Here is a 144,179-nt window from a genome sequence, read left to right on the forward strand (position 1 = left end):
AAAAATCTGCTGATCTTGCTTCTTTCTGCTACTTAGTTTACGAGAAAAGAGTCGTAACACAGTGTGTAAAGCTTTTTCTCGCTACCTTGCTAATATATATGTAGAATGTCCCGTCGACCATTTGTTTCACCTTTGTGTAAATAAATGGAGTCAGTATTTTGAGAAAGACGTCTAAATATTGTTCGCTATGTTAGACGGCAAAGTTGACGATGTCACTGTTTAGAATGGTATACAAACCTTTTAATAATGCTAGTAATTTAGGATTCATATATTGTCATTGGCGGTACTCAAGAAGCCCAGAGAATGACAACATAAAACAAGTACTGTTTTACAAACTTAACAATCTTTATTCAATCCTTTCAAACATATAATTAATGACGAATTGATGTCAAATGTTCCAATTCCTATGGTTAAATCCAAAACACCTACTTTAATTTTTGATGTAGCATGTGTGGTTTTAACTGTGTTATTCATAAAAGTTTGTGTCGTTTTATATTAAAAATGTCAATTTTATAATGTATTCGCATATGTTTAGCCTTATACTAACTTTTATTTTTATCCACATCAAATACATAATTTATTTGTTCTTCATACCATACTTATTTGAATATCTTGCTATCAGGGTGGATGCTTTTTATTTCAAAGTCACTGGAAGTAATCTGTAAATGTTAATATTTTTTAAAAAACATTAAATGATATCTTTAGCTTATATTTTTTTTCTCAGCAAGACAAGATTTTTCGCATGTGCAATACGTATCTGTGACCATATAAAAACATAACTGTTGAGTTGATCAAGATATATTTTGTGCCATAGTGTGTGTTGCGTAAAAACGTGAAATTAATTTTTGCTCGCTGCGCCAGCTCAACTTTGTTGTATGAAATTTTGTTGTATGAAATGCTATCGATATTTACCAACATGCTCTTTTTTAACTCTATGTGAAATATCATCTCCAATTCATGAAATAGTTGTGCATATGTTCCACTACTTTTGTTTAGAAACTGCTACATGATGTCTTCAAATCATTTGATAGTTCTGTAACTGTGCCAGCAAAATTCATGATTGGTTTTCAGAGATAATACCACTGGGTCCATCAATAGTTCTATCGCTCTCTTCACGTAGGCAGAATATCGAAATACAAAATTGACCAGATCCAAATATTGGACACATTAACACAATCTGAACGAACCTAATGATGTAACATAAATGTGAATACAAGTAAACCACCTTAGACAGTGCAAGGACAAAGGCTAATGATTCACAGTAATTTCACACGACGACAAGAATGATGTAATTTACTCAAATAGTAAAAATGATGTACATTACTCATATCGTAAAATGATGAAAAAATAGGACATATATCATACAAAGTAACTTTACAGTCCCAAAACACTGGGTATAATGAACCCAACAATTAGCACACGGCTTAAAGATTACATATATGGAGTTACACACTCCGTCACCAGCACATATTGCTACCAGTCACACTGGTCAGTCAAGCAGTCAGTATTCCAAGTAGTCACCGACCACCATTCAGTTTCTTGGTCAATCAAGCGGTCAGCAACTCCCGATCACCTGCTACTCAACCAGCAACACACTGTTCAATCAGTTGCACGGCCGCCGTTCAATCAGCTCCGTCACCAGCCCCATCGTCAGCTCCACAGCCGCTATGGACAGCACCACAGCCGTCATGGTCAATTTCTATGGTCAGCTCTACAGCTGGTACCCCGTCAACCCTGACCACCGCGGTCAGCTCCACAGCTGCCACGGTCAGCTCTGATCACCATGGATCAGCTTAATAGCTGCCACGGTCAGCCCTGATCACAATGTTCAACTCTGATCAGCTGAAACTAAATCTAATACCGTGTAGCAAGAATGACAAGGGCATATACGATGACACGTAATGACGTTACATATGGTACACTATATAAATTACATTATTGCCACAACACTGCAGTGCAATATACAGGTTCAGAAGTGAACCCACTGGTGTCCGATGGGATTCCTAAGGTACTAAAAGTTTCTTAATAAAATGCAACTTTATTGTTAGGATAGATCTCTCGTTAAGTCACACACAATAGAAAGTATTTGCATTATGTTACGCAAGCTGAAGCTACATAGAAAATACACAAAAATAAACGTGACAGTACAGTAGTTATAGCCTATAATATACATAAGGAATTTGCAAGTCCTTAAGTAGACTGTTCACTGACAAGACGTTGCGTAATGTAAAGATTCCTTCCAACGGTGAGGCATTTATACACAGACAATGCAGCCCAACATCGTCTGTGTGCTTGATGGATATCGGTTTTTCCCATCGACAACACTTCGCGCGTGCGGTATATGATGAACCGATCTCACTGTTTCGAAATATTGTACAATATACATATATCACCCTCGGGTATCACTTTACACAGAAAATGAAATCCGTGTACATGTATTTAATAAATAAAGGGATTTATGCAATTCAGTGACAACAAATGTGCTAGCCAAAAATGGTAATAAAATCGCATATTTAAAACAAATTGATCAAACAGCACATGAATGTACTGAAGTTACTTATATATGTATAAAATCATACATATGAACTGTATGAATTTGATGTTAAGAGGGCTTTTTATAACCATGCTAGCAAAGCAAAGTTCCCTTGACTGGACAACTGACAGTCGGATAAACGAAACCAAGGGAAGATGTTTCCACTGCAGAAGTGGGATTATAAAAAATTACGTAGTTGGTTGAGTATAATAGATTGAACATTGTGTGAAATGCATGGAACTAAATAGAGCTCTTTACGACGAATGTATAAAACAATGGCACAACTATTGAAGACTTATGACATTGAGCCATTTTGCTTAGAAGATGTCGACACGAAAGAGTTTAGACAAGTGTACAAGATAGGACTCTGGCTTTGACAATTTTTCCAATTCTGAACATAGTTTCAAAAACTATTAAAGCTTTTCTGTGTTTAATAATCATAACCACATTTAATAGCAGATTAGCAATATTTGTACAAAAAGGAAATGAAGTACCTATAATGAGAGTTACTTTCAGTCACCTTTGTTGAAATCCTTGTGCCGTATTTAAGTAAGTCCTTTTAAATTGTTTCTATTTTGAGTAATATATGCCATATTTGGTAAAGAATCTGCGTCATTTATACAAATTTTAAAGTGCGATATGCCGGAACACTTAATGTTAGACTGTTCAAATCTGCCGACCGTGTATTGAGAAGCCGTTTACTAGTTATTCTTTCATTCTGAGCATTACAACGGCCGCCGTGTGGTGCAAAATGGGCATCGTTTTCCTAAACGTGAAAGCTCCATGTGATTGTATGTTTTTTTTCTTCTAAATTTGATTAATATTCATGAAGTGTTATTATTTTGTTTTTTTTTAGATAAAGTTAGAAATAGTCAATGTTGACAATCTGGCTACGAACGATGAACTCAGAACCCTACCTTGAGATAACTTGGATTCAAGGCTAGGCGATCTAAAAGATAAACAATTACTTGAGCTTGAAATGGAGATCGCTGCTTTCCACTTGTGCCAAAAATACGTTTTACTCTTCAAATTGAACCCACCTATCAAATTATATGACTAAATCTACATCAAGCAGTTGGGATATTTTGGACTTGAAATGGAGGTCACGATTAATATATTTTGTTTGTAATTCATTATCTTCTTCAGAATGAATGCATTTATGTAATTTCATGAATATATTGCAGGAATTTTAGAAAAACGTAAACTTTTAATTTGCAGAACCTAAGTCTGTACTTTGTGCCACGACATCATACCTCTATCCGTAGTCCTCTTCCCGGCGTAAACGATTAGCAAAAAGTTTTTCATAAATCATTTTTACTGTCGGAGATACGCACCCCTCGCCTATTGTTATGACAGAGGAGACAAAACAACACTAAATCGCCACTATGAACACTGTATTGACAAATGTATAATTTGCAAGTGAGATAATATGCATGTGATCTATTGATAATGATTGTAATAATTTGCACACATCGTATTTTTGTGCGACCATAATCAAACAATATTCAAAAGATAAGATGTCAAAATGTCAAAAGAGTTTTACAATAAATTTATAAACATAACAAACAATTGTGTTAACATCAATCAAGTCCTAACAAAATATACACGTCTTTGCTCGTTGCGATTATGATTGTTTCGGGCTTCTATGCATTGCGGACAACTTACAAGTGCCTATCAATTTGGACAAACCTTATAAAACAAATATTCAATTCATTGCAGTACGTGATAATTGTATCACATTTAAAACTTACTAGGGCATAGATTGGTCAGGATCCAGTCCAATAATTTTCACATGATGTACATTTATCGCTATGATTTATTAGGGGAGCGGGCTTACTTATGTATAGGTGGGTACCAGAGGGGATATACATGACTTTCTTCAAAAGTCTAAATTCGAAAATACAATATCATGAAACATTTTATTAACAAACTCCATTGTAAGATGTATTAGTCCTGTTTATAATCAACACTTGCCTGTTAAAGCCGGTATGACTATTCTTCCATAGATAAATTGTTCTTCAGTGATACACACAGCGTGTTTGCTTATAGTAACCAATTAATATATATATATATATATATATATATATATATATATATATATATATATATATATATATATATATATATATATATATATGTATAAATGTAGGGTTTACATTTTGTTTCGCTGGTCTCTTGTGCCAATAGCAGAATATCATGTGACGCACTTCACCTTGTACTATATAGTCTACCTTGTGCCTGTGAAGATTTCCGAACTATTGAAGACGTGTTCAAGCTCAGTATACCTCTTCGAAGATGGTCGGAAGAATTAACACGTGACCGCCAGCGGTACTAAGCTTTTTACGACTGTTACGATAATTTGGTACGGAAATTCTCACCAAACCATCTTTAGCGTGTCCATTTTGTACTGGTTTCATTTTATTTTCAGTTCGAGGTTGTGGCACAGTCTTTGAGTTTGTATAAATCTCTTCTTCTTCGTCGAGTACCATAATTGCATCGAAAGCATCTTCGTTGTACTTTCTCGTGTAATCGGGATTGCTTCCAATGGAGTTCTCATGTACTACATTAATACCACCAACGTTATTGGGCATAGATTCACCCCCTGAACGCCAAGCGTTTTCAGACAATTCCGAAGCTCTGTCATAAAATTTCGTACAATTCAATATGGAGCTAGTGTTAGTATTAAATTGAATCATTTTCGTTTTCGCTTCAGCTTTTGTAGTTGCTAAAACTGGCTTTGCATCCTTCTCCATTGAGTCAAATGTCCCATTTATTCCATCGTGCTTTTTATGTGTGACAGAATACACACTCTTTCTGATGTGCCTGAATCCTACAATAAACTCTTCCGCATCAATTGTATTTTTGCATTTGAACGTAGATATCTGGTATATGTGAGTTTCTTTGGAAACAACAAACAGAACGCGAGGAACTTTGTGGTTGTATGTAATGATGCATATATTGTTCAGTGGAATAAAATGCTGCAGTACTAAGCCTGAGATAATCTTGATTTTTAGTACACGAAGACCATCCCTTTTTAGTTGTAGTTTGACTATTGTCCCTTTCTTGGACTGAATCGACTGTAGAATTTTCCCCATCACATCTTTGGTCACTTCATCCATGACCCAGGAACCGAGGAACTTCATCTTTTTCTCCGCTAAATGATCAGTGTTAGTCATTTTAATTTTTTTAAGTTTCTGTTATTGCAGTGAAATATTTAGTGGTTTGTCACTTCTTTTGGTGAAACATCATTTCCCTGAAAATAAACAGAGACAAAGGTTGTTAGGAATGCTTTTACAACGTGTTCAACAATGAAACAAGTCCAATGAATCATTCGGCCAATATCCGGACGAAGATGCATATTGTACGAGTCATGATCATCCAGCTGGAATACCCTCCCACTTTTTCAAAAGTATACTTCTATAATAGAAATACTACAAGCATATCGAACTGAAAATACCACTCAATTAATTGATGACAGAATAAAATCGTTGTATTGAAGGGATTATGACTGTATTATTAAAATGACTTTATAACGATGATACCAGTGGTTAGTAAATGCGTTGGATAATCCCTGAAAATGAAGCGAATTCTTTTGCAAGCTTAGATTTCTTTGATCGCATACTTAGTGCTGATATGTTCCCCTTCAAATGTAATGCAACTCTTAAATTGATCAAACCTAGCTGTAGGAATTGGTACTACACATTGTGCTTAATACAAATTATATTCATCAAATAAGACCTGTCGAACAGAAAGGAAAGCAGGAGTCACTCAAAGGGGCTGACGCTCTACTATAACAAAAGAATTCTCAGGAATCAAAAATAACTGCTGACTTTTGAAACCATTTACAAACTTGACTCCATTAGAAGACTTCTGGTTAAATGCCCGTTATGTTATGACAAAACTTAATGAACAAATTTGAAATATAGTCATTGCGGCAGCCATATCTGAGGTCATAGCAGCATCGCTTACGGTCAGGTCCTAATATGTATTACGACTAGCTTTCTGGTGAAAATCGCATTTCGGAATGTTATGTCCATTTAGGATGAGTAGCAACTGTAACTTATTCAAAATGGGTGTCATGGTGGCCGTTACGAGATTGCCGCCCGGGACACTTTGTAGAACTACCAACTAAAACATCATGAAAAATCTGCCGATGAAAACCCAATTTGATATGGCTTTCTAACTAGAAGTAATTTCGATAGCAATATTTTCAACATGTCTAATTTGGTAGCAATAATAGATGTTCGATCGAGACCATTTTTATTTTGGACCAACCAAGCTAAATAAGCAGAGTTTTGGTGAAGACCTAATGATGCTATAACCACCAATTCAGCACGAGAATTGACAATAAAAGTTTCAGCCTGGTCGCTTTACTGGATCTACGTCGATCACCAACCAGACATAATAAATATGTTTCATTTCTTGAAACTCACATGTTGATATTACCATCAATTCATGAAGAGTAACGACAACTTGATTTCAATCTGCCTGATGTGGCAACCATACCAGACGGGTAAATGAAACCATTTTACTTTTTATTTATGACCCACTAGACATCAAAGAACTCTTCTGGTAAAAATACCATGCTCATATCGCTTTTGTGTCAGGCGGAGTAGCGATAATAATGTTTTCAAGATATCTGCCTTGGCGGCTATAGTGGATGTCAAATCTGCCTCATTATCATTTTCCTCCTAATATACATCAGAATAAGTTTCTATTAAAAATCACCTGTTGATATGATCGTGAATTTCATCTCACCGAGTGAGAATTATAATATCTATCCCTTACCCATGAGCACTCTATTTATCAAGTTTGATAACAATTAGAGCCAAACACTCGACATAACATGAAAAGGTAAATCACTTGTTCTGATAGAGTGGCATTGACCTCGGGCCTAGCGGCGCCATTATGTCAATATGCTTCTGCTTTGCCCCATCGGTGAGCAACATATGAATTTTGCATTAAGAAATGAAGGAAAAAATATAAAAACACCCCTGAAGCCAATGTTTAACTGATAATGCGGAACTCATGTCAAGGGACGGAATGAGGGGTGAACTTACATTGATATCGCTATATCCAGTCGCAAATTTGGTCACGGGGATAAATGCTTGAATTTTCGATTCAATCAATTATTATGCCTGTCTCAAATACTTTATTAACAGCATCAATGTCAGCGTCAGTACAATATTTACAGTCAGTAGCAATACCCAAACCACCCCTGACCCGTAACAGAAAATAAAATAAATATCTTTTTGAGCAAGTGTTTTATAGTACTCAGGGAAGCATTTTACTAGTATCAAGTGATATCTTCGGTTACATGATACACATGTTCCGCTGTAGTTTCACCGAATTTCGACTTTCAACATGGGCTGCGTTATGACTTTCCACCCCAACATATCTCTGTCAGTATCCAACACCAAGTAGGAAAAGTTTTCTTGTGTTTTTGGTGAGATGAGTTACACTACCTTAAACTAGAGAGGTTTATTTTCGGGTTTCGGCCCCTTTAAATTAATTTCTGAATCTCCTCATTACAAACAATTTTCGTAAGCCACAACGTTCGATAAAATAGACCGCAGCTAAGTCCACAGCTGTGATTTGATTCGGGCATAATTTGAATAACTCTGAAGGACCGTGAGATAAATGCGACACAATTAAAGAAGACATTGAAAAAAGACAACCAAGGCATGAAAATCATGCGAAAATGGAAACGCTTGGCTATCGTGACTTTTTATTCCCATATCTCGAGGTTTCAAAGGAGAGCATATATCTATCCCCGATTTATGCGATAGGTGCGATCCCATGAGTGGTCGCCGAATTCGAAATTTTTTTGTTTTACTGAATTTAATTTCCATTCAAAAGTACGTGACCTAATTACTTTAAATACTATTCATTTTAGCTGTTTACACATCACGATGTATATGTTGTAGACAAATAATGTCATTATTTTTAGTATTCGCTAAAAGAGTTAATTCAGAAACAAAATTAATGACGAAGAGGAAGAGAAAGGGAATTAGGATGACAACAGTGCATATATCAGAATATACCATTAGTAACAGGTTTGGCCGTAGAAATAAAACATTTTAACAAATTAATGTAAACAATGAAATGAAACTTGAAGATAATTTTCAAGAGTTATCATTATTATGTCCATTAAACAATAGCAACGTTTCTAGGAAATTATCATATGAAGAAATAATAACAGCGTGACGTTATAAAGTCAGAAAATGTGCAGTGATTTATGCAAAAATTTATACAATGGATTTGAGAGTATATAACATAGTCTTTCGCGCAGTAGCTAAGGAATTTTGATGCATTACACTGGTCAACAGTGAAATCATTACTGACTTGAAAAGGCCCTAATCTGTAGTATTTTGGTGTGCCGAACACGAATATAACCGTGAAAAATTTGTATTGGCTCTCGTTTTGAAGATATTCATATACCTCATTTTCTATGTTTCACTGTGTAAATTTCTCCAGTAGGACTGCAGCAACATCCGGAATAATGATGTAACATTGCATAATACCATCATGCTCACATCATCCACAGTTGACTGCATCATTTTCTGATGCAATGCAATACTAATGCCATGCGGCTGCTGAAGTAAGTTGACGTCAGCAGTGTACTATACATGTGTAGGCCTATTATACTAATGCCAGGCGGCTGCTGAAGCTGACGTAAGCAGTGTACTATATAAAGCCCAATCAGATAGGTTCAGCATTTAAAATATTTTAGACGTTGTGCGAGACAGTTCAAGCTACTGTTACATAAAACTTATTATTTTATCCATTTACGTACAATAAAGAACAGTAATGCCTCGAAAGTGTGTTAATACCGCGGACAATTTTTGCTATATTTGTGGGGAAGTGACATTTGCCAACCAGAAGAAAAGTATCAATTCTCAAGTGAAGAAGGCATATCATCTTTACTTCGGATGCAAGGTTGGTGACCAAGACAAGCCTTGGGCTCCGCATATATGCTGTGCTACATGTACAACACAGCTTTCACAGTGGTTGAATTGCAAAAGGTCATCAATGCCGTTTGCAGTCCCAATGGTGTGGAGAGAGCCAAGCAACCACCTAAATGACTGTTACTTCTGCTTGGTTTCTCCTCTTTCCGGCGGAATAACGAAGCGAAAGAAGTCGAGAATAGTCTACCCAAACATTCCGTCTGCATTGAGACCAGTTCCACATGGTGAGGGACTTCCTATTCCAGAACCTCCAGCAGAATATTCTCTTGATTCATCTGACGAAGACAAAGGTGAGTCGACCTGTTCTTCTCCTGGTCCATCAGCATGCAGTGATCCAGATTTTCACTGTGGTGCATCATCAACCCCACACAGAATAACACAGGAAGAACTAAATGACCTGATTCGTGATTTGGACTTATCAAAGAACAAGGCAGAATTGCTAGGATCAAGACTCCAACAATGGAATCTTCTAGAAGAAGATGTCACAATTACTGCATATCGAAAGCGCCACCAGCAATTGGAGCCTTTCTTCAGAAAGGAAAGTAATCTGATATTCTGTTCCGATATTGAGGGCCTCATGAATGCTTTAAAAATCACTCATGACCCACAAGAATGGAGACTATTTGTGGACTCTTCGAAACTGAGTCTCAAGGCTGTGCTTTTGCACAATGGAAACATTCTTCCATCTATTCCAGTAGCGTATGCTGTCCACATGAAAGAGACATACGATAACTTAAGGCAGCTACTGAATTCCATTGAGTATAACAAGTACAGCTGGCACCTCTGTGGTGATTTGAAGGTAGTTGCCCTTTTAATGGGACTGCAGCAAGGATATACAAAATACATGTGTTTCTTATGCGAGTGGGATAGCCGAGCAAGGGAAATGCACTACATGAGGAAGGAATGGACTCACAGGCAGAATGTAGCCATTGGAGAGAAGAATATCCAACACCCAGCTCTGGTTGAGGCTCAGAAAATCTTGCTACCACCCCTTCACATCAAACTAGGTTTGATGAAGAACTTCGTGAAAGCCATTGACCGGACTTTGCCAGCATTCCGATACCTGCATGAAAAATTCCCTCGACTCAGCGAAGCAAAGATTAAAGAGGGAGTTTTTGTGGGTCCTCAGATTCGAGAGCTTTTCAAAGATGACCGGTTCAACAACTTGCTGGAAGGTGACGCGAAACAAGCATGGAATGCTTTTCGCCTAGTTTCTACAAACTTCCTCGGAAATGTTAGGGCAGAAAACTATAAGGAACTAGTAGAAGACATGTTGATGAAGTATAAGAAACTTGGCTGCAATATGTCTCTAAAGATTCACTTCCTTCATTCCCATTTGGATTTCTTTCCTAGCAACTGTGGTATTGTTAGTGATGAACACGGCGAACGTTTTCATCAAGCTATCGCAACAATGGAACAAAGATACCAGGGAAAATGGTCCACTACAATGCTGGCTGACTACTGCTGGACACTCCTTAGAGATGCTCCCGAACAGCTGTACAAGAGACAGGCGAAGAAATCTAAGATGTAGTCAATGACTTGATTTTTTATAGGTAGGCTATTACAGTTGACCTTTTACTATTGGAATGCATTTCGTTATGTAAACATTAATTTCTTGCAGATTACAAAAAAACTAGAGCCAATTTTGCAATTTGACTGTCATATTCGTGTTCAGCACATAAAAATTGATAAGAATTGACTAATTTTATTTCAGTAACATGACTTTTGTAAAAATTTGTTGTCCAGTGTTATCTATTGCTTTTATTCCTTCAAATATTTGGGGAACATCATTAGACGCTAAATCTATTTTACCGATTACGTATCAGGATTTATGTGTGTGCATGTGTGTGATTTGGACTTTTAACGTAGCTTTAACAATTTGCATTCATATAGCTACGATGTATGCGGTGTGGCAGTTTATAGTGATATCTAGCACTGGGGCAACATGCTGCAGACATGTGGCATCATGTTCCTCCAAGTCACATTATCCTGACACCAGGCCGACCAGTCCTAGCACTAACCTCTTAATGCTGAGCACCAAGCGAGGTAACTGGTAGTACCATTTTTTCTAAGTCTTTGATATGACTCGACCGAGGTTCGAACCCGAAATAACCCTCATCCGAGACGGACGCTCTGACCACATAGACCATCGGAGTGACCTCAGGATTTATGAACCATATCTAACGCACATTTCCTAATCGTGGAAACCATGTTTTAACAGGAAATGAAAATGACGTTGTCATCAAATAATAACTACCAATCAAGAAGAACATACAATTTTGTTAGAAATGACACAGAAGAATCCAATAAGTATGTATGATAGAATAAAAAAGATAAATGAACGACACCAATGACATCGATCTAAAGCTGTTAACATGGACCTTAATATTACTAAACATCGTCGGGTTCAATGGGTCTTTCAGACGTACACTGAACTCAAAATTTAGTTATAATTTATAGGTCTACAAGTACCAATTTACACAGTCAAACTTTTTTACTGTTCAAACAATGACAAAACTTTCAGTAAGAAGCACTCTCAAAATTCAGTTACGGATATAAAATATTTTATGAAAGGTAGATGTTCCCAGAACAACGCCAAAAATTAATACCCTTACGTTCCAAAAGTTTCATTCCTTAGTGTAAAACGATAGCCTTCCTCTTAGCAAACAGTCAACATTAGGCAGCCGACTCAGGCAGAAGAATGGATAGATTATCCTGTACTGGAAATCACTTTATGATATTGTGATACTACTGCCCACTTCTAAGACAAAATTTGTTATGTATACATTATGTCCAAAGAAGTTCGAAATTTTCCGGCATGTTTGATGGCGGGAATATTTCTCCACACACCTTTTATATTGTCAATTTCTAAAGCCATCGTCTGCGAATATGTAATACTGTACATCTAGCGGCTATTTAATGTGCTGGTTGTACAACAAGCAAAGCCAGATATGGAATGTAATCGCCTAGATGAACACTTTTCTAGAGTGAAAGCAAACACTTTAGTCTACAAATATTGTATCCGTCAATACAAAGGAAAGGATAAAATAAACATTAGTCAAAACAATTTATATATTCTGACACTGTAACAAATTTCGGGGACTAAAAGACGGAGTCTGAAGCTTTCCTTGCAGATGGTACTCGCTATCTGATGCACATTAATTCGACGATTGAAATGCAAACTGCAATGCCATAATGAAACTATTACGCATTCTAGATGTTAAAAAGCAGCGACTTTATACAAAATATGATTCCAAAAATTTATAAAACGTTTTAAAAGCTTTTAGCAACAGCTTATGCCTTGCGATCGAAATTTTTAAAAATACTAATGTAAACATTTGGGGGAGGAGCAAGAAAGAAAGATAAATGGTGAAATCCTGTTTGATAACTGTCCCAAAAAGTAAAACACGTTTTGAGCTGCTTAAATCTCTTATTTTTGTTTCCCTGTAAAAGCATATGTTTTTTATATTTTGGACAGCTATATTCTACCTGTATATTCCTTTATCACGTGGATGTGACAGTCAGTCTGAAAGCAAGTTTCAGTTTCTGCATCTAGATAGCATCTTCAAAAACATATTCGTTATTTTGACATAAAAAGAATAATTATTTCAAAGCAAAAATACTGGAGGAGACATACAATTCCCCACGCTTTACAAAGACTACTCATAACAAACATTAGCCTCGGATAAAATACCATTTATATAAACGAAACGGTCATCGGAACGGCAAGTCAGTCCATAGAATTCTTAACGCTGAGTAAGTAAAAATTTCTATCCCACCAAGAAAACCATAGATTTTCCACGAGAAAAACAGTCTTCTATCCCACCAAGAAAACCATAGATTTTCCACGAGAAAAAAACAGTCTTCTATCCCACCAAGAAAACCATAGATTTTCCACGAGAAAAACAGTCTTCTATCCCACCAAGAAAACCATAGATTTTCCACGAGAAAAAAACAGTCTTCTATCCCACCAAGAAAACCATAGATTTTCCACGAGAAAAAAACAGTCTTCTTATAATGTAGTAATGGTACATGGAGTTATTTCTTTACCAATATTAACGCAGCGTTCAATATGTTGTGGTTTTTATAATACGAATACGAAAAACTCCAAAATTACCACCATTAGGTTTCAAGACGTTGCATTTGTCGTCGATAGCTCTTAAAAACACCACTACCCCTTCCAGAATGGTCAGCAAGTATAATAAAACAGTTTTGAAACCTTCGACTTTTTTTAGTACGATAGACCGGGTTTACTGTCTTCAAAATTACTTTTGTTATTGTGCTATTATTGTTCATTTCCCATAGAGAGCCATGTACATCTAAATAATGAGCAAATAAATACGAAATTTGCAGGCTTCTTTGATGGCAACGGATTGCACGTGCTTACCTACCATTTTACACGCTACATATTACATACTTGATTAGATTAAATATTTATCTTTACTTACATGTAGTTATCATTCATATCCAGCTTGAAAGCTTCTACAAATTGTTTTTCGTATTAGTCACTTTTGCTGTCTCCCTAGTTTCCACAGATACTATGTATCAAGCGACTATTGTTGAACTGATATAACAAATTAAAATTAGTAAGGAATATAATGACCCGTATTAACCTCGGTACGAAATTGAAAGTAAACAGGTCGGTTTACTCATACAGTATCGGTCATTACTAGAGCAGAAGAAAACACCTTTAATTTATCGAAAATCATCATTTTCGACACAGTAAATAAACCCTAATGGGATGTAATGACCCCGATGAACCAGGACGCGAGATTAGATGTAAACAAATGAAACTGTAATCAATATGGGAAGGCATTGTTTCATCGTTTCAGTGTTAATGCTTAGTTAAAACAACTTCTGCTACATCGAAATAATAAACATGACCATAGCTTGGCTTATAGTAGAAAAATAAACTGCGGGTGATATACAGAATGATTCTTATTTGAGCTTCCTTTATTGCTGTCGTGTTTTCACAACAAAGTTTGAATCTTGGAATATCTTAATATATAGAAAACGTGGCTAATACGTACGAGAAATTATGTGTTAATTTCAAGAGCGTGGTCATTCACGAGACGCGACACTAAATACTGACATTTAAAAACTCGCAGCAATATCAGATGACGAGCAATGCCTCATAAAACAGTATATGCACAGTTGCATAAATCATTCCCTCTGCTGTGGTAAAACGTTGTTGTAAATTTACCTTATAAAATCAATATATATCTTTTAATTATACTCAATATTTGGCCTAATACAAATCTGGATATTTATCTGCATATATCAACTATCTGATTCATCCCTTCCTCATGTAGTACTGTTTGATGATTTTGCTATCAGAACTAATTCTTCTTATTTCAAAGATACACTTGCAAGTGATTTTTGTAAATCTGAGACTTTTGTAGACATTACAGTATACATTTTAAATGTTTCTATATGTTTCGTATCGACAAATTGTCATTTTCCATGCCATTTCACAATACATTTATTATTGACTTTTATCCCATCCAAATATCTAAACAAATACACATAGCAACATGAAATCAACATTGTTTCTTTTATGTAAAACTCACAAAACATTTTTGTTACCGATCTAAAAACTGTTAAATGTAATAAATCCAGCTTTGTGACATTATTTATGTTGCTTGAAAAACGTTGTGTTTATGTGTTCACAGTGCCTGCTTCGCCACGGGGGGGGGGGATCCTGCTAAATAAAATTTAAATGTGATCAATATCAGCTTTTAATTATGTGAAATTATACCCTTTAGTCATTCAATAGTTCTACTTATATGCCCTTGCTTTTGTTTTCTTTTAAATTGTCCATAAACATTTTTTTCTCAAACAATATCTTCCAGCCATCCAGTAGTTCTAGAACTGTGTTTGAGTGCCGAGCTATTTTTCTTTTAGTGTGCATTGACAAAGTCACGTGCAAAATAAGGTTCTTACTAATTTTAATTCACAAGTGTGCTAGCTATGTTTTATTTATTTTGTATTTTACTTTGGCCAAACTGTACAGAATACGTGTACTACAATGATTGTAATGCAAAAAACGAAGTAAAAATATATACGTAAAAAGCAGACATAATTTAAAACAGCGCGCAAATTTACTTAACCTGGCTACATATGCATGGGAACATACCTACCGTATTAAGTACTTTTTCGGTAAAGGTGCTGAAAAGATGATCTGGTTGACAATCCGAAGGTCGGACGGACAAAATCAAACCAAGATGATGTTCCCACTATATCATTGTGTTAGTACGAATGTACATACTTGTTGGAATGTGAAAAGTGAAACGTTTGCAAGCCATGAGTAGGACACTTTCATAACACTGCATCAATAATGTGATACTCGCCTTTATACACTTTTGCCAACAACACAGTGTGACTCGCACTCCTTTGAAGAGATAAACGCACCCATTTGGGAATGTACGCAAAACAAAAATATTCTCGATGCAAAGATGAGCCTGAAGTGGGTCCGACATCATTTATCGTCCTGCCATCTTCCAAACAGTTAAATGCATGGCTGGTTTGACAAACAAGTTGGGAACAATATGCTTCTATGCTTCTCTGTATTTCGAATCTTCATACTTAGCATCATGGTTCCAATATTGAAAGGCCTTTCTTACAGGATACCTTTTGCACAGTTGGTCAAATTTTCTTGAGTTTCGTTTGTTTTCTTGTGCATTGTCAAAAACATTAATTGGCTTGCAAGTCTTCCGTGTTTAGTGAATGTGGCCATATTTGATGTCGATCGGTTCCATTGGTTAAATGGTGAATCACAGTTTGTTTGTTTTTTTAGGAAACTTTCTGTTCTCTGGTTGCACTTCGTATTTAAGTTTTTTGAAGTTGTACATTTTTAATATTGCCTGTCATATTTAATGGCATGCCAGCCCTATTTTATACAACTGAATGCCATTTACACAAGTATTCCGTGTGTCCAATATGGTCAGATTCACGTTAGAGAGTGTGTAGTGCAAGCTTTAATTTCTATTTTTAATAACGTATCTAAAATTGGAACGCAGATCAGCAACATTTATCTAAATTAAAAACCACAAATAAAAAAATAATTTCTGGGAAATCTGAGAAAATTCAAATATCAGCTTTTAGAGGATGTTGTTCAAAATTGCTTTTTTTTTCATACTGGTATTGGCGGCCTTAATTTATAGCAGATTCAGTTTGCATTTTTTTTTAAAGATTGAAGGCCCGTTATGCCAAAATGTTTGCAAATTTATTTGAAATCTCTTTACTGGTTTGTGACAGAAGTCATTTAATGGTTGTTATGTTTTTAGCACCGGCGACCATATTTCTGATAGTAGATGAGCATTGCTTATACAAATTTGAAAGCACTTCCTGCCACGATGCCTATCTGATGGTATCATCTGCAAAATTTTTAGTTATTCATGCCAGAACATTCTCAGCCTAATTTTGATCGAAAGTGACCCAATGCCTTATAAGAGAAGGCTTACAATAACAAAGGTTCACGCAAGAGAGGTGAAGGTTCAAGATCGCAGGTGCCAACAGACTGGCTTCAAACGACGGAGAAATACCTTTACCATAAGCATACTTCGCTTTACAGCCAGGTGGGCTAAAAACAAGAAACGAATCACAGGAACGGGAAATGCAGATCAGTGTGACCTACTTGTTCTGGAAATGCGTTGTACCCGTCCAATTAAAACCACCCAACAAGTCACATGACTGAATGTGCATATAGAAGTGAAGATAAACGGAACGTGATAGATGGGTCACTATGAATTACTTGTGTTAGAAATACGTTGTATGCTTCCAAATCAAGCATTATGAAATCTTATAACTCACTTACATCAATATCAGAGAAATATAAATAAGTGTCAAGAAGAACCAGGTGCCTCACCTGCATCTGTGGAATATTGTATTCTCTGCCCCGCCGAGCTGCATACGATTGATAGAGGAGAAGTGACAAAACAAAGTTGCATGGTCATAATACATTTAGCGCTAACAATTTACACCGCTACAATGATATAGTCTTAAACAAAGTAACAGAAAGAAGCGAAATCAACAAGTTTTGTGAAACTTAGCAAATATAGCAAATAATTTAATTCATAGAATGAAAATGTAAGAGGACTGTGAACTAAATCCAAAATAATCCCAAAAATAATCCCAAGACCACAGGAATATAGTGTTCCGAATGAACTGCGTGTCTTTAATGACCTGATGTACCAATATCCTTGAACGTGCTGAACTGCAAAGTCTTAATGCATCATAATGGCACTATCCAGTACGTCATCGAATGAAGCCGAAATAATCCCAAAACGCTGTCTTACTTCCAATAAATTTAAATAAACGATTCCTCTCAAATAAAATCTAAATACAGTCATAAATACGTCTACATACCGATATTAAAACAAGACCAAAAATAGGATTAAGGAGTTAGTAATTAATCAATTCTCTCTTCATATGCATCTCTTCGACTCTATCAAGATTCCATGTCGCAATGCCTTCCACGTGACTATTATTTATGTGATGATAGCCAAACGATAAACATTCGACTGGATATGACACAAGTAGATGGAGGCTTACAATCCCTTGAAATAAGATACAATCAAGCAATTATGTGAGTATCGCTTAAGTCTGCATCAGATAAGCTTGTCTTAGTCGAATGCGATTTTGTATCTTTCTGGTTTATTTGCATTCATGGTTAAGGACAGCGACATATCTTTTTGAAGAGATAAACATTATAAATGTTTAAGTCGTTACAAATCTAGCAAATTATATCATATCTTACAATATAGCATAATTTTCTAAGGATCCAGTTCAGTAACCTGGACTTGATATGCATTTCTCTGTGTGATTTTTGAGATACGCAAGCTATCTTAATTATTGTTGAGTTCCTTTCAGCGGATATATGTTACTTTCTGCAAGGATTTACATCCGTCAGCATCATACCCAGAAACAAATACATTCATAACAACTAGTGCAAACCATGTCCATCCTTATATAGTGCAAATTGTTCCCAGGACGAATTGTTCTGCAGATATACACTCACTAACCTCTTCTGGCCACGTTTACGAATAAATTTATCTTGGGTCATAAACCAGTCTGTAACCTATTATTCGCCTATTGGCAAAGAGAATTTTCAATTATTATGTTTGTGCCTGGATATCTCAGAACTCAGAGCAGCACTTTGTCGACTCACCAAGGAATCAAAGTTTGACTGCCAGTGGTAGGGCTATTTTCACGACTGTAACAGCACTCTGGCACGGAAACACTCACCAAGCAATCTTCAGTATATACATTTTGAAATGGTTTCGTTTGGTTTTGCGTTCATTTCTTTGTCACCTTGCAAGTTTAGTGATCGTATCGATCACGTCTTCATGGTTAGGCACCACAATTACATCAAAGTCATCTTCATTGTTGTACACTTTATGTCATGTGTAGTGATATCTGTGGATTCCGAAAGTGGCAATTTTTTTTAATTCAAGCTCGGAACGCAATGCGCATGTGTTAAATTCTCAATGGCTGTTAAGGAATATGGTACCATTCAGTGTTTTGTAATTTTATCAGCGTTTATGATTCTTAGGACTAACGTTTTAGGTATAGTTGGCAAATATTGAATGTGGAACATTAAAGGAAACATGGAACCCAAACGTGCTCTTTTTTTTATCTCCAGTGATCGTCGTAGCCAGTCTCCACACTTAAGAATCGATCGATATTCCCCTGTTGAAATGTAGACTACACGTACAGTATGGGATAAAGATGTAGACTACACGTACATTATGGGATAAAGAAGAAAGTGTCCTTGGCATAGACCGATGGACTACTCTCTGGAAAGAATATTCAGGAATTCAGTAAAAGCGCATTTTCTCGTTTAGCTACTGAGTGTTGAAACCATATCTGATATTCCTGAGCGATACTATATTTAAATTAACCACTATTGTATCTATAATGGATCTTCGAGCGGTACCATTTTAATTCAGGACCAACCAGACACAATTAGAAAACTTTTGTGAAATTCCATGATTTATGACCGCCTGTTCAGGAAAATAAATGAAAAGCGGTTTGTTATGTTCGTTTTGGATGCGATATTGGAGGTCGGATCCTCGCCATTTTTATTCAGAACCATCTAAATATAATAATTAGTCTTTTGGTGCAAATCCTCTGTGTATGACTTTCCAGTAGCAATATCACACGATTTTACGATGGCTGCCATGATGGCCATATTGGAATTTGCTAATCAGCAGATGTTTAGTACCAATTAAACATAATTAAAAGTCTTCTCGCGACATTCCGTGTTTGCATGTGACACCGTTTCTGAGGAGTACCAATAACAGTATATTAAAGATGGCCACTGTGGTGGCCATGTTGGATCTTAGAGATGGATAATTGAATTTAGGCACATCTATACATCATAAGAAGTCGTTTATGGAAACCCCCATGTTCATGTGATATTTCATTCAAGATGAGTAGGGAAGAAAGGTTTCGGTTTTTTTTTTCTTTGTCCACAGTGGACGCCCAAGCGCAAACAAAGTTAATTAGAACCAAGTAGAAATCAGAAATATTTTAAGATAAACGTCATGTTGATAATAGGCGGAAAAGCGATTGTAAGATGACCACTGTGACTACAACATCAGAGTACGCAGCGTGATCATTTTCATATAGAACTAACTAAACATTATAACAAGGCTGTTGGTGAAATGTAAATGCTGTTATTCCTTTCAGACGAAGTAGTGATAACAAAATTTCAAGATAAATGTCGTGGCTTTCAAACTGGACGTCAGGTCGGCGCTAGTTTTATTTGAGACAAAGCAGAAATCATAAAAATATTTGAGTGAAAAATTTGATTTTGATATCGCAAATTTTAAAGAAGTCCGCTGTGGTGGCCATAATGGATGTCAAAAATTAAACATCTTCCTTCTTTACGAAGTAGCTATTTTACGAAGGTTTCTGTTGAAAATCCCACCTCCACAGCTTCGGTTAATGAGGAGTAGTGAAAACAAACCTTTCGAGATGGGTGTCGTGTCAGATCGGATGTTGGATGTCAGTGAGGCGATGTTTTAAGCTGGGACCACCAAAACATCTTAACAAATATTTTGGGTGTCGTGTCAGATCGGATGTTGGATGTCAGATCGGCGATGATTTAAGCTGGAACCACCAAAACATCATAACAAATATTTGAATGAAAGCCAGACGCTCATATGAACAACAATTCAGGACAAATGGCCATACAAATATTTTCAAGATGGTTGCTTTACAGTCTCTACTCAATGCCTCACTATCACCGTTTTCATTTAAGCTCAGCTAGATTTAGGAACCAATGTGCAAAGCTAAATTAATATAATTTATACGATAGTCATGTCCCTTTTTATTGTTATTTCGTTGCTCAATGACCGCTCCGATGGCCGAGTGGTTAGAGCGTCAGCATCGGATGCGGGAGATCGTGGGTTCGAACCCGGCCAAGTCGTACAAAAGACTTATAAAAATGGTACTAACAGCTGCCTCACTTGGCGTTCAGCATCAAGAGGTGGGTGTTACGACTGGTCGGCCTGATCAGGCCTGGTGTGAGGATAATGTGACTGGGTGGGATATATCATGCTAATTGTCTGCGGCATGATGCCCTATTGCTAGACATCACTTTAAGCTGACACAATGCAGACACCGTAGCGATGTCACTGAAAAAGTATTAAAGCTGCGTTAAAAATCCAACACATACACATCATTCATATTCAATATTTCGTCGAAAGGGGCGTTGTCATATCATGAAGTATAACGGTTGATGATCTAAAGCGACGAAGTGACCACAGGAACGAAATCGTGTCTTTTCTTCACAAATGTGCAACATTTTTGCATGAACGTGGTGCCCCCGTAAGCTTACGTTTAGGAACATCCTACTATCATGCATACCGCAATCTTACTAAAATAAATACAGATGATATGCTCATTAAATCTGATTAACTCAAATGAGTATGCAACGTATGAGCACCAATGGTTCCATTACTGATTAACTCAAATGAGTATGCAACGTATGTGCACCAATGGTTCCATTACTGATTAACTCAAATGAGTATGCAGCGTATGTGCACCAATGGTTCCATTACTATCCCAACACAAAATCACACTCAACAGATACGAATATATATTATGAACATGTACAATTGAACAAGTTGTAGATAAGAAACAAAAACACATACTGGTTTAAAACAGAACATAGTATTCTCTCTCTCTCTCTCTCTCTCTCTCTCTCTCTCTTGGGCCCCGAGTGGTCTAAAGCGCTGTCCGTTACGGATCACTGCCATCTCACCTCTGTCTGTGTCGGTTCGAGTATCAGATTCGGGCAATGTGGGTATGTGAGAAATCTTGCCAGTAGCTTCTCGTGGGTCGGTGGTCCATTCCGGGGTTTTCCAGGGTTCTTCCTCCACCAATAATACTGGCCGCCATGTATGGCCTATGGTGTGCTGAAAAGTGGCGTTAAAACCCACAACAACAACAACAACTCTCTCTCTCTCTCTCTCTCTCTCTCTCTCTCGCTTTGTTTTGGCAAAATAACATTCTTCTTAAAACATCATTCGTTCAAATGTTAAATGACATCGGATAAGTTCAATCACTGTACTAAAACTAGGGAGAATACCCGTTTACATGTGAACCAAACGATCCTTTTAAATGAATGCATCGGTGTCATGAGGGAAAACCGACCTCTTTACGTAATGTCACCTTTTGATATTGGACCGTAATGAGGCATTCGTTTCAGCCTACACGTATGGAAAAATGAATATCCTAAAACATACAGAGAAATGTACCAAGCATGGCAATTAATAATATGTATAAATCTATAAACTAGTGAGAATGCTTAATTTAAGTTTTAAAAAAAATGTAAAACTCCCCGTTTGAGCATCGTATATAATTGTATGTTTGGGATTGTTCAATGTTAAATTTATATCCTGTTCTTGAGTGTGTGTTTATTCTTTTTCCGTCTGACTTTAAGCTTCTTTCCCTCGATGTATGTATTATGTTTACCGCTCCGGTGGCCTTGTAGTTAGAGCGTCAGCCTCGGATACGACAGTCGCGGGTTAGAACCCCGGCCGAGTCATACTAGTGACTTACATAAATGATACTAACAGCTGCCTCGCTAGGCACTCAGCATTAAGGCTAGTGTTAGAACTGGTTGGCCTGGAGTCGGAATAATGTGACTGAATGCGACATCATGCTACATGTCTGCGGCATGATGCCCCAGTGCTAGACTAAACTATACACTGCCACACAGTAGCCATCGTAGTGATATGACTGAAAAATTGTTAAAGCTACGTTGAAACTCCAGATCCACACACACGCACACATACAAACACATTACCTGTGGTAGCCCTATCCTTGAGATAGTAACTGACAATTAGAACGAAAACTCCCTTCAAAGGATGCTTCATGTATCTATTTGGATATGATTTCAGTTTGCTTTCAGTAACGGATTGCCTTGCAATTTTTATGTTTGTATTGATTGCATGTTAACGTCTGGCACAGGAATTGTACCCATGGTCTTGCTGTGGAATTGCTGTCCAGGTAGTATTTTTTTCTGTTTTTATATCTACGTTATGATGATATTGGTTCTTGGTTTTCTTCACCCCGTCGACTTGAACGACGGATTCTCCACCATAAAGACATGCCAATATATTTGACTGTATTTTTTTCTCTTGGTTGATAATTACGAAGGGGATGCTTTTCGCCAACCTCTGGGCTTTAGAATCAATATGGAGCTTCTTTTGTCTACCTCTCGACTACCCATGAATTTTGGCGAAGTCTAGTTCTAGAAAGGTTGACTTACGAGCAAAACAAACAGAAACAAGACTCTCTAGAAGAGAATAAGCCACTCATGAGTACTGGAACCATCTCTGATCTTACTGAGCTATAAGATTTATATATAAAAAACATATACATAATTAGAAGACTTTTTGTGATATCTCCATGTTCATACGACCATCCATTCATTAGAATTAGTTTCGAGATTTTCAAAATGTTTTATTAGAAGTCAGATCGGCATAATTTTCATTTTAGATCAACTAAAGACCATAATTCGTCTTCTGGTAAAAACCAATGTCGATAGATATTACTTCCAAATTTAGGACGAGAATCAATAAAGAGATTTTTAAACGGCAAGTGTGGTGTCCATCATGGATTTTCTCAGCCTGCAACAGAGTAATGTACCAAATTGGCCACTTTACTTTTCTTATCCCAGTCTGCTTGGCTCAGTTCGGTTGTTTCAGTCATGGTGTCCGCCCGCTAGGAATTGCTCTTTAAAGGAAAAACAAAACCTTGTTTTGTTTTGCTATGCATAATGGAGTTATTATAAAATCAAACACAACAACAACATATATAAAAAAAATAACTTGATTCATAAAGCAACATAGGGTCTATCCTATTTCGATAACACACCATAAAAAAACATTTTGAGAAACATGCACTCAAATGTGTGCGCAAAGTCGAGCTATTTGGTAGAACTCCAGACATACATGCGATACACATTACAGGTAAAATTCCAAATTCTCTCGAGATCTACACGAAGTCGAGCTATTTGGTAGAACTCCAGACATACATGCGATACACATTACAGGTAAAATTCCAAATTCTCTCGAGATCTACACGAAGTCGAGCTATTTGGTAGAACTCCAGACATACATGCGATACACATTGCAGGTAAAATTCCAAATTCTCTCGAGATCTACACGAAGTCGAGCTATTTGGTAGAACTCCAGACATACATGCGATACACATTACAGGTAAAATTCCAAATTCTTTCGAGATCTACACGAAGTCGAGCTATTTGGTAGAACTCCAGACATACATGCGATACACATTACAGGTAAAATTCCAAGTTCTCTCGAGATCTACACGAAGTCGAGCTATTTGGTAGAGCTCCAGACATACATGCGATACACATTGCAGGTAAAATTCCAAATTCTCTCGAGATCTACACGAAGTCGAGCTATTTGGTAGAACTCCAGACATACATGCGATACACATTACAGGTAAAAATTCAAACTCTCTCTAGATATACCGCAAAGCCGTTAAGAACTGTAATGTGTTATGTCAAACTGGTTTCTTCAATCTTTGTAAAATACGATAAATCGATCTCTCTTTAATCAAATCATAGTAATGCGATTGAAAATGAAAGTGCATGTACTTACCAACCAGAGTGATTCATTTATCAATATACACGATATTACATGGGATTTACATCGTTATACTAATAATAGAAACTCTTGCCATATTTCCAGGACAGAATATATAAATTTCCAAGAAAGTCATGCCTTAGAAATCTCCTCAGTTATTTCAAACTTCGTTAAAACTTAAAGCCATTATTGTACTTCACAGTATCGTACCGTTGACTACCATAGCCCTTGTTCCAAATTAGATTTGATGAACGTTAAAAGTTAACTGTATAAAATATATTGAGGACTTATTATCAGTTTCAAATGGCAGCCATTGATTAAATGTTATACTACAGTAATAGTACCAATCACATTATTTAGGTTTATATTTCCTCGTCCGTAGAACTTGTGTAAATATAATATCATCTTACCTTTTACCTAACAGCCTCGGAATCAGTAAGGAACGTCCTCTACATATATGACAGTATGATAAACATTCGAACAATGGTACCCGATTTTATCAGGTTAAACCCCAAATCACAGTCTACGCTTTAGTGACCGTGATGGACTTTGCAAATTTCAAATTTCAGTTCAGGATGCGCTCTGATCCCCCACATAAGCATAGCTTGTGCTATACCCAGATTATAGCGGCCCACAAAACAAGCTTCTTTTACTGACAACGCGTCCCAAAAGCACTTTGATGTAAAGACCCTAATTAATATGTGACATGTATGCATGCTCTATAATAAGAGCTTAATTAAACATCAATACATTTAAATTTTTAACATTTCGAAACAAATAATTTACTTTATTCTTTATAGTTACTAAATCCACTAATTTGAAGGGTAAAGATAATAGTAATCAATACTTCCAATCAGTGTTTAAATGTTAAAGCTTACTTATGAACATTCCTACGCCATGAATATATCCTAACTTTGCCTACCGAGAGAAGGTCAGTAAATTAACCTGTTTACAGTACAGTGTTAGAAGGATTACTATTTTTTAAAGGCCCTTTATTAACACTTGTTTAAAGGCACGACGATAAAGTTTTGATCGTTTTCAATATGATTTACGTCTTATTTGCTAAAGCTGGCGTGTTCTAAATCTACCAACTAAGCGAAAATAATATGTGGATCTAAAGAGACGGGGTCAGTAAGTTGAAGTAACATCATAAACACCGACTTCTAGACGCTCGCAGTAATATCGAATGAGTATAATTCATGCAAACATATATACACATTTCTTTAACCCCGAGTGGCCGAGTGGTCTTAAGCGCTCTCCGTTACGGATCACTGCCATCTCACCTCTGTCTGCGTGGGTTCGAGTCTCGGATTCGGCTAATGTGGGTATGTGAGAAAGCTTGCCAGTAGCTTCTCGTGGGTCGGTGGTTCTTTCTGGGGTTTTCCCTGGTTCTTCCTCCACCATTAATACTGGCCGCCATGTATAGCCTATCTTGTGCTGAAAAATGGCGTTTAACCCTACAACAACAACAACAACATTTCTTTAAATACCGTATTCTACTGTTGTTACAAGTCGAAACTACGGTGTTAAGCATACATTCACGATATCATGTAACGTGAAATTCAAGCATTTGCGTTTAAATTAAGTTTCTTGCTAAAAATGATAATTTAAATAAGGAACTAAAGATATATGTGTGTCCAAAACGTATGGCGTTCATAGGATGCGGGTAAACATAAATGTTATTAATTTTCGAGTATTGCATACATGGATACCTGACCTGTCAACAACACGGATTCAATGACATATTATGAGCATTCCGGTTCTAGAAAATAGAAGGATGCTTGTGAGATAAGACTAGGTCAATTTGCTTTGAGTGAAATTGGGATTGTTGTTTGTGTTGACTTTTTAGATTCTCTAAGGGTATTCATTCTAAAATTAATAAAAAGAAGAATGAAACAGTCTCATACCAATGTAGTAAATGTCCGATTAAATATTTAAATAATTCTTCCAACTATATTAGATAACTGGATCTATGTATCTGAATGCTGAACGCAGTATCGTTAACTTGTTAGTAATCATATATGCAGGAAAAAACAAACTGCACAGAATAGTTGATGATTTTTTTCTGAAAATCTCAATTCAAAATTACATAGACACATCATGGATGCTTTTAAAGTTATATACTGACGGGTATATTCCTATTCGATGATTTTTTAAATACATAACTTTACATGAATGGGGAAGAATAAAGCTGACATACATGAACATAATAATGTAGATATGTTTCTATCTCAAGCCCAATTAAGCATTAATAATCCATTTAAAGATTATAAAATATTAATCCTAATAAGTACACAAATTGTTTTAATGAGGCGCCTGGGTTGTTTCCATAATATAGATTAATTTGAAGAGTAACTTACATTATTAACAACTGTATATGGTGTACTTGATGCCTACAACGCTAACAATGACAAAATCAACCAAGCTAGGTCAAAATAATGCAAACAAATCTAGATACTTACTGTTGTAATAAGAATATTTGATATCATAAGCATCGAACAGAAAGTTATGGTTGACGAACACAAAATGCATGTAAAAATATTAAGCATGCAACATATAATCAATTTTCATTCAAACTACACCCTAGTGTTCATTCAAACTACAGCCTAGTGTTCATTCAAACTACATCCTAGTGTTCATTCAAACTACACCCTAGTGTTCATCCAAACTACACCCTAGTGTTCATTCAAACTACACCCTAGTGTTCATTCAAACTACATCCTAGTGTTCATTCAAACTACATCCTAGTGTTCATTCAAACTACACCCTAGTGTTCATCCAAACTACACCCTAGTGTTCTTTCAAACTACATCCTAGTGTTCATTCAAACTACATCCTAGTGTTCATTCAAACTACATCCTAGTGTTCATTCAAACTACACCCTAGTGTTCATCCAAACTACACCCTAGTGTTCATTCAAACTACACCCTAGTGTTCATCCAAACTACACCCTAGTGCTCATCCAAACTACACACTAGTGTTCATTCAAACTACATCCTAGTGTCCATTCAAACTACACCCTAGTGTTCATTCAAACTACATCCTAGTGTTCATTCAAACTACATCCTAGTGTTCATTCAAACTGCACCCTAGTGTTCATTCAAACTACACCCTAGTGTTCATTCAAACTACACCCTAGTGTTCATCCAAACTACACCCTAGTGTTCATTCAAACTACACACTAGTGTTCATTCAAACTACATCCTAGTGTCCATTCAAACTACACCCTAGTGTTCATTCAAACTACATCCTAGTGTTCACTCAAACTACACCCTTGTGCTTATTACACCCTAGTGTTCATCCAAACTACATCCTAGTGTTTATTCAAACCACAACCTAGTGTTCATTCAAACTACATCCTAGTGTTCATTCAAACTACACCCTAGTGTTCATTCAAATTTTTTAAATTTTTTCAGCATGTTCCCAACTTAGGTTCCGTTAATTTGCAATTATATATATATATATATATATATATATATATATATATATATATATATATATATATATATATATATATATATATATATGATGTAGTAATTTAGAGGAATTTTGTTTGTCTCAAGATGCTTTTCTGAAAAATTAACAGGTGAACGGTTAAGAGGTGCCAGCAGTTTATGACCAATCGATAAATAGCTCAGCCATATCCGTCAAGTCGTGAGATAGCCTCGGGTGCGGTTGAAGGAATGCAAATAAATGTGATGGGGTTTGTGATTAGTCTCAGGCGGTGTCTTTACCGCGTATTTTTCGACAGTGTTCCAGAATGCTAATTTGTCTCTTTCAACAGCCATCATTTGCCATGTGAACAAATGGGGTTCAAAATAAAGTTCTCAGTGGTGGTGCATTACATACGATGGTCTTATGCCTTCTTGTGGGAAAGGCCGTCATCATTTCGATTTCGATTATTGATCGTGATTAATGACTGCATCAGGAATTAGAAGTGGAGTATCTTAAACCAAATAGATAAGAGAAGGCTTATCAAAATGATGTCGATGGTGAAAGGTAGCGCTGAAAATTATAAATTACAAATCGATATCAAGATCATAAAAAATGAATCAAAGAAATGTATTTATGTACATGGATATCTATAATTTGTATTGCTGGGCCATATTTGTTAAATATTTCAAACAGTCAAGTAAGAGTGAAATAAATATATTAAAGAAACATGTATATTCTAGACTGTTTCAATGATAATCCTACTGGAGAAATATTAAAAGCTGATCTTCAAATTTCCCATGCATTTACTTGATAAGTTTACAGTTTATCCGTTCATTGCGTTGGTCTTCAAGATCTTTTCTGACTTTGTATGTGTCATGTCATCAATATTCCCTCGTTTAAATCTTCCATTTCTAAACAACCGGATTAACTAAAATTACGTATCTTAGTCTTACAAATTTTTCCACTAAATTTAGGAAGACAGCCTTTAAAATATACCTTATAACTGTAACTGTAATTATCAATACAGGCGTTACAGTAGTATAAATTGTCGAGATCCATAACATATAGATTCATACTTTTGCTATGGTGTCTCCCATTGGTCCTTCGCCTAGAATCATCTATTTTGATCCATGAGGAGTGTAATCGTTTTACTCAATCAAATTTCATAAAACAGCAGCCAGTTGTATGGGTTCATTTGTTTGAAACACTTCTTCCATATTCTAGTCTTTATGGTTTTATTAACCCTTTCAAGCAATTGCGCTTTTTGTGGGAGTAAATTGAGAAGAATTTGATGTTTTCCTTTTCCGAAATCTTTATCGTTTTAATTATAAGTTTCTTCTTTTTTCAACAGCTTATTTTCTCAATTATTTGTCACATTTAAGACTTTTCTGAAAGTGTAGAGTGCTATCTTCCTTTGCGTTTTAATTTTTCTTTTGTTCTGTGAAATATATCTAACACTGTCAATGTCTACTTGTAGCTATTTTTGTTGTGTTGTTTTTCTTCATTTTATTTCATCATAACAAAGTTGCCCTCCACTTATCATCTACATGACTAAAACAATATTTTGTACTGAAAACGTTTCTTTCAAGCTTGTATAGTGTCTATGCAGACGATGCATTCAAACATTCTTCACTTTAACATATTGTATTTTAGTTTTGTCATTTTAATATGTTGATTGATATTTATTTAAGCAGCTGGACTTTCATGAGCTTATGAACAATATTTTAAATACTGTTCTTTGTCTCAGTCTACAAAGTCTGCGACATCAGCTCTTAAATAAACATAAACTCATTAGCATAATACAGGTGTTATATATGATTGATAAGGTGACCTTTTCATGTTTTCAAAAAGCCAAGAGGATTACCTAGCACATGTGTTTTTTATTTTCAAGAATGCTCAATCATTCTTTAACCTTGTCAATTTTGTCCTTCTTTTCGTTAATCCAAAACAGCTACTTTAAATGTTAAGTAACCTGGCATGGTTTTAAAGATCACTTTGCCCCCCCAAAAATTCTAGCCTTGTTTTGGGCGTTTCGTTGCAGGCTGACCCTATACAATTTGGGATATCTTCAAGATGTTCTTTAATGTGATCGATAAATCAAAACTGTTCCTTCTTGTATACATTTTTGTACTGTAATTAGCTTTGGCAGTTTGTCATCATATCGAAATTTGCAAACAAATGCAAAATCTACCTTGAACAAACATTGCTGATTTTATGAAAAGCTCGTGAATTAGTTATATCACCTCTTTAGAAACCACCGATTTAATGAAGAATTATTTATAAAACCTGATTATAAACCACCGAGTTATCATGAATTATTTCTATCACATCTTTAGAAACCACCGAGTTAATCATGAGTTATTTCGATCACCTGTTTAGAAACCATAGAGATCATCATGAATTATTTCTATAGCATTTTTAAAAACTTCATCATGAATAAAGTTCTATTACACGTTTAAAAACCACCGAGTTCATCATGAATTATTTATATTACCTGTTTAGAAAGCACCAAGGTCATCATGGATTATTTCTTTCGCATTATTACAAACCACCGAGTTCATCATGAATTATCTGTATCACCTCTTTAGAAACCACCGAGATCATCATAAATTAATGTTATCACACATTTAGAAACCACCGAGTTCATCATGAATTATTTCTATCACATCTTTAGAAACCACGGACTTCGTCATGAATTATTTATATCACATCTTTAGAAACCACGGACTTTGTCATGAATTATTTATATCACATCTTTAGAAACGACCGAGATCATCGTGAATTATTTATATCACCTCTTCAGAAACCACCGACTTCATCATGAATTATTTCTATCGCATCTTCAGATACCACTGACTTCTTCATGAATTATTTGTGTCACCTCTTTAGCAACCACCAAGATCATCATGAATTATTTGCATCAACTGTTTAGAAACCACCGAGATCATCATTAATTATTTATATCACCTGTTTAGGAACCACAGACTTCATCATAAAAATATTTCTATCACACGCTTAGAAACCACATAGTTCATCATGAATTATTACTATCACCTGTTTAGAAACAACCGAGATCATCATGACTTATTTCTATAGCATCTTTCGAAACCACCGACTTCATCATGCACAAATTTATATTACACGCTTAGAAACCACCTAGTTCATCATAAATTATTTATATCACCTGTTTAGAAACCACCGAAATCATCATAACTTATTTATATCGTATCTTTAGAAACCACCAAGTTCGTCATGAATTTTTCTATCACCTCTTCAGAAACTACCGACTTAATAAATATTTCTATCACAAGATCAGAAACCAACGAGTTCATCATGAATTATTTTTATTACCTCTATAGAAGCCACCGAGTTCATCATGATTTATTTATATCACCTGTTTAGAAACCGCCGAGTTCATCATGAATTTCTTCTATCACATCTTTAGAAACCAACGAAATCATCATCACCTCTTCATAAACTACAGACTTCATCAATAATTATTTATATCACAAGATTAGAAACCAACGAGTTCATCATGAATTATTTCTTCTACACGTTCAGAAACGACCGATGTCATAATGAATTATTTCTATCACCTGTTTAGAAAAACCGTGATCGACAAGAATTATTTCTATCGCACCTTTTGAAACCACCAACTTCATCATAAATTATTTATATCACCTTTTAGGAAACCACGGATTTCACGATGATTCATTTCTATCATCTCTTTAGAAACCACCGATTTCATCATGAATTGTTTATATCACCTGTTTATAAACCACCGACTTCATCATGAACAAATTTCTATTACACGTTTAGAAACCGCCGAGTTCATCATGATTTATTTCTATCTCATCTTTAGAAACCACCGTGATCATCATGAATTAGCTCTATCACTTCTTTAGGAACATCGAGTTCATCATGAGTTATTTATATCAGCTGTTTAGAAACCACCGAGATCGACAAGAACTATTTATATCGCATCTTTAGAAACCACCGTGTTCATCAGGAATTGTTTCTATCACCTGTTTAGAAACCACCGAGTTCATCAAGAAATTTTTCTATCACCTGTTTAGAAACCTCCGAGTTCATCATGAATTATTCCTATCATATCTTTAGAAACCACCGAGATCATCATTAATAACCTTTATCACATCTTTAGAAACAACCGAGTTCATCGCGAATTATTTATATCACATGTTTAGAAACAACCGAGTTCATCGCGAATTATTTATATCACATGTTTAGAAACAACCGAGTTCATCGCGAATTATTTATATCACATGTTTAGTATCAACCGACTTCATGATGTGTTTTTTCTATCACTTCTTTAGAAACCACCGAGATCACCATGAATTATTTCTATCACCTGTTTAGAAATCATCATGACTTATTTCTATCGCATCTTTAGAAACCACCAACTTCGTCATGAATTTTTTCTATCATATCTTTAGAAACCACCGACTTCATCATTAATTATTGCTATCACGTCTTTAGAAACCACCGAGATCATCATGATTTATTTCTATCCCATCTTTAAAAACCACCGACTTCGTCATGAATGTTTTCTATCACATCTTTAGAAACTACCGATTTCATCATGAATTATTTCTATCACTTCTTTAGAAACAACAGAGATTACCGCAATATAGGTTCATAACGTTATTTTTCTTGTGAAATTATTCAAATTTAATTGATGCAAATTCAGTTTAGTGGGAAAATATCCTCCTGTGTGAACTCAGCAAATGTGCAAGCTCTTTGTTTAATGTGTGTGTGTGTGTGTGTGAAAGAAAGAAAGAAAGAAAGAAAAAAGAAAGAAAAAAAGAAAAAAAGAAAGAGAAAGTGGGTTTATTAACGTAGCTTTAAAAATAAACTTCAGTCATTACTCTACGACGCCTGTAGTTTGGCAGTTTATAGTGATGTCTAGCATTGGGACATAATGCCGCAGACATGTAATATCATGTCCCACCCAGTCATATCATCCTGACACTAGGCCACCCAGTCCCATCATCCTGACACTAGGCCACCCAGTCCCAACACAAACTTCTTAGGGGTGATATAATATCCTCGACTCTTTTAATAGCTCTACATATGTTTTAAGAATTTACTTTTAAATTGTAATATGATACCATCAAATCACTTAATAGAACTTACAGTCGATGGATTCAACAGTTCCTTAACTGTGACCAAGTAGATATCATATTTACAGACACGGCTCGAATGTACGAGTGGCTTTCTTTCTCTTAGTTTGCATGATATTCCTGCGACAATTGGTTTTTCAACTTCACCAAGAAACCACAGATTTGCCTAGCCCCACGGAAACACCGTCTGTCCAGTAACTTGTTTGCCTTACACTGGTATGGCGAGTATCTTTCACGGCCCTTTGTTGTTCTTGTGCCTCCAGGCAGTACAATAAAGTTTGAATCAATGAAGATCACGTACGTATTATCTAGTAAATTTATGTGCATTATAGCTACCAAGCAAGCGAAAATGATGTGTCGATTTGGAAAGGCAGGATTGTTAATAAAAAACAACTCTCTAAACATCGACTTGTAAAATCTCGCATCAGTTTCAGAGGAATGTATTTCAGGCATTAATATATGTATATACATTTGATTACATACGATATTTTCCTTTGATACGTCACGATATGGTATTATTGATATTCCCGAAACATTGTAACGTGAAAATCAAAGAGAAACCTTTACAGTAATTTCCTTTATACAAGAGGATAATTTATATAAGAATCGAAAGACAAATTAGTGCTAAAGAGTTGCTGACTATAGCTAATTCAGTTCAACATATGTTGGAAATTATTGTGTATTGAGTAACCCAATACAGCATGTATTTTAACATTCAACAGCCCGGAATCGAACAAGCTGTTGGCGTACAATGGTTCTAGTAATGGCTACAAGAGTTAAGGATCCTTTTGACATATGATTAGATCAAACATTTTGTTTGGTAGTAATAGGAATGTTGATTATTAATCTGTGTAAGATCATTTTAATTCATGACCTAAAAAAGGAATTAAATAAAGAAGAATGAAACAGTTTCACACACGCATGGTCCCGCGCGCCCCTTGTCTCCTTTCCTCGGCCGGACATGTTCATGAATTAAAAAGTGCGACATTCGCACGTAAAAGCGGGACTGTAGTGGTTCCATTCCTTCAAGTCCCAATCAATTGAAAATCTCGACCTTCGAGACTTAACTAGTCCCGAAAGCATTAGTTGCGTAGGCGACTTAAATCCTTTAATTGATTGACGTATGGTAAATGTCTAATTGCATACTGAAATACTTCATTAAAATATAGTTAACTGAAAGGATGTACCTGAATTTTTCATTTAGCAACGCTAAACTAAGCATCATTTACTTTCCGATAATATATTAACAGAAAACTTGAACTTTGTTCTTAAAATAGCAAATCAAAATTACAGAGATACTAACTGGATGCGTTTAATTAATTTTCAGTTAAAACTTACATACCGCCAGACATATTCCCGTTAGAAGAACGTTTTACATGGATTTGTCTCAATGTATCAAAGCAAATTTTGCATACAGGTAAATAACAACAAATGACATGTGTTAACAATAAATGACATGTTTTCTCTCTGAAGTTGAAATAATGATTAATACTTAATCTTAAGATCCCAAAATGTCAATTCTGACATATACAATGCTCTATTTCTAAGTGCCAGTTGATTGGATGAAGAATCTGAAGAACAAAACAGTTAATTAACAAATGTTTCTATAGTGCAGGATACTTCCCAAGCTGTGGTCCGCTAAACCAATATTTCTAGTTATATTACAGAATGGAAACGGAAAAACGACTTCGCACTCATTTCCTACTACATTATAATCAGATTACATATCATTATGGTTGGATAAATGTGCCAAAATTCATATCCGGGATGAATAAAGATGGTGTTAAATTATGTATATGCAGGAAACGTATAACGCATCAAACGCTATTTGATCAAAAACTATTCTATAAGAACAATAGCACAATTTGGCATTATACCCGCTGAAATACCAATTGTTAAATCAATATATAAAAAATAAAAAAGAACTCAGTAAATTTTTCTATTTGCTGTTTATTATAATTCTGAATTAATAACTGTTCCCATACAATCGTGCAAAGAATATCCAACTATATCGTGGACTTCATGAAGCGCCAGGCAGATTCATTTAGGATCAACCAACAAAAAAACTGTTATAGGTTTAATCCAACTGTATACAGAGTTAACGGGACATTACCAATATATCAAAGATCCTATGTAACAATTTGTATATTACCAACATGTCAAAATTCCTATGTAACAAAAATGAATATTACCAACATGTCAAAGATCCTATGTAACAATTTGAATATTACCAACATATCAAAGATCCTATGTAACAAAAATGAATATTACCAACATGTCGAAGATCCTACGTAACAATTTGATAACTAAAATATGTCAAAGACATTAGGTAATAATTTGATCCGTTATTTGTGTGCGATATAGGAAAGCTTGTATGACAAATTACATACTGGTCCATCTCAATATCTCTTGCTAATTTAAATTTCGGAGTGTGCTAATTCCTGATTTCACAAGATTCTGCTAACAAGGCTTGCAACGAATGATGTAAAGTCACAAATATTTCTTTGAAAGTCATCAACATAAATCATTCCTCAATTCCCTGCATCTAATTTATCGATTTTAATTGGTGTTTGTGTACTGTTGCTAACAGGAATCCCGTAGCTGATGAACTAACGGTAGGACAGACAAAACCAAATTAAGATATTCGCGGTGTAGGCGTAAGATCCAACATTTATGTAGTTGTCGAGACATGAAAAGTTGATCGTTGTGTGCAACGTCTGCTAATGATGAACTTTTGCCAACGATGAGAAGTATTCTGCATTCTCTACAAGTGATAAATACACTTATAGGTGCGACTGTACTCAAAAGAGGTTTAAAATTGGAACAAGTTGCAAACACGACACACACGTCTTAAATTGCTCATCTGTCTGACAGTTTGTTTCGTAATACTCAAAATGTAAGAGGAGTTGGCCAAACATTCTGAATCAGTATGAAGTTTCTGTAACAAACTCTGCCAGTGCGGCTGCCAATATGCCATGATAACAAGTTGTGCAAGGTTACTCTACAGATCGTATCTTCGTACATATTTGACGACCTGTCATCATTTGTCCAAAACTGAAACGCTTTTATGCTTTCTCCAAGTTGGTCAAGTTCTATCATCATTTTGTTTAAATTTTACCTTTTTCAAAACAAACGTTCCATCTGCTTAAAAGGTTTATATTTAGTAACTGTCATCACACTTTATGTCTGATCGGTGCAAGTTGTACAAATCTATGACCGTTTGATCAGGACACTTTCTGTTGAATGTGGTTGAAATGTGTTGAGCATTTTTCAGTTGTTTAACTGTTTGTTCTAATTTTATATTTGGGGTCACATTTTAAAGAGGGCCAGCAGCGTTTTAGAAAACATGATGCTTCGTCAAATATGGATAAATTCTCTTCCCGTGGTTTTGAATACAAATCGCTGAACACTTTATATTTATTAACTATTTCGCATTTGATGTCGGATAGGCAATATTTGTATATATTTAAAAGACCTTTATAATATAACGTTTCCTTTTAAATTTGACTATATTTCTGAGCAGTTTTTATAGATTTTGTTTTCAGTGCAGCAGGACTATGCTGAAGACGATCAGGTGCCGAGACAATTAGCATAAACTGTTGTCAAACAATGATCCGATTCTCGCAAATGACCATTACTAAAGATTTTGTCTGGAACAAACAAAATCAAGCAAACGTTTGCAGATGTTTCGCCTGTTGTATATAACGTTTCAATTCACAGTGTTTCTAATATTCATCTTAACAAATCATATCGAAATTTGTACAGTTCTTTTTCAAATGTTACACTGAAACAAATGCTACTTAAAGACTAACTTAAATAAGAAAGTATACGTTTGGCGAATGAAATAATGGGGACATAATCACAATGAAAACAAATCTGATAGCCACTGGAAAATAAAATAAAAAAGCGCCCATATTATCAATGGAACAATTAGGGAAGGATATACAAAAAGAAAAATAATCGCATATGAATTTGTTTCCTTAAGTGTAAAGATAATGCATGAAATGATATATAGTAACAAAGCAACGAGAGTAATGTGCCTTGCCCAGTGAGACACCACTGTAGTAGACCTGGGATGATATGCGTGGGAATGGACCCTGCAACCTTGGACGGCAGGTCCAGCCTGTTTACCACTGCGCCACAGCACATCCTATCAAATACTGATTACAGAAGTCATACATATGGCAACAAGACAAGAAAAAACCATGAAATCGATACATAGGAAAAATGGCATAATGACATAACAGGGTAGTCACTTGAAGGTTTTCCTAGTTTTTGCAACGGTTTAAATATTTAATGGGAGGTTTATCAGCATTTCTACAATGTATCATATCTCGATGCACATTACTGAGCACATTTCTCGTTTGGTTTTGGCGAGTCCTAAAAACATTTATTTAAATACTGTAGTAACTGCAGTCACGTTTATTGGCGTACGAATAACAGACGCGGACCTTATGATAAATATAGATCAATGTGACCTTTTTGTGTCAGTACTACGTTTTACCCTTCGAAATAAAAATCCAACCATCAAATTACCCGATTGCCTGGACAAGCAATACTGGTAATTGGAGCGTGACAGGTGGGTCACTGTGGACTATGTTAGTAATTTGTTGTTTTCTACATGAATGCATTATAAAATCGCTTGATTAATCAAGAGAAATTTCAAAGAAACGTATACAAATGTTCTACAGACTCCGGTGTCTCACTTCTGTTCGTACATTAGTATATGCCCTCACTACGGGCGTACATGATTAGCAGCAAAACTCGTCGTACAAGCTCAGCAACAAACGTTTTTGAGATTTACGCCGCTGTCGCTGATATGTATGGCTCACCATTTGCTAAAGCAAGACAAAACGAACGTTACATTGTCATAACACTCTTTGTATTGACAAATGTTCACTTTACAAGTGAAATAGCCTATATGTATGCTACTGGAAGTTCTTAAAACTTTGTAAACATCGCCAATTATATGACGATAAGAAAGCAATAAGCAAAAGACATGATATTAAACAAATTAACTGATGTTTACACTCGTTTAAAAGCGAAAATTAAAAAAAATGATAATATCGATAAAGCTGAATAAAATAAATACGTCTTTGTTGGTTGCGATTGTGCTTGTATTGGTATGTTACATACATTCGAGACCAAACACAATGGTGTATACATGTAAACAACATTTTACAAAAGTTCCAAATGTTGCAGCTCGAGATAATATCACATTTTAAACTCATGCATAGATTTGTGAGGATTCTTTTCAATACATCTGACGATGTACACGGATCTATATGACTGATCAGAAAAGCAAGCTTACTTGTTTACTGTTGGGTTTCAGAGGAATTTATGAATGTCTTGAAAGATGTATACATGTAAAAACTGTACCCTGAAACAAGCATGTTTAAGACCTCTGGTGTAAAATATATCCATCTTCTGTACAAAATATGTACTCCAATATAATAGTTCTAAGCAACGTACTCACAAAACTCAAATGTTCTGCTGTTATGTTCGCAACAGTGAGTTTACTCAGAAATACCAAAAATGAAATTGTTTCTCTAAAAATGCCTTATTACACTATTTAGAGGGTAGGCTTTATAATTGTTTCTGCAGGTTTCATATACGAATAACAGCGTCTCTGGATGTCGAAATCACGCTCTCTCTTTTTGGATCCTCAAACATATCTGTCTGAATGACAAGGTCATTATTGTTAGGCTCGACAAAATATCCATTTTCCGGCGCAACTGATAAAATCGTCGGCCTATCGCTTCCATTAGCCTGTCGTAGCACTACACTATGATGACCGTGTCTACGATAAACATTCTCGATGGGGCGTTCGATGGTCGTGGAGTTTCGAAGGCGAAGTGAGGATGATTTGGGTTGATTGTGAGCCATGACATATCTTGGGTCATACACCATCTTGTGACCTATCGTCTGCCTTTTGGCTCTGAGAATTTCCGGTCCATTCTGATTCTGGCTGGATACGCTCGAGCCCAGAGTAGCACTGCGAGGGCGCATGGGAGAGTTAATATGTGACCGCCATTCAACACGGTTCTTCCAGTCTTCGTAAGTTGTCGACGCATTCGACGTATTGATGGTGGGAGACACAAAAGAGTTATATCCAGAACTGTCAGTACTGTCAGTACTTTTGGTAGCACTCTGTTTGAGGCTGTAACGGTAATCTGGCACGGAAACCCTTACCAAACCACTATCTGTATGTCCATTTTGAACAGGTTTTGCTTTGTTTTCAGTCCTTGGTCGCCTAGGAACTTCTGTGTAGGTATCGACCACATCTTCATCGTCAGGTACCACAACTGCATCTAAGGCATCTTTGCTGTTATGCTGTTTCATTTCATCCGGATTGATACCAGTGGATTTTTCAAGCATTAATTTAATATCTCGAAGCTCATTGGACAAAGATTCGAGCTCTGAACGCAAAGCGTTTTCAGACACTTCCGAAGCGCTGTCAGAGAATGTGGTACCATTCGAAAGAGTATGGGTCTTCATGTTCACTTCAACTACGTTCATATTTGTTTCTGCGTTTCTGGTCGCTAAAACTGGTTTTGCAGTCGTTTCCAATTTCTTTTTGTGGAATTGCTCCCCGGTTGGTGTCTTCTTCTGCTTTTGAAATCTCTGTCCCGATGGTGCTGGCGGTTGGTGTACATCTTCGCTGTTGACCTGAATGACAGCTTTTCCACCATAGATATCTACTAACGTATTCAGCTGTCTCTTGTCGTCATCGGTCTTTGAGCGAAGTGTCCAATTTATTCCATCGTGTTCTTTCTTTGAGACAGAATGCACAGTCTTTCGCGCGTCTCTAAGTCCCTGTATAAACATTCCAGCATCGAGTGCATTTTCGCATTTGAAAGTATATATCTGGTAGGTATGTATATCTTTAGCAACAACAAACAGAAGGCGAGGAAGATTCTGGTTGACCGTCATGAAGTAGATGTTTTTTAATGGAATAAAAGTCTGCATTGCCATTCCTGAAATAATCTGGTGTTTCATTACACGAAGGCCATCCCTGTTTAGCTGTAGTCTCACCTTTGACCCTTTTTCAGACTGGATCAAGTGCAAAATTTTCCCCATCACATCTTTGCTCACGCTATCGTTGACCCAGGAACCGAGGAATTTAACCTTTTTCTCTACCGAAAGGTCTCTGTCCGCCATTTCAAAAGTGTGGATGTTATTGGCACTGCAGTAAAGAAACACGTGGCTTGTCAGTCCTCTTTATGAAACATTTACCTGAAATTAAAAACAAATGGGGTTGTTAAGAACGCCTTGGTTTATTTGTTCAAAAAGAAAAACGTTCCATTATTATTTAGAACCTTATTTTGTAATCTGCTAGATCATGCATATAGTAGTCACACTGATCAACCTAAAATATATTCAGAAGTTTACGTTTATAGCAGAATTACTCAACTATATCCTTCACCGTATTTGCATACAAGTACCAGTATACAAGTATAACCAATTAAAAATTACAAAGGAAGCATTGACGACATAAAAATCGGTCTTTTTCCAGGTGAAAACTTGATTAAACATATGGATGCGTATTGATGATTGCAGATGATAGATCATTCGTAAAGAAAATTCCAAAACGCTTAACAAGGTTGTGGTCTTCTACAAATGGAATATGTCTGAAGGTGATACAAAACTGGGTCCGTGAAATTTTAGTAATATCGTGTTTGCAAACCAAAATGAAAGTTCCGACCCCTGCGACCTCCACTGCTAACCTCATGGCTGAATAATCAGCAGTATGTGTCCCTGTCCAAATCTAAACTACACAAGAGGTCTGATGTAAACTACAATCCAACAATCCATGAAACCAAACTTGTCCAGCAGGAAGAAAAAGAAATAAAAATAAAAAAAAAAAAAAAAAAAAAAAAAAAAAAAAAAAAACCACTGATGCACTACAGTCTGAAAAGAATTTCCCGAAATTCAAGACAAGTCGATTTGTTGCTTTGAACTGTTGTGTTCTGAAAGATACATTCAAGAGCAACAAGATATTCAAAATAAGCTGATGTGGCAGCTATATTGGATGTATAATTGGTACTGTTTTCATTTAGGATCTTGAACTTTCACCTCTTTCCACCAATTTCAACAAGGAGCTACACATGTCGAAATTTAGTCTGTCTAAGAAGACTGATGAAATACATTTGGCCAAGGACACCCAATTTAAATGCAAAGAAATGAAAAGTACATTTTCAGCTCCGGTGATCATGACCTTGGGCCTAGCAGTGCCAACATATAAAAAGCGCTCTACCTCTACCGACGGATAAGCCTCGTATAAGCTATGAAATTATAAAATGACTACACAAAACCTCAAAAAAAAAAAAAACCTCAAGTTACGGTCTCCGAACGGACGGACACTGATATCTTGATATGCGGAGCAATTCCTGTCATGGCAAAAAAGCTTGAATTTTCAATTCCGATCGTCGGTTTGCCCGCCTGAATACCGTATTAATGCGCTGTGATTTCCCGTCCCGAAATATCTGCTCGGATATCCATCACGGACAGGATACACTAACTAGACACCAAAATGATTTTGAAGCAATCTGACACATGTTTAATTTCTCCTGCGTTTAAGCAAGATGTATTAGATTACGTTACAATGGCACAAACTCAACTAGACAATGGCCCATTTAAATTCATTACGCTCCACATTGCAACCATAGTTAAAGCAAAGATATTCTATTCAATAGACGACAGGGTATGTCCACACACAGTGAGTTCAATCGGGTTCAATCCAGATAGCCCTGCGTAATTCTGTCAGTGACAAGAAAGAAGAATTTCCTCTTTTCAAAATCGGGCTTAAAATAAGATCGACAAGGCCTGTAAATCAGGTATTAAAAAAAAAATGAAAGCTTGGCTTCTCTGATTTTAATTTCCAGATATGTTCCGTGTTCATTCAGGAATGTTATTATTCTTCAAATTTTACACGCTGTTAACCACTGTCCTAGAGTTACAAAAGCGAGAATTTGAGCACTGTTTAAATAAATCTATTCTAGAGTATCTCAATAGGCCTATAATTGTAACAGATTTCGTGTTAGTTTGGTTCGCGGTGTAACTCAAAACTAATCTCACATTCACGTATACCCTCCATATTGGTTTTCGTTGCAATATCTCCCGCTCAGATAAATACATCTCTGGTGAAAATCTGTCCATATAACCCTTCTCATGGATAATACCGCTAAGTCTAATCTTTTATTCTTTTAATCTTCTGACAATCATTTCAGTCCTCAACCGAAGTGTTGAAGGATAATTTCGCCAACCAAAATGCAACCAGTCGGACCGTCTGCAAAATTGTTTGCACGTCAAGAAACTTACCAATTGCATCGCAGCACGATTCTTAAAATATTTCAAAAACATTTATACCATAAGAACCTGCAATTACTCCTTATTTTATCATACGATTTTGAACTAAACCCTGGTCCTAAAAATGACCGCTGCAGATTGTGTTCAGCAGCAGGTCCAGAAAAGAATATGGCAATCAACGCGACAACTGCCAAAAATGGACATATGTGCAAAGAGTATGGGTAAAAATTCGTACTAAAAGTTAACATCTGACAAAATGATTGGTTTCTGCAAGCTATACGGTAGTGTGCGGACTTTCTAATGACCAGGCCCGATGTTCATACAGTATCTCAACTCGAGTGCTTACTCGAACCCAAAATTAATTTGTCGAACTTCTTATATTTGCTAATTTGTTACACATATTTAACAAACAAGTGAATGCAAAAGATGGTGCTATTTGTATTCCAATTTTCACTTGCTGCAAGTCATCAACGTTTGAGATGGAGTGTAAGTCAAGTTAGCGAATTTTATAGATACTGGCCCTGAACTTCAATTAGCACAGGGCTATTCAATATGTCTCATGCAACCATCGGATGCACGATGATTTGGCATACATAAGTAATTTAGAATATACTGACATTCAAGCTATAAACTGTGCTTGGATAGATCGTGGATTATAAAATTTTAATTTTTTCTGAGTCTTATCTTTAAAGCAACTCACCCATTCTGGAAAGAAATTCACTTAATGTCTTAATATAGTAGAAAGTGTAAATACTTCATAAAAAGCCATATAAAACCAATAAAATGAATTTGTAAAAATCTGAAGTGTATTTTAATGAACATAATCTCCATTAGGGCTAAAGGTACTTTATTGATCTTGAAAAACCAGACGTGTTTTTTTCATATGCTAAAACTGATAACTGGTTTAGCATTTCGGAGTTATTGTCAGAGAGTTGTACTTTTAAGGTATATAAGAATATTGAATCTTTATATTGCAGAGGACACTTAATACTGACATACATTAAGGTCTTATACATATGCCTTTGACATAATTGAACAATGAAACAAATTCATTGTGTCATAATCTGGTGGAGCGGATCATCATATTACTTAGGTTGTCGTACAAAGGCTTAATAGTCACTGTGACGATATTCTTTTATTGAGGGAACTGTGAGAACATATAATCTGATAATGAATGGACATAGAGCCCATATACACGTTAGGCAAAAAGAATGAGGTTTTTCGGTCAGACGTTTCTTATTGCCGACCCTAGCACTTTTTCTTCCATGGTAAAAAACAATGTTTTGGCCTTATTCGGATTTTAATTATAGTAATGGTCATTGGGAAAACTGGGCAATAAAACATGCAAAGTGGACAATAAAACAAGCGAACTGGACAATAAAACATGCAAACTGGTCATAACACATGCAAACTGGACAATAAAACATGCAAACTGGAAAATAAAACATGCAAATTGGACAATGTATTTAGTAACCATGCTGACTAGTTCCTGATTGGTAGTATGACCGATCATGGCTCAGAACAAATAATCAGCTTTGCAGCTCGTAAATTAAATATATCAGAGGTCTTTTGGGACTCAATACCAGCCAAATTTTCATCCATTCATTCTCCTGACTGACTTTACTCCATCTATGCCAGTAACACCCGAAAAACAAAATCGATAAAAAAATATATTTATTCCGCAAAGGAAAATCTGATGTGACGAGAGAAGAAACTGCCGCAGATGCAAACTTCTACTTTTTAAAGCGTCTTGAAAACATGAAGTATATCGAAGTAAACTGGAAAATTAAAAACTATTTCCTAACTACAGTATAGAGTTGATAAAGGCAAGTCCAAAACTAAATACAGTCATTGCGTCGATGCTGACGTACAAAATAATTAAAAAAGTGTTTAGTAAAGGAAAGAAAACTCGTGATAAAGCAATCCGTATCATCAGTGAAAAAAAAAAAAAAAAAAACTTTACCATCATTGACTGGGCTAATTATTTAGATAAAGGTGCCCACGTTCGTATTTATATACCGGAATTTGATAAAGCTTATAGCACTGTTGCCTACGAATTGTTAGGGAGTAAGTTATTTCATAATGAAACTGCAGGCAAAATCTCTAAGCTGGATAGACTATTTTTGTGTTTTCGCGATCAATGTGTAGTGACAGAATGTTCGAAATCAAACTGCCCCAACGTAGCTTAAGGATTACCTAAAGGCAGTTCTTGGACCAGTGCTGTTTTATTGCACATCAATGGCATTGTGATTATAAATATTTCATAAAATCTGATTTGCAGGTGATTGTGTATGCTACGGATCAACCAAAATCCAAACAGGACTCCAATATACTAACAAATGATATTAATAAAAAAGGAGAGAGGGCACGAAAATAGGACAGGAGATTCATACCTTAAAAAAAAAGCGCAATATAGTGTTAAGTGAAGAGAAAGAAATAACATGAAACAAACAGGTAATATTCAATGGTAGGTAGTTCTAAAGAATATAACAATTAAATGAAATACCTATATTTAATAATTACAATTTTATCAATCCCGAGACGTTTAAAATCACAAATCTTGTATGAAAATAAGTCCTATTTTAGACCTATTATGATGTAATCAATAATCCTACTCGCAAAATGCACACTGCCGAGTGGTCTAAGGCGCTCTCCGTTACGGATCACTGCCATTTCACCTCTGTCTGCGTGGGTTCGAGTCTCGGATTCGGCCAATGTGGATATGTGAGAAAGCTTGCCAGTAGCTTCTCGAGGGTCGGTGGTTCTTTCCGGGGATTTCCCGGGTTCTTCCTCCACCAGTAATACTGGTCGCCATGTATAGCCTATAGTGTGCTGAAAAATGGCGGTAAACCCTACAACAACAACAACAAAATGCAAACTAATTAGCTTTTAAGTGCTTGTTATTGTTCTAATTAATATGGGATCTGTTGATTAGTTTAACCCCAGTGCCAAAACGATTTCCTTTTTAAATATATATATATATATATATATATATATATATATATATATATATATATATATATATATAACTTTTAAGTTTAATTTATAAACCTCAGTTAAATAAAGTCATACTGAACAATTTAAAGTACTCTGTGGTTATATTCCATACGGTGTCATAGTAATTTAGTAGTAATTTAAATTCATCCTCTATCTGTTTTAGCACAAATTTGCTATCCTGCTTGGAATTTGTTTTTGTTGCATCGATAATGTACATCTTGAGATTGAAAGGAAAATATGAAATAAAGAACTTTTTTCTTCATATATATTAAATAGGTCAATGTACAGCCCACAATTCAAATAAAGTATTTTGGTATGAAAGTTTGCGTACTTATATACTTCTCAATTCTATCTGTTTTGTTATGTTTCTCTAAAGCTTCTCGTGGGTCGGTGGTTCTTCCCGGGGTTTTCCCCCGAGTTCTTCCTCCACCATTAATACTGGCCGCCATGCATAGCCTACCGTGTGCTGAAAATGGCGTTAAACCCCACAACAACAACAAATGTTTCTTTAATGTTTATATAATCCATATTACCAACCTGGAATTGTAAAATGACTATAAATTTCAAAGTAAACATAATTAGAACTATATTTCTTATATTTTATTAGATTATTGAACTGTTTCATTTGTAAAAGTTATGTGCTTTGATTTATTCACTTATAGTGTACGACACGCTTTTAGTCAGGCTTGATTTACGAAATCACTTTACGATCTGGTTCCACGAAGACGTAAGGGTTCACGTATTGACCGTCTTTACATTAATAAAGTGCATACACATTGGTTAATTACTGCATTTGTGGTACAAGAGAATGTTCAACTTGGATGTTTGACAATTATTTTCAATCTAGATCTATAAATGTGTGAAGAAAGTTGTCCAAAATGTACATTCTAAAACTAAATACTTTCGTTTAAAAACTTCAGCATGTCAGTCTTTCAAGAAATATAAAGCAACTGATTTTTAATGTTTGCTGGCTAAAACATAACATATTATTAATAAGTTGGACCCACTGCAATCAAAATCGATTCCTAAATTTGCATAACCTGAGATTGTGGACTGCATTTTCAAAAGTTCAGCATATAACAAACATGGTAGTTTAATAGACTGAAAAAACAACGTGGGTGATCATCTCGCACCTGCCAGTACGACTGTAGTTTCGGGGATCCGTCTTGTTGATTCATTGTCGTCAATGCCAGGCGAGTAATGAGTGAGGAGTGTAGTTGTCAGCTTAAGCTGATAGCAACCAGACCATTGTTTATACAACTATAATGAAAAAAGAAAATCAAAACTTGTCCATCCCATCATCCCTCCTACGTACAGAAGCTACGTGTCGCAATCATTTATGTACACGTGAAGGTTATTAGCCGCCATGTTTGTTTGACGTCATCCGGCGAAGGTAAGTGAAAAAATAATTACAGAAAATGTTTGTTTACCTAGCTAGCAATGGAACCTTGAGAGGAAAATGAATCCTGTTCGATAGGTAGCATGCATGTCGAAGTCCCTGATTTAACTAAGGAATAGTTTTAACTGAGTGGAAAACGAGGATTGTTCCACCCCCGTATAATCTGCTACTTTAAATACGACAGGAATGTCACACACATTCACACACACACACATACACACACACGCGCGCGCCAGAATAATTTCACTGACCGAAGTGATCTATTATTTGATCAAATAATATCTTTCAACGTCACAATGACATCAGCATAAAGCAAAAGTTAAAATGTCCCAAACATCAATCGGCTTCATGGTCATCTCACCACACGATACAACGGATTTTTTAACATAAAATCGGTTGTACTGAAGTGTAATAAGTGGTACTCGATGGCTCATTAAGTAGCTCCAACAAGTATCATCCGAACTCATGAAAGAGGATTTATTAAACTCTTTCTTTTCTTTAACGATCATTTAAAATTAAAATTCCTATAAGATATACATAATTCAAGTCGCATTATTACGTATTGTAAGATATTGCATGTCATTGACGCAATACCATTGATTATAATGTGTGTTACTTCTGACGCCACTCTATTGAGTATTATCTACGATACTCTTGACGCGAAACTATTGAGTATTATGTACGATACTCTTGACGCCACACTATTGAGTATTATATATTATACTCTAGATGCCACTCTATTGAGTATTATATATTATACTCTAGATGCCACTCTGTTGAGTATTATAGATGATACTTTTGATGCCACTCTATTGAGTATTATATATTATACTCTTGATGCCACTATATTAAGTATTACATATAATACATTTGACGCCACACTATTGAGCATTATATATAATACTCTTAACGCCACTCTATTGAGTATTATGTACGACACTCTTGGGGCCACACTACAGAGTATTACATATGATACTCTTGATACCACACTATTGAGTATTATATATTATACTCTAGACGCCACTCTATTGAGTATTATATATTATACTCTAGATGCCACTCTACTGAGTATTATAGAGGATACTCTTGATGCTACTCTATTGAGTACTACATATAATACATTTGACGCCACTCTATTAAGTATTATGTACGATGTCCTTAACGCCACACTGTTGGGTATTATGTACGATACTCTTGGTTGTTGTTGTTGTTATAGGGTTTAACGCCACGTTTCAGCACAAGATAGGCTATACATGGCGGCCAGTATTAATGGTAGAGGAAGAACCCAGGAAAACCCCGGAAAGAACCACCGACCCACGAGAAGCTACTGGCAAGCTTTCTCACATATCCACATTGGCTGAGCCCGATACTCGAACCCACGCAGACAGAGGTGAGATGGCAGTGATCCGTGACGGAGAGCGCTTTAGACCACACAGCCACTTGGGCCCCCTCCCCTTACTCTTGGCACCACGCTATTAAGTATTACATATAATACTCTTAACGCCACACTATTGATTGTTCCCATATGATACTACTGGCGCAACACTACTGAGTATTATATAAGATACTCTTGACGCCACACTGCTATCATATATGATACTCATGACGCTTCATTTTTGCGTATTATGCACGATACTCCTGACCCCACTCTACTGAGTATTATATATGATACTCATGACGTGATTCTATTAACTATTATATATCATCCTCTTGACGCAACTGTATTGAGCGTTATATACGATACTCTTGATGCCACACTATTGAGTATTACATGATACTCTTGAGGACACACTTTTGCATATTACGTACATTACTGAGTATTATAATGATACTTTTGACGCCACACTGTTGAGCATTACGTACAATACCTTGACGCCACACTACAGAGTATTATATCTTGACACCACACTACAGAGTATTATACCTTGACGCCACGCTACAGATCATTATAACTTGACACCATACTACAGAGTATTCTACCATGACGCCACACTTCAGAGTATTATATCTTGACGCCACACTATTCAGTATTACGTATGATACTACTTATGGATCCTTACGTCACTAACATTGACATACAGAGTAATGAGTGCAATATTTGCAACACAAAATAAAAGCAAACAGCGAAAACAATCCTGCAACACTCATGTTTTTAGAGGAAATGTCCAAATATAAGACAATTCAGACAAGATGTTAGAGGCAAGGGGTGTCTTTGCCGAGCGAATCAAACACTCGCGCGAGTTCAGCTCGAATTCCCTTTTTTCACCATTTCCGAAGACTTCTAGACTACAGTCATTGTCAAATGGAAGTTCTTGTAACGCACCAAGATTATAAATAGTTTTCGTCTAATCACCCAATAACCACAAAATATCCCAACTTCACATTTTCGTCATAACTTCAAGTTTTCTCCTTGCTAGGATTCCGTTAAGTAACGTCAGTACTTAAATACCATAAAATACACATCACAATTCAAACACCTAATACAGGAATGAGTTTCGTGCTCTATACAACGGTCAGACGAACCACAATTTTGAGCCTCGTTCCACATGTGACTTTACACCATTGTACAAACCATCATTCCCTATTACGAATATTTTACATGGAAATACACAGCCACTCAACACCTTTAGATTTAAATAGAAACTACTTGCCTCCATGTCAGTTTATCGGCTTTGACCTGAACACAACAACGAAACTAAACCATGCCATCATGAAATCTCATTAACACTGCACTCTGTTACGTTTGCCCTTAGAAATTGGCTAAGTACTCGGACTGAGGAATATTTCCCCAACATCGACTCCCCATAATCAAACAACTAATGCCTAAAATCCAATAAATCTATAAAATGGAGATATAACTACAAATGGCGCGTACCCTAGATTTGTTTCAATATAGCCAGTGCAAATAGCGCTATCAAATCTCACATTTACTTTTACTAGTTTGCAGTACACGCAGAAAAATAATCAGACTAGAGTGATTTTATATTCGTCAGTATTCTACCTCAATATATTTTATCTTTATATTTAATTATTATAGATTTTAACATTTGAACTTTTAACTTTTAGTTGGTATTATATGGCCAGCATGGTGTTGACGTGGTATGAAACCACTTACCCTCCAACCCGTTCACCCAACCTACCTACCCACCAACTGTGACAGAACACACACGACTAAAGAAGTACATTATTTTATATCTAATCAGTCAGCTACCGCTGTGTTCCCTGAGCAAAACACATTACTTCAATTGACTCTGCACTAAAAAACATACTTGCGTTGTTGTGCCGTAAAACACCAAAATCAAGTCGAATCAAACCAAATCCATATCAAAGTAGAGGTGATAAACTGACAATACAGCTATCAATGTTAAATGTGTACGTTTTTATTTTAATTTTTTAATTTTTTATATCAAAGAATGTTGTTTAAATCTGCCTGACAATGGATTATTATTGTCGTCTCCTACAAGCAAGATATCACGGGTTGAAAATCACGGGCTTCAGGTAACCTCTGAGTGACAGCCAGCAGTAACATAATTCATGCATCCATAACTACCTTAGTTAACCGCTACAGGTGAAGTCTCGCATACAAGCGTGCAACATGCAATACGCTCGCCTGATTTCTATACTCATTCATGTGTAATACACCGTTAACCCGTCGATGGCAAATTATCAGAATATAGTTATTGATTTCTCAAGAGAGGCACGGATGGACGAGTGGTCTAGAGCGCTCGGCTTGTACACATTACTCAAACATGTCACCTCTGTCTGCGCGAGTTCAATCCTTGGCTCAATCAAGGTTGACATGTGATAAATTTTGTCACTAGTCTCTCGTTGGTCCGTGTTTTTCCCCGAGGTCTTCCCTATGCCTGTTGCATGATTCTTGGTAGCATAATATGCACATAATCCATGGTGTCCTGAGCTAAATGCCAACTCTACTAGCCAGGAAAATGCAGCTCAGAATAAGCCGTCACACAAATCTCCATCAATGTCACAAATGTAACAGTCACAAGAAACAAAGTTAAACCAAAGAAAGTAAAGCATAAAGTATGGTCAATATTGCTCTGCTACTAAATGCTCTCTCAAAATACGAATTCTAACGTTTCCCACGAATTTGTGTAGCATAGTATACACAAAACATGTCTTGAGCGCAATGCAATAACATGACATATGTCATCAATGTCAAATACAGGGCTCTATGTCCTTTGCAACTATTGGTGTGGCAGAAAAATGTCATAAAATAGCTAAAAGACATTTTAAGGAGTCTTACAACTTACATGAGCAGTACTTATAGGTTACTGCATTTGTATGCGAAAATATGAACGAGTTTTTCGGCCGGAATACTGCACGACCTTGGGAGTACAGTATATCCTTTCAAGAAAATGAGTTCGAGTTCATATTTTCCCATACAAATGCAGTAAACAATTAAGTATATGCTCATTTTCTTATTCTACCTAAGGCTTACTAATATAAACAAAATACACTATAAGAATCAAAGTAACTGAATGTATGCCGTATTCCAAACTAAATACACAAGCCCAGATTCATCATCACACAACAACATTATTAATGCGCACATAACTCCACCCAGAAAAATTGGAACTTAGTCGCGCGGTAGACAAAAGTTTCAAAAGAAAATGGCGTTTTTATCTACTTAAAATTGAAATTTGGAGTCATATCGTAAATGAACGCGCATTGCAACAACTTTTCCATTTGATCTGGAATGAATAGATTTTAGTATTTTTTTTTCGAATCTACGAAATTTAGTAATTATGGACTGGATTCATCTGTGCAAATTGTACATGAAATACATCGGATTGAAGCAGCGAGGGAGAAGCGTGTTAACATCTGCAAGTGTTTCTGTTCAGTCATTAACTATTTGAAATCAGAACGTGGGGAAAATGTGTGTGTGTGTGTGTGTGATTTGGATTTTTAACGTAGCTTTAACAAGTTTTCAGTCATTTCGCTGCAATGTCTGCTGTGTGGCAGTTTATAGTGATGTCTAGCACTGAGGCATCATGTTGCAGACATGTAGCGTGATGTCCCACCCAGTCACATTATCCTGACACCAGACCGACCAGTCCTAACACTAAGCTCTTAATGCTGAGCGCCAAGCGAGTCAGCTGTTAGTACCAATTTTGTAAGTCTTTGGTATGACTCGGCCAGGGATCGCACCCACGACCTCCCGCATCAGACGTGGGGAAAATATTTAGTCTCTCAATTGTAATTATCAAAATGACGCAATGGTGTGATGTGATGTGATTTGGATTTTTAACGTAGCTTTGACAATTTTTCAGTCATATCGTTACGATGTCTGCATTGTGGCAGTTTATAGTGATGTCTAGCACTGGGGCATGTCTAGCACTGAGGCATCATGCCGCAGACATGTAGCGTGATGTCACACCCATTCACATTATCCTGACACTAGGCCGACCAGTCCTAACACTAACCTCTTAACGCTGAGCGCTAAGCGAGGCAGCTGTTGGTACTAGTTTTGCAAGTCTTTGGTATGACTCGGCCGGGGATAGAACCCACGACCTCCCGCATCCGAGGCGGACGCTCTAACCACTAGGCTACTGGAGCGGTCAAGACGCAATGGAATATAATGTTTATTTCGTTTTAAGTGCAGTATAGAGGATGTAACTGCACTTGGAATATAGTCGAAATTACAGTAAAATTTCGTAATGTGTAATCAAGCTTGAGAACTCATGACCTGGCTCATGTAATTCGGATTTGCAGAACTAAGAAAGTACATTTTGAGGAAATTCAAGATGTAAAACTAAGTATATTTTTTGCCATTCTTATTACCAGCTAAAGGAGACAATTTATGCCTTGTAACTTGCATGTTATTTGTAGGTACCCAGCAATTTTATTAAATCCGGTGTCTATCGGCGAAATCCGAAACACTGTATCAAAAAAAAAATAACGTGGAATATAGCAAAGCAGCTGGAATATGGCAGTCCATGAAACATTTGCTTTAGTTCACTCATAAACAAATTTACTCAACCAAAACGTAAAGCGTCTGATACACGAGTGTACATGACTTGTTTACAAAATAGTTCCTAATATACTATTGGACACACGTGTCCTACACGTGAGTGCAATATGAACGTGTGCAATATCGTAAAATGCTGAACGATTCTAACAATGTAAAGTTAAGGGAGAAAAAAAATAAGCATATCATAAAAATATAGCATTGAACAAAGGTCACCAAAATATGAAATATTGGTCAAAGGAACCTACTTTTATGAGGGTGTACTGCTGAGCTATATGAAACCTCTCGCAATGTTTCATGGTTCCAAGTACCAGTTGCTGCAGTATTAAACAACAGATGGAACACCAAAGTTTTCTATGAGCTAAATGTAAACCAAGCGTTTAAAATCTTAAATATAGATCACAACGACCTATTATTGCAATTGGGATGCATACAATTACCTAGGTTGATTACCATGGAATACACACTTCTTGATACAAAAACCAATGCAGAAACGCTTGAAGTGTTGGAAACAGTGACTTACTTAATGATGAGGGTGTAATGCCCTTCAAGATACATCCTCGAACCAGATTGGATGAATCTCAGCATTACAGGCTGTATAGAGGGTGCCAAAATACAGGCCTGTCCTTAAACCTCCTGCTCCATTCTTTTGTGTCATGGGTCTGGTACCAATACAAATGCATACAATCATCCAGGTGATGATTCTAGCACGAACTCAGCTTAAGAAATAATCTTAAATTCTTAACCAAAGAATGTGAAATATTAAATACATGTAACAGTCACCTACTTGCATGACGAGTGTATACTACTCATCAGGGTGTATGTCACAGCTTAGCTCCACTTACAGGTGAGCCACACATGTGGATATGCAATATGTACAAAATATTGTATCCAATTAAATTAAATCCAACAACATATAACTTTGGTTTCAAGGTGTCAAAAAGCTATATGAGAGAGAGAGAGAGAGAGAGAGAGAGAGAGAGAGAGAGATGAACTTTCCTTTCCTTGTAAGGAAAGAAACCGACTTTCATTACCATATATATATAAAGGCTTATATGACGAGAATCCTGAGAGAAACAAACACGATGTACTCATTCCACTGTCGCCCTCTCTCTCTCTCTCTCTCTCTCTCTCTCTCTTAATATTAGATACAGTTTGCTGTATTCATATTCATATGACCGTTTTTGCAAGGGACCTTATATGATGCTCCACAACATACAGCTTCACGTGATAAAAAAAATAAATGAATCAAAGTTTGACAAAATCAGTTATGTAACTTTCATGCTGAGGTTCTAGTGTATATATATATATATATATATATATATATATATATATATATATATATATATATATATATAACCTTTTGTTGAATTTCTAGCAAAACCAAGCCATATAAACGTCACCGAGTCAGTTGCTGAATCGACCAAAGATTAAAAATATAAACTTACCAGAGCAAGCCAGACATCCGACTCGTTTGAATATGAAACACAAACAAAAAATCGCTTACCTGTATTTCAAAATCTCCAGTTCTAAAGCAAACTTTATCGATGTCGTTATATCTATTAATATCCAATTACTTTCATCGTTACACTAAACAAAGAATGTCGTTGAACCAGTTTTACTTAAAATCTACCCACACATTAAATAGTAAGCGCTTCTTTCAAGTACACAGAAAACGGCTGCGTTTAAAACTTCCACCTGCGCGTATCAGGCCATTTAACTTACCTACACACCATGTCCAATCCCGTCTTAAAATGAACTCAACACTACAATGTATATTTTTCGCACTGCTATGGTCTAGTAAAGCCTGGGGACCGAATTAATATTACCAGTCTGTTGGAAGTATCTTGGTTCTTTAGTGTGCGACAATATCCAGGTAGTTCCAAATATCAAAATAGTCTACCCTGCGTAATGAGGGTTGTTTTGTTATTGCACGTGCGTTTTTGTAAATTGAAAACACAGAATTCAACGCTGACAGCTTGTTGATTTACACAGTTCGGCTTATTCCATCACGAAGGACAAACCTGACACACAGATCGATCATTTTATTTCTAGTTTACGTGCTACCGACTCGGTAAACTTACCTCGGATTTCGCCGGAGTATTAAAAAGGGTTGTTTTGGGCAGCTTGTCAAGAGAGCTGTTGTGAACTACAAAGCAAGCAGTACTTAAATATCCAGAAAGAGAGGCTTGTAGGGAGCCAGATAATTAGGCTTCGTCAAGTTTAGATTCGTGCCAATATAGAAGAAGAGCTTAGCCTAACCCATGATAAAAAGTGTATGTTCTAGAAAACATGTTATTGCTAGATTTAAACAATGAAGAGGTCAGTTTTAGGACAGGTCAGCCTGGTGTCAGGATAATGTGGCTGGGTGAGACATGATGCTATATGTCTGCGGCATGATGCCCTAGTGCTAGACATCACTATAAACGGCCATACTGCTATGTCTCGTGGGGAGACAAATAATGTAACCCATCGACTAGGATTTTATTGTCTTGGTACAAACACCGACATTGTGTATTTTTCTCACCCAATTTTTTCCTGCTAAATTAAAATAGCCCTGCACCCTTTCAATTTAGCCGATTCCAAACACAGTATTCGTCAGGTACTATAATGGCTTCTCACTCTATATAAAGGTCATCAGGTTTGTGCTCTTTCATGAAAATTTGAATAATTATATAAGTAGAATTTATCTATATAAGCCGCACTTAGTAAAGGAGAACAAAATCAAGAAAAAAATTGTAATTGTTGTGTTGGAAGTAATGCACAATGAACATCTCGAGCCACGTGATTTTGTTTAACCAATGCTGCGCAATAAGACGACTATGTTTAGCAATAAAAACGGGTGACCGGTTGACACTAAGTACACACGTTCTACGCAAGACAAAATATAAAAATAAAATAATTTGGTGTTATTACTGTATTAATACATCTAATCGATGAATGTCATATTAAATTGATAAGTTTTAACTTTCATCATTTCTGATTTGGGAAATGTTATATGATCGGCAACGGTACGATACTGTGCAGTACAACATGCCTACATGGTGCAGTTCGAACCAAGTGCGTAGTGAAATCATGACATTTCTATTTCATCGTTTTTCATGTAATTCATATTTTCTGTCCTGGAAATATGGCAAGTTTTGCGATAACTAGTGCAATGATATACTACATAGAAATATTTTTGTGGAACAGCATGTGGACTGATGAATGAACCACTATGGCTCGTATGTGCGGAGATTTTTCATTTGCAAATCGCATTATTATATTAGACTCAGGTGGGGAGGATTATGGGTGTTCGACAAAATTAGTGATGTGATTTTGATTTTTAATGTAGCTTTAACAAGTTTTCAGTCATATCGCTCCGATGTCTGCAGTGTGACAGTTTATAGTGATGTCTAGCACTGCGGCATCATGCCGCAGACATGTAGCATGATGTCACACCCAGTCACATATCCTGACACCAGGCTGACCAGTCCTAACACTAACCTCTTAATGCTGAACGCCAAGCGAGGCAGCTGTTAGTACCATTTTTGTAAGTCTCTGGTATGACTTGGGCGTGGATCGAACCCACGACCTCCCGCATCAGAGGCTGATGCTCTAACCACTTGGCCACCGGATCGGTTTCGATAAAGTTAGAAGAAACCAGTATGAAAAAACAAATTTCTGGTTTTGCCGGCTTTGCAGTAGCACTTGAGAGAATTTGGTTTTGTGTGACCTGTGGTGTGTGTTGCCTGTGCCTGGAGCTCTATCAAATAGCTCGACGTGTGTGTGTGTGTGTGTGTGTGCTTTATGAGCGTTTTCTTTTTGTTATATATCTGTTGTTGTTGTTGTTGTTGTTGTTGTATATTATAACAACTCCGTCAGGCACAGCAGAAGACATCAAGGGGAGACCATGAGTAAGACGACATGTCTGTAATAAACAAACTGAGATTAGAAGAGTAAGGTTAGCAAAACGGGTAGATTTCTTTTGTATGGGTGAGAATGAAATAATCACAGACTTGCATATAAAGCATGTCTATCAAGCGTGACTCGTCCAACCTAAACATAAATCAGCTATAGATCTGTAACGTCGATGACAAAAATAGCAACCTATCCATTATGAATACTTCGCTTTAGAAGGTTTTCGCATCACTGATCATGATAAATCAAACATAAGCTATCTAAAGAGATTACAGTAGTGGGATATACCAAGAAAATAAATTGGTGTGTAGTCAACGAATACACAGCACACCTCGTAATCAACGAATATATAGCACACCTCGTAATCAATGAATATATAGCACACCTCGTAATCAATGAATATATAGCACACCTCGTAATCAGTGAATATATAGCACACCTAGTAATTAATAAATATATAGCACACCTCGTAATAAATAAATATATAGCACAACTCCACTTTTACCTCGTACGTTGTTCTAACGTTTATAGGCAGAGTCTTGTATTGTCTCGCTCGTCTCGTCTCGTCCCGTCTTGCAGCGTACATTCCACTAAACTAATTGCCATTCTTGTTATACCCACCTACACGGTACAGTTTACTTTTTCCAGCTGCATTGGTCAGAAAACGCATTCTGAGCAAGTCTGGGTGTTAACAGGTCAATTGCGTGTGAATTTGTGTAATGGTAAACACAAATATTTAGTTCATGTTAGTAAAGCATACCAAAATGGAACACAGTAATCGTTGATTATAAAGGTGTAGTAGCAACTATCTAGTTATCGAGTTTCATATTTGCAACAGGAACAACACCACAAAATCACAGGAACAGTTCATATAGGTCGAAGCGACTTCTTTTTACCATAAAAACAAGCATATAGAACTACTCAGGATGCAACCACTAACCACTTTTCATGAGTCATTTCAGAATACTAGGCACAAAACATAACAAAATCGCAAGTTGATGTGAGGTAAATGAAACATTGCCACAAAGTCACTGAAGCATGAATTATAGGTCACAGAAACTTCTTTCTGCAAACAAAAGCGTAGAACTTATCATGAAGCATCTACGCATCCGGTTTAATGATTTACAGAATGTATCAGTACGCATTTAAGATGTCCAAAACTCGTGTGGTCATGAGCTGAATGAAAAATTATAGCCAAAACCAGCAAAAGATGAAAATAGGTCACGATCATCCTCAGTTATTGTAAGGATGAGGTAGTAGGAGAGGTGTATATCGTTATCAATGTCATGAATCTAATGTGCCGTGCCTCATATGAACACCAAGCACAAAATATAACCAAAGTCAAAGAAGCGTAAAATATTTTTACCTCATTTTGTGTTTTATATACTAAGAGTGCTTCGCTCATCTAGATGCATTCACTGACCAGGTTTATATATATATATATATATATATATATATATATATATATATATATATATATATATATATATATATATATATATATATATATATATATATATATATATATATATATATATATATATATATATATATATATTCTTTTGGTCATGAGTTAAACGAAAACACATAACCGAATCGATTAAAATATGAAATTTATTAACATGGACCTTCCTTTGTGGTAAGGGTGCGGTAAGAATAGTGATGCATACAAACATATAGTGTTACGATTTCAGCCATACATTATAACCTGTTTTGAAACAAACCCTATCAAAGGCACAACAACAGATGTCGTCCCCCCAGTGGGCGTATCTTCAAACTCTGTAATCACTAGAGTTACGGACGAGTAACCTCTACTTTATAACTATATAGTTTTGGGAAATATTCAAAACTGAATTTGATTTATATTTTACCTTTAGTTAAGTTTGGAACGTCAAAAATAAATTATTTTAGTGGCATTTGATTAAATGCTTTTAATTATTTACAATCACTTAAAGGTGTAACGATATACCAATTTACCAATAAATTGCGACACAAAATGCCCGAAACGGTATATCGCGATATGAGTATAGCAATACTGGTATAGCGGTTTTTTTTTCTTTTTTTTTTCTTCACCAACATTAACCCGTTCGGAACCAGCTTTGAGCACACCATATCTTTTATTACGCTTAACGTAGTTACCAAAATGTCGGCTTCTGTGTATGAGCTAGTGAAGAACCTAAGAGCAAAGAGTTCTGTTTGGAATAATTTTTCACTAAAATGGGAGTTTAGCACTAATACAATTGTCAAAACTGTCGCTGTGTGTAATATGTTCAAAACTGAGATCAAGCACGCAGGCGGTACGAATAACCTCTCGACTCATTTACGGCGTCAGCATCCATAAGTACTTTCCATAAGTACTGTGCGACCGAGTGACACAACCTCTAACGCAACAGCCGAAGGTTCCATTAAAAGCGTACGTATTGTTTCAGAGCGACAACCAAAGATTGCGGATATGCTACGTGCACAGACTAAATATAAATCTTCAGACCATGATCCACAGCTTTCACTGGTGCCATTGCTCGGTTCATCGTTCACGATACGCGGCCGTAGTGTTGTATCAAACAAAGGATTTTTAAACATGGCACCGGTGCTTGATCCACGATATGTTGTGCCATCTGGACAGATCTTCTCTGAAGAAATTATCCCAGATATGTATCTGCAAGTCAAGGAAGACTTAAAAGCAATGCTTGCACTTAGCATCTAAAGTTGCATTAACAACTGACAGTGGAACATCCAGAACAACGGAGTCATATGTTACAGTAACTGCATGTTTTATTTATATTGATTAGAAACTTTACAGTTATGTGCTACAAACATGGGCTCTACCTGAGATTCACACAGGTGCACCTATTGCTGCAGTTCTGTTGTCAGCTGTTAATTGAATTGGTAATTCCATCCTATCCTCCACTGGTAACAGCCCATTTCATGCAGACTTCGGTGAACTTCGTAATTTGCTCGGAATTTTGATAGCGTGGCGGGTGGTCAGCTGACCGTAATAGGTGGTGGGCAAAATATGGCTAACGCTTCAGCATCAGAATCAACTTCTGTAACTAGTTCAACATCGTTTATCGAGTTGAAAAATGCATATTCAACAGCGATGCTGCCGCAGATATTGACGAAATTTCATATTGGAACCATCCTGTCTTAGTTTCTGGAAACCAGGGCGGATTTCAAACCCATACGAGAGAGTAGCTTTGAGCTGTTTACATCTGGACATGTACATGTAAGTAAGGAAACGGTTTCGAAGTAAACAAATTTAATCCTGGCAATCAAAGAGCAAGTTGTTCAAACTATTTCTGTGCATCCGAAACGTCACTATAATAAAATGCATTTCGTATGAGTTTATCAGATTTGTTTTTGAAAGCCTGTGGATAATTTACATATAAATTTCAATCATTTAATTAATTTTATTTCTGAAATATTTCTAAACAACAATGGACGCCATTTGTTTATGTACATGTACCCACCAGGGTTTGATTGGCTGGAGTATAAAGTAACTCGGTAGGTTATTCGGATAATTACGGAGCAACTCGGTTAAAATTCGGTATGAAATGGGCTACTGACAATGCTTCAAACATAGCTGTCGAAGCACCAGAAGCAGGATGTAACCCACCATATTGGCTGCTATACACACAATTTAAATCAATGATGTTAGGCGACTTCTTGGCAGGATCAGATGATGGTTTCATTTTATTCTTCATATTTTATTAAAGGCAAGAAAATTGCTCATTATTTCAGTACAAAATATGCAAAATCATAAATGTTACCAATGACCAATATGTCTTGATACGTAGCGGAATACAGACAGGCCATATTGCAATACATTGGTTTCCTGGCAATACTCACCCCTAAAATCAATGCAATCTATTTAACTAACTAAAAGTAAAGGTTCTGATCTGCTCATTTGAAGTAATATGACTAAAATGCATGGCATGATGGCTAAATGTTGTATATAAACCTAGTGATGATGGGATTCCTACCTTATTCTATCCAGAAAAAGATTACGTGTTCTATTGCAGCTTTAAAAAAATCAACTTTCAAAATAAATTACTTAGAACTGTTCCCGTTTGAAAGGCATCCGTCATTTTTTAATTATACTATAATCAGAGAAACAGTGCATAATATCTATTTTTTAAAATGTTTTATTTACAAGTCTGTCTAGAAATCAACCAACATCCTGACGTAACGAAAGCTCAGGTCACTTGCAAGATAAAGCTTAGACCAAATGGATGATAAACCTCAGACCAAGTGGATGATAAAGCTCAGACCAAATGGATGATAAAGCTCAGACAAAATGGATGATAAAGCTCAGACCAAATGGATGATGAAGCTCAGACAAAATGGATGATAAAGCTCAGACAAAATGGATGATAACGCTCAGACTAAATGGATGATAAAGCTTAGACAAAATGGATGATAAAGCTCAGACAAAATGGATGATAACGCTCAGACTAAATGGATGATAATGTTTAGACCAAACGAAAGATAAAGCTTAGACCTAATGAACGATAAAACTTCAGACTCTCCATTTTGAAGTCATCAAATGCGGCATTTTTTTCCAAAGCCGAATTGCTCGTTTGGGAAGTGAAATATTCCGATTTTTTTTCTATATCGCTCCAAGAAAAAAAACAAAAAAACAGTTTTAAGCTGATCTGATTCTGCAATTTCTTTTTCAAAAAAATCTATGCCCGCCTTCTGCCATAAAATGAAAAGTTTGGCTTTTAATCAGACAAGGATATTGACCCAGTCGTTCACCTCTTTATAAATAAACTGGTGCTGATATTGCTCTCACATGCTGAATCGAAATGTGTTCATTTTGGCCATATAACCTAAGAGAGCACTTGCAAAACAATTTACACTGTAATGAAGCCTAATTGTTAATTTTATCTAGATTGAATGATGGTGGTTGCTAATAGTTAAACTAAATTTCATAAACGGACGTTATCAGAACAATTTATGTTTGATTAGTTTCTAAAAATTCAAAGTCCAAAAACAGTCATACATGTCTGAATTACCCTTAAACATGCTGAGTTACTCAACCGTAACTTAACATTAACCACTGTGGTCTGAATACATAAACACTATTGTTTTCGTTTTTTAATTTTTTACTGTGCTATATTGTATATGCGTTGGGGATGTTTTAAATAATGGGAAATTATTCGGGAATTCATAACATTTTGTGAAGTTTTAGAAACTAAATAACATAAGCTGGTTGTTCTAGTGGAAGTGTATGAAATACAGATTCTTAATAACAATTATCATATTTAATCTATGTTAGTTTGTTCAAATTCCTCACAAATTCGTTCCGATATGCTGTGAAGAAAAAAAATCTATCAATAACAAAATACAATAAATATGTTAATAATTAAAAACTCTTTACCTCATTTTAGACACTGGCCAGTAATTTTCGTGGAGTGGAATATCTCTCCTTCACCTCAGGATAATGTAATTTAAATTTCAACTAATAATTGAGAACCAAAAATATCCCCACCCAAACATAAAAAAAAAACGAATGTAAAGGTCTACCGCATACACGTTCAAGAAGACCTTTATCGTTGCAATCAAGGTTTACAAGTAAATACAATTCATCATGACGTCATACTGGAAATACATTACTTGTTATTGTTTTTATCTTCTGACTGCGGGGTAAATGAAACCATGCGGGTTAAACTTTATGATTGTCTCTGTTGTCACGAAATACTAACTAAACGGGTCACTTACCTTGGCCAAACGACTGTGAACATCATCTTGCCAAATAAAAAGTCTGTATCCTGTGACCACCATACTCTAAATGAAGGTAAAATAACTTGTTTGCCACAACTACAAGGATTAAACACGCGCTGCACAGAAGTTTCCCGTCATGCACTGATGAAAACGAGGTTCAAAGAGGGGAGAAGGATTGAAAGGTGAATTTAATGTACTGAAAGCAAATAAATTACCTGGCTGCCATTAGATTGCAAATAAACTGTTTAGATAAAGAATGACGAAGTTGTGAGTGGAAAGCGATCTGAAGATGAAAGCAGACATCAGATAAATCATTTTTGTGTTGATCTTGGTTATTTTGTTTGTTTGCTGGTTATATTGTTAACAGCCACCACCTAGATCACTACCACCACCACCACCAACAACAACAACAACATCATCTCTTCTTTCTCTTCTTCTTCTTCTTCTTCTTCTTTTTATTATTATTATTATTATTATTCTAAATTACATAAACTTTTGAACTACGCCCTCAATTATTTTTCTGTAGAATTCATACTGTTATAAGTCTGATTTTCGCAAAAGCTGGTCAGACATGAGAAAAAAGACAGACGGATAAAATAATTTTTTCTCCCTGAAATAGCTTTGTTCTGTTACAAAATCGAGTCTACTTATTTGTTGAGATCCACTTGCGTATTTGCTTGACACCGAGTGACTTGTTCTTATTGCATGCACTACAACCGGTACGTAAAGAAAGATCAACTGCCCATTAAATGATTGTCCATTAGCACAAGGCTTCACTGTCTAAATCGCTTTTCGTTCGTCGTAAATAATTTTGCAAATTCACTTGTCATCTTGTCACAGGATTTACATCTGGATGCACACTGCACGTCTAGAATGGGTAATAGATCACATACAAATACAGGAAAGTAAATCGCTTGATGCAAATTGACGTCAGGAAATAATGCGACTGAAAGATATAATGCTGCTATTGTCAAGATGCTGAGAATATGGCGATTTCGCGTGTTTGGACTAAATTAATGAAATAAATTTAATTACTTGATGACTCACGCCTTTGACACGACATGATTAACTACGGAGCGACTATTTCACAACTTATGGGAAAATACAATCAATTCAAATTGTTACCTTTTATATTTTAGAAATATTTCTCACTACAGATTATAAACTTGTTGTATTGTATGCGATGAACAATATATAATGATATTATTTGTATTAAAATATTAATTCTGCCTACTATTATCAAGCATTCTCCTATATAATCCAGTGATACCACTTTTTCTTCTGTCTGGTGTATATTTATAATTCTCTATAATTAAATCTATATACCTAGATTTCTTTCATAGGAATCCGGAATGACTGTGTACATGATAATTGATTACTAGGTCGTCAAGCGAGTGTTGCTGCTACACACGAGTGCATATAACACCGATTGAGTTACATAATATTTTGGTGATGTGTGCTTAGTCGTGAGGGAATATGGGCTCGTGTATGCAGGCAAAGCGATGGATGCCGTTTACCCGCGGACCTAGGTTCGAATCTCAGTAGAGTACGAATTAAAATTATCTAACCTGTATGATAGTATTATTCGCATTAAAATATTATTTATGCCTACTGTTATCAAGGATTCTCCTATAGAATCCAGTGATAGCACTTTCCTTTCTGTCTGGTGTATATTTAAAATTCTCTCTTTATATATATATATATATATATATATATATATATATATATATATATGCAAGATGTATACACGTTTCATAAAAAGGAAACGATGCTTGCATTTCCAACGCAGTAGAGATTGACAACAAGCAAGTAAGTATTCTCGGAATGAATGAACTCCGCACAGTCTTGTCCAGTGTGTCCGCTTCAAAATCTACCTCTTAACCATATTACGAATAATCGCAGTCGCATTTGCAAATTGATTAGTTGCTTCATTTATTTTGCTTCTCCTAAATCACTTTGATTAAATAAATATAGCCCACGCTTACAGTTTAAACAATAACGATCGTTTAAATGAAGAAAATAGAACACTACAATCACATCATGGTTAAATCGTGTTACACTGAGCGTGCTGGCTTTCACGTCTCGGCTAGCATATTTGAACGAGATGGGAATATTAATTAGGCAAAATGAGGAACCGGCAAGAGGAAATTCAAACATTTAACTCTAAGTCATTATTATGATTTAATAAATATCGCTACCAACAATACAATTGTTTCTATCCTCCTTTGCTAACTTTCTCCTTTCCGTTACTTCGTGTGACTACGTGTTTCCATCATTTACTGAAATATAAACTAATTTAGAAACAATATTTGTATATGCGCATATGACCAAGCATTAATGAGCCATGTTCGGATCACAACTTGATATACCAATAGTGTTAGTATATCAATTTGCTTTATACCAACACTTTAAACGCCATGTTACTTTAAATGTATATGTTTAATATATATACAACAGGTCTGACATATCTTGGGCACATATCTTGGGCAACTAGCCTGAACCATTTTTTTATTAATTTGCATAGAAATGAGCAACAGAAGCAGCTCAAAGACAAAACGATCCAGTACAAGTCTGACCCCGAGTGTCCGGGTGGCGTAGGGCCCCGGTGTGTCTGAATGGTGTAGGTCCCCGGGATGTCTAAGTGATGTTGGGCCCCGAGATGTTTGAGTGGTGTAGAGCCCCGGGTGTCTGAGTGGGGTAGTGCCCTCGGGATGTCTAAATGGTGTAGGGACCCGGGGTGTCTGAGTGGTGTAGGGCCCCAGGTTGTCTGAGTGGTGTCGTGCTCCGGGGTGTCTGAGTGATATAGTGCCCCGGGGTGTTTGAGTGGTGTAGGGAGCTCGTCTTTACAGATCACTGATAACTCACCTATGTCCGCGTGGGTTCGAGTTTTGGCTTCACCAATGTGGGTATGAGAGAAGTCTTGCCAGTAGTTTCCTGTGGGTTGGTGATACTTCCCGGGTTCTTTCCGAGTTCTTCCTCTACCAAATATATGTAAAGCCTATCATGCGCTGAAAAATGGCGTTGAACAAAACAAAATCAAACCAAACTAAGATACCCAGCCCATGGTGTATTTTCTGGCCACTTTCTTGTCATTGAATCTGCTGAATTTGGAATTGGCAGAATTCACATGGTTTCCTTTCCCCAGTTTTATGCATCCGTTAAACTTCAATTTTATCAATTTTGCTAGCATCCATTTTAATTTGTTAGTCGAAAAATTACCTCTGTTGTGTTTCGTATATGGTGCATTTTTCTCTTCAGTTTCGCTTAACACTGAGTTCGTTCTGCAGATAAAAAAATTTCAAATCAGCCAGTTATTATCTAACCTTTCAATACGATATTCGTGTGACTCCGAGAGATCTAACCCAAACAAGACTGGTAAAGTTTTGTGTAATTGACTGCTACGGATACGTGTGATTCATTAAGTTTTCGTTCTTCTTATTTACGAAACATGCACCATCCATTTCCTAAAGTCCATAATCAATACCTGTGCATGAACGCTGAATGTAAACATAATTATAAAATACTTCAGAGCTGGTAGAAATTATTGATGTAGAGGTGGGCAATGCGTGTCTTTTTGTCTGATCTGTGAGTTAAGGTCACAATCTGAAGAATTGCAAGATTTTCGTGCAGATCTGAAATTCCGCAAGATACTAAATTTAGGGTGGCTGGGACAAAACATAAGCAAAAGTATGAAAATTGAGCATTTCTATGATGTTTGTTTTTACTAAGAACACTAACTAACCTGCCAAGTAATCATCGACTTTATGAGATTTTGGGTAAGCCTCTTCTGTATTGACCTTTACCCGACCATAGTACAGTCATGATTTCATTTAACCTCGCAAAATGTCTAGCTGAGCGAGACCGTTTCTTCCTTCAGCTTGGCATTTTCAGCGATGATTTTATTTAGCGTTCTTAGTCTCTTCAACATACATTGTGGTTTGGCTGGTTGTCACCAGTTGTATATCGAGCCAACCATGAGGACAGTTGACACTTAAACAATGAAGAAGACGGGATGTTGAGAAAGAATTGTGATTGTCAGAATTCCACAGTAAATGACAAAATATGAGGTGTTTGTAGGAGACACACATACCTCTGGTGCATAGGAACACTATGTGTTCACGTGTAATTGAAAGTAGTAGTATAATGGAAGTATTGTGCAAATTTTACCACGAGGATATTAGGAAAGACAAGATTTGTTTAGGCCGTTTTCATTTTCAATATGAACTCAAAAGTGACGTTGTACGACTCCTCTCATCAGGAGTATAGGTCTGTATGTGCTGAATTTATTATTCTGAATGTATGTATGTTATGATTATTGTTCTGAGCCATATTAAAGTACGGGATTTTCCAAGAAAATAATTGAGCTAATTCACTGTAATGAAATATGATAAGTAATTTCGCTCCCGCATCATTAACAGGATATATGCTTAGATGCATACTAGGCCGAGTGGTAAATATAGCCGCCTCTTTGAACTCAAGTTAAAACCCAACAAAGCGCGAATTTTCTATCCTTAATGTGCTATTTTACTTTAAATTGTGATGGAGAATTATGTAACAGTTTATATTTTCTGCGCGAAAAATCATAACACAAAGCAGGGCATAGACGGTAAACCGCTGACATTGCGTGTGATCCAGTAGGAAATCTACTACTTCAGTCTAGTATACAAGACATCATGTTAGCCAATACATGTGAGCATAAAATAAAACAAATGTGCTTGCTACGATTTATAAATACATCTCGTAGGTGCAAACCTAAAGCATTTTCACATACTTAATGAAATATATTCGCTATTCATTCGTTTCAAGCAAATGTCCTCTGTTAATTTCATCGTGATATCAGAAGTGTCGAGTAAGATAGAGGTATAAAGTTCCATACATCATAATGAACATCCTAGTACACATTTCACTTCACTGTTTGGGGACCAGGAGACCGAGTGGTCATAAGGGCTCGTCTTGACCGTTCACTGACATCTCACCTCTGTCCGCGTGGGTTCCAGTCTCCGGATTGACCAGTGTGGGTACGTGAGAAAGGTTGTCAGTAGCTTTTCGTGAGTCGGTGATTCCTACAGGGACCCCCACCCCACCCCCAGTTCTTTCTCCACCTGTTATACTGGCAGATATGTATAGCCTGTCATTCTCTGAAATATGACGTTAAAAGTACAACAACTACATTACTGTGCCGGAGGAGGTCCAATGTAATCGCAGTTTTCGCCATTTAATACATATCATCAACCACTTGTGTAAATTGAACATTAAATTTATGAAATGAATAATATTTTTCGCGCAAGGCTGGCAAAAAGAGGATAGGTGAAGACAAAATAGAATTCATTTCACTCATGTCTACTGTTTGAATGGCCCCTCGGGCGGTCTGCCCAAAGGTAAATAGGCTGCGGAAATTTAGGTAATATTAAAAAGGGAGTGCTGTCATAGACCGCTATGATGTCCGGTCGCTTGAATAGAAGTGTATGTCAAAAGTTTTGATCTGAGACTTATTATTTTTCTAATTTGAAACTAGCCATTAAATAAGTTCATCTACTTATAAAGTTTTCCATATATTATAATATTTCAAGTCACTGTCTTATCTATTTATCTATCTATCTATCTATCTATCTATCTATCTATCTATCTCCTTAAAGAAAGCAGTGTTGAATTGGGTGGTTGTACCTGTATATACAAAAGTCCAGGCCTGCCTATGAAAACAATTTGATACATTATTCACCAATTAAGTGCCTATTCTTCAGGGGAAAAATCGAGACAGCGGATCTGTTATCTTTCGTCCCTAAAGTTTGAAGACGACTATAACATCACTAACGAATTTGCGTTTTGTGAATAAGCCAGTTTATGTTCTGAACTGTCTCTGACACATTTGACAGAAGATCCCCACTAGGTTTGCTTGATAAATAGAGGACGTGCTTCAGTTCTGAGATTTACGATGCTCACGCTCCCGCACTGCATCTGCAGATCTCATCCATTCAAAGTCTGTAGTTACGGTGTGGTTTAGACTGCTCAGTTCAGCGATCTGTGTGAGATGGTTTCAAGACTTAAGGTCAATGCTGAAGTTTTTCACGGATGACATGAGGGAATCTTTTGACTATCATATGATCTCTTTCCGTCCTTTAGCTTGCTGAAGACGATCTTATATAGTAGTCGCGCTTCTGACATCCTGGTGACATTCCATGCCCATCTCAACCATGATCTCATCAGCAAATTATGGATGCTTGGAATGCCTGCCGGTGTACGAACTTCAGTATGTGGGACCCTGTCCTATCATCTTATCCTCATCAGTTCTTCCGGCAGCCCTTTTTGTAACTTTGTCAGCCGTCGTCCATGAAACGTTCGAGCATTCCAAATTAGAAAGGACGAACCATCACAATGACTTTCTCTAAGCAACTAAATTCTGCTATAATCGTCCAAAGGCTGTCTTGGCTGACTGTGTCAAATATGTCGTTCAAAAGTTGGAGGTCTGTACCTGGCCTTTCTCCTCGAGCTAACGAGCTGCAAATACCATGGTTCTGGTCCTTTAACCATTTGTGAAGCTACACATACTTTCTGGAAGGGCCTTTTGATCAAGGTGATGCAGCAGTAGATGTGCAGATAGTTGTCGCAAGATTGTCTGTTACATTTCCTCTTCTAAAGAAAACGGTGGATGCGGTATGGTAAAAGTAAAAGAGTTCAGTCAGTTTAAGTGCTATATACGAGCTTCAGTCTTTGTGAACTTCTGCTGGTAATGCATCTGCTCCGTGTGCATTTAACAGCAGGTCAATGGCTTTCTTAGTTTCATTCAGCACTGAAGGTTCATTAAGTGGAATGCTGGTTTCCACTTGGGGAAGTCGATCAATTGTCCCATCACTAGTTGATGACTGTTGATTGAACTGCTCTGCCCATCTTTGATGTTTCTTTCATTGGTCAGCGATCAGCGTGGCCTTGCCAGCACTCACTTTTGGAGATGTTCATGATGCTTGTGGCTGGTAAAATTTCTTCAAAGCATCATGTAAGCTCTTCATGGCATTACTGTCTGCATAGAACTGAATCTCATCTGCTTTACAGCTTAGCCACGAGTTTTGCAACTCTGGATTTGCACTGGACAGTCCTCTTAATGGTGTTAGTGGTTGCCTTCTTGGACGAAGAAGTACTGTCTTCTCAACAGGCCTTCTGTATAATATGTTCTTATTTCGAAGTGGCGGCACAATTCTCTTCAGTCCAATCTGACGCTTAAATGTGGTGGAACCGAGGGTTTGCAATGCAGTAGAGTACTCAGAATCTCTGAAGGATGTCCATTTTTCTAAACATTTTCGTAGTTTATAAAGATTATATCCAGTTGGCTGCACAGTTGCTCGACAAATGCCTGTTTTACATCATCCTGTTTCAAGTCTGGTTATCTGCCATTCTGAATCAAGATATTAATCTTGGAGATTATAAGCCAGAGGCTAGTCCAGCATTCCACACTTTTCACGGCCTTCGTCACTCGAACGTCCTGCCTGTCTCTTCTCCTGATGATGACGTAGCCATTAAGATGCCGTTGTTTGGTGCGTGGGCCCAACCAAGACGTCTGGTTGTGGTTTGGCAGGCGGAAGACTGTTGTTGATTAGGAGGTGGTGTTCAGGTGATGTTCAGCGCATTTGATCAGTAGCTGGTGTCCGTTTTTGTGGCATGTACCAAAATTATTTTTGGCAATGGCACGTGACCATATCTGGCGTTCTATGCCAACTGTAGTATTTATATTACCAACGCTGAAGAGCTTCGCTCGTCGTCTGTCTTTGGTACTTCTGCAATAAAAGATTATAGGTCTTCATAAAAGTTGTCCTTGATCGCATCTGTGTTGGTCATTGTGGATGCATTGGCGCTGGTGATAACTGCATGTCTTGCTCTAAAGAGTAGGAGCTTCGTTAGTCTGTCATTCACGCCCTTTGGGGATTACTGATATTGCTAACGATCTGTGAATTGATGCAAATCCAACGCCATTGTCACGTCGCTATTCGTTACTTCAGCCATTCCAATGGAAGATTTAGCCGGTGTATCGAGTTGTCCTTCCAAAGCTAGGGGAGATTCATTCAGAGCTGCTATCGTGATGTTAAATCTGACCAGGTTTCTACTAACCAGAGCTATTCTTCTGTCTGGTCTATCTGTTGACGTAGTGTCCATTAGTGTGCGTGCGTTCCAGGCACCGACGATGAGTTGCGTCACCTTTTTCTTCCTGCAAAGTTTTCGACATTCCATGTGGGACTGTTTTTGCAAACTTGATGCATCATATTTGTGCTTCGTGTTTTTGAAGCTATGGAAACATATTTTAGGTGATTATGGTGGTAAACTCAATGACCTTGTATTTGTCGGCTGCTGATTCTGCAAAATATCTTTGAAATTGATTAACTCATTGCTTATGTCAGAAGACGTGCAAGACAGGGAAAAATGCAATGCAAGACAGGTTAAAATGCATGCAAGACGGGAAAATTCATGAAAGAAAGGGCATAATTCATGCAAGACAAGGTAACATTCATGCAAGACAGGATAACGTTCATGCAAGACAGGGTAACATTTATGCAAGTCAGGGTAAAATTTGTGCAAGACAGGGTAAAATTCATGCAAGACAAGGTAAAATTCATGCAAGACAGGGTAGAACTCATGCAAGACAGGGTAATAGTCATGCAAGACAGGGTAACGTTCATGCAAGTCAGGGTAACATTCGCGCAAGACAGGGTAACGTTCATGCAAGACAGGGTCAAATTCATGCAATACAGGCTAACATTCGTGCAAATCAGGGTAACATTCATGCGAGACGGAGCAAAATGCACGCAAGACACGGTAATATTTATTCCATGTCTAATTAGCCTTAAACAACAAACCCTTGGTTACTGAAAATTTGTTTAAGCATTGTATGTTTTCTTAAATGGTTATGGAGTGAATTATGTGTACTATTTCACAATGTGACTCTCCTTCTTAGTTAACTCGGAGATATTTTGCCAAGCATGTACAAGGCTTCCAAACACACAAATGTACATACAAAACGTGTTTAAAGTTGTATTATTTTATTTATTTTGAGTGGATGCAAGTCAAGCTATATATGTTGCTTTAAAAGTTCGACTTGCTTCGTTATCTGAATATGTCAGCACTCCGAAATTCCAGAGAAAATATTAGAAAGACATTGTAGATATTGTTGTGGACCGGCCCGGTGGCCTAGTGGTTAGAGCTTCCGCCTCGGATGCAGGAGGTCGTGGGTTCGATCCCGGCCAAGTCATACCAGAGACTTACAAAAATGGTACTAACAGCTGCCTCGCTTGGCGTTCAGCATTAAGAGGTTAGTGTTAGGACTGGCCGGCAGGGGCATTTTAAGGCTCACTGGTGCCCTAAGCACTGACAAATCTTGGTGCCCCCCTCCTTTCCACGTACACCTGGGAAGATAACCCTAGGGTGCACCATGATCAAGAAACAGAACATTATGATCAATTTGCACTAGTTTTATCAATTTTTTTTACAAATCTTCATTCGTTATTTTTCCTTTTCACCCTTTTCTCAACTTTGTGGTGCCCCCTTTGGCCCTGGTGCCCTAAGCACGTGCTTAGTCTGCTTAATGGTTAATACGCCCCTGCTGGTCGGCCTAGTGTCAGGATAATGTGACCGGGTGGGACGTCATGTTACATGTCTGCAACATGATGCCCCCGTGCTAGGCATCACTATAAACTGCCACACTGCAGACATCGTAGCGATATGACTGAATTTTTTTTAAAGCCACGTTAAAAATCCAAATCACACGGAGAGAGAGAGAGAGAGAGAGAGAGAGAGAGAGAGAGAGAGATTGTAAGGTGGATAAGATTAGACAGATTCTCGTCGATATACTTAACCTTTTGACCCGCCTCAGTGTGGCAGTCGGATAAAAGAAGACAAGACAGTAAGGTACGTACTTCTATAGCTAAAATATGGACTTCTGTTTCGCAAGAACAGCTTGATATATGTATTCAATGTATACATAGTGAGCCTACTTGTTATACACACCTGATGGGACATATTTGTGCCGCATGTCCTGATCTAACACACTAACTTTTCACTGAATCTACTCGTTACGTTATTTAAAGCAGAAAATAATCTGCAACTGCAATATCGTCTTGGTAAAAGGTTACCATTCAACTAAAATGCAACTAAAATGTCCTCATGGTAAAAGGTTACGATGAAACTAAAATGTCTTCTTGGTAAAAGGTTACCATGCAACTAAAATGTCTTCTTGGTAAAAGGTTACCATGCAACTAAAATATCTTCTAGGTGAAATGTTACCAGTGACTGTAACTGATAAAGACAACTGCAAGTTGTTTGTCCTTCTTGCAGTACAATTTGTCACGTGGTGTGCAGCTATGTTCCAAAAATAGATTTTTGAAACTTGCAACTTCCACAGATCATGTAATCTTCAATGATGTAATCAGTGTAAGCATTTTGAACCTAATAGTCTATCTTATAGAAGAGACAAACTGTGATAGGATGGTTGTACTAAATGTCTCTTTACATTTCTGTATGCACGAAATTATTACTCTCGTTTCTGCGACGTTTTATTGGCTTTCTCCACGAGACCAGGCTGCATAGTTTACCTACCGCTTTCATTATTTGTATATAATCTTCCACTGATGAAAAAAGGAAAAAGGATGATGATGACCCATGAGTACGAACTGATCATTTGTGCTGTCAGTGAAAAATGTACACAGCTGATTTGATGTTCCTTTTATATCCCAACCCTGTCTTTCAGGGTAGTAAATACACTTGATTTCCTGAAGAATGCATAAAACGTTTTCAAATTTAAAAAAGTAGAAACATTCAGGAGTTAAGAAGTGCGAAAACTGGCCTTTGCTTTATCTCGGTTTATCACCCACTAGTCACCACACACCAAAATATAATCCCAACCCCATAGATTATGCATTATCTCAAGTACGAGACGCAGTAATACACTTTTTGCTTGCGTGCTCATTGTTTCCGTATAAAACAAAGGAAAGGAAAGAAAAGAACACGGGTACAAAATGTGTGCCTGCATTTAGGATAATAACCACTATATATCATACATTATTCAATTGACGTCAATTGCTATCATGGCAGCCATTTCACCATTAAATTAGCAGTGTTTATTTATAGGTTAAATGTGAGAAAAGCCAGCATAAGAAGCTGTCCTTTGACCTTTAAATGTAGTTAATAGCTATGTGACACGACTTAAGCTTTTCTGTCATTTTCTCTGTCAAGACGGGATCTGATTTATTGTCGTCATTCGTTTCACTGCTGTAATTCATTCTTTGAAAAGAGTTAGTCGGTCATCGTTGAGCGTCTGCATATGTTTTGCACTGAGTACTTAACCACACACCAAGCCTCAAATGCATGGGTGATTTTGCCACTGTAGGTAAGTGGCGGTCATTGTTTCGTAATTTGAAATTGCTACCACCACGATCGTCAACAAGACAAACGGCTCAGTAATAAAGCAACAGATTCATACTAACTGTGGTAGGCAAAACAAAGCATACACGACGTAAATTGAGAAAGTAATTTTATTTAAAGCCATTGAACAGCAATGTATTAAATAGATATTTAATAGATTGTAACTGTGCTGACTCGCCAATATGTCGATATTCCTAACTAAATCTTGTAGTAGCATACAAGACAAAACGTACAAGTCATAACATTCAGCAATGTTCACTTATTCTGCTATAATTTTTGCAAAAAGACCATACCTCAGCACCGGCATCATATATTACAAACAAACGGACGCCGATATCACACACCTACATACGAAGATTATCATTGCAGTCAAATTATGATACGGTCAACGTCGAACGTCTCCTTTGAAATCAAATAGAAGATGCAGCTATCATTTTGTATCATTTACTCGTCTAAAGAGAAATACCACTGCATCCACGTTTGGAAGGTTTTAGCCAAACATTAAACTTTCAGAATAAATTATTCGGTCATAAAACATTTGGGCATTCAAGCTATAATTGATATAAGCGTTCATTTGAAAATTTGTCCCACCTAAAAAGAGATTATGAACGTATATAATTAGTCTTGTGATGAGATATATCAGTGGCATGCTTATGATACGGTCAGTGTCATGCTTATGTTAGGGTTAATGACGTACTTGTGATATGTCAATGGCATGCTTATGATGCGGATAATGAGATACTTATGATATGTCAATGGCATGCTTATGATACGATCAATGACATGTTTATAATACGGCCAATGACATACTTATTATACGGTCAATGGCATGCTTATGATACGGTTAATGACATGCTTATGATACGGTTAATGGCACACTTATAATATGGTCCATGGCATTCTTCTGATATGGCCAATGACATGCTTATAATACGGTCAATGGCATGCTTATGATACGGTTAATGGCATTCTTATGATACGGTCAATGGCATGCTTATAATACGGTCAATGGTATGCTTATGATACGGTTAATGGCATACTTACGATATGGTCCATGGCATTCTTGCGATACTGTCAATGACATGCTTATAATACGGCCAATGACATACTTATTATACGGTCAATGGCATGCTTATGATACGGTTAATGACATACTTATGGTATGTCAATGACATGCTTATGATATGTCAATGGCATGATTATGATATGGTCAATGTCATGCTTATGATATGTTAATGACATACTTATGGTCAATGGCATTCTTGTGATACTGTCAATGACATGCTTATAATACGGTCATAATACGGTCAATAAGGGAAGTTATGATTGTAAATGATACGGACAATATACGTCGTTAGGCAATGTACAAGAGCATTTCACCTCTTCATAAGGATATACAGTGGAAAGAAATGGGCGTATCCTAGCATTTGTGTTATTACTCCAACTCCACTTTTAAGGTGTACGGAGACTAAATAGAACACAGGATTGTTCTAATATATAAACACCCACACCAAGCCATCAATCCCCCAAGCAGGTCCATAATTAGGCGTAAACTTTGTTCAAGCCATTGTCTCTCTCATTGAATGGCAAGAAATAAATTATAAATACTGCTGAATGGAACCTATATTTTATAAAAGCAAGTCGAAACATTATGACGTAATTTGTGGTTTAGTGGAAGGATTGAATTTGTTTTTCATGTAATGCAACAATGGGGAAGATAGGGGAGAAGCGTGAATTTTTCCGATGCTGGTTTTGATAGTAAATGTCATTCAGTTATAGAACAAATAGACGGTCGTAGCAACCTGAGTTCCATTAACTCGATTTGTTTTATTTATTTAAGAAAACGGCAAACCAAAAGCAAACAGTGCGGAGTTGGTAGAAATAGATTCTGCGGAAATGGTACAAGTAAATTTTAGCGCAGGAGAGGTATGACTGGCACAATGTGACACTACAACGATGCTAACGACAGAAGCATATGCGGTTCCTATGCACTGTAACCTCCACTAGCTTGGTGACTGATAAAACGCATGTTGTGCAATGGTAGTTTCTGTTTCAAGTGTTGACGCTGAAGTCTCACCCTTTATATTTCTGAACAAATACAAGGGCGCACAGCAATTTTCTTGCTGCGAAATCATTGAAAATGTCAAAGGAAATCACATCAACTTCCTTTAATTCAGCCTGTTGCATTATGACTAAAAGTCAAAGTTTGTGCTGATAAATAAGACCCGGTCTAATAATTTGCATAAGTATTTCTCTCCTTTTGTGGGATCAGACATTATAGATCATCTGACTGTTACACCACTGTTGTGTTGCATTTGGTTTAGTCGCAATTTTAATGTATTCATGTATTTATTCCTTATTGTTGACATATGTTTGATAGGCCCATAATCTGCATTTGTGCAAAAGATCTATATTAGATGATAGTACTTTTTACTTTTTTTGAGACTTTTTTGTGTAGTCAATAAATGATTTTTTTCTTTTCTACTTTTGTCTCAAGTTTCATAATATAGTTTCAAAAACCAATTAATCCACTTAAATGTCGCTTGTATTTTACTCTTTAAACGACATGGTAATATAAATATAAAGGTATGCAGATTGTTTTAGTCCGTATCAACAATCGGATATTGTTAGTACAATATGTACTGTATAAATGCTTGGAATAACATAATCTAAATTACCCTTAAGAATAATTCCGTGTGTGTGTGTGTGTGTAAGAAATTACGCTGTCAGATAATGTATGATATGCAGTGGGTAAGCGCTTGTGTTGTCTCAAAATCTAAAAATTCGTAACAATTTTGTTGAGAGCAGTTGTGAAATGCATTCACTTTTCACTTAAATGCCATGTTTGATGACGGAATGAATCAAAGACATATGTTCATCTAACAGTTCTCAAAACCAGTAGTGTAAGGGGTACTCATGGAAAGATAGTATGCCTGGTGGGGGTAGCAGTCGTACTCCCTTGTGGGTAGTAGTCCACCTTTCGTCCCCACTTGGCGATCAGCTCTCACCTGTGGCTCTAAGAATATGTAGCTTGCGCAGCAGCCACACCACGGACAACGGCTTAGATTGGCCGGCTAAACCAGGTTTAGGATAACCGACGAGTCTTAAAACCCTCGGTGAGTTAGGGATTGTCACCCATTTTGCATGTGAAGACTGGATCCGGCTGACTGTGCGGAGGAACCACCAACTGGTCAACGGGCAGGAAAGCGGACCCAGCAAAGCGATGTGGAGCGCTAAGAGTACGGCTAGACATGTAGGACGCCTTGGTCATCCACTGCATCCTGTCTCCATTCCAGCCGTCTTGACTACGTCTTGCAACTGGACAAAGAGAGGCCTGAGCGAGAGAGTGAGGCTGACGCAGAGCAGCCCTCCCTCACTTTAGTCAGATTCACGCGCAAGTCATTTATGTCATCACTCGTGCCCAAGTCATGCGGCTAAGGGAGAGCTGCCAAGCGGAAGGTGTGAATGCACCAGCAGCTGTATTGGCGGACCTGCGTGCAGGCGGCTCAGGCCATAGGGTCGTCTTTCATTGACCTGAAGCAGAAATGGCTGTCGGCAGCCGTCTGAGCGACGAAGCAGACCTCTTCATGATAGCGCTGCTTAGTCCGTAGCCTGAGGAAGGGGCTAGACAAGGTGCTCTAAAAAAGAACGTGCTTGAACTACCCTGATAAGCTTACCGCGGATTGAGGAATTCCCATTCTTGCGGTCGAAACACAAAGAAAACCCGAAAGGTTTCACTCACTTTTGATGTGTGGAAATACGCACTATATTTGATCAGGCAGAGGCTGACAGACCGAAGAGAAGAACGGCCTTGATTGCAAGAGAACTTGCTCTCTACAAGACAGAGATAACAGCCCTGACTGAAAATCGCTTAACCGACGAGGGCCAGTTGACTGAAGTTAGAGATGGCCACTCCGTTTTTTGGAGTGGACGTGGTACCGATGAACGTCGTGAGTCTAGAGTTGGTTTCGCTGTCTAGTCAAATTTGGTGAATAAGCTTTCCATCTTACCAGTTGGAACTAATGACAAACTTATAATTCTAAGGCTAGTCTTACATGGGAGAAAAAAAAAAACAAGCTTATGCACCAACCATGACCAACTCGGAGAAAGACAAAGACAAGTTTTACCAGGATCTGGAAGCTCTGATTGCTTCAGTACCAAAGTCATACAAGCTGACCATTCTTGGTGATTTTCCGGCAGAGTTCAGAGACCACATCTCGTGGCAGGAAGTTATTGGTAGACGTGGCATTAACAACTTCAACAGCAATGGACATCTGCTCTTGAGGATGTGCGCAACATATGATCTCATGATCACAAACACCATCTTCCATCTGCCTAATCATAATAAAACAACCTGGATGCACCCACAGTCTAAGCATTGGCATCTGATCCACTACATCTTAGTCCGTAAAAATGACAGGTTAGATGTCCGTGTGACCGAAGCCATGTGTGGTGCTGACTGCTGGACAGACCACTGGCTACTGATTTCCAAGATGAATCTTAGAATTCAACCTCTCAGACGTCCACAGGGAATTAAAGTCGCAAAGCGACTCATCCTCTCCAGGCCGAAAGTCTGCAACACTGAGCAAGCTCTATCTGAAACTCTGACAAGCCAGCTAGAAACCACGGACCCTAATACCAACGATTTAGATAAATGCTGGGCGGCCTTCAAACATCTGGTGTACTCTAATGAATCTGAAACCCTTGACGTCACCGTGCCAAAGCACCAAGACTGGTTCGACGAGAACTGTGAAGAAATATAGTCCCTCCTAGAGGAGAAGCACCATCTCCATCGTGCGTGCAGCATCGACTCCAAGTTCGCGGCAAAGAAATGTGTCTTCAGCAGAGTCCGCCAAACTGTGCAGAAGAAACTGCGCGAGATGCAGGACACATGGCTAAGCCGAAAGGTTGATGATATTCAGTCTTTTGCCGACAGACACGACATGAAGAATTTCTATAGTGCTCTTTGTATTGTTTACGGCCCAGTAACATCAGCCACAGTTCCACTCTTGAGCTCCGATTACAGCACTTTCATAACCAGGAAGGAGAAGATACTGGATCGCTGTGTGGAACACTTTGACTGTGTCCTCAACAGACCCTCTTCCATCAACAAATGAAGTGATCAACCGTCTACCCCATGTGGAGGTGAACGAAAGATTGGCTGACCCTCCAACAGTACTGGAAATTGATAATGCCATTGAGCTCCCGCCTATTGGGAAAGCTCCAGGAGCAGACTCCATCCCAGCTAAGATCTAAAAGTCTGGTGGGCCTAAGCTAGTGAAAAAACTAACAGAGATGTTATCTGGGATATGGAAGCAGAAACGCATACCCCAGGAATTCAAAGATGCGTCCATCATCCACATTTACAAATGCAAAGGCAATCGCCAATCCTGCGACAACCATAGAGGAATCTCTCCACTCTGCATCGCAGGCAAGGTCCTCGCCAGGCTACTGCTGAACAAACTCATAGAGCACATTGATCATGGCCTACTGCCAGAAATACAGTGTGGCTTCAGAAAGTAGAGAGTCACAATCGACATGGTCTATGATGCCAGGCAGATGCAAGAAAAGTGTCTTAAACAAAATGACCAACTATGCACCACCTTCGTGAACCTGACTAAGGCATTCGATACTATCTGCCGGGAAGGCCTTTCGAAGATCATGGCCAAATTTGGATGTCCGAAAGTCTTCACTAAAATGGTTAGGCATTTTCATGATGACGTGCTTGCCAGAGTCCAGGACCAGGGTAACTATTTCGAACCCTTAGCAGTTACGAATGGTGTGAAGCAAGGATGCGTATTAGCCCCCACTCTCTTCAGCCTCATGTTCTCCGCAATCTTGATGGATTTTTTTTCAAGGACATTGATGTGGGAGTAGGTATCCGATACCGTCTGGATGTGAAGTTGTTCAACCTGATGAGGTTTCAAGCAAAAACAAAACAAAGTCCAAGTTTAGAACATTTTCGACCTCGTATTTGTAGATGACTGTGCCCTCAACTGCAGCACGGAGGCAGGCATGCAACAGAGCATGGACATTTTTTTCCACAGTGTTCACCAACTTCGGACTCACCATCTCTACCAGCAAGACCGAGCCATCCATCACTGTCAATGGCCAAAAAATCACAAATATAGACAGGTTCACATACCTCGGCAGCACCCTCTGACAAGCAGTAAACATAGACGATGAGGTCAACACCAGGATTGCCAAAGCCAGCATCGTATTTGGCAGACTCCGCTCAAATGTCTGGGATAGGAGAGGCGTCAAGCCTGCCACCAAACTCAACGTTTGCGCAGCGGTTGGTCTCCCAACCCTCCTCAATGCTTGCAAGACCTGGACTGTGTATAGCCGCCATGTTAAAAACTGAACCACTTCCATTTCAGCTCCCTGAGAAAACTACTGACAATCAGATGGCATGACAAAGTACCGAACACAGAGGTGCTCAATCATGCTGGCATGATAAGCATCCGCACCATGCCGCACAAGGCACAACTCCGATAGGGTGACCATGTTGTCCGCATGCTGGTAGAATGCCTACCAAAATAGGTCTTTTAAGGAGAGCTACAGGAAGACTAGAGATCTCACGGTGGTCAAAAAAGAGGTACAAGGACACCCTCAAGGCCTCGTTGAAGAACTTAGGCATTGATGCTGACAGCTGGGAGAGTCTCGCTGATAACTGATCTGCTTGTCGCAGTCAAGTAAATGCCGGTGCGACAGCCTTTGAGCAGAAAAGACTGGTGAACGCAGCTGAAAAATGTGATCTGCGCAAATCCAGGAACAGCAGTTCCGCAACTCCTAGTCAGCAACCTGTACACCTTTGTCCCCACCGCAAGAGACTCTTCTGGACCTAAATCAGACTGATCAGCCATCTCCGGACCTACCCTCAGTGAATCGATGACATTTAATGGTCCTCGTCGACACCGATAGACGAACATCATCCAAACCAAGTGTTTGATTTCATACTGTTATCTGACAGTTTATCTCCGAAATATTTATCAGACGCAGCTTTTTCTCGCTTTTGATGTTGACCGTATCAGGCAGACGCTGACTGAATAATAAACTACTGATATACGGTGTGTCCATGGCAACATGAAGACAAAAAAGTGAAGAAAACGAAGGCGTTTCCCTTTTAGACTTTGTAGACTGTTAACAAGGTGTAATTCTAGAAGCTTTATTAGCAACATTTATCATTTTTGCTGACAAAACACTTCAGGAAAATATATCTGATATACCCTTATTATCATACACACAATACGAAACAATGATATACATCAGAAACCTACGTAAGTACACCCAAATGCACATAAAACACTTTTATAAACTCGTCACAAGGTCTTTTGAAATTTATCCTCCATAACTAAATAATACCAATGAAACAAGACGCATTGTCATCTTTCAAAAATGACATCAATGTTCACGTTAATGGTTGGATGAAAAAAATAAATAACCCTAACAAGTATGGAGTTAATATCTTGTGTGAAAAAGGACCAAATCTTTGATCATCCATGCTCACACTATTTTCTCATGTGTTCTTTTGATCCTATTTATTGACTCAAAAAACCTAGAATGTTATGATACAGAGTTTCAAAGTTATTATGAAAGAATAATACGTCTCGACTGCTTTGCATGTACATGATCCAAACATTAAGCATCCCCATAACAAAAACGCAAATTAGGTCATTCCGACCACAATTTACTTTGTACATGTGCTTAGAAAGATGATGAAGGTGATCACAAACATTAAATACAACAATAAAAAAGAAAAGAATAAAATAGTTACAAACGTTCATGTAAGGTATTTATATATACGCATAGCTTCTGTCTGTTGTAATTTCAAGTGTTAGTGCACCCATCACGTCATGACTGTATTTACAAAGTATATGTGATCAACTGCACTTGAAAAGTAACTGAATAAGACTCCCGTTGCCGTTAGCAGTGCCTTCCAAGATGAACTTAGAATTCCCTTTCCTGTTATACATACAGCTGTGCCACGAAGACAGAACTATATGCAAACGCTTTGCATACTGGGGCATCATGCCGCAGACATGTAGCGTGATGTCCCACCCAGTCACATTATCCTGACACCAGGCCGACCAGTCCTAACACTAACCTCTTAATGCTGAACTCAAAGCGAGGCAGCTGTTAGTACCATTTATGTAAGTCTTTGGTATGACTCGGACGGGAATCGAACCCACGACCTCCAGCATCCGAGGCTAATGGAGAGAGAGAGAGAGAGAGAGAGAGAGACAAAGAGAGAGAGAGAGAGAGAGAGAGAGAGAGAGAGAGAGAGAGAGAGACTGTAAGATGGTGTACAATAACATGAAGAACTTAAACTAAAATACCGGTTAAGATCCTTGGTATACACTTTTTGCCGGAATACCACTTTTGTTTAATACACGGCTTCGGCCAGAAATGAAAGACTCAGCCTCATACAGTTATGTAATATTTTCAACCTCCTATAGTTACGCATTGAAAAGAGTTGCATACTTTCATGTGCAAATGATTCCTACGATCATATGGGCATAAACAATTAAAACAGTATTGTAATTGACCAAAATACTCTGGAATGAAAACCCAAGCTAATTTTTACAAATTCCGGTATCAATTGACCTTTAGAACTTTGGCTTTCCTGAAATAAGTACCCTTTTGTTTGGTGAGGCAATATCAGTGCACGATCCTCAGATATAACTGGCCAAGACATTTGTCGAATATTAACGTTCGTGAGCTGACGTTGGTCGAATATTAACGTTCGTGAGCTGACGTTGGTCGAATATAATCGTACATGAATATACCGCTCCGAAAGCGAAGACACAAGTTCATACTCGTTTAGTATGTACTTAATTAGACAGCAAAGGAAGTGTATTTAAAGATAAAAATGAATTTAAATAATTTTCAAACGCATTAGAAGAAAATGAACACATTGTGGAATATAAAATATAACGTTTGTTTTTATTGTTTTTGTTCGCTTGTTTCTTGTATTTGTTTTGAATAGTTTTGATTTGAGTTGGGTTTTGTTAAATTAAAATTAAAACTGCGATCTTTTTTTGAAATGTAAATACTTACATAATTGTTTCGGGGCCCCGAGTGGCGGAGTGGTCTAAAGCGCTCACCGTTCCGGATCACTGCCATCTCACCTCTGTCTGCGTGGGTTCGAGTCCAAGGCTCGGCTAGCGTGGGTACGTGGGAAAGCCTGCTAGTAGGTTCTCGTGGGTCGGTGGTTCTTCCCTGGGCTTTCCAGGGTTCTTCCTCCACCAGTTATACTGGTCGCCATGTTTAACCTATCTTGTGCTGAAAAATGGCGTTAAACCCTCGAACAGCAACAACAACAAGAAAAACAAAATTGTTTAATTTTTTATTGTAGTATTATTTCCGTAGCATTTATTTCATCATTACTGGCAAAACAGACATTGGTGTGGTCGTCTGTGCCCATATTTGTTTGACTGAGTTATTTCCCTGGAATGAATTTTGAATATATGTCCATTCTTTAACGTCATGCAGTTAAGTAGTTTATATACATGTATTTGAATATTTCAAGTCCTCCAAATATTAATGGGATTACATTAATAGTCATTTAAAAACGTACTCCATGTATCCTAAAGACTGAAATACACCCTCGCCTATTTCTACCAATAGTTTTAAAATAAAGAAAGGGTTGGAAACATAGAATCTTTTACTTAAAACAAATTAGACTATAATTCATTTTTTCAAGTAAATGCGTGCAACGTACTGTTCAATTATATTATTATTTTACTTTCCCTATAATTATCCCAGTCCTTACTGATCATTTGTATTATTATTTTACTTTCCATATAATTATCCCAGTCCTTATTGATCATTTTTATTATTACTTCACTTTCCATATAATTATCCAAGTCCTTATTGATCATTTCTATTTATATTTTACTTTCCCTATAATTATCCCAGTCCTTGTTGTTCAATTCTATTATTATATTACTTTCCCTATAATTATCCCAGTCCTTATTGATCAGTTCTATTATTATTTTACTTTCCCTATAATTATCCCAGTCCTTGTTGTTCAATTCTATTATTATATTACTTTCCCTATAATTATCCCAGTCCTTGTTGTCCAATTCTATTATTATTTTATTTTCCCTATAATTATCCCAGTCCTTGTTGTCCAATTCTATTATTATTTTACTTTCCCTATAATTATCCCAGTCTTTGTTGTCCAATTCTATTATTATTTTACTTTCCCTATAATTATCCCAGTCCTTGTTGTCCAATTCTATTATTATTTTACTTTCCCTATAATTATCCCAGTCCTTGTTGTCCAATTCTATTATTATTTTACTTTCCCTATAATTATCCAAGTCCTTATTGATCAGTTCTATTATTATTTTACTTTCCCTATAATTATCCCAGTCCTTGTTGACAAATCATATGCCTTTGATTTTACCTGCACTTCTACTCCCTTTTAAAAGGGAAGATTGTTTCAGACACTTCTAGGAACACCGAATACAATGCTGCACTTACTCTTCATTTTCCATTTCAGTAAAAAACAGACCAAACGGGTTCCGATTGTTTCTACATACCTGGGAACCATCCTCAACTTTTAGGTCAATCATACGGAGTATACATTAAATGCATGCCGGTAGCTGCCATTAGGTATCGCTCCTACCACCTCAGTTATATACGGAAGAGGAATTGACCGAAAAGTTGCAAATGCATCGAACTATTTTTTCATTCACAGCTTCTCAGTCAATCCTACAGTGAATTCAATCCTAAAAATAGCAAAGGTGGTCCGAATATACTGCGGCTTCTTCCAAGCAAAGGAATTTCCAAAAAATAAAATGTATGATTTGTTTGTAAAATACCGCACCGATATACATCCTAGGTACATTTTGTTTAGCAGAAATAGCCGAGGTGGCCCAAGTGACCTGACACCTTAACCAAGCTATTCTAGCGTGATATATTGTTTACATCGTGCTCACGTCATTCTTCTATGATAGTGAATATTTCTTCGTATTAAGCCGAGAAAGATAGTCCAGTAAGGAAATACTCGACTTTATTAAAAAAAAAGACTGTTACCGTTGACAATAACCCTTTGTTAGAAAGATATGCCGTTTATGGTGCAACACAAAGCGCTCTGAGTGTTCGACTGGCAAGTAAGACATAACGTCACAAATTTTAAAATGTACAACGATAAACAAATTCGATTAAATCCAGACCACTGTCTAAAACCTTCGTTTCCAATTTGTAATTTGAAACCTATGTCATATTGTTCATTTGGCAATGAAGATTAAGATAGTATCAAGAGTTGAACTAGTCGTAATTTCTTCAAATGTTCCATAAGGAGCCATGTTTTGTGTTATGTCAGTTTTTTGTTTCTTGGTTTTTTTTAACACTGAGGAAAATCTGAGGACGTTTGATTAACTCGTGTACATTTTATTTCTAGAAAAAAAAAACGTTTCGTAGGTATGCGGTTTTAGACTGAAGAATAATCTCAACATCTTATGTCACGAACATATGTAATACTTCAGGAATTTGTCACGTGTTAGCCAGCTGCAATGATTGGTTAAAGTGTCTGAAGAAATCCCAGCCGTTCCGATAAGAAAACGAACCGAAATCAAATAGCTGCTACTAAACGTCGCTGTTAAATTTATAGTAGTGAATTGATTTCACTTGATCTATTTCGAAGAAAAACGGAGCACTGAAGGAACAAACGAAAACGAAAAAGGTGGATGAAACGGGGGTTTTGACTGGATAATCTTTCAGTACTAATTTTCTCTGGTGCCTTTACTTCCTATCAGGCTGTTACAAATCCTTGTTATGTTGATGAAACATTCTAATCTGATTTTAATCAGACTGAAGCAATTCAATAAATAATTTGAAACGGAATTTTACGAAAATTAAAGGTTACATTAAATTTTCAGTGTTCGAATCATAGTGGTAGGTGAAGCCTTTTATGTAAGACACCAAGCGTTCAAGATTGGTATCAAACTTGTATGTTCTATAAGTAAATTGGCAGCCCCGTATATATCCTTAATCCACTGAAAGCGTCCCAATCAATTCATTATTGAGGGAAAAAATTGGTCTCAGGTTTTAAATCAACTAAAATACACGAGGTTCATACACAAAATTACTGATTTAGCAATAAGCGGCTAGCACTGTAGCTGAATTCGACGCAGACACCGGAGGCAATCAAGTATTGTTTTTTGAGTTGGAAAGAAAAAATTATTCCACAACCACCTTCAAAAAATTGTGTCTTACTCTTTGTCTCTATCAACCACTTTACATGATGAAAATTAGCTACATATCAGATTTGAGACAAGTTTTTTTTAGAAGATTCATCCATACCCCACCCCAACCCTACCTTCCGTACAGTCAAATCGTGTATCATGAATAATCTCAAACTGGAGACTGCTCTTAAATTCTTCATCTTGTTAGGAGCCATAAGCTAAAATCCAATATGAACACAATACAAATAATTAAACAGTAGCAGCAGCAGCAACAACAACGACAAGAATAGCAAGAAATCATATTGCAGTAGCATGCGCACCTTCCCTTCCCTATCTCACTGGTTCACATTTAGTGATAGGCGATTGGGTTGATCACGAAAGTTTTCATGTCAGTCAATGGGCAGCAGAAATATCCATGAAGTAATTTTGGTGGATTATTAAATATCTGAGTTAAAAAATTCGATTCTCGTTGTTAATGTTTTGCAAAAGATAGAAAGAAAATAAATTTCACAATTCAGACAAATTTAAAAGAGAGTCTAGAACGTTTTCGTCAGAGAAAACCATAAAATTAATATAACGACTACAACGAACGTGGTGAACACATTCAGTTTATAGTTTCTATTAGATCACACCATCAGCTCTGAGTATATTAAAAATTGTGCACACACACACACACACACACACACACATATACGCTTGCATCAACACATTGTTTTGATAAAACTAACATCGTATTTCCCATCGGATTAGAGAAATTGTTATAATCATTTTTGCATGTTAGTTATATAGCATAAATCTAGACAACTGTAACTTTATATAAAAAACTGCAAAACCTACACCATGAAAACGTACGTACCCAACCTCGTTCAGTGAGTTACAAATCTGATAAAATGTTTTTAACTCTCTAGAAGTTGGTCCGAAGTGTGAATACGTATTGTACCGATACAGTCTGCAGACATTTGGAAAAAAATTGTTCCCCATTCATTTGTATAGTGCATTAGAATGCCGGAACCATTGCTCGCTGTATTTCAACAGTTTGTTTTCCAAAATGTAATGGCGAAAGAAAACCTTGAAATCGTTTAAGTTGTGGCGGAAAATGACCTTTCCTCCTCCTACTGTAATTTGATGAGAGTTGTTTGTTGTCGTTGTTTTATGATGAAGTTAATTTTTTTAACAAACATTTTCATAAATGACTTTTCATTCATGAACATTCATGGGCACTTTTTCTGACGTCGAGGAGTAAACTTCCATATCTTTTACGTTTTCTAGTTAGGCTGTTCCTGACGTCGAGAAGCAAAACTCCATATTTTGCACCTTTTCAAGTTTAGCTCTCTGTGTGCTATTTTTTGTATCACTGAATTGTACGGTTTTATTCATAAAAACAAGTAATCTTTCTAGGTTGCAACCGATAAACAACTCCGTGACAAATTGATAATTTTTCAAAGCTTAGGTAGCGCGAGTATTAATTAGTCCACCATTTTCGGAGTGGGGATAGGGTTCAAGACGGGTCAGGCCGTAAACAAGTAGTCGTGGGATCTGTTGGATCAAACCCCTGTCTGAGGACATGGGGGCAAAGCTCCCGGAAGCTTCTGCATTTCAAACGTTACCATGGCATAATTTTGATCATTTAACTTTAAAGAAAACGTACTCTAGGAAATGTTCCGCCTGCCTACTTCATGATTATGTATGTTTGTTTTGTATTTTATGGTCGGGTAGGATGGGAAGGAAGGTGCCAGCTCCCCCCCCCCCCACACACACACACTGCTCTGGATCCGTCCTGAGTTTCATAATTTTTTACTAGGGCGAAAACAACGAATGATTTTCAACATCTGGTCACGTGATAACCAATTTTGTAATTTTCAACAATGGATCAACTATGGTCTTGAATAAGTATATTAAATCCACTGTATCGTGTTTTATTCTTTGAGAGAAACTGAAACACGCATAAATGCTAATAGCAGTGACACATCTACTCTAGTAAAAAAAAGTATATGATGGCGTTGAAGAACACTAAAGTTGTTTAAATAAATGCATTTTGGTGTTCGTAATTCCTGATGATAATCTGCTGGGACAGAACTGGAATTAAGTGGGGGGGGGGGACCTACGCCCACCAACCCACTCACCCCCCAAAATTAATTAGCGCGAAGCAAACCTAATTTTTTCATAGGGTACATTTTCTTTACAGTTGGATGGCTATAAGTATGCGCTAAAAAGCATCTGCCACAAGGGTTCTGTCCCCAGACTCCTTTCAACTCCTCCTAAACCGCATTTTCACAACTCTACCATTTGCCTGAGCGACAATCTAAATTGAACGAAAGTGTTGTGCGAATAATTAAAGTATGTGTTAAGCACACGGTCGGCTGCCTGTATATTGTGTACACCTGTCCTAAGTGATATTTCTTGTCACATATCTGATCTGTTTTATACCCGTTAGAAGTTAAATCAAGCGACAGACCTGTTTGGTGTCATTGTTGAAAACTGCGACGATTTCGTAACTTCTGGGATAGAATAGTATAACTTCCAGTATAGACAGCAAAGAGATTGTCTTTCAAATATTCACCTTGGAAATGCCTTCCAGCGTGACCCTCACCGGTTGATGCAAATACGACTAGCTGATTCATAGAACATGTCCTGTGCTTGACAAAGGTGCAGTAAGATCATGTGTCTTCGCGAAACTGTTTGAAAAGACTGACACGCCATGGTGAAAGAAATGAAGCTATGTCTTTATTTATGGATGTGGCAATGAATAGAATTTTAAGTAAGTACCATATAACTTTACTACCCTCTGCACACACTGCCATTCAATGAAAACATTCTTGTGACAGGCTGGATATGACCAAAGAATTCAAGATCGACTCCATTTGACACGAACAGCCATTCCGTTGTAAAGCAAATTGTACGTCCGCCCATCTGTATAATATTCATGGGTCATGACATGTTTTTCTATTTAATATTAACCTTAGTAAGATTATTCTATCTTTACATATATAAAAAGTGAGAGGTTATAAGTGATTATATATTTTTTATGTCTCTAACAAGTAAGTGTTAGAAATGGTTTTACAGCTTTATATATTTTACCATTGCGTGGTACAAGTGGTTATATACGACCCTATTTACTTTCTCCTTGAAGGATTCCGGTCAATGAACAGCAAGATTTTAAGCATGACAACCGAACGGAAAACGATGAAATGAGTGAGGTATCCGAGACAAATGTGAACCTTGACTGCAATACTATCAACACTATACAATACATTACAAATAACAAAGCAAAAGATAAGTAAAAAGTAAAGAAAGAAAAAAGAAAAAACTTAAAACGCAGTAAGTGAAACACCTTCATGTAATTTCACTTGGAGGAGGCGGGGGTACGAGTCAGTGGCGGCGTTAGGAGTACGCGGGGCCTAGGGCTGACCATGACCGCGCGGGGCCAGAGTATCGCTATCTCGATTGTTATGCTACTGCAAACACTGATTATGTCATGACTAGATCATCTTTCGCTATTTGGCGGAGAATATAGCTTGACAAACTCATAAGGACGACCTTAGGCCTGAAGCGCGGGGTCCCCGCAAGAGCGGGGAATGGGGCGGTCTCCCCACTTGCCACCCCCAAACGCCGTTCATGGTGCGAGTGGTAGTGATGGTAGAGGCAAGAGCGATGAAAATGAAAATGTTTACTCCCTTTGATCTCTGGTTGGTCATTTCCATATTGCAAAGGTCGGCCTTCATTAATATATCACATGATAATATTTCTTTTGAACTAGATGATATACCCCAGTGATCTTAAAGATGATTCTATCTGAAATAAGGTATATTCTGTACCCATTTTCCCCTGAGTATTATACCATTGAAAGATATGTACTTTTGTGCACGATCCCTTATCTGTAATACTGACAAAGATAAATACCGACATGAATTATCATAGATATAAAAAAGACTGGCACTACCGAACCACGTTTAAGGATACAAATCTCGGCAAAGTGAACAAGAAAGCGATCGGGAAACTAACACATGATACGACTCGTAGCTTGCTCCTAAAGTAGTAAGAGAAATCGAAAATCTAATCCACTGTTAACAGTGTGTGATGTAGGGTGGATTTTCCAGGCCCTTTAAGAACAGTGTAGATTACTGAGTGGAGTTTTCAAGCTCTTTAAGAATAATGTGTAATCTTGGGTGGATTTTCCGAGCCTTTAAGAACAGTGTGTATTATTAGATGGGGTTTTCAAGCCCTTTAAAATCTGTGTGTATTCTTGGGTGGGGTTTCCAGGCCGTTTAAAAACAGTGTGCATTCGTCGGCGGGTTTTCCAGACCCTTTAAGGACAGTGGATATTCTTGGGTGGGTTTCCAGGCCATTTCAGAACAACGTGTATTCTTATGCTGGTGTTCCAAGCTCTTTAAGAACAGCGTGTATTCTTGGGTGGGGTTCCAGGCCTATTAGAACAGTGTGTACTATTGGGTGGGGTTCCAGGCCTATTAGAACAGTGTGTACTGTTGGGTGGGGTTCCAGCCCTATTAGAACAGTGTGTACTATTGGGTGGGGTTGCAGGCCTATTAGAACAGTGTGTACTATTGGGTGGGGTTCCAGGCCTATTAGAACTGCGTGTAGTCTTGGGTGGGGTTCCACGCCGTATAAGAACAATGTGTACTATTGGATGGGGTTCCAGGCCGTATAAGAACAGTCTGTACTATTGGGTGGGGTTTCAGGCCGTATAAGAATAGTGTGTACTATTGGGTGGGGTTTCAGGCCGTATAAGAACTGTGTACTATTGGGTGGTGTTCTAGGCCGATTAGAACAGTGTGTATTATCGGGTGGGGTTCCAAGCCGTATAAGAACAGTGTGTATTCTTGGGTGGGGTCCATGCTGTATAAGAACAGTGTGTACTATTGGGTGGGGTTCCAGGCCGTATAAGAACAGTGTGTATTATCGGGTGGGGTTCCAGTCCGTATAAGAACAGTGTGGATTATTGGGTGGGGTCCATGCCGTATAAGAACAGTGTGTTCTTGGGTGGGGTCCAGGCCGTATAAGAACAGTGTGTCTTCATGGTAGGGTTTTCTAAGCCCTTTAAGAACAACATGTAGTTTTGGGTTTCAAGGCCATCTAAGAACTGTGCATTCATGGGTGGGTTTTCGAAGCCATTTGAGAACAGTGCATTATTGGGTGGTGTTTCCAGGCAGATTAGAAACTGTGTATTCTTAGGTGAGTTTCCATGTCGTTTAAGAACAGTGTGTATTCTTGGGCAGGTTTTCCAGGCCGTTTAAAAACAGCTTGTTTCCTTGGGATGGGTTTCCAAGCCATTTAAGAATATAATAATAAATGACATAAAATAAATCAAGAAGTATTTATCTTTGTAATTAAGGTTTTATTTAAAACGTGAATTAAACAGAAAATTTCATCATGGTGTACACTTGGACAATACATAGAGTTGGATATACTTTACACTTGGACAATGCATAGAGTTGGACATACTTTACACATGGGATTCATCACGCAGGAAGATATTCGTTCGAGACAGGCATTGTTCATATTTGAAACCAAGTTTTAAAAAAGAAAAATACTTCCTCTGATTGATATTATCAAAAACTAAAAATTGTAAGTTTCTGTTGTGTAACACGAAACACCTCTGACAAGGACTCCGTGCTTGTCCTGTTTATTAATATATGAATTTTAAAATACACTATGAATCCACCGGAAAATTTATTAAAGAGATTTTTAAGCATTATATGCTATATATTTAAATTAAGAAACTCGAGAACCTTTGCGGTTTGAACCTGTCAAATTTGATGTATTAAAAGCAAATAAGCGAACTTTTTACGTCATTTGGGCTAGAACGATTAGGAGCACCTCTGTGGCTTTAACCTGTCAAATATCATGTATTATAAGCAAAAATGTTCACTTTTCATTTCGTTTGGGTCAGAACGATCACTGCGTAAAAAGCCATTTCTGACTGGTTTTATTAGATTCCAAAGTGGAGTTACATGTATATATTTTTCAGCTGCAAAATCTAAACAGTTCAAGACGTGTTTCATCCCTTATTTCATACTACGTTGCTTGTTTCATTTCAAACTTTCATCCATGGATTGATCTTGGTCATGCTACAGTAACCATCAGCAAGGAAAAAATACATATAAATCAAAATACCAGACCACTGAATATACTTGCTACCTTAACTGGGTCAAGACTTTTATCTGATTATCAGATTTGTGAAGCTATTTACAGTCTATTTCACAGGCAAATAGGCTCATTCATAATTTATTGATTCGCTGACACGGCGTAACTGACTCATTTATGAACTTTCAGCCGCGGTATTCGGCGAACAGTTGTCCCGATAAGCAAATAACTGGCCAGATGTTACTTGTTTTCCTCTTTTACGCTAAAAAAAGCCCCAGATTTGAGGAAATAAATATGCCTTATTTGGCAGAACAAGCAAAATATTGTAGCAAATGATGAAAATATTTGTTTACATATCAAACATACGACTTAAAAACGTGTGGCCGTAAAGAGCAATTGGGTGCGAGCATGTTGACGCAAGAGTCGATTTGTAATATTGGTGTGACTTCAGGTGAACCAGTTAAACGGAAACTATGGAGTCCCTACCGGAGGATTCTATAACATGTTGAATTATGTATGTTCGACAGTGGAAGCGGAAAATATATTTACCTTATACAAATATATTTCTAAATGTTTTTGATCAGACGTTCAACCCCTTTTATTACGAATTTAACGAATCTGATAGATGGAGAGAACAACAAACAAACAAACAAACTGTCAGCAGAAGAAAATAAACTGATAATTGTTTGTCATTGCCCGAGGTGATGATTAACTATAGCCTTTGGTACATGAAGATCAAAGGGAATTTGGAAATTACTATTCAGGTATTATTAACTGATGGCTGGTCGATGTTTATTGTTAGACGCCTGAACAATTTAGGCTCTCTGGTCCCGAAATAGTTCTCATCTTTGATAGAAATTTGTGATGACCAAATCACGACCTGGTGAGTTGACACTTTGGAGATGTCACTGTGTTTTCAAAGTTAGAACTGGTATTTTTGTGTTTCCTTGCCAAGTCAACGATTCTGGGGAGTTAATTGTTAAAGTCAAATTAATACACATTTCCAATTGAATTGCCAAATACCAGTGACCTGGTACATGCATCCGATTTTCGACGTTTATAAATTGCTTTTAACCAAATTAAAACTTGAACTATGCAAACGATTTAAATCTTGGCATTTTACAGAGCAACATGACAGAGAAATAGTTATACTGGATCTTGGCACGTTACAGAGCAACATAACAGAGAATCAGTTCTATTGGATCTTGGCACGTTACAGAGCAGCATAACAGAGAAACAATTCTATTTGATCATTACACTTTACAGAGCAACATGGCAGAGAAACATACACTGCATTTCCATTTTTTCGACAGCTGTCTATTTTCCAAAACCTAGCCATTTCATTTATATGAAATCCCGTCCGTTTCCACACCTGTCTATTTTACAAACATGGACATTTCACTTATATTAAATCCCATCCTTTTTCACACCTTTCTATTTTACAAACATGGGCATTTCACTTATTTTAAATCCCATTCTGACAAATTCTTCCCATAATATTGCGACTGCTCAGACCTAACAGGCAAAATGGTTAGTTAATACATTTGCAATTATATTTTTTTCAAACAGATGCATACCAATATAACCGCCCACAAGTACTCGATCTGCGATATCTAGTAATTCTAATTGAAATTACTTTTTTTTGGAGGGTGCTCTCCCTGGTTGATCTTTTCAGACCATTTAGGGAGGACCTACTGCCCTATTTATGGTTGTAAATGTGCTGTATTTTTTTACTTATATCTTGTTTTTATTTATTTATATCTTTCATCTTCGTAAGAATGTATTATTATATGCGTATGTATGTATATATATATATATATATATATATATATATATATATATATATATATATATATATATATATATATATATATTCTGAATTGAAACTAAAATGAAAATCCATTCAAGGCATCGTTCAGCAGGTATGTTGCGCTCATTTTTGTCTCTTGTTCCCTTTTTGTCTCGTTAGTGACCTTCTTCTACGTCTATCTCTGTTAATTTCTTCTTCTGTTTATGTTGCTTGCTTTGGCTCAATTGTTATTGTTTCTTTTGGTGTTATATTTGTAGTTGGCTGATTATCCATCGCGTATTCTATGCATTCATCGTATTCTTCCAGGTACATTTCTATCTGTTCATCTGTCAGACCGGATTGTGCTGGTTGTACTGTTTTTTTTTTTTTGTTTTTGTTGCGGTTGTAGTTGTCGCTTTGCTGCACTGTTTTTCTCGTTGTTCCTTTTTTAGCCTAGTTTTTGCTCTATCTGTTTATGTTTCCCTTGTTGTGTATTTTCCGTCTTAATAATCGGCTGTGTTTGTTTCTTTGCTTTTTCTCCCATCCTTTGTTTCTCTTGGATTTCGTATGATTTTTATTTCTTTATTCATGTTACTTGTTTATGTAATTTCTTTTGTTGTTGTTGCTGAACTTGCTTTTGTTCTAGTTGGTGTTGTTGTTCTCCTTGTTAATGTTTTGAGCTTTGATGTTCTTGTTTTTCTGTGTTGCTTTTGTCTTTCCATCTCTCGTTTCTGATTTTCTTGCTGCTGTTGAAGTTTTTTTTTTATCCATTTTGTTGCCTTTACTGTTATTTGTGGTTTTGTTCTAGGTTTTGTTTTTTCTCGTGGTGTTGCTGTTTCTGTTTTACTATCTCTTGTTTCTGATTGTCTTGTTGATGTTGTTGTTTTTGTTGCTTTTGTCCTGGTGGTTCTTGCTGTTGTTTCTGTTGCCTAAAAGTTCGGAAAATTTCCAGCGTTGCGGTGTAAGCTTGTTCATTTTCCTTCCTCCCTGGATCTCCGTTGAGATTTTTGGGCACTTGTGTGGAGTGTACATTGTCTCTCCACATCTGTTACATTTGCTGTGGTGTATGCATCCCTTATACCATGCGTTTGTCGAACATCCATGTAGAAAGCTCTTTTAATTCCTAAGTTTTGTCTTTTGAATTTCAAGTATTCTAATCCCTTTGTATATTGAAACTCCTGGGACGGTCGCCAATCTTGGTGTCTCCACCTTTACGCCAAATCGATTTTCGAACCGGTCGACTGTGTCATCTAACGTTATCTCTATGAGGATGTTGGATAAGTGAAGTTCTCTTGTTTGCTTCTTGAATTTTTAGGATTGGTACCGGTCTTTTTACTACCATCGTCTCTCCCGGCAAGTTCCCTTTGGGTCATATTATTCTTTCCTGTTTATAGCGTAGATTTGTTGTAAGATGTCTTGAGTTTCTGATTTTCAAAGTTATTATTACAGTTGTTGTAACAGGTACTCTTTCTCTCGGTTTATTCCTCGTGTCCAGTTCTTGGGTACCCTCCTGATAATAACATTCAAGGAATGGCCCTTCTTCTTTCTCAATTCTCTTTGTCTTGAAATAATTTTCCAAGTTTCTTATTGCATTGTGGGCAGCTGCCATGTTTTCTTGCTTTTCTTGCTCGAGTGTAGAATCCATCTACTGTATTTCGTTTCTCTGTAAGTTTGTATTTCTTCTTAGTGTATTTTTGTACTTTCGTATAATATTCCATTGATTTCTTATTTCTCTCTTGAAATAAAGTTAATGTGCGCTATTAATTTGTACTAAATCTAGACTTTCATGCTGTTTGCTTTGCACGTGCCTTTGCCGATGATAAAACAGACTTTACTTCTCTTGAAATTACGTACCATAATAATCAGCCACTAGTACGCAAGTACTCATCTCCGACATTTGGCAACTCTGCTGTAGCTCTCTATTCATTTGACCTTAGTTCTGAAGTCCATGCCGTCAAACAGCTTGAGTGTGTGTGTGTGTGATTGGATTTTTAACGTAGCTTTAACGACTTTTCAGTCATTTCGCTACGATGTCTGCAGTGTGGGAGTTTATAGTGATGTCTAGCACTGGGGCATCATGCCGCATATATGTAGCATGATGTCCCACCCAGTCATATTATCCTGACACCAGGCCGATCAGTCCTAACACTAACCTCTTAATGCTGAGAGCTAAGCGAGGCAGCTGTTAGTGCCATTTTTATAAGTCTTTGTGGTATGACTCGGCCGGGGATCGAAACCACGACCTCACGCATCCTAGGCGGACGCTCTAACTACTAAGCCACATGAGTGGTCAAACAGCTTCGGACTTGTGGAGCTCTGCTAAACTAAACTTAGTTGACAGTAATTAAACGACCCTGATGTGTATGTGCGCGCGCGCGCGTGTGTGTGTGTCTGTGTGTGTGTGTGTGTACTCACGAATAGGAACATCCTTTATATGAGAGTGTTTTCACAGTAAATAATATCGCCATCACAATGTAGACAGAAATTTCTTCCTTCGGCGTATATGACTATAGCAGCACGTAATAGAGGCGATGTGCGCACACGAAGCGAGGTGAGGGGTGTATTAGTTCCTATAAAATAACTACTTTGCGTGCTAAGGTCTTTAATCTCACCCTATCGTGTGAGTAGAGTTATGCTGATAGCAATTGAAGCTAAACATTACTTCTGAACGCTTTTTCACCATGTTTCGACATTTGAACTGGGGTGATGTGGGTGAGGAACACGATTCTGGGCTGATATGTGCACAAAACAATTACTGGATAGGTGAGTATTGATCACGAAAGGAAAAGGAAGCGTGGAACCTAGAATTGTGAAGCAAATGATAATCCAAATTTTATACGTAATGGGTTGTACATTCAAACAATGTCACGTTATTTGGCAAGCGGCACCTTAAAATGGCTGGAAGCGGAGCTGGAACTATCGAAGTTTTCGCACAAGAGAGTGCCTTTCAATTTCACAGTTTCTTGGGTCCAAAAATAAACTACAGGTTTATCGGCCATATTTCCTGAAAGTGTTGGGGGGGGGGGATATACAAGTGTATTTTGAGATCCCAAAAGGGGGTCCGTGCGTGAGCTAAGAAAAGTGATGTCCATGGGAGAATAAGTTAATTTTTATATTAGCCTATGTTAAATATGATATTAAGATGTAACATCTGTTTACTTTCATAACGAAAATAGTTAACAGGCTTAGCATTGTCCAATATTACCGCCACACACGTGTACACGCTTTTGCTCAAACTCATAAACACAACAACAGAGACATTTATACAAAGTTTATCTTTGAAATCCATTCAACAGTGGAATATGTTCTTAATAAGATGCAGTCTTTGCTGCTCTCAAACGTTCCGGGGTGGGGTGGGGTGGGGTGGGTTGAAGGTAACACAGGTGTCATGTCTTCTTCTTTGAGGTTGGATGCTACTAGATTCTGTTCAAACTTCCTCAAAGATCTTTGTTTACCCCTTAATAGGTTGACAACTGGGTCGGGAACCATCCCAAGGTCACGTTACAATCAAACATTTCTGGTTATCAGATAATCTAGGGATAGTAAATATAATCTACAGAAAAAGAAAGCACGCTCATGCACACATGCATATGGTACACAATCTAGGTGACATCTACTTTGTGATATTACAGTATTTTGTTCCTGTTTACCATTAAGTCAGATACAAGTTACATATTCATTTAGGGGAGACGAAATTTATAATGCTCATGGATAGATACTCGTTTGGACTTTGCGGTTCCTCTTTCCGATTAGATACTGCCAAAGTTATATCTCACTAAAAACTGTTTTAATGAACATACTAAATTCATTAATTTCCTTCTCCCTAAATTCCAAATATTCTTTTTATTTCTGATTATAGTTGCATTGACTAAATTATGCCACGTTCCATTTTCCTTTACCATCAATCTTTTTACCCATCTTATCTTAATATACCTAATGAATGAAAATATGTGTATCATATTTAGTCCTCCCTCGTTTTCTGGGGAAACTGGTATATCACGTTTTATTCTCTCTACCTTTCCACCCCATACAAATTTAAATTTAGTTCTACTTCAACTTTTGCTGGTGGATTTGGAAGTGCTGAAAAAGATGTATGACTATGGACAGAACAAGAGTTTTTACAACAATTATCTTACCAACTATTATCTTTAAATTTAATCCAAGATAATTAGCTGAATAAACTGCCCCAAGGATGTTGTATATGTTCTATTAGCAGGACTGTTTACTGTTCTTACAATCTACGTAATTAGATTATGCACTATACAGTTCTATCACTATGGTGGTCAAAACATGTCCCTTTTTTCTTCCGAAGATTATTGCGAATCGCGATTTATTTTCCAAACACGACCGTGTCGGTTGTGTGTGGGAGTCAAAACTATTTTTGCGTGACCCCTCGCATTATGGCATGTACAGGTCACGCACTGTGAGTGTTTAGTTTTAGCAATGTTTAAATGTGTTGTTTTGTCTTTTAATGGAGATTGAGTGGAACAGAGAACTCTAGTCCTGTTTTTACTTTTAATACCTCACCCAGAAATCATTAACTATAGTAGTATGATATCACTAACTGCATATTTGTAGACAATATAACCTTGATTTCAAGAGAGGAAATGATTCTATTAATAAAGGTAACGTGGATTCACTAATTACACATTTTTAGACCAAATACTTGATTTTACGTATGGAATTAATTTTATCAATGAAGGTACAGTGGTATGATAAATTGTACATTTTTAGACTACATGGTTGATTTCAAAAGATGGATTATTTCTATCAATGAATGTACTGTGATATGACAAATTGCACAATTTTAGACCAAGAGAAGGGTTTACTTTTAGTAAATAATGCAACTTTGGCTTTTTGTTGTGGGTTAAATGCTTTTTTTCAGTATATTTGGTAGAGGAAGAACTCGAGAGAGAAACCCCGGGAAAAACCAAAGACCAACGGGACGCTAGTGGCAAGTTTTCTCACATATACACGTAGGCCAAGCTATAGATTCGAACCCATTCAAACAGAGGTGAGAAGTCAGTGATCTGTCAAGTCGAGCGCCTTAGACCAATTCAAAATATTGTATTATCCACACGATAACTACCATCCCACACGATACCTATCATCCACACAATACATACCATCTTCACGATACCTACCATCCACACCATACCTACCATCCCCACCATACCTACCATCCACACCATACTTACCATCCCCACCATACCTACCATCCACACCATACATACTATCTTCACGATACCTACCATCCACAACGACATACACCATACCTACCATCCCCACCATACCTACCATCCCCACCATGCCTACCATCCACACCATACATACCATCTTCACAATGCCTACCATCCACACGACACACACGATACCTACCAAATCATCTGGAGTTTACTCCAAGGCAAATGTTCTAGATCGGGCACAAAGCAAGATTCACTGAAATCTAAAACCAGCTGTGTCTTTCGGATCTAAAGTGTATGTACGACCAAAAATTAATCAAATAGAAGTATTGAAACTGCCAATTAGGAACCACCATGGTGATCTGCTGTCCACCGTCTTGCATATGTATATCAGCTACAGAAGAATATGTCTGCACCACCACCACCGCCACCATTCCGCCTCCTCGTATCCGTGATCTTGCTTCTGTTGAACCGTTGATGTTCCTTGCTTACATTCTGGTTGCACAAAGGATGACAAACACATAACCAAATTTTAAAAAAGTTCCAACGATGGTCAATTTTAAGTATGAAATGAACTTTTAAAAATTAATAATCGATTTTATGAATTTAATGTTAATTTGATTATGATGTTTGTCCAAACCGTTTCCCTTATATAATGGCTATACAATGTTTTCAAAACAAAACCAAAACAAAATAAAACAAAATTGTATACGTGAGGCTAGTGATCACAACAACCAAAATAATAATAATAATAATAATAATAATAGTGTATGTGTGTGTGATTTGGATTTTTAACGTAGCTTTAACAATTTTTCAGTCATATCGCTACGATGTCTGCAGTGTGACAGTTTATAGTGATGTCTAGCACTGGGGCATCATGCCGCAGACACGTAGCATCATGTCCCACCCAGTCACATTATCCTGACACCAGGCCGACCAGTCCTAACACTAACCTCTTAATGCTGAACGCCAAGCGAGGCAGCTGTTAGTACCATTTTTGTAAGTCTTTGGTATGACTCGGCCGGGGATCGAACCCACGACCTCCCGCATCCGAGGCGGATGCTCTAACCACTAGGCCACGGGAGCGGTCAATAATAATACTAGTAAAGGTGGTGATGATGATGATGATGACGATGATGATGATGATGAATCATTTTCGCTTTTTTTGACAGCGTGATCCAAACGAAATATGTAAAGATTGATACGAAACAGTAACAGTGTGCGAAGAAAATAATCTACCGCATGTCATAAATTTGACGACGAAATGATATACATCTCCTGCAGGAGACGACACAACGAAAAAAGAATAAACATGTGGTGATGCAATACGGGATGATTTACATACAGCATGCAAAGCAAATGTAGTTTTTGACATTCATAACTCAACATTGCGTGGAACCAGACAAGGTCAAACCATATCATCCTATTTTACTCACAATTACATCACACTGCCTGTTCTTGTGAGACAGTCGATTTTTTATTTGGTTTGGTGCTTTACGGCACAGCAACACAAGTACTTTATTTAGTGCCAGGACAATTGCAGAAAAAATGTCTTGCCAAAGGACACACCACGGTATCTGATCTAGGCTGGTCAGATGAACTACCAGATTCTTCCAATTTGTTTATGTGGTTCTCCATTATTGGTTTACCGTATTTACCTGTATATACCGCTTAGCGCAGACCCAGACATCATGCGATGTCAAATTTGGATTCACACTGTTCTATTGCTTTATGTGATTTAAGGAAAAACATAGACCCTGATTTACCGGATGTTTATGCAAGTGATAATCTGAATCTATACGTATTTAGGTGCACATTATACGTGAGTAAATTACGGTATTTTCACACCTATGTGACAGAAGAATCTCGCGAGCTTGCCATTGTTATGGGTATTTTTTTGTCATGTGTCGCTATCTCTGGGCGATATTCGCGGTTTCCTCGTGAGAATCACCTTTAGATAGGTGTCAGCAATCTACTATGTATGTATTTGACAATTGTCAGACTGAGAGCTTGATGTCATTTTCATGAAATTGATCTTGATTGCATCAACAATTAAGAACAATCGTAATAGAAGTCAAATGAAGTTATGAAAATAATTACTAAAATAAAATGATCTGCGAATGGGTAAGAAACATACTCAACGTAGGGGTGAACACCAAATCATGCAAGTCTCAGACTCGAAGTTATATTGTCATTTGCTCTGCACGGACTCGCGAAAGTAAAGTGACGTTAACCCGTGACTGTGATTTGCTTGTGTCATTACTAAATCCAATCCAAAGATTATGTTTCGTTGGGTATTATTTTTAGAATGAAGGTAAAGAACGCTTCTCCATCCATGCACGTATACATCAATTTTCACCTTGCAAAATATGTGTTAGTGTTGAAATTTATATAGTAGTTTGACCCAGAGGTTGCCGTGTTTAATTAATATGCTATCTCCACTGTGCAAATTACATATCACCGTGTAAGCGTTATTGAAAAGTATTACATCCGATTTTGTCGGTTTGTTTTTCTGTACCGGCGGTACCTTAGTTGGTAGGGCTCGAAATCGTAATGCAAAAATGGATATCTGCCTTGACTAGCCATGTCGGATGCCTCGGTGTGTCCATGGTACAAGCATTTAGCTGTTTCCATAGCACGGTACAGCCAAACAAAGTAATCAAACTGCCGTTAAAAACTTGACGATATTCCAACTCAGCATCAAGCCAAAAATCGAACAATTCTGCCATTAGACTAGACATATCTTTGCACTACAGGAAGTGACGATTCTAAGTTTGCACTACTAACAAGAATCTTGCTGTAAACGTTTTCATTTATGTTCTCTCAAACACCTGCACACACTTACACATTGATGAAATCTCCCGAAATAATAAATTACCCCATTTGCATATTGCTGCAACGGTATACGTGAGGTGTGTATCTTATCATAATTAATTCATTAATTAATTGATCTTAAGAAATGCCTGGACGAACCATTGTAGCCGGAGAAGGTAGAAGCTTTAACCAGGTGGCTATCTGTAGTGATATACGACGTACACTACACAACAACAACTAAACACCTGTCGCTGTCACAGCAACCTGATTAAGCCAGATTTATTCTACCATGTTCTTGTTGATATCACGTGACAACATAATTGACATGTACACTGAGCCTCATGAATCTGAGGTTTGCTAGATCCGCTAGTAAGCGGCTACCCTATGGCGCCACATCAAGATCAGGCTGAGTTCCAACTTTTCAATAAGCAATTGGTTCTGAACCCAACGTAAATGTCTGAATATCGAAAACTGGAAACTAAGACTGTTTACCACCGATAGCTTAGTGGAGTAGAGCATTAGGAGAGACAGATGAACTTCAAAGCCGGTTGTATTGGTCCGAGGTCACAAAGTTGTGTTTGAATGTATTTCTCAGTTTTTGCGAAACCATTTAGTTCTAGCATTCACAAAACAACAAAACAATGCTAGGTTCTGATAGATTTGATTGGTCGAGTGTAATGACAAAGGGGAGTTGTCAGAAGTTAACTCCAATTTGTTGCTTATCTGATGTAAATGCATTTTGTTCTGAACTTCCTGGAGGACTAGTCTTGAAAATAATCAACTTTCTCTTGAGCAGGTTCATATGTCAAACATATTCTTTCGATCCATCGTAAATCAAGAAATGTTTTCAAACATCTTCCTCTTCTATACTGTAAATTATGACATTTTTGCAGTATTAAATTTCGTCAAAGTTTGTTCAGTCCAACTTGATATGTACAAAGTTCGTGCATTATTTGTCGGCAAAAAGTGTTAGAGTATTTTGGAACAAACTTCAACGAGGTGCACCATTCCATTTTCGGGTAAATATTGTGTAAGAGTCTTGGACAACCCATATAAAATTCTACAAGTATACAAAACGATTCTTTCAATTCTTTCTAAAAGGTTGAACATATATCAGTCATCTACTGTCGAATTTTCATTTATGTTTTCTCGAACATCTGTACACATTTGCACGTTGATATAATCTCCCGGGACAATAAATTAAGTTTTGTTGTATTCTGCTGGAACGGACTCATTCAACGATTTTATCTTTGGAATCATTCGACAACTGCCAAGACGTGTGCTATCTGCTTCATGTATCTGGATTTATCCAGGTTGCTGGGAAAGCAAGTTCTCTGTCGATTTAGGTCAAATCAATCAATCAATCTCGGAATAAATAGGTTTAGAATTGTGTGTCCTTTCATTTTTTGCAAACATTATGTGACTTTTACTTGGTTCTTTTGTGCCACAACAATTAGAAAGGGGTTTATTGTTGATATGACGTGACTATTGGACCGCTGATGTTATGGATGTACCGACTGAGAGATTTGTGTAGTCATGTGACTACCAAATGCAAATGGCGAGTGCCAGGTTAAATTTCATCTATGCTGTGATTTCCTCTTGACTGTCAGCAATAAATGAAAGAACGAACATTATACTCGTAATTTCAAGAAATCATATATATATATATATATATATATATATATATATATATATAATATATATATATATATATATATATATATATATATATATATTTCATGCAGGTATGGCTCAGTGTAACATTGTTTGATTTTGGTAGGCCTGCTAGTACACGGACCACACTATGGCGCCATATCAAGAACCAGCGAATTCCAACAATTTGCTCTGATCCCACACCCCAACATAAAACGTTCAAATATCTAAACTAGGAAGCGAAGGAGGAGAGGACACCAGGGCTATCATTTTTTCCACGATAGCTTACGGGAGTAGAGCATTCGCAGAGACGGGTGTACTTTAAAGCCGGCAGTCGTGGTTCGAGGTCACATACCTGTGTTCGAATGTGTATTTTTCAACTCTTTTAGAAACAATTTAGGTCTTGTATTCACAAAAAACAGCAACGATGCTAGGTTCTCATAGATAGGATTGGTTGAGTGTAATGACAAGGTGAGATTGTCTGAAGTTAACTCAGATTTATTGCTTATCCTAACGTAAATGCATTTTGTCCTAATTTGAATATTCAAATTTCTCTTCAGCCGGTAGATTAATACTGTAAGTCATGACATTTTTGTGATATTAAATGCGGCAAAAAACTTTTTTTTTAAAATCCAGCTTTAGATGCAAGCATTTCATGAATTAGTTGTCGACAAAATGTCTAATTCATATCCTAGGGTAAAGTTCACAAATTTAGCTCTATTGCTAACTTCGTACACCTTTTTCAAGATATGGAAACAAATTAAAAGCGCCATTACAAAGAAAATCCCGTAGTAAATTACTTTGATGTTTGCTGACATAAAATGATGCATTGTATCAGCATTTTTAATCGACCTTCTACCTGAACACGGGAGAACCTCTTAACCTATTGCAAAATAAGCATATTTGTATCAGACAGAAAAACACGAACGTTCTTACATTGCAATTTTTTTCTGCATGTTTTTGAAAACTAAGTGTCATATTGTAATAAAGAGACAGCTAGAAATAATTGGATTCCCTCAAATAAAATTTAATAACGTTAACAAGGCAGTGAAGAGGATGAGTAATAGCTGCACGAAATTCGACAAGAGACCTCGGGCAAGAATTTTCATCTCTATATCAACTCAGATAAATTGATTATGCGGTTATCCCTATTAACCAGATAAATTGATTATGCAGTTATCTCCATTAACTCAGATAAATTGATTATGTAGTTAGTCGTAGTGATGTTTGATTGTATGGCCATGACGATATATATAGAAATAGTATTTTAATGTAGGTTCCAGAAATATAGTTTTTTCTTAAAGCACAGTAGAGTAAAAAATATTATTTTATTAGATTATTTTGTAACAAACTTTGATGAGGTACACCATTCCTTTTTGGTGTAGATATTGTGTAAGAGTCTGGGAAAACCCATATAAAATCCTATATGCACATTCAATAACATTTTAAAGTTTTTTTTTTATAAGGATGACAATTCATTTCATACATATATATATATGTGTGTGTGTGTATATATATATATATATATATATATATATATATATATATATATATATATATATATATATATATATATATATATAATCGGTAGACCAATACATTGAGTATACACGATGTAAAGTAGTATTGTCACTTCAGTTTGCAAACCTAACTGGCCCATACCTTTATCTGTATGTATGTATGTGTGGCTAGATTATAAAATTGAAGCCTCTGTGTAAATATGTCAACATTTCTTCTTTGAACAGCCTGTTTTGACTTGGTATTAGTACTACATTATTCTGTGGCATAGTCAGTAGGGTAGACAAGTACATGCTGATGATCATTGCAAAAGCAGAGTGGGATAATAAAGAAGGGAAGGGTTATACATATGCTGGTTTGGGTTTACAATGCGAAATAGGGGAGATATCTATAAGAATAATAAACTAATGAAAAAGCTGGAAATACCAAGCAAATTTAAATATATTAAAGACTTGTTAATTAAATACAGGGATGGGAGGGAACTGTGGGAACAAAATAAAAATTGGCGTTTAAATGGTTAAGGGAACAATATACAAAAATGGTAAGATCTAAGGTGTAGCAAGAAAATACACATAAATTGGGATAGAGCATGGGGGCACTGGGCGAAACTAGACTCCCTAAAAATTCAAAGCCTCTGCTTCAAATACATGCACAATGCGTGGTTGACAGGAGACAGGAGAGGTCGCAGTGCGACGGCATATGATCAGAGTATCGCCAAAATGTCTACTGTGTAAAAAAAAACCCTTTAGTAAAATACATACAATGGTGCTATGTGAAAAGACGCAAAAGCATAGGATAGAAGTCATTTTGGAAATAAAAGAAAAGAAAGGTACCGGGGGAACCATATAATAATAATAATAGCAATAATGAGGACTTTATAAAGCGCCTAATCTTTAGAAGCTCTAAGCGCTTTACAACTTTAGACAACACCTATAAGATAAGAAACATAATAATATTATTACAAAAAACAAACAACATGAAATTAGAAAAACGTTTAAAAAATATACTCTATCTAGATGGAAACTTTGATAATAAAAAAAATCTTATATAAAATAACAAATTACATAACGGCTACTATGATGGCCTGTGGGCAGGTTGTCACAATAGGTCGATAGCCTGCCAGGGCTACCTAACAGGGGAGGGGGTGGGAAAGAGACACTGGTATAACGCCCAAGTAGGGGCGTAACGAAAATGCGGATTGGGGCCCCGATCCCACCCATCTACCCTGGAGGATACAAAGAAAATATAAGTGCCATAAACAAAAATTAAATATTAGCATAGAAACGAAAGTCTATCTTCAAGCTAAACTATAATATAATATAATATATAATTTAATGAGAACTCTATTAAGTAATACTTTCCTTACTTCACCATTTCCCCTTCAGAGGGATTGTACAGGGCAACTATGTGGGTTAAGTACGAGGTAATGACGCCATGGGGCTATATCACATGGCGACACGCGAAGTGGACAGGCCCATGAAAGAGCCTAAGAAAAACATCCCACATAGAACACGAACATAAACATTCAAACATAACATAAATAGAGGGATTAGGAACTCTTTCAAACCCTTCTAACTTTCTATATTTCCTCCGAACAACTATACAGCTCCCATACTGTATAGTTAAATAAAAACATTTGGAACACTTTGGCTAATAACCTAAATTAAGAGCGGGCCAAACTCGAAGTCTGGAGATATACAACTAAAAACAGAAGTATGGACCCTAACTCGAGTACAGACACCTCATATTAAGAATAATTCTAAGAGGAGTGACACTTATGATCACACACATACAACAATAGGTTGTCTTCTTCTACTCATAAATAATTCACTCGTCGAAATTCGAAATTATACTTATATTTAATAATAATATAGGTCAGTATGACAACTGGCGTGATTGAAGAATACTGCTGTCCCGACACGAAAACTATATATAGCACTCACACAATATAGCAAAGTACACATAGCAAACATGGGACGTAGGAGACCTCTAGCAAATGTCACAAATAAATTCTAGGGAAGGGATTTCGAAAAAGGTGAAGGAAACCTAGCTCGGATGAACAACCCTATATAAAACACTAGGAAACTATAAATACCCCATCACAAATGTAATCAGAAATTTTTGATCGAAATTCTTTAGTTAAATATAACAAACAAGACACCTTCGGGAGATACACATTCACATAAAACACTTTTTTTTCGGAAATTGGGGGGGGGGTCTGTTTGGTCCCCCCCCCCCCCGATAATAAAGACACGCAGTCATGAAATCAATCATTTCACGGGACCAGAATTAAAATTTATTATGAAAGAGAAGAAACAATTTCCAGATTAAACTCTTCTGCTCAGAATTTGTTTGTCATAGTTTCTACTACGCGACCAGTTCATGGGCAGGGTCCAAATCCTAAACACAGGTCACTTCCATCTTCACAGAGTCATACATTTAGGACACTTCAAGCGATCTATTTGAGATCGTAAATAAGTTTAGCAAACTTACTAAATATGGTGACTTCTTTTTTATTTTCAAAATTACAGTTCGCCTAGCAGAAAAGACAGAATCATTCAGTCTTTGTAAAGGAAACATATTCTTTTCATAAAGGCCAGAATCCATTTTTTACCTTTTAGTATATACATGTACGATTACGATAAAAGATTTCGTCTTTATAGAAGTCTAGCCCATAGATGGTGCGGTGAACAGTCCTTGTTCCCAATACCTGCAAAGTAGCTATGTTAAAAACTAGAATATAAACCACTTTATCTTATTCATAACTTCTCAATCAATAAAGACAGCCAGTACATTTGTCAGAGCAATGTGTGCGTGTGTGTATGTTACGTGTGCGTGTTATTAATTATTTATATTGATGACATGAGATTAAACAATTGTGGCTTATTGACGTATTTCCCCGTGATAAAAATCTTTCAAAATCTTTTAAGCCTCTGGTGGATTTTCCTTGGGCAAGGTACCTTAATTGTCTCGGCACTAAACAACCTACTTGTGTCGCTGTGCCGTAAAGTACCAAAGCAAGTCTCTAAGGAGTTGTTTCTATATAAAGGTAATGCTTTACAGGGACGGGTAGAGCGGTGAACTGCTGTAATATTGTAAAAATGTTAACACATTCCAAAGTATGTGGTATAGTTATTTGTGTTTAAATAACAAACAATCAAAACGAACAGTTAATAGGTATAATCAACTGTGATAGGGGCGTGGTATTCAGTGCAACACGCTTTGGGAAGTAATCAAATTATAAGCGAAATCATTCGCAACTACCGTGCAGCTGCATTTATTGCTTGCGTTAACTACTACCTTAGTGGTATGAATTACTTATATGCAGTTCGATGAAAACATAGATGTTAAAAACGTTAAAATTAAAATAAAAAACGTAAAAAAACGCATTTTTTTTCTCAATAAATAAAAAACAAAAAATAAACGTTCCAGTAGTTTTTAGGCAACACAAAAATCAATATTTTACTTATTTACACGTTACATACCAGTTTTAAAGTTTCAGTGATACAAATATGAAAAAATGTCAAAAGTTTTAAACCGTAGTCCAGATAACATTGAAATTTTTTTCACTCAATGTCGTTATCACCATTTGACTGATCTGACCACTCTAGGCGAAGATTTGCATGCACAAACACTACATCTCGCACTCTCTTGCACTGCATACGGTTTCGCTTTTTCGTGTGAAGGAAGTCAAATGTTGACCAGTTTCTCTCGCAGGAGGAGGCGGACGTCACCTGTGCTAAGACCCTAACAGCAACTTGTTTGGAAGTACCAAATATAAAAAACGCAAAAAAATAAAAAAAACGTAAAAAAAAACGCGTTTTTCGAGGTAAAATAAAAAACGAAAAAAGCGTTTTTATCATCTATGGATGAAAACAAATATATGGTATGGTGAGACTCGCCTAGTGGGAGATTTCAAAAAGTTTCCCTCTCAAGTGGCCTTCCTGGGCGGGTGAATCTTGGAGCTCACAAGACCTGACATTGTATATGAAATCGTGTGTGTGTGTGTGTGTGTGTGTGTGTGTGTGTGTGTGTGACGTCTTTTATTGAAGGCGCAAACACATTTACAATTATGTACATGACCGCCATCTTAGAAAGTCACACTGCTAAATTTCGCCCGGGAGTTAAGCGATTTGGCTGCTGGGAGTACACGCTTTTCTTTCTGGCCAAGTATTGAGATGTTGTAGCAATAGCATTTGGACATGCTAAAATATTTTTCATAAGTTACAACCTTGCAGAGATCGGTTTATTAAGGGACGCGTACAATATGGAATTTTCCGAAACCTAGATAAGGGTGTGATAATTTTGGCGGTTAAATAAACCTTAAACCTTGATTGGATAAGTATCCATTAGGAGTGTGTTTCCCTGCGAAATTTCGTGTTTAATAACTGTCGTAAGGCGCAAAATTAGTCAATCTAGTTGTGGGCGTGACTCCGAGTAAGAAGTAGAAAGTACATTTCTTGTGAAAAGATTCAAGAGAAGTTTAAATGGAAATCTTGAGAGAATATTATGAATAAGGGGGGAAATGAAGCAATGAACCGTATTATACTTCAATACAAGTTTTATCTGATAGTAGTCTGAATACAACTGTTTGAATTTATCCATATTATTTTCAAAAACATTTCCCATTGATTGGAGTCTGAATATAACTGTTTGGAATAATTTGTCTTTAATGTAATATGATTCATGTACTCTAAGAATTTTGTATATTATTTTCTTGATAGGAGTCTTGAGATAATTGTTTGAATTTATATATCATATATACAACCTCCCTCATCCGAGTCGGACGCTCTAATCACTAGGCCACCTGAGCAGTCTGTACAGTGAACTCATACAAATAACTTTTCGGCAATGACTTTTCAATCATTTTTCGCTCGAGAAAAAACTTTATATAACGAAATTCAAATATCATATGAATAGCAGTTGAGCTCAGTTATATTCGCTGAAAAAAATGTTATGGTGGTTACTAACAGATAATGGGACATGAAAGGGCTGTATGCCTAAATGCATTTTGCGGTCGAGTATCTTTGACGATATGCACGTAGCAACATAATCTGTAACCACACCCACCCGAACTAGCAAATATATATTCTTGCAAGGGTACACATTGATGAAACAAGTTTGCTTCATTAACTTATCTATTCCCCAAGTTAAATCGAAAGCGCGCCATTCTCTTTTGGACGCCGTGTGTAAGAAGAAATGAGAAAAGCCAATAAAACAAAACAGAAAAATCAAGCATCAAAATTGTAACAATAAAGACAATCTTACCTGGTACTGCTTTCGAGAAGGTTTGTTTGCATGATCCTCATGTCGACGGTTCTTTAGATCCTGTAAGTGAGAAGACGAACATATGCTTACACCCATAGTCACTTCAATACATATAATTGCGTATGCCTTGACCTTGCTGTTTTCACCTGTCTGCATAATGGTCATTGAGTTTGTACATAATCATGTGTTGGCATCGACGGTGTAAAGTACACGATTTGATGATAAATTACGTGTAGTATTTACAGTGTTATAAACTTCGACCTTCAAACCTAATATATATATATATATATATATATATATATATATATATATATATATATATATATATATATATATATATATATATATATATATATATATATATACAAAAAGAGAGAGTGAGAGAGCCACAAAAACATAATCTAACCAGATAAGATTTACTTGATCCATTCAAGTAGATATCGAACCCATGCCGCGAGTAACAGCAACTATGGCTAAGTTCGCATTCACGGCCACGTCCTCATGGTGCCCCATCCCAACCCAAAATGATGGATTTAAGGTGCGTGAAAACTCAGTAGGCATCATTCGCTTTTTACAGAGAAATGTAAGGTATTTATAATGAATAATGATTATAAATGAACACCTATATACTAAAGAGAGAGGAAGGCACCTATCTCTGGATCACAAGGTATGTTAGGGTGCATCAATATATGACCGCTCCGCGTGATACGTAATAATTAACCGCTGTGGTGGCCTAATGGTTATAGCACTCGCCTCGGATGCGGGAGTTAGCGAGTTCGACCCCCGACCGAGTCATACCAAGCACTTACAAAAATGATACTAACAGGCGCTCAGCATTAAGAGGTTAGTGTTAGGACTGGTCCACCTGGTGTTAGGATAATGTGACTGGGTGGGACAGACATCATGCAACATGTCTGCGGCATGATGACCCAGTGCTAGACATCACTACAAACTGCCACACTATAGACATCGTAGCAACATAACTGAAAGATTGTTAAAGCTACTAATCACACACACACACACACACACACACACGCGCGCACACACAGACTTGAATATATGAAATTAATTTGTATACAAGCACATCAATATTATCTACACGTTAGTGGGTTATAATTCGTTCCATGCATGAATCAAGCAACGGCCTCTCATTACACCAGCATCCAAGTCATACGGTCATGCGCTCATCATTAAAAATGAATGAAACAAGATCAAGCGTAATGACTTGATGTGCACGATAACTCAATAGCAAGGCAAATGTGATTTAACACTCAGCTAAATGCACAAACCATTTTTATTTCTACTTAGAAATCCAAGATATCTAAATGATATTATAATTTTAAATCGACACCTCCCCAGCAAGGAGGAAGCTGCATACCACTGGATCCATACCATGTGTGTCCGGATGCATGATTATATGAAATAAATTGCTATATAATGACATGAATAAAAAAATATATTCAGACAAGTTAGAATTACAACTGGTTTCAAGCAAGAACTGAACCCAAGAGAAACGGCAACAATCGCTTATCCAGTAGATAAACATATGTAGTTACAAAACACACACACAAACAAACACATACACTCACGCACGCACACACACACACACACACACACACACACACACCTGTCACATCGACCCTAAAATCAAGCTGAAACTTGCTAATCACTACCCAGTCAACTGTCAGCAGTAATAGATGAAATATCAGAGATGCACCACTACTGTAAATGAAGAGGGGAGGGTACCACAAACAGCTGCATGTTTGCACGTGCTAGATCGTGCAGAATCAGGTCAATATTCTATTTCACAAGGACGTCAGAGGACTATCTGCGAATGCGATACAACCTGGCGCAGAAAATGGTTAATGGTCAATGTACTCTCGCATTAAAGTCTCGGATTACAAATGGAAGGACATGACCACTGGACGAACCTTCACAAAGTAACCAGACGTATCGGATGGCAGGCGTGCAGCAAAAGACGCTTTTTGAAACCGTTTAGATCACTCGATCTAACTTTTTCAAGTACAGATTTGACCATTTGGAGGTACCGTCTAAAACACAGTTATGAACCTACTGTAAAACGTACCAGATCATTAAACTGACAAGGTTAACTTGTATTCACTGATTGACTTTATTTTTCGGAAATGTGTACATACAATATGTAGATTAAATTCCAAACTTAAAATGAATGAAGTAAATTTTGAACTATATATTATTACAATTAAAATATGTGGCTAACACATAATTTGCCGATAGGAGTAGTCCAACTTAGACAACTGGCGGAATTAGACATCTAAATACAGCAGTAGTGTTTCAAACCTTTAAATTCATAATCACCCAGCTGTTCTGCGCTACTGGACACGCCTTTCTCAAGCGTGGCTTCCAAGGGACATTATGTAATGCATAAAAAGGAACCGATTAGAGTGCCGTGTTCACAACCAATTCTAAGTCATCGCTCATGGTCAAAAAGTCAAAAAGTCAATCGGTCAGTCAGCTTATTACTATAAATGGAGCAGAACATTCCGGATACTACCGTTGTTGTATAACCTGTCTGAACATGGAGGGGGTGGGGGTGGGGGAACACAACCGAGGCCAATAGTTTATCGTAGCTACAGGTCAAATGAGTGTCCACAAATAAATTGACTGGACCGATAAAGAATACCACGTGTAAGCGACTACACTGGATTCTGAAACTGAGAATTCATTGGGAATTTGTCTAAATGAAAATATTGAACGAATACAATACAGTTCTCCCAATATTTCAATCATGATTCGACTTATGGTCCGCGCTAGAATCTTTGCTACAATTTTTACTCATGTAAATACTACCTGACTTTTTATATGGCAATCATTTTTCTTTTTCCTCCTGCTCCTCCTCCTTCTCATCATCATCATCATTTTCTTCTTCTTCTTCTTCTTCTTCTTCTTCTTCTTCTTATTATTATTATTATTATTATTATTATTATTATTATTATTATTTATTTATTTATTTATTTATTTATTTTTCAGTGACCAGCTACAATGTTCCCATAACTCATGCTCTTTCTATCTTCTTGTCGCAAAACTTTAACCATGATATACATTTTAGTATAAAATGTATTTTCTAGTCTTTAATGTTCTTTTTTGTGCTAAGTTTGGTTTCTGTTCTTTTGTCTTTAGCCTGGATTTAGGGTCAAGCAATCTTCTTCGTATGAATATTACACATCTACGTCGATTAGGTAGAACCAGTCTTGTTCTTCGTACGAATAATATATATTTATGTTGATTCAGTCCTAGAAATCTAGTTCTCAGTACGAATAATACATATTTGTGTTGATTCAGTCCTAGAAATCTAGTTCTCAGTACGAATAATACATATTTGTGTTGATTCAGTCCTAGCAATCTAGTACTCAGTACGAATAATACATATCTGTGTTGATTAGGTCCTAGCAATCAAGTTCTCAGTACAAATAATACATATGTTGATTAAATCCTAGCAATCTAGTTCTCAGTACAAATAATACATATTTATGTTCATTCAGTCCTAGCAATCTAGTTCTCAGTACGAATAATACATATCTGTGTTGATTCAGTCCTAGCAATCTAGTTCTCAGTACGAATAATACATATTTATGTTGATTCAGTCCTAGCAATCTAGTTCTCAGTACGAATAATACATATTTATGTTGATTAGCTCCTAGCAGTCAAGTTCTCAGTACGAATAATACATATGATGATTAAATCCTAGCAATCTAGTTCGCATTACGAATAATTTACGTCAATCACTCCATCTTTTTTTATGTCTGATGAACTTGTCACATGCTTACCCCAACACAAAATAAACATGTAACTTGCACATTTTAATACTGTTTATGATCAGATTTTATTTTTCTTTATTTAGTTCGTTTTCTGTAGATAGTTCAGTTTCTTTCTCCTTAACAACAACAACAGACAATGCGAACTGGACCAAGAACCAGAGCTGCCAAACCACCTCCCACGCCAAAATAGGTACATGTAAGATGAGATAAGGACTTCTGATCTATCAGAAACCTGGTTTCTTAAAGTTGTGTCAGACTGAGATTACGCTGTAATATTTTTTACGAGACGACGGCTGAGTGGAAGACTTCATTGCAAAACAAAAAACAACTTTACGAGCCAAGGAATACTTGTCAGCAGTACAAGCAGTATTTTTTAAAGTTTCGACCTCATAATCATCAATGTAAGTCTTAGCTTCACTATGGACGCAGTTCTTGAACTGTTTAACAATACGAGTTGTCTGAGATTTTCGTAATTTTGATCAACGTTCTTGGCTAAGCACAAGCTATCAAATAACTGCTCTTTTCCTCTTGCAAATTCAACATGAGTTTTTCCAGCTTCTATTTTATAGTTCCTGAGCTTAACTTGTAACCCTTTAAGACGCATTCCTTAACAAGACCATAGTCAGCACTTCTTTGCTGTACAAAAAAGCGTAGATGTCTCGGGGTTTGCCAAAAAGGTGCACTCTGTAATAATAGAGTCCAATGTTTACTTGGGCATTTTTCGAATTTTCAGCGATTTTTTCAAAATGAGGAAAATGTTTATCTACTTCTTTCTCTCTGAAAGGGGGTACTAATCAAATATTCTTAGCAACATCAAAACTTTAATTTGTATGTAAAGTGGAGGATTGCTTTTCACTTGCCCGCTCCAGTTCTTTTAATCTAAATTGATATTCCATTTCATTCTTTTCTCTCTGCATTGCATTTGAATTTTTTTCTCTCTTTCCTCTTTCTCCAATCGCATTTGCATTTGTTTTTCTTCTTTCTGTAACTGCAACTTAATTTGGTTTTCTCTCTCTCTCTCTCTCTCTCTCTCCTTTTTCTCCAGTTGCATTTTCCCCTCTCTTTCCTCTTTGTCTAATTGCATTTGCCTCTCCTATTTCTTCAACTGCATTTTCCTCTCTCTTCCCTCTTTATCTAATTGCAATTTTTTTTCTCTTGCAGAAGCTTTTATCGTACAGTCTGATACAGACGTATTTATCAAATCCAAAGCGCTTATATCCAGAACATTCTTTTCCAGCAAATATTTAAACAAAATATTTGTTATTTCTTGCTTCGTTAAAGAAACTTTTCCCTCAAAAAGATCACATTTTCTGGCAATCTGAATCAAGTCATCCTTTGTCAAGGAGTCTAAATGTTCCTGGGTAGGATTTTTTAAAAAAGATCTCCCCTTTATATGACATTGTAAAATCCTTGTTCGTTTCTAAAATGTAAACTAATATCTGGGATTTAGAAAATTCCAAAACAAGATGAACTAAAATTTCAAAAACAATGTTTCCAGAAATATTTTACAGAAATTCGTAGCCCGGACTAGCCCCCAGTTTTCTGTCACGAGTCGATGCTCTGAAAATAAGTAAGAGAAACAGTGAAAGGCAACAAGCTTTGTAAAAATTAAAGGCAATATGAAAAGCTCTCTTTTCGATAATCTTTATTTGTTGTTTTCTTTACTTCTTTTTCTTATCTATTTTTAAGAATCTTGGTTACAAATTAATATAAACTTCATACGACTGCTACAAATCTTTCCAACAGAAAATAAAATTCTTGTATAAAGTCATTGATAACCTTGTTGGGAAAGATGTTCATCATCAGCACCAAAATAGAATCCACGGAATCGGGGGGGGGGGGATGGGAGGGGTGTGTGCAGAATTGCACATATTTAATATCAGACAAACGAGACGACAGCAAACGATTGATCCGACTGGACAACCGGGGATACTGTCGACTTTTCTTGACTCGAAGATATGTAAGATGTAGCACTGAACCGATGGATTCAGTGGGAACTCCAACTGGTGAAAGCCGTTGACATATATTTACACTATATTGCACCATAACATCCAGTCAGACAGACCAATGTCGTTCTCTCCAATTTGGACGAGCGAAACATCTGGAGAAAACGTTTCAAGAAAGTCCAATCACGATCACCTGGCACATTATAGAATTCAACAAAATAATTTGGATCCTGCTGACAAAGTTTCAATACTAATAATTTCATTTCAGGTAGTTACTTAATACAATACCATATTACCATATTACTCATGTCTGCAAATACATATTTAATGGTATCAAACACATTCCTAAGCATATTGAGACTAATAATTTTCTTGATTCCATACATTGAATTTTGTGGTATTTTAAGTACATTATATATATATATATATATATATATATATATATATATATATATATATATATATATATTAAAAATAACATGGCCTTTGAAGTGTTGGTATAAAGCAACTTGATATACCAATAGCATTGGTATATCAAATTGTGATTTGCCCATGGCGTATGAATACGCATAATGAACATGTTTTTATAGCTATTATACCCTCTAAACATGGATATGAATTTATTGTAATATTACATTAAAAAAGGAAAAAATAAAAAGAAAATGATTTTCTTGTAAAATATTTTTTTATAGAAACTAACATTTTTATACCAAAAAAAACCAACCATATTCAATCCAGGAAACAAATATTATTGAGTTACACCCTGTGTCGTCTGCTGTCATCTCTGTCAACACTGCTGTTTCCAGTCTCTCCCTCTGTCAAAAATCAAACACTGAAACTCTGTGGAAAAAAGAAAACAATGACATCAGATAAGGATCAAGATGATGAAGCAACATTTCATCTACTAAACTGTTAGTTAATTGGAGAGTTTGATAGAGACATGGCTGAGACATTTGTAAATGAAACGGATCATTGTGTTAGGGAAGACATATTTGTACACCATGAGCCTGATGATATACTGAAATTTATAGAAAGTAAGCAGAATGCAAACACTTTAAGAAAAAACACTTTTTGATGTAAGGCTAGTGACAGAATTCTTGCAGTCAAAAAATGAATCCAGAAATTTACACTAGATACACCCATCTGAATTGGATCAACACCTGGCTGGTTTTATACTCAGTGTTAGGAGAAAAGATGGATCTGAGTTTGAACCGAACAGCTTAAGAAGCATCATCAACTCTATTGATTGCCACCTTAAAATCAAGAAATATGCAAGTACAGTCATGAGAGGAACAGACACAAATTTTGCATTAACAAGGGAAACTCTTCGGGCTAAGCAAAAATATTTAAAATCTAAAGGAAAAGGAAATAAACCCAATCGGAGTCAACCGATCACAGACGAAGAAATAAATGCCTTCTATAGTAAAAAACTAACGGGGATGGAAACACCTGAATCCATTGTTAACTCATTGTGGTTTAACAACTCTGTGCATATTGGTTTGAGGGGAGTGACTGAACATTACAATCTGAAATGGGAGGATGTTTCACTAAAGAAAGATGTGAATGGCCTCGGGTATCTTGAACTCATTGAAAGGCAGACAAAAACAAGAACAGGAGACAATGTCAAGGACATCAGGGATATTAATCCTAGGATGTATGAAAACAAAAACAACAAAGAGATAGATCCACTTGCTATCTACAAACGGTATGCTGAGCTAAGACCAGCAGACTTTTGTCAATGTGAAGATCCTTTCTATATTGCAAGCCTCGTTTCTTTTTAATGAAAAATGTATACATCTCGTGGTATATCATTGATACAGCGTACATAATATATATATATATATATATATGTGTGTGTGTGTGTGTGTGTGTGTGTGTGTGTGTGTGTGTGTTGAAACATAATATGGTACACCTTCCTCATTTAGCTCAACATTTTTTCCACACTGGACTGCAATACTACTGAAATAGATAATCACTGATATATTTTATCAATAAACATGTATATTAACTCATCATTCCAATGTATATTCAATAAACTAGGTGGAGTTAACGTTTAGAAAATGAATAAAGAGAACCACTGTTTGTTCCATTAAGTTAGGTATTTCCACCAGACTCAATATTCATAAGCAAATCGATGAAGTCGCTAAGAAGAATGTCACAAATATAGTCCATGCAGCGAAATCAGCCCACTACACTACTAAGATCATGGAAAGTTTCAGCTGCAAAGAGCTCTTCGAGATTACTAACAAGCTAATGTCAAGGAACAAATCTACACCACTTCCAACTACATTCTCTCCAGTCGACCTTCCGGACATGTTTGCAAATTTCGTCCGTGACAAAGTACAAACCATTAGAGATAAGCTTGACATCACAATTTCAATTGACTCATCGTCACCATACAGTTGGGATACAGAATTTGATCGGCAACCATTAGCAGCATTTGAACCTGTCTCTATGGATTTCGTACGTACAATCGTGATGAAGAGTGCACCAAATTCATGTGAACTTGATCCAATTCCAACATCACTGCTGCTTGAGTGCTTAGATCCACCAACTGATGTTATTAATACCTCTCTCTCATCTGGGGAATTCCCATCATTTTTCAAAACTGCCATTGTAAAGCCTCTGCTGAAGAAACCAACGCTAGACCATAACGATTTAAAGAACTACCGCCCAGTTTCTAATCTCCCATTCATATAAAAAATCTTAGAAAAGGTTGTTCTATCCCAGCTTGTATCTCATCTAAATTCAAACAGTCTTTTAAGCAATGTACAATCTGCATATCGCCCTTGCCACAGAACTGAAATTACTCTTCTAAAAGTAGTTAATGACATTCTCTATGCGTTGGATAGCGGAAAGATTACAGTTCTCACCCTCCTTGATTTGTCGGCAGCATTTGACACAATAGACCATGATATATTACTTCACCGTATCCAGCATGTATTTGGCATTCATGATACAGCCTTACTGTGGTTCAAGTCCTACTTGGTCAACAGGACACAAATTGTGTCTGCAAATGGAATACACTCCAGCCCAGTTGATCTATGTTGTGGTGTTCCACAGGGGTGTGTTCTTGGACCTGTTCTCTTCATTATGTACACTCAGTCGCTCTCAGATGTCATAGATCATCATCCAGTGTCTCACCAATTGTAATGACACCCAAATATACAAATCTAGCCACCCAACTGAAGTTGATGCTACCATCCAAGGTGTAGAGAGGTGCATTTCTGATGTGAAATCATGGATGACTTGTAACAGGCTGTAGATGAATGATGATAAAACTGAGCCATTCTGATCACAACACAAAGACTTTCTCATTCACATCCTTTACCTCAAACAATAAATATCAGCAACGCCAACATTAAATTCACACAATCAGTACGAAACCTAGGTGTTACTCTGGATAGTACTCTCACATTGCACCAACATGTCATGAACATATGCAAGGCTGCATATCTTGAGCTGAGACGCATCAGCTCGATTCGCAAATATCTTTCACTTGATGCCACTAAAACACTTGTGTGTTCATTAGTACTTTCAAGACTGGACTATTGTAACTCAATTCTGTCTGGTTCATCTCAATATCTACTCCAGAAACTTCAAAAGGTTCAAAACACAGCTGCTCGGATCATACTTAAAATACCACGATCAGAATACACCTCCCCGCTGCTCTGTACCCTACACTGGCTATCCATTCGAGCCAGAATCAAACACAAAATTTGTTCTCTGTGCTACATTTCACTGTCGAACTCTAGTCCATCATACCTATCTGACCTCACCCATGTGTACACAGGAGCAAGATACTTACGCTCCTCTTCTGACAATCGTACACTCATTATTCCCACTATGAAAACAAAGTCGTATGGACAGCGTTCATTTGCATACCAAGGCCCAGCAACGTGGAATGAATTGCCCACTGAACTTATACACAAAGACACAGTGATCACATTCAAGAGGGCTCTCAAAACTCACTTATTTCGACAGCAAGAACAAACTTAAAGACCTAATAATGTTTCCTACCTGAAATATTCTCAGCATGTTTTTTATTTTTTAATGTTTTTCTAATTTCATGTTGTTTGTTTTTGTAATAATATTATGTTTTTTATCTTATAGGTTTTGTCTATTGTTGTAAAGCTCTTAGAGCTTCTAAAGATTAGGCACTATGCAAAGTCCTCATTATTATTATTATTATAATTATTAATATTATTATTTGTCAGCAGACTAAATCTTCTCGACAATGTGTTGATTTCGGTTATCGTTACTGTTGTGCCTTTTTTGATCTTCTACATTTTCCGATATTTCTTTTAATTAAAGCCTACAATATTTTGAATGCTCATTTGAATTGTAAAATCAATTGTAAAATCAATTTTGTTTCTTTATTAATACTATTCTATATAATATATACCGAACACCAGTTTGAATTATTACTTGCGACTGTCTTTTTATTGTGTTATTCATGGCATCTATATTGCATTATACCAAGTTATTTTATATCAGCATAGTACAGAGAAAAAAACATTATTTGTTGATGATACAATAAATCATGAATACAATTCTTCTGAGAAGTTACTGAAAAATAGATGAACAGCTTATTTCTATAAATTACTTCAACAGATCAGAAAATAAATCTGTTGAGAAAGAACCCCTTTTTTCTGACCTCTGGAGTAATATTTTTCAAAACATTTTCAGATTTTCAGTGACTAAGATAGAACTGCATTTCTCCCGCAATGAAACCGATACATACATATATATATATATATATATATATATATATATATATATATATATATATATTGGTTGATAAATATCCATTCTTAACCATCTAAAATAATATCATAGAATATATTTTCTTTAACTTCAAACGTACTAAAATTTATAAAAGTAACAAATACATAGAAAATAAAATTTAAATAGGAAAATTTTAAACGCACTATTAATGAAAAAAAGGGCAAATATAAAGATACAAGTCCAATTCTAGACTGTTTAAAACACATGCAAATGTCATTACAGAGTTATATAAGATGTGTAGCATCACCATCCTTAAGTTCTGAATGCACGAAAATAGCACTCTTTAGCACAAGAAGAGACTGTTAAAAATAAACAAAAATAAAGTTTCCTTTCAGACCCTCTAAAACGCATAAAACTTGATTATATACCCTTTATAACGTACAAAATATCGTTCTTAGGCCTTCCCAAGCATATACTTCTTGATTCTCTAAAACACCTAAAAGTCCATTATTAACCCTTTAAAAATCATTAAAGCATCATTCAAACCCTCTTAACAGTTAAACTTCCCGAGAGTATTTTCAGAAGATGCTAATATCCAGAACAACTCTTGCGTATCTATTGATAATATCCCAGTTACTACACGGTTGATTTAGCTGGTCTCTTATTAATCTACATAAGGTGTGAGATGAAGAGGAAAAAATATCACCTGTAGGTTTCCTTGTTTCTCACATGTCCAATGTATCAGTTACAGAAATTTTGTGAAACTGAAACTAACGGCTTATTTCACTGAAGATAGTTCAAATTTTCCTTTCTAGATTTTAGTTTAACTTCCGAGAGCCTTGAAAAGACGTTGTGAACATTAACAAAGAAATGCACGCACCTTACTGATGATGTAAGTATAATACATCTATTTCTTTTCTTCCTTATGGTAATGGTCTTTATAAATACACAACGGTTTTCAATATCGTTTTAAATATTTTAATTATGAAGTATTGGAACAATAATGTTATCATTTCACTGAATAACTCCACCAAGATAGGAATAATAGTGATGTATTTGAACATTAGTGCTATCATTAAACTGAGTGGTTTATACGATGGAGTAATTATTGCATTTTCTACGATGCTTTTTAAAAGAAGGTTAAGATAAATCATTTTAACTAATTGTAGGCTTTTGTTTCAAAGCGACTGATACAGATCTATAAATTTTAAATAAGATTTTTTATATAAACTTCATTCCAGGGTCGTGTGTTCGAGCCACACGTCAGGTATCTGCATTCCAGGGTAATGTCTTCGAGTCCCACATCAGACAACTGTATTCCACGGTCGTGTGTTCGAACGCCACATCAGGCAACTGGATTCTTGTGTCATGTGCTCAAACCCCACATCAGACAACTGCATTCCACGGTAATGTGTTCGAGACCAACACAAGGCTTTCAATGGCAACTCTTTTTGTCTTGATGTTTGCAGCACTTGTATGTGTTGGTAATCATCCAAGTCTGTCAAAAACGTCAGTCTCCTAAGCCTAATACGAATACAAGCCATATAGGTCATCGAAGTATATCTTAAAATATTATATTATTTTCATGCAATCCTCATTTCCTCCACTGCGCTTTAATTATTATCGCGAAATACATATTACACTTTCACATCTCTTTTCCATGACAATCACATAAAAACAACGTTCCTCTAAAAGTGACCGTCCCCCCCACCCCCATGAATTCCGGAGATATGGTCTAGGGGAGATAACTTTTTATATTTTCATCGAATTACTTTACTTAACAAGGAGAGAGAGAGAGAGAGAGAGAGAGAGAGAGAGAATAATGCACTGGGTTTTATTTTGTTAGGGGGATTGGGGGGAGGCATACATGGACAGCTATTAAGTTGAATGGATGTAGGCTAAAACATGTTTATAGGTGAAATCCAGTCGGGGAGATGGGGGCTAGTGCCCTCCCGCCCGTTACCCATATGTGCGGACGCCAATGCATAAAGCAGTATCTTGTTGCAATAATATAGAGAGACAGTACTTTATTCCTGAATACACAATGTGTACACAAATGAATACACAGTGTGTACACAAATGAATACACAGTGTGTACACGGATGAATACACAGTGTGTACACAAATGATAATGTTCCCTTCCCCCTAACATCCACCGAAAAACAAAACGCTTGCAGAAAGAGTGGTGTGGTGGCTTACAAAGAGTGGATTACTAAACAAAAACAATTAGTCCTGCAAGTTAAACTATATATCTCCTCTGAACATATAGTATGTATGTTGTGAATTCACTTAAACTCAGACTGTTATAAAACTGTATTTCGTTTAACGTGTACAAAGAAAGTTTGTTATATGGTTTAGAAGAACATATATCCCCTTCCGACGTCAGTGTATTCTGTAAAGAATACCACTTAAATATTTAAGGTTAATTAAGTTAGTTAGTATTGGTGTATGATTAAAAATTCTGTAAACAGCATACAGAGCACTGCATATAAAGTTAGTTTTTGAAAGTAGATCAAATACGAGTATTAAATGGGTTACACAACTAAAAATATTTTAAACACATTTGCGTTAGTTGAACTTTGGATATTTCCCAATTTCGTAAATTGCTCTAAGTTTATTCAGGTTACCGATGTGTTTCCATCAGAATGGAACAACTGTTGCATAATTCTGACAACTGTCCCTATACAAACGTATCAAAACAGACTTCTGCCTCGAAGATTATTTCTATACCTTGTTTGACCATAAATAAGGAGCTTATGTTTTGTGTTAACACACCCGAGTGAAACTTCAGCGCTGCATTATGCGCAGCATATACTTCCGCATATAGCATACTACGCATATTGTTGAATTCATCAGAAAATATAGAATAATCGAACGCACGTCACTTTTTACATCTATTAAAATGAACTTTCCTCGTTTAGACCAAAACGTTTGTTGCCGCATTCGAGGGTTTGTTGCGCGCTGTAACCAGAAAATTACGCCATCTTTAACTGTTCCTCAAGCGTCTATAAAAACTTTGATTAAAACGAAGAGAAACGGATTCTTGTACAGAATTCAGCTGAATCAAGGTCGCTTAAACATCTGACTGGTCACTACATCATATGACTGGTCACTACAACATCTGGGTGGTAACTGCGGTCAAACCATATTTCTGGTCACAATTACCAAACACACCACAGCTTGACTCTCGCTGGTTAAGTAAGATCTTTCTTTTACCCTAGTCAGTAACTTGTAGTGGGTAGTGGTAGGGTACGTGGAATGGATGTGTGTGGTGATAGGGGCTTGCACTTACTACAGAAATGGTAATACAAATGTTCTGACAGAGTCTGAGAAACAGGGATTTTCTCTGATATGTTTGTATAATTTTGGCCAAATGTTTTAACAGCAGACACGGCAAAATGACGTGACTCGTAGCAGGACCCTGATTCACATTCTGGACAACCCAGTTCATACCTTACTGACACTGGGTATTTACACTCCCGGGTATTCTGGTAAATCCAGCTTTTGCCTTGCAACACTGTGTATTTCCACCCTCAACCATCCCCACAGCACATTGGAAGATGGTGTGGGGTTTATAAAAAAAAAAAATATTTCATACCACAAATTTAATTGACAAACACGAACCAAAGATTGCAGTGTATATACCACAATAGTACAACCATGATTCTTGATGTGTGAATAAGAATGGATCTGCTTCAGACTGTAACATTCAATTTTTGTCTACAAACGTCACAATCGACACAAATATGTGGTTACTCGACCTAAAAATCATGATACAGAAATAAAGAAGTCTAGATTTTCATAGCGATTGTTCTATCTAGCTGTCTATTTGTCATTCTGTCTGTAAAGTTTTTTTTTTTTTTTTTTTTTTTTTTTTTTTTAATTGGGAAATTTAATCAGTGTTTACGTCAGTACTGGGTTGTTAAGTTTGAATGTGTTTTTATACAAAAAAGACCAGAACACCAGCAATATAATATACCTGAAAACGCCAATTTCACCTGTTCTAGTCGTTTCGGTTGAACATCTGTCGCATCGTAAATAGTATTTCCGCGCATGGCTCGGCATTCAAATGCATATTTCTTTAAGGATTAATTCATGTGAACAAAGATGTGCCAGTCTGAATATTTTTTTATTCACATTCCATTGTAAATATAGCCGGATCCGGGATAAGTGTCTACGCGTACCCATAGTGTAGATCAAATCGAAATTTATTTTCGTACCTTACGCAGCCTGAGACAAGGACATATATGCCCATATCGCTATTTACAGCCAATTATTTATAGGTCAGGGTCTGTATCCATCTTAGGTTTGTTTATACTCAACGCTTAACGATGTCAATAAAAGTATTTTATAGTATATCAAGGAAATGCATCCTCAGATACCATCTTTCAAGAACGACCTGAGCTAGGAAATGGTCGTCACAAAGGGCACAAGGAGGCTTTGCGACTTCATCTTTAGAAAAGTCACATTTTCTCTGCACTTTCATCAATTTCTCATCTTCCCTGTCCGACCTCTCCCACCAGCTCCAATCATAATCAGGGCGGATTAAGGCTCACTGATGCCCTAAGCACTGACAAATCTTGGTGCCCCCCTCCTTTCCACGCTGACCGACAGAGGTCAGCAGTGCTCCTTGTGGTACACCTGGGAAGATAACCCTAAGGTGCACCATGATCAAGAAACAGAACATTATGATCAATTTGCACTAGTTTTATCTTTTTTTTTATTACAAATCTTCATTCGTTTTTTTTCTTTTCACACTTTTCTCAACTTTGTGGTGCCCTCTTTGGCACGTGCTTAGTCTGCCTAATGGTTAATACGCCCCTGGGTATCGTAGCAAAGCAAGCCCCAAGGTCTAAAATAATATGATTGAACCTCTAATACCATTTTCGCGAGCTAAGGTTCCGGGGTGTTAACCCTGTCTAGATATGGTCAACATATCAGAATCTTGGCTACCGAAGATGGTTTTTCACATTAACAGCATGATGTTTCTCATAAGTCAGTCTTAAACGAAGTAGGAGCTGCGGTGGCATAGCACGAACAGTTATGGCATATGGTTCTGAACGCTGTCAGCACTAGAGACATTTTAATCTGACACCTAATGTGCAATGATTATTCATCTAGGGTTTTATTTGACCAGCAAATATATTGTTTATTTAACTAGTACAACAAGTATTTAAATTTGCACGTCACGCATGACCTTCCATGAATATTAAGTTTGTCATTAAAGATGTTTGACGCAGAATCACCTGACCTTGAGAATTTGACAGGTCACACACATGGCCTGGTTCTGTTTCTCTCTTTCGTGATAACAAATTGAGAACGCAACAATGAATGAAGCAAATCACGCATACCGTTTATGCTCATTTAAAAGGTGAGTCCAAATGCTCGCTGAACAGACCCGGATTCGCCGGCAGATCTGGATCGATGCAATTTGGTATTAGCAATCAGTAGAATAAATAGCATAGACTCTGATCTGCAGGAACATTTGCGACGGTAGATCAATTTATCGATTATTTGCAGTTAAACTCAACTTAAAGGCAAGCACATACGGTACTTTTAAAATGCCTGACGTGGAGTCTGTTATTGGAGCTTTTAAATTACCCGATACAGATAGAACATTTAACAAAACAACCAGTGAGTGGATGCATGATACGTTTGAAATGGAAATGATATGCACAGAGAAGATATGACGTGCTAGACAGTTCAACATCTTCATAAACCATAATATCGTTTGTATATACTATTACTGTTATTATTAAGCAGCCACATTTGGAATATTCAGAATGTTTGTAACCTAAGTGAATCATAATTTCATGTCCTGCTTTTGTCGAAAGCGTGATTTGATTCCTATTTTTAGCTACATATTGTTCAATCTTACATGATTCTAGATACAAAATCTATAATCGAATTCAATCTTTTCATCATCTTCCGTATTCTCTACAATTTCATAGTAAAATATTCAATGAATACACGTCTCAAGTGCGTCTGACAAATCACCGATTACAAATTCGGCGATTACATTTTAGTCCTTCATCGATCTGAATTTGGCCAATATAAAGACTCCGAATATAGAACTGACGAGAGTTATACATTAAATTGCATCTGTGATAAAGTATTTATATCGTGGTTCGAATCGCACGCAAAAATAATGTTGTTATGGGGATGAAATGAGAAATGTTTTGTGACATTGGGGTTACGAAGGGGAAGCTTCGACATGAATACTTAATGCATTTGAATTTCATGTGATATACAACAGCTCTTCAAAGACGTAAAATTTCAACAACGTCAAATAAGCAATATCTTAATATCTTTTCCCCTTTATTCTGAATAAGAGTGTAACACGCACACGGGTATTTACTTGACCGAGCGGTTGTCAAACCCTGGCGCGATTCTCGCTAGAAGTCATAAGTTTACCCCTACTTTCCAAAGACTTCCGTATAACTTCAGTTGGAAATTAGAAAGCCCGACGTGTCCATTCTATACCTAAATTTTAGTCTAATCAATACAAGACCACAGATAAAACAACCTGCCAAATATCTATCAACCGCACATCTGCATGGTTTATCTTCGTCATGTTTCCGTGCCACCAACCGTTCACGCCTTAGAAAATATACGAGTATCCCCTAACACTGGGAACTATTTTAACTCCGCCACCTTAGGCCAGTCAATGTATGCTTTCCCGGCACATTTCGCCCATATAACTGCACCATATTTGCCCACATGGCGACATAAACGGTATCTGCCAAGTCCCTTCTTATTTATTCTCTTGTGTAATTTACCGGTTTCCTACCGTAAATACTGCCATTGCAGTCACACCAATAATGTACACCATTAGATTTTAATAGGGTCTAATTCACTACTAGTGAACCATGGTATCATGTAAACTCACATACACTTCACTCCGTGACGTTTGCTCCTAATGATTGGCTGATGATTTAGGGCTAGGAATATTTCCATGGCTTTGAATTTCAATAATCACACAAGTAATCACACAAATCTAAGAATTCCTTAAAACGGAGCGCTATAACCAAATGCGCATACTCTAAATTTATTACAATATATTGTTGAAGTAGTAGTAAGATGGACCATAATTAGAACAATGTCTATATGAGGGAGGTTGATATAACCCTCGCTCCAGTTTCCTCCTCGCATTGTGGTGCTTTGGTTATCGTTATCAATGACTACGGTGTTATTGCCCAGATCTAGTAATTACTAGCATAAAATATGAAATTAATGGACGAAATAACAGAGATCTGAGCAAAGATATACAATAGAACAACACGAGTCCCTTATGAAAAATACAACAATTTAATCAGTTACATGAACAAAATGAAATTGAACATGACATTTGAATAATACACTTTCTCTTAGAAATAGACTTACACAATTTGTGCGAAACAAATTAGCCGTTCTGTTATAACGATCAAATTGTATAAATGACCGAACTCAAATTGCCGGCATGTTAGCATAACATGGTTGCTTCCAGTAAATTCAAAATCACTGTGGATGACAGGTCAGCTTTGCCGTTTTTCTTTTCCTTCTCTCTCTCCAACCTCTTCGGGTCAACAAACGTAACTTGGTTGTAGTCCGCACTCCTTCCCACCATCTGGTACAAGTATGGAGCTTTATTTTTTCCTTTGTGCCTTTGCGAGACTTGCTCTTTCTGTACAGCCGAATATCCCTTTGATTCCTGGTCTCTCAGTTTTTTCCAGACCTTCGTCCCTTGGACTATTTCACGAGAAATACCGGTTATGTCCCGGAGGTAAATTCTAACTTCTCACAAAAACTCAGACTGATTAATTGCGCGAGGGAGGTTACTTAAAACCTTGGATTTCATATGGAATACACAACCCTCGTTTCTCTTAGCCAGTCAGGATTAACTTTATCTAACGGCCAAAATTCTAACACGCCCATCGATGCAACAATAATTTTGTCTACCTCACCTATATTATTAATTAGCGTGGAAAATTTCCTTTTATGATATTACAAGTTGCCCCAAATTGTCTCTGAAACGTCTCTACTTAGCGGGTCCTAACTAAATCCTTCGGTGGCAGCAATATTTTGCAAGTCTTGCCTATACATCAAAGTTAATGCTTACTTGTTTGTCTTTGTGTTTGTGTGGATTTTATCGCAGCTTTAACAGTTTGACACAAATCTCTACGATGTCTGCAGTTTGGCAGTTTACAGTGATGTCCAGCATCATGCCGTAGACATATGGCATCATGTTCTACCCAGTCACAATATTCTGACACTAGGCCGATCAGTCCGAAAACTAACCTCCTAGTGCTGAGCGCCACTTAGGCCACCGGAGCGGTTAATTATTACGTAACACGCTGACCACGATGAAATATCCTGCGATGAAACATCTACAAAAAGTTTGCACTATTAATATCTACTTGGACTACAGACCACTATTTATCTTTATTCCTGGAAATAAAATACCATTAGAAGTGTACAATCTGGCTTTCATCTCCGACTGTACTAGTTTGTTCTGTCAGGTGTACACACACGCACACGAACACACATTCACACACACACACACACACACATACACACACACTCCAACTGTACTATGTACTATTCGAGTCTGATATATAAATATAACTTTTCATAAAAGAAAAATTTTCAGGCACTTTATCGGTTGCTGCTAAGTTTGATGGCTTCAAGTGTGTAGAAAAAAATGTATTTTAACATTTAAAAATTCTGGTTGCACCTACGGATTATATAAATTATACTGTAAAGCTGGAAACAGTTGGATGAATAATGCAAAACGGAACAAAAACAGTGAATGCAATTACGTAAGAACTGCACCACTGAGTTGATGCATGTAAACTGCGACAATTGAATATGTCTCAGATTATAAATATAATAAATACAACTCAACTGAGCGCTCAAATTAAACCAGATCTTGAACGAATATTTAAAGACATGATGGAGACAGTTATTTTACTTAGAATCCGCTACAAATAAACTTTGCGACTACACTGTAATCGTTATTTTGTAGTGATGACTATTAAAAGATACAAAGCACACTGTAACATGAGAGTTTGTCAACATCAATTAAATTTAGCAGTATGGATGGCAACAGCTGGTTATGGGATTTTCTACTGGAATTTAACAGACTGAAATAAACCAGAGTTAGTGCAATCTGTATGCAGGTTTCTTATTTGCTTTTAAATACGGAACTGTTTCCTGAATTCTGGATACCTTTACTTGATAAACAAGCTTTCAAAGCAAATATCAAGAGAATAGATTTAAAACAATTTAGCACAACAATACTATTTTAACATTCCACCAAATCATGGCTTGATATACATAATAGAAACAAATCAGAAGGTTTGATTGACATGGAATGCCAAGTCACAGAGTAGACAAATTTGGACTTGATGAATATGTGTCTGATAAAGTTAAGAAAGTAATTCGAGGAGAGAATACGGGGGGGGGGGGGGGGGCAGAGGGGCAGTCTAATTATCGGACTAAATCAGGAGTAAATGAAATTAATGTTAAAACAACAAAAGAAGAAGAAATAGGCTGAACTCATTACATTCCGCTAGACAGCAACCGATTCACAACGAGATCGAACCACAGTCGTGTTTCCTCTGTTATAAAGCAATTTATTATTTTATATTCAACGGTTTGACTTGAATTTGCTGTTATTAGTATCGCTTTAAGAAAAAACACAGCGTTCGTCTTTCACTTCACCGTTAAGGCATTTAAAATCCGCGTAGAAGATATAATACACTTTCATCTTTCGTTGTATTGCAGTGAATTTGAGAATATTTTTCCTAGATCCTTGCCACGATACAACATTGGTAGTGTCATTTGCCCGTCACAGTTAACTGCTGTATAACAAAACAAGCAAGGGTCGTGTTCAGCTACTTTTATTGTGTGGACGTTGCTGGACACGTTAGTCTTTCACTTCACCGTTAAGGCATTTTACGTAGGCGTAGATGATATAATAGACTTTCATCTTTCGTTGTATTGCAGTGAATTTGAGACTATCTTTTGCCTGGTTCTGGCATTAGTTTCCGGTGCGGATTTTCATTGATTCTATCGCAGTAGAAGTCATGGTTAGTGAGCCGTTGGTGGTTGTTAATACATGCATGCAACGTCTGCATGAATAGTTATTATGCCCATGCTTGCTGTGTTGGTTAAGCAGCTAGACAAGATTTGTTATCCATACGTATTGCAAGATCGACTCTGATTATTTTCATTCCAATCAGCAACGACAAATAAATCTGGATTCGCCCATGTTGTCCATTTGGGCATAGTGAAAACGCATAGAAGCCGTTATCCGAAGTGATTCCTGGGTTAAATGTTTCAAATTTGTTTAGTGTGGTCGTTTGTAACTGCACCTGATGTTAGATATCAATAAATTTAGGTTAACCCAGGCGCTGCGGGTATTTTCGTGGCATGTCATGGTGATCGCTAGCCAGATGTTATCAACGTTTTTTTAAAATGTTTATAACTGCTCTTGGCAGAAACCACTTGAGTTTTGGTGTGTAAATGGATTGATGAAATGGTTGATATGGAGAGAAGTGTAGCTTCACTGGCGCATATCTTTCGAGAGTCCATCCTGATCCAAAGCTGGTGTATTTTTCCAACGTGTCAAGAATATTTTTAAATTCCTTTGTCAATTTCATCATTTACGGAGCTAGTGTCACTACGATTCAGGATTATGCGGGTAGTTTTAAATCAATCCCTGTCAATACCAGATGTGCATTAATGACAATATATGCTTTATCTTCAGAGTGACCAACGTATCGTAACAGCTACGTGATTCCAGGAATCATATTTGTTAACAGAGTTGTAGAGGGGTTTTGCCTGGTTTATATTTGGGTGGGATAATTGCAACGTATTTTTTTTAATTCAACACTACGCGTATGAAGTTTAAGTTCAAGTACTTGTGATTTCTGTGCGTTTGGACGAACATAATCAAGAGCTTCAATAGCAACAGATGTGATATGTTTTTGTTCATCTCGAAAACGGTTTTTGGCATGATTAATAAGACGATAGTTTTGTTCAAACTCGTCTAATGTCGTATGTATCACAGCTTCCCTTGCACCTCTTGGTATTTTAATCTTTTGATTAGATGAAAATTGTTTCAATTATTATGCATACCCACACAGGGTCCCTTGTAATAGGAAACATACATAGTTATGAAACAGCATTTTTAAGTCAAGTGGATATTTCTCCAGTGATCATGAGAAATATTCTAGGCATTTTAGATATTAGCAAAACTTATTTTGGTATAACTGAAGCAGATTTGATAGCTTGTGTAACATCGCTTTGAATTTAAGTCACGATTATTATTAGAATACTACGTCAAAATAGCTTATTCTCTTTGAATTATTATGTCATGCTAAATAAACATGTATTGATTATATCTGAGCCGAGTTTATCTGGTTCATGTTATTACATCAGCGTACTGTGTATATCTTCAATATCGCTCGATAAAGTATTTGCTGCTTAGTAACCTATACTGTATAATTATACCGTACTCGGCATCAAGAACGTGACTGCGTGAAGCCACTTTCGTGAATCAATTGTCTACGGGTTTCACGTAGTATATAGATTTTTTGCCAAGTCATGAGGGATAGAAGCTGTAGAGATTATCAGGACCTAAAAGGCGAATAAGAGGCGAAAACGGCATAATATCACTCATCTTTGTTAGTAACAAGAAATTAAAAGGCGATAAAAATCATCCGACAGCTTTAAATACAGTCTGAACACTGTTGAAAATAACGACGTGGCAACAATATGATTTCATCAACTAATAAACAATGTACAACCATTCGTCGAACGAAATACAACGAAATAAAATAATAGAACGCGGGGAAAAACTATATAGACAAGCAGGACATAAACGGTGAGTCTTTTCAATGCAACTACACATGGTGTGAAAGCAAAGGATGATGAATTAAACAATCTTTGACAATCATGATGACGGTTGCAAGAGCTGGTTGAATATCTATTTTACAACAGGTTATGAAACAATAACTCTTTTTACTGCTGTATTAACACCTCTGATAAAACGTCCAATGAAAGGGCAGCTAATGTGTGTGTGTGTGTGTGTGTGTGATTTGGATTTTTAACGTAGCTTTAACAATTTTTCAGTCATATCGCTACGATGTCTGCAGTGTGGCAGTTTGTAGTGATGTCTAGCAGTAGGGCATCATGAATCAGACATTTATCATGATGTTCCACCCAATCACATTATCCTGACACCAGGCCAACCAGTCATAACACTAACCTCTTCATACTGAGCGCCAAGCGAGGCAGCCATTAGTACCATATTTGTAAGTCCTTGGTGTGACTCGGCCGGAGATCGAACCCACGACCTTCCGCATCCGGCTAACCGATCCAACCCACGACCTCCCGCAAGCTTTTCAAAGCTTGTCTATTCTGCCGCCTTTGATGCTAGACAATATTTCTTATGCCTTAATCGAATTTGTCCACAAATGATTTGTGGTACCTTTATCACTAACATAACCTCCGTCATCTGCATTTGCTTTTATATATTCAAGTTTTGATTTAACAACTCATATAACATTTTTATTACCTCGCATTTTTGTTTCTTCTTGACCAGTAAATAAATTACGCTCTATAAAAAGAAGTTCATTTAGATTCATTTAGTATAGCTTCATCTTCACTTTGTTGCTGACCATATTAATCGTTTTTGTACATTTTGTTTATCTTTACTTTCTCAGGAACTATTATTTGCTCTATTTGCACCAAACTAATAATGAATTTAAAGGTATATATAGATACTTAACAATTAGTAATATCCGTTTGTTTCGTCTCTAGTCCAGCTTAATGAATTAGAGAACATGCTTTCACCTTTCGTCGTATTTTCTTGAAATCATTTAATAAAAATTTGAAAGAAAGATGCTTACAACTGCATGGCAAACAAATTAAAGACAACACTGCTTAGGATAGAGCTGATCCATAAAATTTTTGTATGCATAGTTAATTAATATTGTATGCTTAACATTTACTATCGGTTGTAAGTTGTAAAGAGAATGTTTACATAGCTTGGTAAAGGGTTATTTGTAAACAACTTGCATACATATCAAGAATTCAGTTTTATTTTCATATAGACAAGGTTCTTCGTTGAAATTCGTCACATTACACTGCGTTATAAGTCCAGTGAAAAGTTATATAAATAAAGATTGGATATATATATATATATATATATATATATATATATATATATATATATATATATATATATATATATATATATATATATAAAAATCATTCCTGTTACTAGGTCTTCCCCACTTGTTATCTGGAGCTTTTGTTGATATCTTATCAAAGAGATGATCGAGCCGGGTGTTGTTGCCGGATCGAGTACATAATAACATAAAATATAAAATTAATGGATGGAATAACAGAGATCTGAGCAGAGATATAGAATAGAATAACACAAACACCCGTAAGAAAATGTATCAATTTAATCAATTACTGAAACAAAGTTAAACTGAACATGAAATTTGAATGATACACACTCTCTCTCTCTCTTTTAGAAATAGAGTTAAACCATTTATGTAAAATTTAATTAGCCGTTCCGTTATAACAATTAACACAAAAAATATCATCCTAGAATCGAGTGAACACTCGAACTCATTTGCTCAGCATGCCTATAACCGGCGCAGACCGAGGTGGGATGGCACAAATCAGTAAAGGCGAGCGTTGTAGACAACCCAGCCACAGTCAGTTAACAAGTGCAAAGAAACAAGAAGATTAAATAGAAAAAAATAAGGAAATGAATAGAAATATATTTTATTCGATATATATCGATAATGCTACTTTCTCATGGAATACTTCAGATCAGGCACGATGTCCAACTATTTTATAAAATGATACTATTTTGTTTAGGGTTTGTGTTTGTGTTTGGGGGAGGTTTTTTTTCTTCTTCAATGAGCCAAGGAATGGACGCTGCTATGATCTGGAGAAGATTTTAAATCACTCTCTTATTTATTTGTTCTGTTGTTGTTGTTGTCGTTGTCGTTGTTGCTGTTATTCAATAAATTTTGATACTGTGTCAAATATTAAGAAAATTATCTTCTTATCACAAGAGATAGTCTCACGTAAGAAAATATCTAGACTCACGTTGTAAGAACACATGCTATGAAACATTTTAAAATCTTCTAGGATGAAGTATTCTTAAGGAAAGAAAAGTATTACGTTTGCTTACAAGACCACATCTAAATACTAGTGAATCACTTCCTTTTGTAGGAATAAGTGCTAAGTGAACTTCAATTTGTTAAAGTCTTGAATTAACAGTGTCGTCTTGACGAGTTTCATCGGATAGTCATCCATTTTCGAATAGCGTAATGGAGAAATGAATTGAAATAAAGTCAATTTCAAACATGCATGGTTAGGAAGTTATCCATGTTTGACGTTTTGCGGGGTGAAAGGTTTGCATCACGCATTTTGATCAGACATTTTTTTTAGGATTTTGCACGTGCTACCTTTTTACCTTTATTCTTTATACATTGTAAGATATTTTCACATATTTATGTACTTCGTGTTTACAATTATTCATAAGGATTATCTTCCTAAGGTTTTCGTGTAGGTGTTCGTTTCTGCATGCGTTCACTTGTGCATTTTTATAACTTTACTATGAATAAGTGCATCATGGATATTTTTATAACTTCACTTTGATTAGGTGCCTTATGGACATTTTTATAACTTCACTTTGATTAGGTGCCTTATGGACATTTTTATAGCTTCATTTTGATTAGGTGCCTTATTGGACATTTTTATAACTTCATTTTGATTAGGTGCCTTATTGGACATTTTTATAACTTCATTTTGATTAGGTGCCTTATGGATATTTTTATAACTTCACTTTGATTAGGTGCCTTATGGACATTTTTATAACTACACTTTGATTAGGTGTCTTATGGACATTTTTATAACTTCATTTTGATTAGGTGCCTTATTGGACATTTTTATAACTTTACTTTGATTAGATGCCTTATGGACATTTTTATAACTTCACTTCGATTAGGTACCTTATGGACATTTTTATAACTTCACTTCGATTAGGTGCCTTATGGACAGTTTTATAACTTTACTTTGATTAGATGCCTTATGGACATTTTTATAACTTCACTTCGATTAGGTACCTTATGGACATTTTTATAACTTCACTTCGATTAGGTGCCTTATGGACAGTTTTATAACTTCACTTTGATTAGGTGCCTTATGGACATTTTTATAACTTCACTTTGATTACGTACCTTATTGGACATTTTTATAACTTCACTTTGATTAGGTGCCATATGGACATTTTTATAACTTCACTTCGATTAGGTACCTTATGGACATTTTTATAACTTCACTTTGATTAGGTGCCTTATGGACAGTTTTATAACTTCACTTTGATTAGGTGCCTTATGGACATTTTTATAACTTCACTTTGATTAGGTGCCTTATGGACATTTTTATAACTTCACTTTAATTAGGTGCCTTATGGACATTTTTATAACTTCACTTCGATTAGGTGCCTTATGGACAGTTTTATAACTTCACTTCGATTAGGTGCCTTATGGACAGTTTTATAACTTCACTTCGATTAGGTGCCTTATGGACAGTTTTATAACTTCACTTTGATTAGGTGCCTTATGGACAGTTTTATAACTTTACTTTGATTAGATGCCTTATGGACATTTTTATAACTTCACTTTGATTAGGTACCTTATGGACATTTTTATAACTTCACTTTGATTAGGTGCCTTATGGACAGTTTTATAACTTTACTTTGATTAGATGCCTTATGGACATTTTTATAACTTCACTTCGATTAGGTACCTTATGGACATTTTTATAACTTCACTTCGATTAGGTGCCTTATGGACAGTTTTATAACTTCACTTTGATTAGGTACCTTATTGGACATTTTTATAACTTCACTTCGATTAGGTACCTTATGGACATTTTTATAACTTCACTTTGATTAGGTGCCTTATGGACATTTTTATAACTTCACTTTGATTACGTACCTTATGGACATTTTTATAACTACACTTTGATTAGGTACCTTATGGACATTTTTATAACTTCACTTTGATTAGGTGCCTTATGGACATTTTTATAACTTCACTTCGATTAGGTGCCTTATGGACATTTTTATAACTTCACTTTGATTAGGTGCCTTATGGACATTTTTATAGCTTCATTTTGATTAGGTGCCTTATTGGACATTTTTATAACTTCATTTTGATTAGGTGCCTTATGGATATTTTTATAACTTCACTTTGATTAGGTGCCTTATGGACATTTTTATAACTTCACTTTGATTAGGTGCCTTATGGACATTTTTATAACTTCATTTTGATTAGGTGCCTTATTGGACATTTTTATAACTTTACTTTGATTAGATGCCTTATGGACATTTTTATAACTTCACTTCGATTAGGTGCCTTATGGACCGTTTTATAACTTCACTTTGATTAGGTGCCTTATTGGACATTTTTATAACTTTACTTTGATTAGATGCCTTATGGACATTTTTATAACTTCACTTCGATTACGTACCTTATGGACATTTTTATAACTTCACTTTGATTAGGTGCCTTATGGACATTTTTATAACTTCACTTTGATTAGGTGCCTTATGGACATTTTTATAACTTCACTTCGATTAGGTACCTTATGGACATTTTTGTAACTTCACTTTGATTAGGTGCCTTATGGACATTTTTATAACTTTACTTTGATTAGGTGCCTTATGGACATTTTTATAACTTCACTTCGATTAGGTACCTTATGGACATTTTTATAACTTCACTTTGATTAGGTGCCTTATGGACATTTTTATAACTTCATTTTGATTAGGTGCCTTATTGGACATTTTTATAACTTTACTTTGATTAGATGCCTTATGGACATTTTTATAACTTCACTTCGATTAGGTGCCTTATGGAAAGTTTTATAACTTCACTTTGATTAGGTGCCTTATGGACATTTTTATAACTTCACTTTGATTAGGTGCCTTATGGACATTTTTATAACTTCACTTTGATTAGGTGCCTTATGGACAGTTTTATAACTTCACTTCGATTAGGTGCCTTATGGACAGTTTTATAACTTCAATTCGATTAGGTGCCTTATGGACATTTTTATAACTTCACCTTAATTAGGTGCCTTATGGACATTTTTATAACTTTACTTTGATTAGGTGCGTTATGGACATTTTTATAACTTCATTTTGATTAGGTGCCTTATTGGACATTTTTATAACTTTACTTTGATTAGATGCCTTATGGACATTTTTATAACTTCACTTCGATTAGGTGCCTTATGGACAGTTTTATAACTTCACTTTGATTAGGTGCCTTATGGACAGTTTTATAACTTCACTTTAATTAGGTGCCTTATGGACATTTTTATAACTTCACTTCGATTAGGTACCTTATGGACATTTTTATAACTTCACTTCGATTAGGTGCCTTATGGACAGTTTTATAACTTCACTTTGATTAGGTGCCTTATGGACAGTTTTATAACTTCACTTTAATTAGGTGCCTTATGGACATTTTTATAACTTCACTTCGATTAGGTACCTTATGGACATTTTTATAACTTCACTTCGATTAGGTGCCTTATGGACAGTTTTATAACTTCACTTTGATTAGGTACCTTATTGGACATTTTTATAACTTCACTTTGATTAGGTGCCTTATGGACATTTTTATAACTTTACTTCGATTAGGTGCCTTATGGACAGTTTATAACTTCACTTTGATTAGGTGCCTTATGGACAGTTTTATAACTTCACTTTAATTAGGTGCCTTATGGACATTTTAATAACTTCACTTCGGTTAGGTACCTTATGGACATTTTTATAACTTCACTTCGATTAGGTGCCTTATGGACAGTTTTATAACTTCACTTTGATTAGGTACCTTATTGGACATTTTTATAACTTCACTTTGATTAGGTGCCTTATGGACATTTTTATAACTTTACTTTGATTAGATGCCTTATGGACATTTTTATAACTTCACTTCGATTAGGTACCTTATGGACATTTTTATAACTTCACTTCGATTAGGTGCCTTATGGACAGTTTTATAACTTCACTTCGATTAGGTGCCTTATGGACATTTTTATAACTTCACTTTGATTAGGTGCCTTATGGACATTTTTATAACTTCACTTCGATTAGGTACCTTATTGGACATTTTTATAACTTCACTTTGATTAGGTGCCTTATGGACATTTTTATAACTTCACTTCGATTAGGTGCCTTATGGACATTTTTATAACTTCACTTTGATTACGTACCTTATGGACATTTTTATAACTTCACTTTGATTAGGTACCTTATGGACATTTTTATAACTTCACTTTGATTAGGTGCCTTATGGACATTTTTATAACTTCACTTCGATTAGGTGCCTTATGGACATTTTTATAACTTCACTTTGATTAGGTGCCTTATGGACATTTTTATAGCTTCATTTTGATTAGGTGCCTTATTGGACATTTTTATAACTTCATTTTGATTAGGTGCCTTATGGATATTTTTATAACTTCACTTTGATTAGGTGCCTTATGGACATTTTTATAACTTCACTTTGATTAGGTGCCTTATGGACATTTTTATAACTTCATTTTGATTAGGTGCCTTATTGGACATTTTTATAACTTTACTTTGATTAGATACCTTATGGACATTTTTATAACTTCACTTCGATTAGGTGCCTTATGGACCGTTTTATAACTTCACTTTGATTAGGTGCCTTATTGGACATTTTTATAACTTTACTTTGATTAGATGCCTTATGGACATTTTTATAACTTCACTTCGATTACGTACCTTATGGACATTTTTATAACTTCACTTTGATTAGGTGCCTTATGGACATTTTTATAACTTCACTTTGACTAGGTGCCTTATGGACATTTTTATAACTTCACTTCGATTAGGTACCTTATGGACATTTTTGTAACTTCACTTTGATTAGGTGCCTTATGGACATTTTTATAACTTTACTTTGATTAGGTGCCTTATGGACATTTTTATAACTTCACTTCGATTAGGTGCCTTATGGACATTTTTATAACTTCACTTTGATTAGGTGCCTTATGGACATTTTTATAACTTCATTTTGATTAGGTGCCTTATTGGACATTTTTATAACTTTAGTTTGATTAGATGCCTTATGGACATTTTTATAACTTCACTTCGATTAGGTGCCTTATGGACAGTTTTATAACTTCACTTTGATTAGGTGCCTTATGGACATTTTTATAACTTCACTTTGATTAGGTGCCTTATGGACATTTTTATAACTTCACTTTGATCAGGTGCCTTATGGACAGTTTTATAACTTCACTTCGATTAGGTGCCTTATGGACAGTTTTATAACTTCAATTCGATTAGGTGCCTTATGGACATTTTTATAACTTCACTTTAATTAGGTGCCTTATGGACATTTTTATAACTTTACTTTGATTAGGTGCCTTATGGACATTTTTATAACTTCATTTTGATTTGGTGCCTTATTGGACATTTTTATAACTTTACTTTGATTAGATGCCTTATGGACATTTTTATAACTTCACTTCGATTAGGTGCCTTATGGACAGTTTTATAACTTCACTTTGATTAGGTGCCTTATGGACAGTTTTATAACTTCACTTCAATTAGGTGCCTTATGGACATTTTTATAACTTCACTTTGATTAGGTACCTTATTGGACATTTTAATAACTTTACTTTGATTAGGTGCCTTATGGACATTTTTATAACTTTACTTTGATTAGGTGCCTTATGGACATTTTTATAACTTCAATTCGATTAGGTGCCTTATGGATATTTTTATAACTTCACTTCAATTAGGTGCCTTATGGACAGTTTTATAACTTCACTTTAATTAGGTGCCTTATGGACAGTTTTATAACTTCACTTTAATTAGGTGCCTTATGGACATTTTTATAACTTCACTTCGATTAGGTGCCTTATGGACAGTTTTATAACTTCACTTTGATTAGGTGCCTTATGGACATTTTTATAACTTCACTTTGATTAGGTGCCTTATGGACATTTTTATAACTTCACTTTGATTAGGTGCCTTATGGACATTTTTATAACTTCACTTCGATTAGGTGCCTTATGGACAGTTTTATAACTTCACTTTGATTAGGTGCCTTATGGACATTTTTATAACTTCACTTTGATTAGGTGCCTTATGGACATTTTTATAACTTCAATTCGATTAGGTGCCTTATGTACATTTTTATAACTTTACTTTAATTAGGTGCCTTATGGACATTTTTATAACTTCACTTTAATTAGGTGCCTTATGGACATTTTTATAACTTCACTTCGATTACGTACCTTATGGACATTTTTATAACTTCACTTTGATTAGGTGCCTTATGGACATTTTTATAACTTCAATTCGATTAGGTGCCTTATGGACATTTTTATAACTTCACTTTAATTAGGTGCCTTATGGACATTTTTATAACTTCACTTCGATTAGGTGCCTTATGGACAGTTTTATAACTTCACTTTGATTAGGTGCCTTATGGACATTTTTATAACTTCACTTTAATTAGGTGCCTTATGGACATTTTTATAACTTCACTTTGATTAGGTGCCTTATGGACATTTTTATAACTTCATTTTGATTAGGTGCCCTATTGGACATTTTTATAACTTTACTTTGATTAGATGCCTTATGGACATTTTTATAACTTCACTTCGATTAGGTGCCTTATGGACAGTTTTATAACTTCACTTTGATTAGGTGCCTTATGGACATTTTTATAACTTCAATTCGATTAGGTGCCTTATGGACATTTTTATAACTTCACTTTGATTAGGTACCTTATTGGACATTTTTATAACTTCACTTTGATTAGGTGCCTTATGGACATTTTTATAACTTCACTTTGATTAGGTGCCTTATGGACATTTTTATATCTTCACTTCGATTAGGTGCCTTATGGACATTTTTATAACTTCACTTCGATTAGGTGCCTTATGGACATTTTTATAACTTCACTTTGATTAGGTGCCTTATGGACATTTTTATAACTTCACTTTGATTAGGTGCCTTATGGACATTTTTATAACTTCACTTTGATTAGGTGCCTTATGGACATTTTTATAACTTCACTTCGATTAGGTGCCTTATGGACATTTTTATAACTTCACTTCGATTAGGTGCCTTATGGACATTTTTATAACTTCACTTTGATTAGGTGCCTTATGGACATTTTTTTAACTTCAATTCGATTAGGTGCCTTATGGACATTTTTATAACTTCACTTTGATTAGGTGCCTTATGGACATTTTTATAACTTCACTTTGATTAGGTGCCTTATGGACATTTTTATAACTTCACTTTGATTAGGTGCCTTATGGACATTTTTATAACTTCACTTTGATTAGGTGCCTTATGGACATTTTTATAACTTCACTTTGATTAGATGCCTTATGGACATTTTTATAACTTCACTTTGATTAGTTGCCTTATGGACATTTTTATAACTTCACTTTGATTAGGTGCCTTATGGACATTTTTATAACTTCACTTTGATTAGGTGCCTTATGGACATTTTTATAACTTCACTTCGATTAGGTGCCTTATGGACATTTTTATAACTTCACTTCGATTAGGTGCCTTATGGACATTTTTATAATTTCACTTCGATTAGGTGCCTTATGGACATTTTTATAACTTCACTTCGATTAGGTGCCTTATGGACATTTTTATAACTTCACTTCGATTAGGTGCCTTATGGACATTTTTGTAACTTCACTTTGATTAGGTGCCTTATGGACATTTTTATAACTTCACTTCGATTAGGTGCCTTATGGACATTTTTATAACTTCAATTCGATTAGGTACCTTATGGACATTTTTATAACTTCACTTTGATTAGATGCCTTATTGGACATTTTTATAACTTCACTTCGATTAGGTGCCTTATAGACATTTTTATAACTTCACTTCGATTAGGTGCCTTATGGACAGTTTTATAACTTCACTTTGATTAGGTGCCTTATGGACATTTTATAACTTCCCTTTGATTTAGTGCCTTATTGGACATTTTTATAACTTCACTTTGATTAGGTGCCTTATGGACATTTTTATAACTTCACTTTGATTAGGTGCCTTATGGACATTTTTATAACTTCACTTTGATTAGGTGCCTTATGGACATTTTTATAACTTCACTTTGATTAGATGCCTTATGGACATTTTTATAACTTCACTTTGATTAGATGCCTTATGGACATTTTTATAACTTCACTTCGATGAGGTGCCTTATAGACATTTTTATAACTTCACTTCGATTAGGTGCCTTATGGACATTTTTATAACTTCACTTTGATTAGGTGCCTTATGGACATTTTTATAACTTCAATTCGATTAGGTGCCTTATGGACATTTTTATAACTTCACTTTGATTAGGTGCCTTATTGGACATTTTTATAACTTCACTTTGATTAGGTGCCTTATGGACATTTTTATAACTTCACTTTGATTAGGTGCCTTATGGACATTTTTATAACTTCACTTTGATTAGGTGCCTTATGGACATTTTTATAACTTCACTTTGATTACGTACCTTATGGACATTTTTATAACTTCACTTTGATTAGGTGCCTTATGGACAGTTTTATAACTTCACTTTGATTACGTACCTTATGGACATTTTTATAACTTCACTTCGATTAGGTGCCTTATGGACATTTTTATAACTTCACTTTGATTACGTACCTTATGGACATTTTTATAACTTCACTTCGATTAGGTGCCTTATGGACATTTTTATAACTTCACTTTGATTACGTACCTTATGGACATTTTTATAACTTCACTTCGATTAGGTGCCTTATGGACAGTTTTATAACTTCACTTTGATTAGGTACCTTATTGGACATTTTTATAACTTCACTTTGATTAGGTGCCTTATTGGACATTTTTATAACTTCACTTTGATTAGGTACCTTATGGACATTTTTATAACTTCACTTTGATTACGTACCTTATGGACATTTTTATAACTTCACTTCGATTACGTGCCTTATGGACATTTTTATAACTTCACTTTGATTATGTGCCTTATGGACATTTTTATAACTTCACTTCGATTAGGTGCCTTATGGACATTTTTATAACTTCACTTTGATTAGGTACCTTATGGACATTTTTATAACTTCACTTTGATTAGATGCCTTATGGACATTTTTATAACTTCACTTTGATTACGTACCTTATGGAC

At 36.5% G+C, this 144,179-nt stretch overlaps 2 protein-coding genes across 7 annotated transcripts; both read right to left on the reverse strand.

Moving 5' to 3' along the window:
• Positions 1-4,700: 4,700 nt before the first annotated feature.
• On the reverse strand, positions 4,701-5,761 carry LOC149777530 (uncharacterized). The gene has a single exon (XM_089940747.1). It carries the CDS (start codon positions 5,707-5,709, stop codon positions 4,810-4,812), a length of 900 nt encoding a protein of 299 aa, XP_089796873.1. The 5' UTR covers positions 5,710-5,761; the 3' UTR covers positions 4,701-4,809.
• Positions 5,762-35,139: 29,378 nt separating this feature from the next.
• LOC149777531 (uncharacterized) lies at positions 35,140-110,469 on the reverse strand. 6 transcript variants are annotated; one of them, XM_089942123.1, is made up of 2 exons: positions 110,448-110,469; positions 35,140-40,441 (listed from the first exon to the last, which is right to left on the reverse strand). In XM_089942123.1, exon 2 carries the CDS (start codon positions 40,364-40,366, stop codon positions 38,813-38,815), a length of 1,554 nt encoding a protein of 517 aa, XP_089798249.1. In that variant the 5' UTR covers positions 40,367-40,441; positions 110,448-110,469; the 3' UTR covers positions 35,140-38,812. The 6 variants fall into 6 exon arrangements, with proteins under 6 accessions (XP_089798249.1, XP_089798244.1, XP_089798246.1 ...); XM_089942118.1 differs by lacking the exon at positions 110,448-110,469 and adding an exon at positions 62,521-62,674; XM_089942120.1 differs by lacking the exon at positions 110,448-110,469 and adding an exon at positions 62,180-62,316.
• Positions 110,470-144,179: the final 33,710 nt, after the last annotated feature.

Source organism: Sinohyriopsis cumingii, chromosome 18 (genome assembly GCF_028554795.1).
Source record: "Sinohyriopsis cumingii isolate HCF-2022 chromosome 18, ASM2855479v2, whole genome shotgun sequence".
NCBI classification, from domain to species: Eukaryota; Metazoa; Mollusca; class Bivalvia; order Unionida; family Unionidae; genus Sinohyriopsis; species Sinohyriopsis cumingii.

Excerpts from the sequence above, each read along its gene's own strand:
- LOC149777530 (XM_089940747.1), bottom strand. The coding sequence starts at position 5,709 with ATGACTAACACTGATCATTTAGCGGAGAAAAAGATGAAGTTCCTCGGT.
- LOC149777531 (XM_089942123.1), bottom strand. The coding sequence starts at position 40,366 with ATGGCGGACAGAGACCTTTCGGTAGAGAAAAAGGTTAAATTCCTCGGT.